At 43.9% G+C, this 109,731-nt stretch overlaps 2 protein-coding genes across 2 annotated transcripts; both read left to right on the forward strand.

The window, feature by feature from the left end:
• Nucleotides 1–42,340: 42,340 nt before the first annotated feature.
• LOC311150768 (RING finger protein 228-like) lies at nucleotides 42,341–43,305 on the forward strand (the record flags this gene model as incomplete). Its single annotated transcript, XM_084188293.1, has 1 exon — nucleotides 42,341–43,305. The coding sequence occupies exon 1, from the start codon at nucleotides 42,520–42,522 to the stop codon at nucleotides 43,303–43,305; it is 786 nt and encodes a 261-aa protein (XP_084044419.1). The 5' UTR covers nucleotides 42,341–42,519.
• Nucleotides 43,306–53,881: 10,576 nt separating this feature from the next.
• On the forward strand, nucleotides 53,882–84,707 carry LOC311098809 (paired box protein Pax-3-like; the record flags this gene model as incomplete). The annotated part of the gene is made up of 9 exons (XM_084139381.1): nucleotides 53,882–53,966; nucleotides 54,596–54,831; nucleotides 55,281–55,410; nucleotides 55,848–55,994; nucleotides 72,125–72,324; nucleotides 75,142–75,307; nucleotides 75,604–75,827; nucleotides 83,026–83,298; nucleotides 84,600–84,707. 9 exons carry the CDS (start codon nucleotides 53,882–53,884, stop codon nucleotides 84,705–84,707), a joined length of 1,569 nt encoding a protein of 522 aa, XP_083995507.1.
• Between the last annotated feature and the right edge of the window lie 25,024 nt (nucleotides 84,708–109,731).

Consider the following 109,731-nt stretch of genomic DNA (forward strand, 5'->3'; position numbering starts at 1 on the left):
AGATGTTCGATCGATTTCAAGTCCGGGATCTGGCTGGCCCACTCAAGGACATTCAGAGACTTGTCCCAAAGCCACTTCTGCGTTGTCTTGGCTGTGTGCTTAGGGTCGTTGTCCTGTTGGAAGGTGAACCTTCGCTCCAGTCTGAAGTCCTGAGCGCTCTGGAGCAGGTTTTCATCAAGGATCTCTCTGTACTTTGCGCCGTTCATCTTTGCCTCGATCCTGGCTAGTCTCCCAGTCCCTGCCGCTGAAAAACATCCCCACAGCATGATGCTGCCACCACCATGCTTCACTGTAGGGATGGTGACAGGTTTCCTCCAGACGTGACGCTTGGCATTCAGGCTAAAGTGTTCATTCCTGGTTTCATTAGACCAGAGAATCTTGTTTCTCATGGTCTGGGAGTCTCCAAGCGGAATGTCATGAGCTTTTACTGAGGAATGGCTTCCGTCTGACCACTCTATCATAAAGGCCTGATTGGTGGAGTGCTACAGAGATGGTTGTCCTTCTGCAAGGTTCTCCCAACTCCACAGAGGAACTCTAGAGCTCTGTCATAGTGACCATCGGGTTCTTGGTCACCTCCCTGACCAAGGCCCTGTTCCCCCGATTGCTCAGTTTGGCTGGGCGGCCAGCTCTAGGAAGAATCTTGGTGGTACCAAACTTCTTCAATTTAAGAATGATGGAGGTGTCTGCTGGTCCGAGTCTGCTGGGTCAGTCATGGCCAGTTCGTACTATCACGTTTCAGGAGAAGACCCAGATGCAGACAATGTCGAAGTAAGAAATGTTTATGACAAAAACAGGGGGCAGGCAAACGACAGGTCAAGGGCAGGCAGAGGTCAATAATCCAGATCAGAGTCCAAAAGGTACAGAACGGCAGTCAGTCTCTGGGTCAGGGCAGCAGAGGTCAATAATCCAGGGTGGTGTGACAAGGTACAGAACGGCAGGCAGGCTCAGGGTCAGGGCAGGTAGAATGGTCAAAACTGGGAAAACTAGAACACAGGAACTTGAGAAAGACAGGAGCAAGGGGAAAAATGCTGGTAGGCTAGATTAAACAAAACAAACTGGCAACAGACAAACAGAGAACACGGGTATAAATACACTGGAGATAATGGGAAGATGGGTGACACCTGGAGGGGGGTGGAGACAATCACAAAGAAAGGTGAAACAGATCAGGGTGTGACACCTAGTGGTTGGTGTTCTGGGGAAGACTGTGATGTACAGTACCAGTCAAAAGTTTGGACACATCTAGTCATTCAAGGGTTTTTCTTTATTTTTACTATTTTCTACATTGTAGAATAATAGTGAAGACATCAAAACTATGAAATAACACATATGGAATCATGTAGTAACCAAAAAAGTGTTAAACAAATCAAAACATATTTTATATTTGAGATTCTTCAAAGTAACCACCCTTTGCCTTGATGACATCTTTGCACACTCTTGGCTTTCTCTCAACCAGCTTCATGTGGTAGTCACCTGGAATGCATTTCAATTAACATGTGTGTCTTGTTAAAAGTTAATTTGTGGAATTTCTTAATGTGTTTGAGCCAATCAGTTGAGTTGTGACAAGGTAGGGGTGGTATACAGAAGATAGCCCTATTTGGTAAAATACCAAGTCCATATTATGGCAAGAATAGCTCAAATAAGCAAATACAATTTCAAGAACTTTTAAAGTTTTTTCAAGTGCAGTAGCAAAAACCATCAAGCGCTATGATGAAACTGGCTCTCATGAGGACCGCCACAGGAAAGGAAGACCCAGAGTTACCTCTGCTGCAGAGGATAAGTTCATTAGAGTTAACTGCACCTCAGATTGCAGCCCAAATAAATGCTTCACAGAGTTCAAGTAACAGACACATCTCAACATCAACTGTTCAGAGGAGACTGCATGAATCAGGCCTTCATGGTCGAATTGCTGCAAAGCAACTACGACTAAAGGACACCAAAAAGATGAAGAGACTTGCTTGGGCCAACAAACACGAGCAATGGACATTAGGCCGGTGGAAATCTGTTATTTGGTCTGATGAGTTCAAATGTGAGACTTTTGTTTCCAACTGCTGTGTCTTTGTGAGACGCAGAATAGGTGAATGGATGATCTCTGCATGTGTGGTTCCCACCATGAAGCATGGAGGAGTCTGTGATTTATTTAGAATTCAAGGCACTCTGAACCAGCATGGCTACCACAGCATTCTGCAGCGATACGCCATCCCATATGGTTTGTGCTTAGTGGGACTATCATTTGTTTTTCAACAGGACAATGACCCAAAACACACCTCCAGGCTGTGTAAGGGCTATTTGACCAAGAAGGAGAGTGATGGAGTGCTGCATCAGATGACCTGGCCTCCACAATCACCCAACCTCAACCCAATTGAGATGGTTTCGGATGAGATGGACCGCAGAGTGAAGGAATATCAGCCAGCAAGTGCTCAGCATATGTGGGAACTTCTTCAAGACTGTTGGAAAAGCATTCCTCATGAAGCTGGTTGAGAGAATGCCAAGAGTGTGCAAAGCTGTGATCAAGGCAAAGGGTGGCTACTTTGAAGAATCTCAAATATAAAATATATTTTGATTTGTTTGACACTTTTTTGGTTACTACATGATTCCATATGTGTTATTTCATAGTTTTGATGTCTTCACTATTATTTTACAATGCAGAAAATAGTAAAAGTAAAGAGTAGGTGTGTCCAAAGTTTTGACTGGTACCATAGGGATCACCAGTATTTACGTTGTTTAAAGCTGAAAACACACACAGATACCCCCCCCCCCCCCCCTTCCCAGTGTCCCCAGTCCTTCACCACTCTACTTAACCAGTCAACGTGGGGAGTCCCAGGGGTAGGAAGTTCTGAGCCATCAATGTCATCTCCTCCATGAGAGAAAGGGATCTCTAACCCCCATTATATGTCTCTAACCCTTCTAACAACATTAGCCCGCCTGTACTGCCAAAACCAACTGATATTGCCAACTACTTTAATGATTTTTTCATTGGCAAGATTAGCAAACTCAGGCATGACATGCCAGCAAGAATCTCTGACACTACACATCCAAGTATATCTGACCAAATTATGAAAGACAAACGTAATTTTGAATTCCGTAAAGTGAGTGTGGAAGAGGTGAATTTTTTGTTGTTGTCTATCAACAATGACAAGCCACCGTGGTCTGACAACTTGGATGGAAAATTACTGAGGATAATAGTGGACGATATTGCCATTCCTATTTGCCATATTTTCATTTTAAACCTACTAGAATGTGTGTGCCCCCAGGCTTGGAGGGAAGCAAAAGTCATTCCGCTACCTAAGAACAGTAAATCCCACTGTGATGCGTGATTTGAAGGAGTCAGGCGCAGGAGGGTAAATCACAGTATTCCGTAATCCTGCGTAACCAGTCCAGTGCGCAAAACAGGTGCACTGGAACAAACATGCATACGGGGAAAAATACCTCATTACTCATTCTCCTGCTAGGACTGGTAATATCAATCAATCAATCATTGTCCTGTTAGATCTGGCAATATCAATGAATACATCTCCTATTAGGACTGGTGACATTAGTCAATGAATCAATCAATCTCCCATTTGGACTGGTAATAAAAATCAATTAATCAATCAATCACCTGTTGGGACTGGTAATATCAATCAATCTCTTGTTGTAGTTTTTTTTATAGGTAATATCAATCAATTCATTCGTCAATCTCCTGTAAGGACTGGTAATATCAATCAATAAATATCCTGTTGGGACTGGTAATATCAATGAATCTCCTGTAAGGACTGGCAATATCAATCAATCAATCAATCAATCAATCAATCAATCAATCAATCAATCAATCTCCTGTACGGAGTGGTAATGTCAATCAATTAATGTACTGGTAATGTAAATCAATCAATAACTCTCCTGTAAGGACTTGTAGTATCAATCAATCTCCTGTAAGGACTTGTAATATCAATCAATCAATATCCTGTACGGACAGGTAATATCAATCATTCTATCTCCTTTAAGGACTGGTAATATCAATCAATTCATCAATATGCTGCTGGTCTGGTAATATCAGTATATCAATCAATAAATCAATCTCCAGTTAGGACTGTTAATATCAATCAATCATTCCAACAATCAATCAACCTCCTGTTACGACTGGTAATATATATCAATCAATCTCCTGTTAAGATTGGTAATATCATGCAATCAATAACCTGTAAGGACAAGCAATATAAATCAATAAATAAGTCAATCAGTACAATAAATGACCTGCAAGGACTGCTAATATCAATTAATTTACTGTAAGGACTGGTAATATCAATCTATAAATCAATCTCCTGTTAGGACTGGTAATATCAATAAATCAATCTCCTATTAGGACTGGTAATGTCAATTGGTTAATCAATCAATCAATCTCCTGTAAGGACTTGTCATATCAATCAGTGTCCTTTTAGGACTGGTAATATCAATCAATCTCCTGTTAGGACTGATAACATCAATCTATCAATCTCCGGGTGGCATGTTAGTCTCTCCTGGTTTAGAGTGGAAGAGAGATTGACTTCATCACTGCTTATTTTTTTTAAGAGGTGTTGACAAGCTGAATGTACCGAGCTGTCTGTTTGGAATGCTTGCACACAGCTCGGACACCCATGCATACCCCACGAGACACGCCTCTTCAGACTACGGGAAGCGCACGGTACCACATAGAGCCATGACTACATGGAACTCTATTTCACATCATGTAACTCAGTCAAGCATTAAAATCAGATTTAAAAAACAGATAAAACTCCACTTTATGGAACAGCGCGGACTGTGAAGAGACACACACACACAGGCACACACACAGCATTCGCAAACACATGCTAACACACGCACTCTACACAAACACAATTTTAATATTGTTATTTTGCTGTATTATTGATTTTGTATTGTAAATATGTTATGGTAGAGTAGTGTGTAATAATGTGTTGTGTTATTTATTGTTTTATTGTATGTAAATTGTGATTGGACCCCAGGAAGAGTAGCTGCTGCCTTGACAGCCGCTAATGAGGATCCGTAATAATTACAAAATACGTATATAAAATATCAATCCATCTCCTGTTAGGACTGGTAATATCAATCATTCAACATCCTGTTGTCAATCAATCTATCAATCAAATTTTATTTATAAAGCCTTTTTTACATCAGCAGATGTGCTATACAGAAACCCAGCCTAAAACCCCAAACAGCAAGCAATGCAGATGTAGAAGCATGGTGGCTAGGAAAAACTCCCTATGAAGGAAGAAACCTAGAGAGGAACCAGGCTCTGAAGGGTGGCCAGTCCTTCTGTTAGGACTGGTAATATCAATCAATCAATCAATCAACCTCCTATTAGGACTGGTAATGTAAATCAATCAATCAATCACCTGAAAGGACTGGTAATATCAATCGGTCTCCTGTTAGGATTGGTAATATCAATCAATCAATCAATCAATCAATCAATCAATCTCCTGTCAGGACTGGGAATATCAATCAATCAATATCCTGTAAGGATAGGTAATATCAATCAATCAATTGCCTGTAAGGACTGTTAATATCAATCAATTTATTGTAAGGACTGGTAATATCAATCTTTCAATCAATCTCTCGTTTGGACTGGTAATATCAATCAATCTCCTGTTAGGGCTGGTAATATCAATCAATCAGTCTCCTGTTAGGACTGGTAATATCAATCAATCTATCAAACTTTATTTATATAGCTAATTTCTTACCACAAACTCAGTTCAAGGTGCTTAACAAATTAAAAATATTAAAATAATATTAGAGAGATGAAACACAAATCAAGATGGACATGAATAAAACCCAATACTAACCACTGGCCTCATGGCCTCAGCGAGTTCCTCTCTCCTAATAGCATCGACCTTGTAAGATGTTACACCTATGGCCGGAGGACTTGGAATTCTAGATACGATGTCTGGTGGAACGGCTTGGGGTCGTGATTTAGACAGGGTTCGTATGCACCCCACACACATTTACAACCAGAAATGGTTTTGAATAGAAAAAAAAGCGCACGCAGTCACAAAAGTGGAATTTTCTAATGGTACCCTTGTTGTACAATAATAGTACCGTTAATAATAACATTAATAACCCTTGTTGTGCCATTGTTGTGCAATAATAGTACCGTTAATAATAACATTAATAACCCTTGTTGTACCGTTGTTGTGCAATAATAGTACCGTTAATAATAACATTAATAACCCTTGTTGTACCGTTGTTGTGCAATAATAGTACCGTTAATAATAACATTAATAACCCTTGTTGTACCGTTGTTGTGCAATAATAGTACCGTTAATAATAACATTAATAACCCTTGTTGTGCCGTTGTTTACATTTTTTACATTTTTACATTTTAGTCATTTAGCAGACGCTCTTAACCAGAGCGACTTACAGGAGCAATTAGGGTTAAGTGCCTTGCTCAAGGGCACATTAACGTCATTTAGCAGACGCTCTTAGCCAGAGCGACTCACAAATTGGTGCGTTCACCCTATAGCCAGTGGGATAACCACTTTACAATTTGGGGGGGGGGGGGGGGGGTTAGAAGGAATACTTTATCCTATCCCAGGTATTCCTTAAAGAGGTGGGGTTTCAAATGTCTCCGGAAGGTGGTGAGTGACTCCGCTGTCCTGGCGTCGTGAGGGAGCTTGTTCCACCATTGGGGTGCCAGAGCAGCGAACAGTTTTGACTGGGCTGAGCGGGAGCTATGCTTCCGCAGAGGAAGGGGAGCCAGCAGGCCAGAGGTGGATGAACGCAATGTCCTCGTTTGGGTGTAGGGACTGATCAGAGCCTGAAGGTACAGAGGTGCCGTTCCCCTCACTGCTCCATAGGCAAGCACCATGGTCTTGTAGCGGATGCGAGCTTCAACTGGAAGCCAGTGGAGTGTGCGGAGGAGGGGGGTGACGTGAGAGAACTTGGGAAGGTTGAACACCAGACGGGCTGCGGCATTCTGGATGAGTTGTAGGGGTTTAATGGCACAGGCAGGGAGCCCAGCCAACAGCGAGTTGCAGTAGTCCAGACGGGAGATGACAAGTGCCTGGACCAGGACCTGCGCCGCTTCCTGTGTAAGGCAGGGTCGCACTCTCCGAATGTTGTAGAGCATGAACCTGCAGGAGCGGGTCACCGCCTTGATGTTGGCGGAGAACGACAGGGTGTTGTCCAGGGTCACGCCTAGGCTCTTCGCACTCTGGGAGGAGGACACAGCGGAGTTGTCAACCGTGATGGCGAGATCATGGAACGGGCAGTCCTTCCCCGGGAGGAAGAGCAGCTCCGTCTTGCCAGGGTTCAGCTTGAGGTGGTGATCCGTCATCCATACTGATATGTCTGCCAGACATGCAGAGATGCGATTCGCCACCTGGTTATCAGAAGGGGGAAAGGAGAAGATTAGTTGTGTATCATCAGCGTAGCAATGATAGGAAAGGCCATGTGAGGATATGACAGAGCCAAGTGACTTGGTGTATAGGGAGAAAAGGAGAGGGCCCAGAACCGATCCCTGGGGGACACCAGTGGTGAGAGCACGTGGTGCGGAGACAGCTTCCCGCCACGCCACTTGGTAGGAGCGACCGGTCAGGTAGGACGCAATCCAGGAGTGAGCCGCGCCGGAGATGCCCATCTCGGAGAGGGTGGAGAGGAGGATCTGATGGTTCACAGTATCAAAGGCAGCAGACAGGTCTAGAAGGACAAGAGCAGAGGAGAGAGAGTTAGCTTTAGTAGTGCGGAGAGTCTCCGTGACACAGAGAAGAGCAGTCTCAGTTGAATGACCAGTCCTGAAACCTGATTGGTTTGGATCAAGAAGGTCATTCTGAGAGAGATAGCAGGAGAGTTGGCTAAAGACGGCACGCTCAATAGTTTTGGAAAGAAAAGAAAGAAGGGATACTGGTCTGTAGTTGTTGACATCAGTGGGGTCGAGTGTTGGTTTTTTGAGAAGGGGAGTAACTCTCGCTCTCTTGAAGACGGAAGGGACATGGCCAGCGGTCAAGGATGAGTTGATCAGCGAGGTGAGGTAGGGGAGAAATCAAATCAAATCAAATCAAATCAAATTTTATTGGTCACATGCGCCGAATACAACAGGTGCAGACATTACAGTGAAATGCTTACTTACAGCCCTTAACCAACAGTGCATTTATTTTAAACAAAAAAAGTAAGAATAAAACAACAACAAAAAAGTGTTGAGAAAAAAAAGAGCAGAAGTAAAAAATAAAGTGACAGTAGGGAGGCTATATATACAATAGAATAAAGTGACAGTAGGGAGGCTATATATACAGGGGGGTACCGTTGCATAGTCAATGTGCGGGGGCACCGGCTAGTTGAGGTAATATGTACATGTGGGTAGAGTTAAAGTGACTATGCATAAATACTTAACAGAGTAGCAGCAGCGTAAAAAGGATGGGGTGGGGGGGCAGTGCAAATAGTCCGGGTAGCCATGATTAGCTGTTCAGGAGTCTTATGGCTTGGGGGTAGAAGCTGTTGAGAAGTCTTTTGGACCTAGACTTGGCACTCCGGTACCGCTTGCCGGTCACCGGAGATGGTCTGGAGAAGGGAGGAGGGGATGGGGTCAAGCGGGCAGGTTGTTGGGCGGCCTGCAGTCACAAGTCGCAGGATTTTATCTGGAGAGAGAGGGGAGAAAGAAGTCAAAGCATAGGGTAGGGCAGTGTGAGCAGGACCAGCAGTGTCATTAGACTTAACAAACGAGGATCGGATGTCGTCAACCTTCTTTTCAAAGTGGTTGACGAAGTCATCCACAGAGAGAGAGGAGGGGGGGGGGGGGGGGGGGGGATTCAGGAGGGAGGAAAATGTGGCAAAGAGCTTCCTAGGGTTAGAGGCAGATGCTTGGAATTTAGAGTGGTAGAAGGTGGCCTTAGCAGCAGAAACAGATGAAGAAAATGTAGAGAGGAGGGAGTGAAAAGATGCCAGGTCGGCAGGGAGTTTAGTTTTCTTCCATTTCCGCTCCGCTGCCCGGAGCTCTGTTCTGTGAGCTCGCAATGAGTCATCAAGCCACGGAGCTGGAGGGGAGGACCGAGCCGGCCGGGAGGATAGGGGACACAGAGAGTCAAAGGATGCAGAAAGGGAGGAGAGGAGGGATGAGGAGGCAGAATCAGGAGATTGGAGGGAGAAGGATTGAGCAGAGGGAAGAGATGATAGGATGGAGGAGGAGAGAGTAGTGGGAGAGAGAGAGCGAAGGTTGCGGCGGCGCATTACCATCTGTGTAGGGGCAGAGTGAGTAGTGTGGGAGGAGAGTGAGAGAGAAAAGGAAACAAAGTAGTGGTCGGAGACTTGGAGGGGAGTTGCAGTGAGATTAGTAGAGGAGCAGCATCTAGTGAAGATGAGGTCAAGCGTATTGCCTGCCTTGTGAGTAGGGGGGGACGGTGAGAGGGTGAGGTCAAAAGAGGAGAGGAGTGGAAAGAAGGAGGCAGAGAGAAATGAGTCAAATGTGGACATAGGGAGGTTGAAATCCCCCAAAACTGTGAGGGGTGAGCCATCCTCAGGGAAGGAACTTATCAAGGCGTCAAGCTCATTGATGAACTCTCCAAGGGAACCTGGAGGGCGATAGATGACAAGGATATTAAGCTTAAATGGGCTAGTGACTGTGACAGCATGGAATTCAAATGAGGAGATAGACAGATGGGTTAGGGGAAAAATTGAGAATGTCCACTTGGGAGAGATGAGGATTCCTGTACCACCACCCCTCTGACCAGATGCTCTCGGGGTATGCGAGAACACATGGTCAGACGAGGAGAGAGCAGTAGGAGTAGCGGTGTTTTCAGTGGTGATCCATGTTTCCGTCAGCGCCAGGAAGTCGAGGGACTGGAGGTTGGCATAGGCTGGGATGAAGTCAGCTTTGTTGGCAGCAGAACGGCAGTTCCAGAGGCTGCCTGCGACCTGGAACTCCACGTGGGTGGTGCGTGCAGGGACCACCAGGTTGGAGAGGCAGCAGCCACGCGGTGTGGTGCGTTTGTGTAGCCTGTGCAGAGAGGAGAGAACAGGGATAGGCAGAGGCATAGTTGACAGGCTGTAGCAAATGGCTACAAAAATGCAGAGGAGATCGGAATGAAATGGACTAAGCATCTGGGAGCGGAGAGAGCAGGGCCTCCCTTACCAAAAACTTCTACCTCAGAAACTAAAATTGTTTCACTGAACCACCCGAACAAAAAAAAAAAAAAACTATCCCAACTTCCGCCTTTGGAAATCAGAATTGTTGTGAACCACAGCGGTTCAATGTTTAAAGGAATAGACTCAGCCCACTTTGTTCAGCTAGCCAACTATGACACCATAGCCAGCTAGCAGACTAGCATCCAATAACAATAACACACCGTTTAGCACCAACACTTGGTCACAACAAACCACCAATAATGTGATAACACACTAAACAGATCATTCGTGTCTGTGTCAAGTTCCTTTCATGACGCAGCAATGATTAGACGTTGGCTAGCTAGGACAAGTATATTGTGGTTAGCTACTACAGTACAGCCAGCTGGTCATGTTGGTAGCTAGCAATGGCCACTGTGTTGACTCTGTTTGAAGAACGGCTAGCTAGCTAGCTTCGTGCTACAGCCGGCACGGCCGAGGACACTGCCAAGACACAGTAACTACCCACAACAACCCACGAAGCCTAGCTATGACGCCGTAGCCAACCTGCAAGCTAGCATCCATTAGCACACAACTTAGCATCAACACCTGGCCACAACAAACTGCCAAGAGTTTGTCAGCACACCAAACAGACAATTCAAGTCCGTGTCGAGTTCCCTTCACAACGCAGCAAAATAAAAATAAAAAATTAAACGTTGGAACCAGCTCTCCAGCGTTGCTAATCGTTACCAGTAGCTACCCGCTAGCTAGCTAGCCTCGTGCCTCGATACTAACCTACAACTACCCACGGAAAGCTACAATAACAACAGCACCAACCTACAATAAATACAATACCTAACTACAGCTAACTACCTACCTACGATCTAATACATGGTTAAGCAAAAGTTAAACGTTGGCTAGGACTACATTACCATTGGAACCAGCTCTCCAGCGTTGCTAATCGTTACCTGTAGCTACCCGCTAGCTAGCTAGCCTCGTGCCTCGATACTAACCCACAATTACCCACGGAAACCTATAATAACAACAATACTAACCTACTGCACTAATGCCAGATAGCCTAAAATAATGAAAGAAAAACCTCAATGCAGTCTATATATATATACACTACCATTCAAAAGTTTGGGGTCACTTAGAAATGTCCTTGTTTTCCATGAAAACATACATAAAATGAGTTTGAATAGGAAATATAGCAAAATGTATAGGAAATGTAGTCATTGACAAGGTTAGAAATAATGATTTTTAATTGAAATAATAATTGTGTCCTTCAAATGTTGCTTTCGTCAAAGAATCCTCCATTTGCAGCCATTACAGCCTTGCAGACCTTTGGCATTCTAGTTGTCAATTTGTTGAGGTAATCTGAAGAGATTTCACCCCATGCTTCCTGAAGCACCTCCCACAAGTTGGATTGGCTTAATGGGCACTTCTTACGTACCATACGGTCAAGCTGCTCCCACAACAGCGCAATAGGTTTGAGATCCGATGACTGTGCTGGCCACTCCATTATAGACAGAATACCAGCTGACTGCTTCTTCCCTAAATAGTTATTGCATAGTTTGGAGCTGTGCTTTGGGTCATTGTCCTATTGTAGGAGGAAATTGGCTCCAATCAAGCGCTGTCCACAGGGTATTGCATGGCGTTGCAAACTGGAGTGATAGCCTTCCTTCTTCAAGATCCCTTTTACCCTGTACAAATCTCCCACTTTACCACCACCAAAGCACCCCCAGACCATCACATTGCCTCCACCATGCTTGACAGATGGTATCAAGCACTCCTCCAGTATCTTTTCATTTGGTCTGCGTCTCACAAATGTTCTTCTTTGTGATCCGAACACCTCAAACTTCGATTCGTCTGTCCATAACACTTTTATCCAATCTTCCTCTGTCCAGTGTATGTGTTATTTTGCTCATCTTAATATTTTATTTTTATTGGCCAGTCTGAGATATGGCTTTTTCTTTGCAACTCTGCCTAGAAGGTCAGCATCCCGGAGTCGCCTCTTCACTGTTGACGTTGAGCCTGGTGTTTTGCGGGTACTATTTAATGAAGCTGCTAGTTGAGGACGTGTGAGGCGTCTGTTTCTCAAACTAGACATTCTAATGTATTTGTCCTCTTGCTCAGTTGTGCACCGGGGCCTCCCACTCCTCTTTCTATTCTGGTTAGAGCCAGTTTGCGCTGTTCTGTGAAGGGAGTAGTACACAGCGTTGTACGAGATCTTCAGTTTCTTGGCAATTTCTCGCATGGAATAGCCTTAATTTCTCAGAACAAGAATAGACTGACGAGTTTCAGAAGAAAGTTATTTGTTTCTGGCCATTTTGAGCCTGTAATCGAACCCACAATTGCTGATGCTCCAGATACTCAACTAGCCTCAGGAAGGCCAGTTTTATTGCTTCTTTAATCAGCACAACAGTTTTCAGCTGTGCTAACATAATTGCAAAAGGGTTTTCTAATGATCAATTAGCCTTTTAAAATGATAAACATGAATTAGCAAACACAACGTGCCATTGGAACACAGGACTGATGGTTGCTGATAATGGGCCTCTGTACGCCTATGTAGATATTCCATTAAAAATCAGCCGTTTCCAGCTACAATAGCCATTTACAACATTAACAATGTCTACACTGTATTTCTGATCAATTTGATGTTATTTTAATGGACAAATGTTTTTATTTTCTTTCGAAAACAAGGACATTTCTAAGTGACCCCAAACTTTTGAACGGTACTGTATATATATATATATATATATATATATATATATATATATACAGTGAGGGAAAAAAGTATTTGATCCCCTGCTGATTTTGTACGTTTGCCCACTGACAAAGAAATTATCAGTCTATAATTTTAATGGTAGGTTTATTTGAACAGTGAGAGACAGAATAACAACAACAAAATCCAGAAAAACGCATGTCATAAATGTTATAAATTGATTTGCATTTTAATGAGGGAAATAAGTATTTGACCCCCTCTCAATCAGAAAGATTTCTGGCTCTCAGGTGTCTTTTATACAGGTAACGAGCTGAGATTAGGAACACACTCTTAAAGGGAGTGCTCCTAATCTCAGCTTGTTACCTGTATAAAATACATATATATATATATATATATATATATATATATATATATATATATATATATATATATATATATATATATATATATATATACACACACTACCAGTCAAAGGTTTAGACCCACCTACTCATTCAAGGTTTTTATTTTATTTAAAATCTTTTTTTACATTGTAGAATGGTGAAGACACATATGGAATCAAGTAGAAACCAAAAAAGTGTTAAATAAATCAAAATATATTTTATATTTGAGATTCTTCAAATAGCCACACTTTGCCTTGATGACAGCTTTGCACACTCTTGGCATTCTCTCAACCAGCATCATGAATTCATTTCAATTAACAGGTGTGCCTTCTTAAAAGTTAATTTGTGGAATTTCTTTCTTTCTTAATGTGTTTGTGCCAATCAGTTGTGTTGTGACAAGGTAGAAGATAGGGATGCTGACCTTCTAGGCAGTGTTGCAAAGAAAAAGCCATATCTCAGACTGGCCAATAAAAATAAAAGATTAAGATGGGCAAAATAACACAGACACTGGACTTTTTCTTTGCAACTCTGCCCAGGTCAGCGTCCACTGTTGACGTTGAGACTGGTGTTTTGCGGGTACTATTTAATGAAGCTGCCAGTTGAGGACCTGTGAGGCGTCTGTTTTTCAAACACAGAGGAACTCCAGAGATCAGTGAGAGTGTCCATCGGGTTCTTGTTCACCTCCCTGACCAAAGCCCTTGTTACGAACCCCGTGGCTTTAAAAGTCTAGGGTGGATGGAAAAGAGACCTGTAACATAATTCATGCAAATTAGAATCGTGACACGGAAACTGTGAGAACAAAAAATACACCGACAACCATAAGCTACCGTCAAACACAAAATGTTTATTGTGAACACACGGTAAAGGTTTGGGAAAAAGGGCTGGGCAGGACCCAAGGAATGAAACAATAATGTACAAAAAAAAAACTAAACTGATCTTGCCTGCCTCAAGAACCGCTGAGCTACTGCTAACCATACAAAAATACAGTGGGTGGTCCGCTCAGGTCTAACTAATGTTTTTAGACAATGTTCTTTCTATGGGTAAGGTATGCCCAAGGGCAACTTGCTAAATCCCCCTTTTCCCAGAAACACACAACATAGTTACCATACAGAGTAACCAGCAAATGAGTGAGTACACAAAAAACGTATAATTTTGCACTACAAGTGCCCAACGCATAAGGCGTTGGTTCTGGTTGTACATACGGTGGACAAAAACTAAGGGGTTATGGTCAGTATACACTATCACTGGTAGTGCACTGGAACCAACATACACTTCAAAGTACTGCAGAGCTAACAACAAAGCTAGAGCTTCTTGTTCAATGGTGGAATAGTTTGTCTGACATTTGTTAAATTTCCGCGAAAAATAACAGACAGGATGGTCCACTCCACTCTGGTCCGGCTGCAGTAGAACAGCACCAGCACCTCTGGCACTTGCATCTACCTCCAGTTTAAACGGCCGTTCAAAATCTGGCTCAGCAAGAACAGGGGTACTACATAAGAGTGCTTTAGCAGTGTTGAAAGCAGTGTGACAATCTTCAGACCATACACATTTTCTTGCCAGACTGAGAAGATCTGTTAATGGAGCAACTACCGCAGATACATTTTTACAGAAACTACGGTAGTAGCCAACCATCCCTAAAAAGCGGCGTAGCTCTCTTCTGGTGGTAGGTGCAGGAAATGCATTTATAGCTGAAACCTTGGCATCTACAGGGCGCACCTGACCATGGCCGACCTGTTTACCGAGATAAGTAACAGTGGCCTTCCCAAACTCGCACTTTGCTAAGTTCAGGGTTAGAGAAGCGGCTGCTAGACGTTCACACACTACCCTTAGAGTGTTAATATGATCTGACCACTCAGTTGAATAAATTACCAGATCATCAAGGTAAGCACTACAATCAGGAACTCCAGCCAATGTTGTGTTAACCAGAAGTTGGAAAGTGGCTGGTGCGTTCCGCATCCCAAATGCCATGACAGCATATTGTAGGAAGTGGTCTGGGGTCACAAAGGCAGAGATGTCGGAGGCACATGAGGTTAACGGCACCTGCCAGTAACCTTTTAGAAGATCTAGTTTGGTTGCATACAGTGGGGAGAACAAGTATTTGATACACTGCAGATTTTGCAGGTTTTCCTACACACAAAGCATGTAGAGGTCTGTAATTTTTATCATAGGTACACTTCAACTGTGAGAGACGGAATCTAAAACAAAAATCCAGAAAATCACATTGTATGATTTTTAAGTAATTAATTTGCATTTTATTGCATGACATAAGTATTTGATCACCTACCAACCAGTAAGAATTCCAGCTCTCACAGACCTGTTAGTTTTTCTTTAAGAAGCCCTCCTGTTCTCCACTCATTACCTGTATTAACTGCACCTGTTTGAACTCATTACCTGTATAAAAGACACCTGTCCACACACTCAATCAAACAGACTCCAACCTCTCCACAATGGCCAAGACCAGAGAGCTGTGTAAGGACATCAGGGATAAAATTGTAGACCTGCACAAGGCTGGGATGGGCTACAGGACAATAGGCAAGCAGCTTGGTGAGAAGGCAACAACTGTTGGCGCAATTATTAGAAAATGGAAGAAGTTCAAGATGACGGTCAATCATCCTCGGTCTGGGGCTCCATGCAAGATCTCACCTCGTGGGGCATCAATGATCATGAGGAAGGTGAGGGATCAGCCCAGAACTACACGGCAGGACCTGGTCAATGACCTGAAGAGAGCTGGGACCACAGTTTCAAAGAAAACCATTAGTAACACACTACGCCGTCATGGATTAAAATCCTGCAGCGCACACAAGGTCCCCCTGCTCAAGCCAGCGCATGTCCAGGCCTGTCTGAAGTTTGCCAATGACCATCTGGATGATCCAGAGGAGGAATGGGAGAAGTTCATGTGGTCTGATGAGACAAAAATAGAGCTTTTTGGTCTAAATTCCACTCGCCGTGTTTGGAGGAAGAAGAAGGATGAGTACAACCCCAAGAACACCATCCCAACCGTGAAGCATGGAGGTGGAAACATCATTCTTTGGGGATGCTTTTCTGCAAAGGGGACAGGACGACTGCACCGTATTGAGGGGAGGATGGATGGGGCCATGTATCGCGAGATCTTGGCCAACAACCTCCTTCCCTCAGTAAGAGCATTGAAGATGGGTCATGGCTGGGTCTTCCAGCATGACAACGACCCAAAACACACAGCCAGGGCAACTAAGGAGTGGCTCTGTAAGAAGCATCTCAAGGTCCTGGAGTGGCCTAGCCAGTCTCCAGACCTGAACCCAATAGAAAATCTTTGGAGGGAGCTGAAAGTCCGTATTGCCCAACGACAGCCCCGAAACCTGAAGGATCTGGAGAAGGTCTGTATGGAGGAGTGGGCCAAAATCCCTGCTGCAGTGTGTGCAAACCTGGTCAAGACCTACAGGAAACTTATGATCTCTGTAATTGCAAACAAAGGTTTCTGTACCAAATATTAAGTTCTGCTTTTCTGATGTATCAAATACTTATGTCATGCAATAAAATGCAAATGAATTACTTAAAAATCATGCAATGTGATTTTCTGGATTTTTGTTTTAGATTCCGTCTCTCACAGTTGAAGTGTACCTATGTTAAAAATTACAGACTTCTACATGCTTTGTAAGTAGGAAAACCTGCAAAATCGGCAGTGAATCAAATACTTGTTCTCCCCACTGTAAGTAGCAGCACCAACAGTGTCAATACAGTCATCCAGTCTGGGTAACGGGAACGAGTCGGGCACTGTGACAGCATTGACCTTTCGATAGTCCGTACATAACCTGGATGTCCCATCAGGTTTGGGAACCAGAATGCACGGAGAACTCCAAGGACTTGAACTCGGCATAGCCAGGTTATTCTCCAGCAAATAACCGACCTCATCCCTCATTATCTTTCTTTTAGAGACATTGACACGATAAGCATGTTGCTTGATATGTGCAGCGTTTCCAACATTAATGTCATGTTCTAACACATTTGTGCATGTAGGAACATAATTAAAAAGATATGGAAATCTGTGGAATAGCCTCACAACATCATCTGACTGTCCGTCCGTTAAATGACTCAGGCTTGACGGGAGAGACAGCAGCATCTCTGAATTGGGCAATCTAGCACACTGCTGCTGAGTATTGCGCAACTCCAAAACATCTCCGTCCACATCATTAACATGACCTCCCACTACAGCCGCAGCAGCAATAGAGACAGCTGACTTGGCCAGTTTCTCTGGACTGTCTGTCTGAGTGACAGGTCTGGTGTGGTATGTCTTCAACATGTTAATGTGGCACACACGAGATTGGCATTTTCTTTCAGGAGTCTGTATCACATAGTCAGTTTCACTTAGTTTCTTTTCAATTACATAAGGACCAGAGAAACGTGCTGACAATGACGCTCCTGGCACAGGCAACAATACAAGAACTTGGTCACCTGGCTGCAGTGAACGAGAAACAGCCTGGTTGTCATAGTGCCGTTTGATACGTCTCTGTGAGGAAGACAGCGCTTCCTTTGCTAGAGCACAGGCACCATGTAGGCGCTCACGAAAGCGACTAACGTAGTCCACACATTTTCTTTCGCACACAACTCTTGTGATAAAAACTGATCCTTAAGGACTTTCATAGGTCCTCTCATGGTGTGTCCAAACACCAGTTCAGCTGGGCTGAACCCTAGGGATTCCTGTACTGTCTCACGGACAGCAAACAAAACTAGAGGAACTCCCTCATCCCAATCCTTCTCAGATTCCAAGCAATATTTACGGAGCATAGACTTCAGTGTCTAATGCCAACGTTCAAGCGCACCCTGAGACTCTGGGTGATATGCGCTTGACACACGGTGTGTAACTGACAAGGATTTTAACACTTGTTTGAAAAGCTTAGAAAGGAAATTCGTACCCTGATCAGTTTGTACCACCTTAGGTAACCCAAAAGTTGAGAAGAATTTGATCAAAGCTTTATTCACCACCGGAGCAGTAATTCTTCGCAGAGGAATGGCCTCTGGGTATCTGGTGGCCACACACATAATCGTCACCAGAAACTGGCTACCAGATTTTGTCTTTGGTAATGGTCCAACACAATCAACCATCACATGTTCAAATGGTTCACCTATGGCAGGTATGGGACAAAGAGGCGCAGGAGGAATAACCTGGTTTGGTTTCCCAGTTACTTGACAGGTGTGGCAAGTCCGACAGAACTGAGCCACATCTTGTTTTAAACCAGGCCAAAAGAAATGTTGCAAAACCCGATCATAAGTCTTGGTGACTCCCAGATGTCCGGACCACTGGTGATCATGAGCGAGGGATAAAACATTTTGTCGAAAGGCTGTAGGAATCTCTATTTGGTAAACAGCATTCCAATCTCCGCCAGCGTCAACATGGGATGACCATTTACGCATGAGGAGATTACCATCAATGAAGTATGCCATGTTTTTCTTCTTTAGCTCCTCCTCTGAGACAACACTAGAAAAACATTTAGCCAGGCTAATGTCAACCTTCTGGTTAGCGATCAGCTGCTCACGAGTGACTGGTAACTGTATTGCCTCAGCAACAAGTTCCACATACTTCTTCCTTTCCCTGGGCTGTTGGTCAGACTACACCAGCTTACCAGAGTTAGCACCCGAGCTATCCTCTGGGTCACACGATTCTATTCAGAGAGTGTTCGACAAATCTATCACGTCACCCACTTATCGTGCTTGAGCACGTGTGACAGCACAAGCAGGGAACACATCTGGATAACCCTGTGCCAGTTCCTCGGAGAGAGACTGGTCACTTTTATCCAATACCTCCAATACGGGTATCACCTTTCCTCCGGCAATATCGTTGCCCATTTTAAATGTTACACCTTTTACTGGCAACATAGGACGTACTCCAACTCTGAACAATCCACTGACTAACTCAGAGTGTACGTTCACCAAGTGCAATGGCACTGGGATGAATCCCATTTCAATTCCTTGTACTAACACACTGGAACCACAATATGTATTATCGGACAAGGGCAACACATCAGATAGTATGAATGACTGCGCCACACCAGTATCTCTGAGGATTCTAACCGGACGCTGAGACGCTTCGTCATCTGATATGGAAACAAACCCCTCAAAAATGAACGGTTCATAACTGTGATCTGGGACTGGGACTTTCAAACCACATTCACTATGAGGCATCTGTTTTGATTCCGGCCTTAAAACCGTACGAATCAGCCCAACACCCGTTGGCGGCCTGGCGTACTGAGGCATCCCCTGTTTGCAATCATTAACCATATGTCCCACCTTATGACAATAGAAACAGTGACGCAAATCTTTTGGGCATGCTGGATGTACTGCTGGTCGACTAGGACTAAAAGTTAGCAACTCTGCTGCCCTGCTCTCCGTACGAGCCGAAAACACGCTCTTATTCGTCAACACAAACTCGTCTGCCAATACAGACGCTTCTGACAGTGAGGATACTTTCTGTTCGTTCAGATAAACTACAATGTGTTCGGGTAAGCAATTTTTAAACTCTTCTAACAAGATTAACTCCCGTAGAGAGTTAAAATCAGTTACCTTACTAGCAGTGTGCCATTTGTCAAACAGATTTCCTTTGTCTCTAGCAAACTCCACATAAGTTTGACTAGAATACTTTTTATGAGACCTAAATCTCTGTCGATATGCCTCAGGAACCAGCTCATAGGCACGAAGAACTGTAGCTTTGACCACGTCATAATTCAAGCTGTCTTCAAGAGGTAGCGCTGACAGATCCTCTTGGGCTTTACCTGTTAATTTACACTGAAGTAATAGGCACCATACCTCTTCGGGCCATTTCAATGCTACTGCTATACGCTCAAAAACACTGAAATAGGAATTAACCTCTGACTCCCTAAACACAGGTACCAAGGTGATCTGTCTACTACTATCAAAAGTAGCAGATTACACAACTGGTGAGGACGGCTCACTAGCAGGCATAGTATGAGCAGAGACTAACCTCGCTGTTTCTGCATCCAGTTCCAGTTTACGCATCTCCAGTTCCTGATCAAGTCTACGTGTCATCAGTTCTTGATCAAGCCTACGCGTCTCCAGTTCCATCTTACGCGTCTCCTGTTCTGCCTCTAGCTTACGCGTCTCCAACTTGTCTTGCCTGATTTGTGCCCTCTCTTCCGCCTCCATTTGGAGCCGTGTCGAGTGGACATCCACCCTGGCAGCACTGTCGGACAGTGGGGAGAGTGGGTCAAAACGGGGCAATGTGGCTGGAGCCTTAGCCTCGTACTCAGACACCGACGGGCTTACAGGAGCAGCAGCCACATCCCCTACAGGAGCAGCAGGCTCAGGCGGCGGTAACTCAAGCACTCGCTCGTTCAATAATATCTCTAACACCGCTTTCCTAACTTCTGCTTTCACTAAAACCCTTGGTATGGGTACCGAAAAGTGGTCAGCCAAAGCCTGTAGAGCCACTCTACGGCAATTATCAAAACCCTCCCACGTAGGGTTTTCCAAAAAGGCATCCAACTCAAAAGTAGCCATCTTAAGCTATCAACACGAGCCGACGAATACTGAACACAAAACCAGTTAGTCACAGCTGCAAACCTCAACCAGACACTAAACCAATTTGCATGAGTGGTATGGGTATCATTGAGATATATCCCGGACGAGCCCCCACGTTATGTTATGAACCCTGTGGCTTTAAAAGTCTAGGGTGGATGGAAAAGAGACCCGTAACATAATTCATGCAAATTAGAATCGTGACATGGAAACAGTGAGAACAAAAAATACACCGACAACCATAAGCTACCGTTAAACACAAAATGTTTATTGTGAACACACGGTAAAGGTTTGGGAAAAAGGGCTGGGCAGGACCCAAGGAATGAAACAATATTGTACAAAAATAAAATAAAAAATGATCTTGCCTGCCTCAAGAACCGCTGAGCTACTGCTAACCATACAAAAATACAGTGGGTGGTCCGCTCAGGTCTAACTAAAGTTTTTAGACAATGTTCTTTCTACGGGTAATGTATGCCCAAGGGCAACTTGCTAAATCCCCCTTTTCCCAGAAACACACAACATAGTTACCATACAGAGTAACCAGCAAATGAGTGAGTACACAAAAAACAGGACACCACAGTATCCATACTCACATACAAATATATTCTCTCCCAACAAACACAACTGACTGGCTTTTAAAACAATGGGAGGTGTGAGTGAAAAACCAGAAACAGGTGGTGCAATGCAGAGGAATGTCCACTGATTGGTCCACCTCAGCAATCAGCAGACAAACGGATGTCGGACAGGTGGGACACCCCAACGACCACCAATCAGGAACACAAAGGACACCTGTGATTAGGGCAGAAGGAGAATAAAAACATAAAAACACATACAGGATACCTGTATCTGTAACACCCTTCTCCCCCGATTGCTCAGTTTGGCCAGGCGGCCAGCTCTAGGAAGAGTCTTGGTGGTTCCAAACTTCTTCCATTTAAGAATGATGTCAGCCACTATGTTCTTGGGGACCTTCAATGCTGCAGAAATGTTTTGGTAACCTTCCCCAGATCTGTGCCTCAACACAATCCTGTCTCGGAGCTCTACGGACAATTCCTTCGACCTCATGGCTTGGTTTTTGTTCTGACATGCACTGTCAACTGTGGGACCTTATATAGACAGGTGTGTACCTTTCAAAATCATGTCCAATCAATTGAATTTACCACAGGTGGACTCCAATCAAGTTGTAAATTAGAAACACCTCAAGGATGATCATTGGAAACAGGATGCACCTGAGGTCAATTTTGAGTCTCATAGCAAAGGGTCTGAATACTTACAGTTGAAGTCGGAAGTTTACATACACCTTAGTCAAATACATTTAAACTCAGTTTTTCACAATTCCTGACATTTAATACTAGTAAAGATTCCCTGTCTTAGGTCAGTTAGGATCAACACTTTATTTGAAGAATGTGAAATGTCAGAATAATTGTAGAGAGAATGATTTATTTCAGCTTTTATTTATTTCATCACATTCCCAGTGGGACAGAAGTTTACATACACTCAATTAGTATTTGGTAGCATTACCTTTAAATTGTTTAATTTGGGTCAAACGTTTTGGGTAGCCTTCCACAAGCTTCCCACAATAAATTGGGTGAGTTCTGGCCCATTCCTCCTGACAGAGCTGATGTAACTGAGTCAGGTTTGTAGGCCTCCTTGCTCGCACATGCTTTTTCAGTTTTGCCCACAAATCTTCTATAGGATTGAGGTCAGGGCTTTGTGATGGCCACTCGAATACCTTGACTTTGTTGTCCTTAAGCCATTTTACCACAACTTCGGAAGCATGCTTGGGGTCATTGTCCATTTGGAAGAACCATTTGCAACCAAGCTTTAACTTCCTGACTGATGTCTTGAGATATTGCTTCAATATATCCACATAATTTTCCTTCCTCATGATGCCATCTATTTTGTGAAGTGCACCAGTCCCTCCTGCAGCAAAGCACCCCCACAGCATGATGCTGCCACACCCGTGCTTCACGGTTGGGATGGTGTTTTTCGGCTTGCAAGCATTCCCCTTTTTCCTCCAAACATAATGATGGTCATTATGGCCAAACAGTTATATTTCTGTTTCATCAGACCAGAGGACATTTCTCCAAAAAGTACGATCTTTGTCCCCATGTGCAGTTGCAAACTGTAGTTTGGCTTTTTTATGGCGGTTTTGGAGCAGTGGCTTCTTCCTTGCTGAGCGGCCTTTCAGGTTATGTCGATATAGGACTTGTTTTACAGTGATATAGATACTTTTGTACCTGTTTCCTCCAGCATCTTCACAAGGTCCTTTGCTGTTGTTCTGGGATTGATTTGCACTTTTCGCACCAAAGTACGTTCATCTCTAGGAGACAGAACGTGTCTTCTTCCTGAGCAGTATGACGGCTGCGTGGTCCCATGGTGTTTATACTTGCGTACTATTGTTTGTACAGATGAACGTGGTACCTTCAGGCATTTGGAAATTGCTCCCAAGGATGAACCGGACTTGTGGAGGTCTACAATTATTTTTCTGAGGTCTTTGCTGATTTCTTTTGATTTTCCCATGATGTCAAGCAAAGAGTCACTGAGTTTGAAGGTAGGCCTTGAAATACATCCACAGGTACACCTCCAATTGACTCAAATGATGTCAATTAGCAATCAGAAGCTTCGAAAGCCATGACATCATTTTCTGGAATTTTCCAAGCTGTTTAAAGGCACAGTCAACTTAGTGTATGTAAACTTCTGACCCACTGGAATTGTGATACAGTGAATTATAAGTGAAATAATCTGTCTGTAAACAATTGTTGGAAAAATGACTTGTGTCATGCACAAAGTAGATGTCCTAACCGACTTGCCAAAACTGTAGTTTGTTAACAAGTAATTTGTGGAGTGGTTGAAAAACAAGTTTTAATGACTCCAACCTAAGTGTATGTAAACTTCCGACTTCAACTGTACGTAAATAAGGTATTTTAGTTTTTCATTTTTAATACATTTGCAACATTTCTAAGAACCTGTTTTCGCTTTGTCATTATGGGGTATTGTGTGTAGATTACTGAGGATTTTTATTTATTTAATCCATTTTAGAATAAGGCTGTAACGTAACAAAATGTTGAAAAAGTCAAGGGGTCTGAATACTTTCCGAAGGCACTGTATAAATGATATATATTTGTCACGGATTCTGCCGAGGCTGCTCCTCCTCCTTGCTCGGGCAGGCTTCGGCGTTCGTCGTCCCCGGAGTACTATCTACTGCCGTTCGATGTTATCGGTGTTTGTTTATTTTTGTCTGTATTGTTTACACCTGTTCGTCATTATGTTAATTGTTCCCCTTATAATTACCCCTGTCTCTCATCTGTACTTTGTGTGTGATTGTTTTCCCCTTCACGGTTGTCTATTTTGTGAGCGGGTTATTTCCTCCCTGCGTGGAGTTATTTTCTGTGTCCTTTTGGATCCTTTTCGTATTAAAAGTACGTATCCGAGAGTTCTGTGTCCTGCGCCCGTTTACCGCATCTCACAGACAGTCGTGACAGAATCACACACCTTACCATGGAGTCAGCAGGAGCGACGGCACCGACTGGTCACTTGAGGAGCGCGTCCTACAACAGGCAGCGATGCTCCAAAATCTTGGTGCCGCTATGGATAACGTTATGAACACTTTGGGACGATGGAAGAGAGGAGGTTTGCCCACACCTCCTCCAACGATACCACCACCATCGGCTACTCCTATCGTCTCACATCCGGAGTCCAGTGGGATTCGGCTCTCGCTCCCGAGGGCTTATGATGGCACCGCAGCCTGCTCCAGGTGGAACTTTACCTGGCAACCATTCACCCGGCACCCTCGGGATACGAGAGTGTGTCCGCCCTCATCTCCTGTCTGTCCGGCAAGGCACTGGAGTGGGCCAACGGCGAGTGGAGAGGGATAGACGCCGCTACTGTGAACTATGCGGAGTTCACCCGCCGCTTCAGGGCAGTGTTCGATCATCCCCCGGAGGGGAAGGCGGCGGGTGAGCATCTATTCCACCTCAGACAGGGGAGGAGGAGCGCGCAGAAATTCGCACTGGACTTCCGGACTCTGGCTGCCAATTCGGGATGGAATGAGAGGGCCCTCATCGACCACTACAGATGCAGCCTGAGGGAGGACATTCGTCGAGAGCTGGCCTGCAGGGACACCAACCTAAGCTTCGATCAGCTGGTGGACATGTCGATTCGCTTGGATACCCTGTTGGTTACCCGCGGACGTCCAGCGCTGGGGCCGTCCATTCCATCCCCCAGCACCTCCGAGCCGAGCCCTATGGAGCTTGGGGTTGCTGGTAGTAGGGAGGCCAGGAAGGAGGCTGTCCCCTGCACCAACTGTGGCCGCCGAGGACACACGGCGGTTCGGTGCTGGGGAGGGTCTCCTCGGATTCGAGGCAGCAGGCAGCGCACTGATGAGTCATTCCCGGTGAGTAAGGTCCCAACTCACACAGAGCTCTCTGCTGTTCATATGTGTATCCAAGTGATGTTTCCAGAAGTTTCTTCTTACTCCCAGCATAAGGCGCTAGTCAATTCAGGCGCAGCTGGGAATTTTATCGATCGCCATTTCTCATATAAGTTAGGGATCCCTATATTACCAGTCGATGTGCCCTTCCCTATCCATGCCCTAGATAGCCGGCCTTTGGGGTCGGGATTGATTAGGGAGGTCACAGCGCCACTGAAGATGAAAACGCAGAAGGGTCATGAGGAGACTATACAGTTGTATTTAATTGACTCTCCTGCGTTTCCAGTGGTGTTGGGACTTCCCTGGTTAATATCTCATGACCCCAACATTTCATGGCAACAGAGGGCTCTCAAGGGATGGTCTGATCAGTGTGTGGGGCGGTGTGTAGGTGTTTCCATAGGGGCAACGACGGTGTAGAGTCCGAACCAAATGCCCACAATGCACATTCCTCCTGAGTATGCCGATTTGGCAAGCGCCTTCTGTAAGAAGAAGGCGACTCAATTACCACCTCATCGACAGGGGGATTGTGCGATAGACCTCCAGGTTGGCGCGGCTCTCCCTCGCAGCCATGTGTATCCTCTGTCTCAGGAGGAGACGGCTGCTATGGAGACATATGTCGCCGAATCCTTGAGACAGGGATACATACGCCTTCCACTTCTCCTGCGTCCTCAAGTTTCTTTTTTGTGAAGAAGAAGGATGGGGGTTTACGCCCGTGTATTGATTACCGTGGTCTCAATCAGATCACTATTAAATACAGCTATCCTCTCCCTCTGATTGCTAGTATGACGGAGTCATTACACGGGGCGCGCTTCTTCACAAAATTGGATCTCAGGAGCGCTTACAACCTGGTGCGCATTCGGGAGGGAGATGAGTGGAAAACAGCCTTCAGAACCACCTCGGGTCACTATGAGTACCTCGTCATGCCATACGGTCTAATGAATGCTCCTTCAGTCTTCCAATCATTTGTAGACGAGATTTTCCGGGATTTGCATGGACAGGGGGTGTATATTGATGACATTCTGATATACTCCGCTACACGTACCGAGCATGTGTCCCTGGTACGTCGGGTGCTGGGTAGACTGTTGGAGCATGATCTGTATGTGAAGGCAGAGAAATGTCTGTTTTTCCAGGAGTCCATCTCCTTCCTGGGACACCGGTTGTCTGCGTCAGGGGTGGAGATGGGGATTGACAGCGTTTCAGCCGTGCGTAATTGGCAGACTCCAACTACAGTAAAGGAGGTGCAGCGGTTTTTGGGTTTTGCCAATTACTACCGGAGGTTTATCCGGGGTTTTGGACAGGTAGCGGCTCCCATTACCTCCCTGCTAAAGGGGGGCCCGGTGCGTTTGCAGTGGTCAGCTGAGGCGGACAGGGCGTTTAGTCATTTGAAGGACCTGTTCACCTCAGCTCCGGTGCTGGCACATCCGGATCCCTCTTTGGCGTTCCAAGTCGAGGTGGATGCGTCCGAGGCGGGGATCGGTGCTATACTGTCTCAGCGCTCGGGCACGCCTCCAAAACTCCGCCCCTGTGCTTTCTATTCTAAGAAGCTCAGTCCGGCGGAGCGCAATTATGACGTGGGGGACAGGGAGCTGCTAGCTGTGGTCCAGGCCCTGAAGGTGTGGAGACATTGGCTTGAGGGGGCTAACCACCCTTTTCTCATTCTGACTGACCATCGTAACCTGGAGTACATCCGGGCAGCGAAGAGACTGAACCCTTGTCAGGCTAGGTGGGCCATGTTTCTGGCCCGGTTTGTCTTTAAGATCACGTATATCCCCGGGTCACAGAACGTTAAGGCAGACGCCCTGTCCCGACGATATGACACAGAGGAGAGGTCCATTGAGCCCACTCCCATACTACCGGAGTCTTGTCTCGTGGCACCGGTGGTGTGGGAGGTCGACACGGAAATCGTGCGGGCGTTACGTACAGACCCTTCTCCCCCAGAGTGTCCAGAGGGACGGAGGTACGTGCCGCTTGAGGTCCGTGACCGACTGATTTATTGGGCTCACACGTTACCCTCCTCTGGTCATCCTGGTATTGGTCGGACGGTGCACTGTCTTAGCGGGAAGTACTGGTGGCCCACCTTAGCTAAGGACGTGAGAGTTTACGTTTCTTCCTGCTCGGTGTGCGCCCAGTGTAAGGCGCCTAGACACCTGCCCAGGGGGAAGTTACAACCTCTCCCCGTTCCACAACGGCCGTGGTCTCACCTGTCGGTGGATTTTGTCACGGACCTTCCCCCCTCCCAGGGGAATACCACGATCTTGGTCGTTGTGGATCGGTTTTCTAAGGCCTGCCGTCTCATCCCTATGCCAGTTCTTCCTACAGCCCTACAAACGGCCGAAGCCCTGTTTACTCACGTTTTCCGGCACTACGGGGTGCCTGAGGATATAGTGTCTGATCGGGGTCCCCAGTTCACCTCTAGAGTGTGGAGGGCATTCATGGAACGTTTGGGGGTCTCGATCATCCTTACCTCGGGTTTTCACCCTGAGAGTAATGGGCAGGTGGAGAGAGTAAACAAAGATGTGGGTAGGTTTCTGAGGTCGTACTGCCAGGACCGGCAGGAGGAGTGGTCGGGGTATATTCCCTGGGCAGAGATAGCCCAAAACTCACTCCGCCACTAATCTCACTCCTTTCCAGTGTGTGTTGGGCTATCAGCCGGTTCTGGCACCCTGGCATCAGAGCCAGATCGAGGCTCCTGCGGTGGATGAATGGTTTCGGTGCTCGGAGGAGACATGGAACGCTGCGCACGTCCATCTGCAGCGGGCCATCAGACGGCAAAATACGAGCGCCGATCGCCACCGCAGTGAGGGTCCGGTTTATGCACCGGGAGATCGGGTCTGGCTCTCGACCAGAAATCTGCCCCTTCACCTGCCCTGCCGGAAGCTGGGCCGGCGGTTTGTGGGGCCATTTAAAGTCCTGAGGAGATTGAAGGAGGTATGTTATAGGTTACAGCTGCCTGTTAATTATCGCATTAACCCCTTGTTCCATGTGTCTCTCCTCAGGCCGGTGGTAGCTGGTCCACTCCAGGAGAATGAGGTACGAGAGACCCCTCCGCCCCCACTAGACATCGAAGGGGCTCCGGCGTACTCAGTCCGTTCCATCGTGGATTCGAGGCGTCGGATGGGGGGTCTGCAGTATCTCGTGGAGTGGGAGGGGTACGGTCCGGAGGAACAGTGCTGGGTCCCTAGGAGGGACATCCTAGATCCCTCCCTGTTGACAGAGTTCCACCGGAGTCACCCAACTCACCCTGCTCCGCGTCCTCCTGGCCGTCCCCGAGGCCGGGGTCGGCGCACGGCTGGAGCCGCGCGTCAAGGGGGGGGGTACTGTCACGGATTCTGCCGAGGCTGCTCCTCCTCCTTGCTCGGGCAGGCTTCGGCGTTCGTCGTCCCCGGAGTACTAGCTACTGCCGTTCGATGTTATCGGTGTTTGTTTAGTTTTGTCTGTATTGTTTACACCTGTTCGTCATTATGTTAATTGTTTCCCTTATAATTACCCCTGTCTCTCATCTGTACTTTGTGTGTGATTGTTTTCCCCTTCACGGTTGTCTATTTTGTGAGCGGGTTATTTCCTCCCTGCGTGGAGTTATTTTCTGTGTCCTTTTGGATCCTTTTCGTATTAAAAGTACGTATCCGAGAGTTCTGTGTCCTGCGCCTGACTTCGTTTACCGCATCTCACAGACAGTTGTGACAATATTTCACAAGAATTATACATTTAGGCCTATGGATTTTTATTCAACGCGCCGCCACCCACCCTCCCTTCTTTCATGCACACAATATTTCATTATTGTAAACTCACTGCGGATTATGATTCAAGGCGCGCATCACTAGTGTATGTTATCTGCTCATAGATCTCCGGTTTCTTCACTGGCAGGCCGTTTGCCAGTGCACCAGGGGTCTCAATCTTCAGGAGGGTGTCAGGAGGGAGCTTCTTCCCGTGGAACTTGGAGGCTTCTTCTTCTCCAGGGTGGTCCCCACAAGCCCAAACACCATCTTGTTTATGTTATCAGCAGGGCTTTCTTGGGGCTGGGCAGTCTTCTTATTAATTGCCTTCTCATCAAAGATTGATGCAATCTTCTTATCAGTGGCCATTTTGGCCTTCTGTAGCACTGAGTCAAACCAGTTGATGCAGGTGTCCATGCCCGCGGTTTTAAAGGTTTTGCGTCATAATGGCATGCATTACTTCATACCAATAGGCTATGACTTTTCAAACACGTTATCTTTTGTTGGTGTCTTTAATTTTCTTTCATTTCATTTTTTACAATCTGTTGTGCGGGATGTTTAAGTGCATGGAATATAATTAGTCTATGGGGCTAGGCGGGTAGGGCTATTTACAGGGCTGAAAGAAACGAACAGATAATTAGAATAAATGCTCAAATAAATGTTTCTCTGACTGTAGACTATTAATTGGACTGCGTTCATCATAGAACATTTAGCACACACATTTCTACAACCATCACAACAAGTCAGATGACCATCCTACCCATGCTAGATTACGAAGACATCATTTATAGATTGGCAGGTAAGGGTGCTCTCGAGCGGCTTGATGTTCTTTACCATTTGGCCATCAGATTTGCCACCAATGCTCCTTATAGGACACATCACTGCACTCTATACTCCTCTGTAAACTGGTCATCTCTGTATAGCCGTTGCAAGACCCACTGGTTGATTCTTATTCTTAAAACCCTCTTAGGCCTCACTCCCCCTTATCTGAGATACTTATTGCAGCCCTCATCCTCCACATACAACACCTGTTCTGCCAGTCACATTCTGTTAAAGGTCTCCAAGGCACACACATCCTTGGGTCGCACCTCTTTTCAGTTCGCTGCAGCTAGCGACTGGAATGAGCTGCAAACAACACTCAAACTGGACAGTTTGATCTCCATCTCTTCATTTAAAGACTCAATCATGGACACTCTTACTGACAGTTGTGGCTGCTTCGGGTGATGTATTGTTGTCTTTACCTTCTTGCCTTTGTGCTGTTGTCTGTGCCCAATAATGTTTGTACCAGGTTTTGTGCTGCTACCATGTTGTGCTGCTGCCATGTTGTGCTGCTACCATGCTGTATTGTTATGTGTTGCTGCCATGCTATGTTGTTGTCTTAGGTCTCTCTTTGTGTTGTGGTGGCTCTGTTGTCGTGATGTGTGTTTTAAAAATTAATTGTTTAAATATTTTTTGTCATTTTAGCAGACGCTCTTATCCAGAGTGACTTACAGTTAGTGAGTGCATACATTTTTTCATACTCATTTTGTCCAATATTTAATTTTTTTATCTCAGCCCGTTCCCGGCAGGAGGCCTTTTGCCTTTTGGTAGGCCGTCATTGTAAATAAGAATTTGTTCTTAACTGACTTGCCTAATTAAATAAAGGTTAAATAAAAAATAAATAAATACAAGTCATACACTAGCCCAATTGGCATCATGCCTACAAAACCACAACCACTTGTGTTGCAGACCGATAGCCAAAGCTTTCTGTGTCACTGAATCGATTCAATAAATTTGTTAGACTACTTTGTAACTAGTCTCGTGCTATTAAAGGTACCTCATTTATGATAGAGGATCATATCAGGGTTTGTAGCTTCCTGTGCCCATTAGGAACCAATGACATAGGCCAGTAGGCCCATATTTTTTAAGCAGAGCGCAACCATCCAAAATTAGGCTATCTATAAAAAGAAATGAAACACGCTTATGTAATAATTTATGATTGGTCCACTTGCCACACAAAGTAGGTAGGCACTATACAGTTATAGTCTTGTGATGACTGGGCAGTCCTATTTGTTTCTCAGACTTTCATCAATTGTAAGGTTAATCATGTTTTTTCTTTGTCCGCTAAAATGACAGTAAGGCTAGCCTACACCATACAAAAATTACCCACCTCTGACTCTGAGAGTAAAATCATTACATTTACATTTACGTCATTTAGCAGACGCTCTTATCCAGAGCGATTTACAAATTGGTGCATTCAACTTATGATAGCCAGTGGGACAACCACTTTTTTATGGGGGGGTGGGGGTAGAAGGATTACTTTTATACTATTCCAGATATTCCTTAAAGAGGTAGGGTTTCAAGTGTCTCCGGAAGGTGGTCAGTGACTCCACTGTCCTGGAATCGTGGGGGAGCTTGTTCCACCATTGGGGTGCCAGAGCAGCGAATAGCTTTGACTGGGCTGAGTGGGAACTGTGCTTCCGTAGAGGTAGGGGGGCTAGCAGGCCAGAGGTGGATGAACGTAGTGCCCTCGTTTGGGTGTAGGGTCTGATCAGAGCCTGAAGGTAAGGAGGTGCCGTTCCCCTCACAGCTCCGTAGGTAAGCACCATGGTCTTGTAGTAGATGCGAGCGTCAACTGGAAACCAGTGGAGTGTGCGGAGGAGCGGGGTGACATGAGAGAACTTGGGAAGGTTGAACACCAGACGGGCTGCCGCGTTCTGGATAAGTTGTAGGGGTTTAATGGCACAGGCAGGGAGCCCAGCCAACAGCGAGTTGCAGTAATCCAGACGGGAGATGACAAGTACCTGGTTTAGGACCTGTGCCGCTTTCTGTGTAAGGTAGGGTCATACTCTGCGAATGTTGTAGAGCATGAACCTGCAGGATCGGGTCACCGCTTTGATGTTAGCGGAGAATGACAGGGTGTTGTCCAGGGTCACGCCAAGTTTCTTTGCACTCTGAGAGGAGGACACAATGGAGTTGTCGACCGTGATGGCGAGATCATGGAGCGGGCAGTCCTTCCCCGGGAGGAAGAGCAGCTCCGTCTTGCCGAGGTTCAGCTTGAGGTGGTGATCCGACATCCACACTGATATGTCTGCCAGACATGCAGAGATGCGATTCGCCACCTGGTTATCAGAAGGGGGAAAGGAGAAAATTAATTGTGTGTCGTCTGCGTAGCAATGATAGGAGAGACCATGTGAGGATATGACAGAGCCAAGTGACTTGGTGTATAGAGAGAATAGGAGAGGGCCTAGAACTGAGCCCTGGAGGACACCAGTGGTGAGAGCACGTGGAGCGGAGACAGATTCTCGCCACGCCACCTGGTAGGAGCGACCTGTCAGGTAGGACGCAATCCAAGAGTGAGCAGCGCCGGAGATGCCCAACTCGGAGAGGGTGGAGAGGAGGATCTGATGGTTCACAGTATCAAAGGCAGCAGATAGGTCTAGAAGGATAAGAGCAGAGGAGAGAGAGTTAGCTTTAGCAGTGCGGAGAGCCTCCATGACACAGAGAAGAGCAGTCTCAGTTGAATGACCAGTCTTGAAACCTGACTGGTTTGGATCAAGAAGGTAATTCTGAGAGAGACAGCAGGAGAGTTGGCTAGAGACGGCACGCTCAAGAGTTTTGGAGAGAAAATAAAGAAGGGATACTGGTCTGTAGATGTTGACATCGGGGGGATCGAGTGTAGGTTTTTTGATGAGTCAAGGATGAGTTGATGAGCGAGGTGAGGTAAGGGAGAAGGTCTCCGGAAATGGTTGTTGGGCGGGCAGCCGGCCGTCACAAGTCGCAAGATTTCACCTGGAGAGAGAGGGGAGAAAGAAGTCAAAGCATAGGGTAGGGCAGTGTGAGCAGGACCAGTGGTGTCATTTGACTTAATAAATGAGGATCGGATGTCGTCAACCTTCTTTTCAAAATGGTTGACGAAGTCATCCACAGAGAGGGAGGAGGGAGGGGGAGGAGGAGGAGGATTCAGCAGGAAGGAGAAGGTGGCAAAGAGCTTCCTAGGGTTAGAGGCAGAGGCTTGAAATTTAGAGTGATAGAAAGTGGCTTTAGCAGCAGAAACAGAGGAAGAGAATGTAGAGAGGAGGGAGTGAAAAGATGACAGGTCCGCAGGGAGTCTAGTTTTCCTCCATTTCCGCTCGGCTGCCCGGAGCCCTGTTCTGTGAGCTCGCAATGAGTCGTCAAGCCACGGAGCAGGAGGGGAGGACCGAGCCGGCCGGGAGGATAGGGGACATAGAGAGTCAAAAGATGCAGAAAGAGAGGAGGGTTGAGGAGGCAGAATCAGGAGATCGGAGGGAGAAGGATTTAGCAGAGGGAAGAGATGATAGGATGGAAGAGGAGAGAGTAGCGGGAGAGAGAGAGAGAGCGAAGGATGCGACGGCACATTACCATCTGAGTAGGGGCAGAGTGAGTAGTGTTGGAGGAGAGCGAGAGAGAAAAGGATACAAAGTAGTGGTCGGAGACTTGGAGGGGAGTTGCAGTGAGATTAGTAGAAGAACAGCATCTAGTAAAGATGAGGTCAAGCGTATTGCCTGCCTTGTGAGTAAGGGGGGACGGTGAAAGGGTGAGGTCAAAAGAGGAAAGGAGTGGAAAGAAGGAGGCAGAGAGAAATGAGTCAAATGCAGACGTAGGGATGTTAAAGTCACCCAGAACTGTGAGGGGTGAGCCATCCTCAGGAAAGGAACTTATCAAGGCGTCAAGCTCATTGATTAACTCTCCAAGGGAACCTGGAGGGCGATAAATGATAAGGATGTTAAGCTTGAATGGGCTAGTGACTGTGACAGCATGGAATTCAAATGAGGAGATAGACAGATGGGTCAGGGGGAAAAGAGAGAATGTCCACTTGGGAGAGATGAGGATTCCTGTGCCACCGCCGCGCTGGCCAGATGCTCTCGGGGTATGCGAGAACACATGATCAGACGAGGAAAGAGCAGTAGGAGTAGCAGTGTTTTCAGTGGTAATCCATGTTTCCGTCAGCGCCAAGAAGTCGAGGGACTGGAGGGTAGCATAGGCTGAGATGAACTCTGCCTTGTTGGCCGCAGAACGGCAGTTCCAGAGGCTGCCGGAGACCTGGAACTCCATGTGGGTCATGCGCGCAGGGACCACCAGATTAGAGTGGCAGCAGCCACGTGGTGTGAAGCGTTTGTATGGCCTGTGCAGAGAGGAGAGAACAGGGATAGACAGACACATAGTTGACAGGCTACAGAAAAGGCTACAATAATGCAAAGGAGATCGGAATGAAATTAACTAAACATCTGGGAAAGCGAGAGAGTGGGGCCTCCCTCACTTACGTTTCACTGAAACACTCAAATATAACTCTCCCAACTTCCACTTTAGAAATTATAATTGTTGTAAACTACAGCGGTTCAATGTTTTCTAGGAATAGACTCACTTAGTTTATTCAGCTAGCTAACTTGGTACAGTATTCTTCCGTGAAAACCGCCCAGGGCACCGTATCCTATGATGCCATAGCTAACTAGCATGCTAGCTTCCAATAACACGGTTTAGCACCAATACTCGGTTACAACAAACTACTAATAGTGTGTTAACACGCTAAACAGACCATTTGTGTCCGTGTCTAACGTTGTGTAAAGTTTTGGGGTTAGTTTTGACAGTTTGAGTGAGTAAGTCGTCAACTTATTCAGCCAGTTAGTTAGCTAGCTAGAACAGTTTGCATATTAGCAACCCCTCCTCCTACGGTATGAAACACACAGAGAGAGCCAAGCTAACGTTTACTAGTCACCCATGTCTTGAATTCCTTTTGAACGACTCTGGTTACCAGTATGTAAAAATAAAACAAGTCTTGAGTAGATAAATGATGTTGTGTTACATCACTGTATACTATACGGTGACCTAAATGAATGGACTGTGGGCCTAATGCATTTCTAGGTAAGCTATTGCATTCAGAGCCATTAGAAAAGCACCTACCTGCTTATCACCTGGTGCTGGGAGCGATGAATTAGGTTGTCTACACTAATAGCTTCCTAAAGTTTCACACCTATCATCAAACCAGAATATGAATACTCAAAGACAAGGCATAAAGTAAAAGTTGTATTTAAATGAGCATAAAAAGCACAAAATAACTACACTCCCAAGCCTCGTGCTGTTGTGGTTCCTGTTTCAGTTTTGTGGTCTGAAACGAAAGGCTCTAGTGCCAAAAATGAGAATGCTTAAAGAGAATGCTTTTATCAAACCTTTGGCTGTGTATCCTTATCCAATCCATTAAGAGTAGATAAGAACTTATGAGATGATAGTTGGAAAATTAATTACATTTCCATTTCTATTGCTTAAGTGCTTGAAATGTAGCAATGAAACTCTCATACCTCTAGGTGGCATGCTCTCTCCTTGTTACAGCTGTATAGCTGTATATCTGATGGTCATACAATGGGGAGATGCTGTTGAGTGGCCAACAGAAAGAGAGCGAGGAAGACAGACAGCAGGGGTGTAGGGCAGAGGAGGCTGGTGGGATGAGCTATAGGAGGATGGGCTCATTGTAAAGTCTGGAATGGAATCAATGGAATGGTATCAAACACATCAAACATATGGAAACCACATGTTTGATGTGTTTGACACCATTCAATTTATTCCATTCCAGCCATTACAATGAGCCCGTCATCCTATTGCTCCTCCCACCAGCCTCCTCCGGTGTAGGGGAGTGGGAGAGGCAGAGGAGAGAGAGGAGCTACTGCCGTAACTCACTGGTAGTGGCCAGCACAAGGTCAGAGAGAAGAGATCCAGTTGCCCAACCATCAGCCCATCGATCGATGGCCAGGGGCTCCTCCCCTATTCTCCTCTCCCCTCCATCCTCTCCCCTATTCGCCTCTATTCTCTCCTCCCCTTATTCCCCCTAGGAAAGATGGGCTTTCACTCCTGCAGTGTGGCTCCTGAAAAAAAAGAGGGCTTCATGCTGGGAGAGAGGATGTGGAAAGGGGAAGGAGGGAACAGGAAATGGCAGAAGAGAGATGCGAGAGGAAGGGTGAGACAAAGCAAAATAGGTTTGTAATACAAAAGAGAGGGAGTGAAAGAGGAAGGGTGGGTGAGGGAAGGGGAAGTATTAATGTGTGGAGTATGAAATGTGAAATTAATTAGGATTTAAGCATGTTTTGAAAGAGAGAGTGGGAGCAAGAGCTGGGGGAGAGGGGGGAAGAGAGAGAGAGCGTGTGCTCACCTTAGAAATGACATGAAAGTGAAATGGCCAGGTGAGCCCCTCTTAACCCCACTCAACACAACCAAACATCGCCAGGGTATTGGCATGCTTGTTAAAGTGAAGACGATCATCCTCTCACTTCATCTGTATTGACCATGTGTCCAGTGGTGTTAGGTTCCCCATCATACACATGTAAACAATGGCCACACACACACACACACACACACACACACACACAGAGCATCTGTGTGTAGAAGGAGAGGAAATAATAGCTGTCCCCAGGCTATTCCTTTCTCATCTAGACCTCTGAGGTCATCAAGATGAGACACCAACCATCAGAGGGCAGATGTTATAAACCGAGGAAGCACTTTCATCTCCTCTGTAAATATGTGTGTCCCATCTGATAATGACACCGACACACACTTGCGCTGCTTTCCCTCGTGCCTGGGTTCTCACTTAGTGGTGACCTTAAAGGCAGACAGAGGAAGAGAGGGAAATGCATAGTATCCTGAGATCCAACCCTAGGTGATGACCTCTTCTCCCTGACGGGCTTAGACTAGCTGACAGACTCTCCCTTGGGAGTCACCCTGAGCAACACCAATATTGACCCATGTCATTTGATCGCTTCATGATGATGATGCTGATGGGTAATGTTTTTTGTCATTTCTCTAATTCCCTCCAAAGTATATGATGAATGGTGAAGTGTCAATGTGGAATTGTATGAATGAACAGAATTAGATGACATTACAAGATATTGGGGGATGTTTCTCATAGTGGTTGCTATGGCAGTGTTAAATAGATGATCGTATGGTTTCCATAGCAAGAGTGCAAAGACCAAGCTCCTATTAACTTAAATGCTGGCTAAATTCTAGTCAACTGCCAGCTCCAGTTGAGAGCAGTTCAGAATCATGAAGATAAACAACTGAAGTCCTAAATACAACTTTTGTCTGTTTACTTTTTTTTTTACCTCATAAAAAAAAACCTCTGACTATCCCATTCTTCTGAGTGATGTAGTAAAATGAAGAATGTAACCATTGAGTTCCTGCCTGAGCATGCGGCCCCTTTGACGTCCAGTTGGGCTTAAAATGTGGCAAATGGAGGGGAGGGGTTTAAGGAGGGGGTGAGAGGGGCGAGGAGGCTTAATGGAACAAAAGGATCCTTCTCTGTCATCAAAGAGGATCTTCTCCTGGCTCATCCCCTGCTCTCTGGTGGCAGGTTTTATTTTCAGAGAGAGGGAGTGGTGGCTGGTGGAGAAAGGGATGGAGGGAGTGAAGGAGGGAGGAGGACAGAGAGGAGGGGGAGTACCGATTTCAAAGTAATCTTTGACTTTAAGCCCTGCAGTCTCTCCCAAACGAAGCCCCCTGTCCCAGACACCATGATGTCTATGGCTCCCCAATGGCAGCCCAGTGGCCTGCCAGCCGCCCTCTCTTTCTTCTCACGCTTTTGTCACGGTGACATTTAAGTGGCATTACTCACCGGCTGGATGACCAAATGAAGGAGCTCCTTTGAGGGACCTGAAAGAGACAGGCTTTAACTTTCCAGCCCGGTGTCTCCTCTTAAAACAACACCAAATGGGAAACAAAACCCCACTTTGTTGCCAGAATTATTTTAGGCACGTCCTATATCAGAATCAGTCAGAGAGAAAAGAGGAATAAAAGGAGAGTTTGGGCTTCAGTTATCCCTCGAAGACAATGGAGATCTATGATAAGGGATAGATGGAGATGTATTACTTTATATTTGTTGTGAATCATGATTGTTTGACTTAAAAAAAAAATTCACACAGATTACAAAGATGTGAGGGACAGATATATTTTGACTTCATCAAATGGTGTTTTGAAAATGGCCACCATCTACCTCACAAATATGGACAAGAAACTTTGCTATCAAGTCACAGTCACACCAACAATTTTTATGTGATATTTGTACACACACACACACACACAGAGAGAGAGAGAGAGAGAGAGAGAGAGAGAGAGAGAGAGAGAGAGAGAGAGAGAGAGAGAGAGAGAGAGAGAGAGAGAGATCCCTTTCCACAGTCTCATTAATATTGCACTAGTTGTAACCGCAGCCATGAGGCCACAGGGATATGGGCAGTAGAGTTTGGAAAATGTTGGGGTCTTTTTTCATTCAAACATCTGACTTTCCCCTCACACAAAACATAGTCCAGTAATTTGGGAAGAGAATGGATCCATGCAAATTCATGAGAAAAAAACACACATTACATTGAAACAACATTGTTTCCAGATGATTAAATATCCATCTGAAAAATCCTGTAGATGAGCGTTGTATCTCTGAAGATCTGACACAAATCCATCAGATGAACTCTACTTTTGAGCAGTGAGGAGGTCCTAGCCCACTCCTATAGTGTCTAAGATCTTTAATACACTCTTTGTTCTGACCTCCTACTCCTCAGTTTTAAGATGGACTTTATTTGCTCACATACCCTTAGGGTCATCAGCCTATGTCTCCACTATGGTCTCCACAGGCCCAGGCAACCCAATGGTGAACTGAGGTAGAGTTAATCCCAAATGAGATGGGGTTGGGACTAGGAGGGGCCATATCTCGCTGTTAGTAGCCTGGCTACATTGGAGGTGGTGGTGCTAGTTGAGTTGAAAGATGTTATACATATACTCTTTAATCCCAGCCTCAGGCTATAAACTACACACAGATACATGCAGTATATGAACATGTATACATGCACGCACATCACACACACACGTCAGCTTTATGTACAACATCCCACGGAATATGTCACACATACACACACACACTTCCTTCAGAGGCTGTCAGACACCTAACACTTAACCTGTGCTTTGAGCAAACACTCCAAGCTGACAGGGAGGCTGACTGACATGTCAAAGAGATTGCTATTCAGCACTGTGATATTGGCAAAATACAATAACAAGAACATCAGTGAAAGAATACAATTATGTCTTAAAGTGTTTATTCAAAGTATGATGTTCATTAACTTCCAATTTGTCAGATACAACCTAATATTAGATATCAATATATGAAATTCACCAGATGATCAATCAGTTCTGAGGTTTCATTCCCATTGATAAGAATGGCCGATTGAGTGTGTCCCTTTGTGTGTGTATGTGTGTGTGGTGTGTGTGTGCGTGCACATTTATATGTCTATCTGTGTGTCTGAGTGTAACCTATAGCCTGGGGCTGGGATTATACAGTATAAGTATAATTTAGTAAAAGGCAGGCACCCTCAGGTTATTCACACAGACAGTGAGAAGCCCCCCCCCCCCCCCCCCCCCCACCCCCCACACACACACTGAAATCACATTCTATCTACACACTCCATACTTAGATATGAAAATGGTCGAGACTGTCTGCACTGAATACAATTAAGTTATTTTATCATTTGCTGCCTACTTTGGTCAATAAGCTAAATGCAAAAATTCCATAACACACATTTGGAGTAAGCATTTTATCTGGATAGGATGAGCGGCAGGCAGGAGGTATTTGTATTTATTATGGATCCCCTTTAGTTCCTGCCAAGGCAGCAGCTACTCTTCCTGGGGTCCAGTAAAATTAAGGCAGTTATATACAATAAAAAGAAAACATTACATTACATTTCACAACAGATTTCACAACAAATTAAGTGTGTGTCCTCAGGCCACTACTCTACTATCACATATCTACAACACAAAATCCATGTGTACATGTGTGTATAGTGCGTATGCTATCATGTGTGTGTGTGAGTGTGTCTGTGTGTGTGTCTTCACAGTCCCGCTGTTCCATAAGGTGTATTTGTATCTGTTTTTTAAATCTGATTTTACTGCTTGCATCAGTTACTTAATGTGGAATAGAGTTCCATGTAGTTATGACTCTATGTAGTACTGTGCGCCTCCCATTGTCTGTTCTGGACTTGGGAACTGTGAAGAGACCTCTGGTGGCATGTCTTGTGGGGTATGAATGGGTGTCTGAGCTGTGTGCCAGTAGTTTAAACAGATAGCTTGGTGCATTCAACATGTCAATACTTCTCACAAATACAAGTAGTGTTGAAGTCAATCTCTCCTCTACTTTGAGCCAGGAGAGATTGACATGCATATTATTAATGTTAGCTCTCTGTGTACATTTAAGGGCCAGCCGTGCTGCCCTATTCTGGAACAATTGTAATTTTCCTAAGTCCCTCTTTGTGGCACCTGACCACACGATTGGACAGTAGTCCAGGTGTGACAAAACTAGGGTCTGTAGGACCTGCCTTGTTGATAGCGTTGTTAAGAAGGAAGAGCAGTGCTTTATTATGGACAGACCTCTCCCAATCTTAGCTACTGTTGCATCAATATGTTTTCACCATGACAGTTTACAATCCAGGGTCACTACAAGCAGTTTAGTCTCCTAAACTGGGTCAAATTCCACATTATTCTTAACAAGATTTAGTTTAGGTTTAGGGTTTGGTGAATTATTTGTCCCAAATACAATGCTTTTAGTTTTTGAAATATTTAGCACTAACTTATTTCTTGCCACCCATTCTGAAACTGACTGCAGCTCTTTCTTAAGTGTTGCTTTGATTTCACTTGCTGGTCTAGCTGACGTGTATAGTGTTGAGTCATCCGCATACATAGACACACAGGCTTTACTCAGAGCCAATGGCAGTTCATTAGTCAAGATTGAAAAAAGTAAGGGGCCTAGACAGCTGCCCTGGGGAATGCCTGAGTCTACCTGGATTATGTTGGAGAGGCTTCCATTAAAGAACACCCTCTATATTCTATTAGACAGGTAACTCTCGATCCACAATATAGCAGGGGATGTAAAGCCATAACACATACGTTTTTCCAGCAACAGATTATGACCGATAATGTCAAAAGCTGCACTGAAGTCTAACAAAACAGCTCCCACAATATTTTTTTTATCAATTTCTCTCAGCCAATTATCAGTCATTTGTGTCAGTGCCGTACATGTTGAATGCCCTTCCCTACAAGCGTGCTGAAAATAAATTGTTAATTTGTTTACTGTGAAATAGCATTGTATCTGGTCAAACACCATTTTTTCCAAAAGTTTACTAAGGTTTGGTAACAGGCTGATTGGTAGGCTGTTTGAGCCAGTAAAGGGTGCTTTGCTATTCTTGGGTAGCAGAATGACTTTTGCGTCCCTTCAGGCCTGAGCGCACACACTTTCCCGTAGGCTTAGATTGAACAGATGGCAAATAGGAGTGGATATATCGTCCGCTATCATCCTTAGTAATTTTCCATCCAAGTTGTCAGACTCAGGTGGCTTGTCATTGTTGATAGACAACAATACTTTTTTCACCTCTTCCACACTCACTATACAGAATTCAAAATGACAATGCTTGTCTTTCATAATTTGGTCAGTTATGCAGGGATTTGTAGGTACAGAATTTGTTGTTGGCATGTCATGCCTAAGTTTGCTAATCTTGCCAATGAAAAAATTATTAAAGTAGTTGGCAATATCAGTTGGTTTTGTGATGAATGAGCCATCTGATTAAATGAATGATGGAGCTGAGTTCGCCTTTTTGCCCAAAATGTCATTTAAGGTGCTCCAAAGCTTTTTACTATAATTCTTTATGTTATTTATCTTTGTTCCATAGTACAGTTTCTTCTTATTTTTGTTCAGTTTAGTCACATGATTTCTCAATTTACAGTATGTTTACCAATCGGCTGTGCAGCCAGACTTATTGTCCATTATTTTTGCCGCATCCCTCTCAATCATCACATTTTTCAATTAATCTTAAATCCACATGGATTTAACCGTTTTTACAGTCATTTTCTTAATGGGTGCATTATTAGTAACTGGAATAAGCAATTTCATAAAGGGGTCAAGTGCAGCATCTGGTTGCTCCTCATTACACACCACAGGTGTCATCACATGGTGCTGATTAGAATCACTGGCGCTTTCCACCCAGCATGGTGCTGAAGTATCTAAAACAGTGGTGTGCTGTCTGATCACAATAAAGAAATTGAGACTCTTGATTAGTTCACACAAATGACAAGATGTATCTATAAAACGACGAATATGCCTATTGTTTTGGCTTGTGCAAATAGGCCAGGCTATGCAAATAGTCATTTGGCAGGAGGATAGATTAGGTGTTATACAAGGGTTAATTCGTTTAAGCATGCAACAGATCTAAACCGGTTTATTAAACCTGCATAATCTGATGTAGCCTAATCTGGCACTATTTCCAGGTTGTGCCAGTGCTCCAGTTGAGCCCCAGAATTGTGATCCGAACAGCTCTACCGGGGTAGCGACTGTAATCTAGATTCTGGTTCATGCCGAATTGAAGCAGCGGGAGAACCGTGAATGAATGCTGCTCTGTCCTATCCGCTGTGAGAGAGAGAGCGGGCTCGAGCTGCGGCTTCCTCTTCACCCACTCAGCTAGGAAACCGCACCGGAATTACCTCATCAAATTACCCTCACATCGTAGACCTATTATCGTATTCTAGCACTATTTCGGGATTTGATGCAGACAAAACCACGCAGAATGGAGGGAATGGAGCTCCCTGCGTCTGTGTAAACCCGGTGGAGAGGCGTTGGAAATCCTCTGATCACATCAGAAGTTATTTTGAGCAGCCTAGGCCTTAAAGCATGTAGGCTAAACAAGCGAGGATGACATGGCAGAGCCGCGGAGAGTAGCTGGAACTGAAAGAATCGGCGCGCAGGAATATGAAGCTGTTTCTCTATATGAGGAATACGAGTGTAAAATATGCTACAATTACTTCGACCTGGACCGGCGGACCCCCAAAATCCTGGAATGTTTCCACACTTTCTGCGAGGAGTGTCTGAATACTCTCCACCTCCGTGAGGACCGAGGATGGCGCATCGGCTGCCCTCTCTGTCGCCAACGGACTCCGGTGCCAGAGTACCGGATACACAACCTCCCCAACAACATTACAGTCACCGACGCTTATCCGTTCTACATCCAGGATGACAGTCTGCCGCAGGACAGCCTGCCACCGTATCCTCCTCCTCTGCACCCAGCGCTCACGGCCGCGTACCGCCGCGAGGAGGCGAACGTGGCAGCGGCAGCTGCGCAGGACCAGGCAATCCCGTATGTAGCTGTGGTTAGAGATAATGCCGCTGCCGCGAACTCTTACGACAGGGCGGGATACGAGAGCTGTCAGAACTGCAGGCACATCGCACTGACCACAGGCTGTGTGTGCGCCATTTTCGCCTTCGTTTCCATGCTTGTGCTGCTGTTTCTGGGACTCATATTCGTACATAACTTCAACAACCCTCCGTCTCCAGTCGGCCCTATCTGTCTGTCTGTAGCCAGCACCATGGCCATGTTCTCTGTTGTTATCACGTGGTTGGTGTGCTGGCTGAGATACAGACCTGACCCGGAACCCGGACATTCTGCCTCGTCCAATCCCAGCAGGAGACATTTAAATGTTTTATGAGATTACCTTTCAATGTATTCACTTCAATGTATTATTGGACCAATTAAATAACATGTTGTATGTCTGCCCTATTTAGTGTTGCATCACATTAGCTACGTTTACATAGGCAGCCAATTCTGATCTTTTGCCCAATTATTGGCTTTTTGACCAATCAGACGCAAAAGATCAGAATTGGGCTGCCTGTGTAAATGTAGGCATTGTGTTCCTCCTCTGCCTCTGGTGGGCCTGTCATATCACTCTGAATGTAGGCTATGTCATCATGACTCATATTCAGATTGTGTGTTCTTCTGGTTGCCCAATTCTGATATTTTTTCAGATAATTGGTCTTTTGACCAATCACATCAGATCTTTTTACATCAGATCTTTTTCAGAGCTGATCTGATTGGTCAAAAGACAAAGTAGTGAAAAAAAATATCAGAATTGGGTTGCCTGTCTAAACACAGCGTCTGTGTCAAATGTGTCACCCATATTCACATTAACCAAAGAATAAAGCTAATTAACAAGTGTCCTCTGTCCTGACTGTTAATGTACTACTTGATGACAGAAAGGTTTTAGAGCAGTTTCTCAGTGAGCCGGACCCTTGGATGTAGCCCTTCAATCAATCAATCAATCAATCAATCAATCAATCAATCAATCAATCAATCAATCAATCAATCACATTTATTTTATAATGCCCTTTTTACATCAGCAGTAGTCACAAAGTGCTTTACAGAAACCCAGCCTAAAACCCCAAAGAGCAAGCAATGTAGATGCACAGAGGCTACGAAAAAACTCCCTAGACGGTAAGAACCTAGGAAGTAACCTAGAAAGGAACCAGGCTCTGACGGGTGGTCAGTCCTCTTCTGGCTGTACCGGCTGGAGATTTAAGAGTATATGTAGCCATTCAGATGACATTGATTCAGTCAGTGCTCAAGTGCTATCGTTTTAATAAAAGTGATCCTTGAGTCATGGCTTTCAAGTCCTTTCTTGTAAATGTGTATTTGTACTTCATATTGATTGGTATGACTACATTGCCACCCTCAATCTCAGGCTCAGGCTCACATCAGAATTAGGCTTACCACTGGCACCCTCCGGTGGCTCATACATTTACAACATTCGAAAATGAAACTACTGATTTCTGTCCAGCTCACTGATGCTGCATGAATCCCAATGTGCTTATCACAGTCTTGGGTCATAGGGAACATTCTGTGATAGACTACTACTATAGGCTATCCCCAGAAGCCTTGTTTTAGGTTCTGGTCTTATAAAGAGACCAATGCAGGCAGTGGAGGCTGCTGAGGGGAGGACGGCTCATAATAATGGCTGGATCGGAGCTAATGGAATGGCATCAAACATATGGAAACCATGTGTTTGATGTATTTGATGCCATTCCACCTATACCACTCCAGCTATTACCACAAGCCCGTTCTCCACAATTAAGGTGCCACCAACCTCCTGTGAATGCAGGGTTTTTCACATCATCAAGCACAGATTGTAGGCTACCCACATCCTTTACTTGATATTCAATTTCTCATTCTCATGGTGGGAAATATATTCTCTGTCAAAGTGGATATTGTCCACACTATAACACATTTTCTATGGAGATCCCTGGATGGAGAAATCTAATAATTACATTATTCCCAATCAGATCAGGGAGAGATATGGGGTTCCAGTGTTAATGGGAGAAAATCTACTCCCACATTGGTGAAAGGTATTAGGTTACAGGTCAATGAGAGGCAGAACTGGTTAAATGGTGGGAAATGTCAATTTGCACTACAACACATAAGTATTTTTTGTACACACATGTGCACCAACAAAAGAAGAAAACACAGGCACACTCAGGGCCGGCTCCAGGCATAAGCGAAGTAAGTGGTCACTTGGCGACTGGGGACACCAGACCCAAAGGAACTCAGTCGGGGGCTCAACTTACTGTTGAGAGTTAGAATAGTAGATTTTGGTTGTATTTCAGCAGTTTTTCTCTTGTTTTGTCAGTCACTGACAGTCACTCAGCTGACCATTTTTTGGTTGATAAGTTAGTCTAGCCCATTATCTAAACTTGTAGTAATCATGGCTGAATACTGACCGGGCACGCAGGGCACTTGCTCAGGGGCCCTGACCTCCAGGGGGGCCCCATTGATTTTGTTAGTCATTCTCACTCAGATATCATTAACAGGGCATAAGTCATGGCAAAATGTGTAGAATTTCAGGAAATTAGCTTTAAAACTGCAAAAAAATCTCTCCGCCCCATGGCAAAATGGGTATAATTGCAGGGAATTAGCTATAAAACTACAAACATGTATCTTTGCCCCATGGCAGAATTGCATGAAATTTGTTATAAAATCTTGCTTAGGGCCCCCAAAAGTCTAGAGCCAACCTTGCACACAGACACACACACACACAAACACACACACACACACACTAACCCATTTGCTGAATAAAATTGACATACAGCATGTGCTTAGCCTACAGAATGGGATTCAGTATTACAGTAGTGTCACTAATCCAAAGTTAACCAGTTAACAATTCTTTTTGACATCAAGGTGCCAACATCAGAGAGAGAATGACCCAGGCTCCTGCTGGACTAAAGGTCACCTGAGGGCTTATGGTTTAGTTTAGGATACAGGAGGAGGACCAAGGGGCTCACACAGTAGCCTGGGGGTATGGATGGAGGGCTATGAATGGGGAATGTAGGTAGCCATATGAGTTCACCATAGGGACAATAAACTACAAACTCACCACTGTCCCCAGTCATCATCCATAGTCATTCTGTTGCATGGCCTGAGGGCTCTGGGTTAACAAATGCCCCTCTACTCATCTCCCTCTTCTTCTCTTTCTCCCACTCTCCTAGTCCCACATACAGTGCCTTCAGAAAGTAGTTACTCCACAATACTAACTTAATTGACAGAGTGAAAAGAAGGAAGCCTGAACAGAATAAAACTATTCAAAAACATGCATCTTGTTGCAACAAAAAATGTGGCAAAGCAATTAACTTTTTGTCCTGAATACAAAGTGTTATGTTTGGGTCAAATCCAATACAACACATTACTGACTACCACTATACATATTTTCAAGCATAGTAGTGGCTTCATCATGTTATGGGTATGCTTGTAATCGTTAAGGACGGTGGAGTTTTTTGGGATAAAAAATTAACATAATGGAGCTAAGAACAGGCACAATCCTAGAGGAAAACCTTGTTCAGTCTTCTTTCCACCAGACACTGGGAGATGAATTCCCCTTTCAGCACGACAATAATGTAAAACATAAGGCCAAATATACACTGGAGTTGCTTACCAAGACAACTTTGAATGTTCCTGAGTGGCCTAGTTACAGTTTTGACTTAAATTGGCTTGACAATCTATGGCAAGACATGAAAATGGTTGTTTAGCAATGATCAACAACCAACTTGACAGAGCTTGAAGAATTTAAAAAAGAATATGTGCAAATATTATACATTCCAGGTGTGCAAAGCGCTTAGAGACTTACTCAGAAAGATTCAAAGCTATAATCGCTGCCAAAGGTGATTCTAACATGTATTGACTCAGGGGTGTAAATAGATATTTCTGTATTTTGTTAAATTTGTTAAAATATCTAAAAACATGTTTTCGCTTTGTCATTATGCTATTTTTTATTTTATTTTTATTTAACCTATATTTAACTAGGTAAGTCAGTTAAGAACAAATTCTTATTTACAATGACGGCCTACCCCGGACGACACTGGGCCAATTGTGCGCCGCCCTATGCGACTCCCAATCACCACCGGATTGTGATACAGCCTGGAATCAAACCAGGGTCTGTAGTGACGCCTCTAGCACTGAGATGCAGTGCCTTAGACCGCTGTGCCACTTGGGTATTGTGTGTAGATGGGTGAGAAAAACATATATTTAATCAATTTAAATTCAACACAACAAAATGTGGAATAAGTCAAGGGGTATGAATACTTTCTGAAGGCACTGTAGGCTCACTGATGCAAAATGTCCCAAGTTTGAGCTTTGGTTGTAGGGCCTCAGCTTGCATGTAATTGACATTATCAAACACCAGAGATAAATTAGCCATTGTTGAATACGCTTACAGGACCACATGTCCTACACAACCTGTAGGCTATGTGGGCAACTAATTGACCAATGACCAAATGCTTCAAATACAGTGAATTTTTAGTCCTTAGGAAGCTATTCTTTGTTTGCTATCTTTTTGCAAAGATCATATGGCTGCATATAGAGCTAACGTTCTAAATGGACTATGCTGGTAGGCCTATATGCTATCGTTTTAATATATTCTCATATCTCGAGGACGGTATACACAAAAATAGGCTGCAAGTTGGTGTAAATAAGATCATGTTATTATTTCCCTGTGGGAATTACGTCCCCAGTCACAGTGGCAAACATGTCTATGTGGACTAATAAATCGGTTTTACGCTCAAAGTAAATGGGAAATGGCTTTACAACCATTCCCTGGTTATTTTAATGACCTGAAAACAGTTTGTAAAGCAATCACAGCAACAAGTGCCCACTGTAAATGCAGGGCATTCAGTTGTCATCTGTCATCGTAATGTGGGAATGATAAGGTACTCACATTGTAAATATTAACTTAGAGGGGTCATCAAAAAGAAAAACTCCAAACCTCCAATTGTGACATCATTCTGATTAATTTTAATGTTGCTATAAAAGGGTCAAATTGCACTATACTTTTGAACAATATCATATTTATATTATGCTACAATTGGCCATGATGTCCACAAATGAGTCAGCATTCATAATTGAAGGAACAACTGGTCAAGAAATAAATGAATCAAAATATCATGAGATGTGGACCTATCGAAAATGACTGAATGTTGACATCAGAACCAGACAAAATCCCTTATTCTAATTATCTTGTTTACTCCCGGCCTATACGTGACAGAGTTTAGGCCTGCTCCGCCTTATTTTGCTCTCTGATACATCCTAAGGTTATTTTGGTTCTGAGCCCACTGAACGCGACGCGTTTTCTTTTCTACACAGGCATTTGGTCTTTATTTTTCGATGCATTTTGTTCACTGATCGAGCGATTTTCTGACTTAGATTTTCCCCTTCACTAATTGATTTGATACGGATATCCAGTATCCCTTTCATGATTATCAAAATTCGTATCATAACTTTGTTTTTGCCCCATTCCCTCTTTTATGACGATATAGATAGAGTTTCAGTAAGTAATTTATGTCCCGTGGACGTATTTTTGAAGGAGAAAATGGGAATGTATCCCACCTCAAACCCTGTGAAGAAAAACATTATCAGGCTGCATGCTGGGGTTGTTGCTGTAAAAAGTAGCCACACCATTTCTTAAAACTGCAAAGAGATACAGTTTTTAGTTATCTCGCTGGATGTTTATGATTACAATTCTAGATAGGTTGTTTTTTGCTTTAACATTTGTTTTGATTCACAATGTATTATTATTATTATTATTAGGCCTATTATTATTATTATTAGGCATATTATTATTATTATTAGGCATATTATTAGGTATATTATTATCATTGTATCATCCTAATTTATTAACAGTCCAAATTGTTTTGGTAATGCAATATTAGAAGGTTACTTTTGACAACTTCTACTTGAAGGCCTATACCAAAATATCAATCATCGTATTATCAGATATTGTGACAAATCTATATAACTTTTACCATATTAGTACATTGTAGCCTACCAACAAATGTTTTAACAATCCTCATCATCACAAAGAGCCTAACGTTCTCCATTGACCTATTTGGAATAGGCCCTATGCCTGAGCAGCATATGCCTCTGACCATCAAACATAGCTAATTGTCACAGTTCAACAAGGTTACAAACAGTCAAATAAACTCTCATGTCTCTGTGTCAATAATCGACCATTTGCACGCATGTGTTTCACCAACGTGTGATTGAACCGCGGGTCATGCATGGTCCTAATGTTGAATTAGTCGACCATTAGGATACCATGGAAGAAGTTCCGCATGTAGACTTCTGTGTTGGAACTCTGAGAGAAAGAGAGCAATTCCTCCCTTTGCACGTGAAAGGACTCCCGTGTCCAAACCATATTTCCCTCCTGCGTTCCATTGTCCGTGCGTTCCTGTAGAAAGAAAACATTTGGAAGAGTCTTTTCGGTTTCCAAAAAGCTGAATGTCAATGCAGGCCTTCATTAACTGTGGGAATCCACATTTCCATCTCTAAGATGTCGTTTGGTTTACCATAATTCTACTTCTGTTAGATGTATTAGATTTCAGGTGACAAACACGACAGCCACATGGTTAAAAGATTAGTCAAAAACTAACTTTATTATGGTCCAAGTATTATCTTAATGATTTGAACGTATTAGTAGTAATGGTTATTCAATAAGAAAGTTAACATTGATTATTAAGACTACTAGTTTATCTCCGTTGTTATCATTGTGAGAAAAAAGTTAATAATACAAATGGTTATTATTAAATAATAATAATAATAAGGACTACAATAACAATAATTATTATAATAACAATAATACCCCATTTATTTCTAAAGAAATAGAAATATGAATAAGAAACAATAAATTGCTCTTTTTGAACACCTCAAGGACATTGCTAAAAACGACGTAGGCCTAAATTATTGTCATTAATAAAAAGGTGACACCATTATGCAAATAGGCTATGATTGGCTTTAGGCATAGGGCCTACTCATCAGAAGCATTTATTATTGTTCAGCTATTCCAGCAATGTCAATTAAAATCATAACTAATGACGCTCTCCCTTGTGGAGCTTCCAGCTTGCCCGTGGTGTGGCGGCTCCTAGCGCCACGGTGACGGCCCTAATCCGGTTAGGGAGCACCTGGGACCGCGACGCTCCATAATCACCGGTTATTAAGGGCCGCAGCGCGCCCGGGTGCGCACACAGAGACGTGAAGATGGCAATGATGCCATCCAATATTCCAAAGGAAAACCACTCTCGAACTTTTCTGTTGTTTATTCTGTTGTTTATACATATAAGTATTTTTGCCAACAAAATTAAACTGTGGTGAATGTCAACCAGGGTAACGTTATGTTGTAGGGCTCAATACGTTGGGATTAACCTTATTCCTATAGGCCTATAAAAGCACACAGAATAGCATATTTTAATAGTTGCTATCAACTGATATGCCTTGACATGTTGCCCCCCCCCCCCCCCACGTGATTATGAATTGTTGATCGGTTACTATATTCCAGGCCCCAAAACAGCCACGACCTCTCACAAGTAAGTAGCCTACACCTCTCTAATAAGTATCCTAAAACAAAACTGTATTTTCGTTCAGTTCATTGATTGGAAATGTGACCTAAACAATTGGTGGGTAGGCTAATATTAGGGTAAGTGTCAATGTGGAATTTGGAGGGAAAAAATCGTTGTTTTGTTAGAACTCAAAGGCTTCGCTTGGAATGATCTCCATACCTTTGATTGATTGGAGTGGTGAATGGGAGAAGCTTTTTGACTGACATGACTTGTTCAATGAGCCTCCACAAAGACTTCTGAATGGGGAACAAGTCCCAGCTAGCACACATAACATTCTGAGAACCATATGTTTCTTAGAGCTAGGTGAGATCGTTGTGGTCCTATGGTTATTTTGCGTACAACCTTCCCACAACTTTCTGGGCATGGTGCAGGATAGTTGCTTGGCTTTGGAACATTCTCAGCACATTTAAGGAATTAAGGAACTTGACAAAAAAAATGTTATTTTCTTGGGTATTTCATTACTTTAACCTCTAAAAGTCTAAGCTGGAGGGGGATTTCGTTTTTTTGACACATATTTAACCCCTTTCTATTGTTGCCACAAAACTAGCTCCATACTTCCATTCATTTTTTAAACCGGTACCTGGTTACGTTCAGATGAGTCCTGTGACATTTGTGGGGATCATAGAGCAAAACGGAGTCCCCCCTTTCCATAGTGGGGACATATGTAAGTCGCTCTGGATAAGAGCTTCTGCTAAATGATGTAAATGTAAAAAATATTAGTTTGTAGCCCAAACTGTTCAGATGCTACAAATAGAAGTTGGCACATCAACGGTTCCGACGTCAGACGAGTCCCATGGGGCTTGTGGGGGTCGCTACAGATGTCCGATTTTCGGGATGTCTCCTGTTCTGACAAACAGCGCTGTAGCTCTGCCACTTTCCACCACAGATGCGGAAGGCCGACATAGGCAGATGCGGTGGATTGAGACGCAGCCCATGCAAAAAAACAGATATCTCTAGCTTAAACTGACAGATTTTGAAGGGGATGTTTTTGTTATGTTAATTAGATTGACTCACAGGTGCGTCAATAGACTCCTAAGGATTTTAACATAACCTTTCCTAAACGTTCCATTACATTTCATTTCAATTTTGGTAATGTTCTAGGAATGTTCTCCAACTGGTTTGACATTGGGAATGTTCTCAAAAAGTTCAGAGAACTTTAAGAAACAACGTTCTTCTGTGGGAATATCAATACTTCAGCATACTCTTTCCTACAGGTTTCCTCATGGTTCCATTTAAAGTCATGTTCTCAAATTGTTCCAAGAAAGTTAAGAAACAACATTCTTCTATGGGAATTTCAGTAGGCTACTTCACCATAACGTTTACTACCAGTTTCCTCATGGTTCTATTTAAAGTCATGTTCTCAAATTCTTCAGAGAACGTTAAGCAAACGTCCATAAAAACCACAAGAAAACTATAGTAACGTTCAGAGAACATTCTAAGAATGGTATTTAAAAACCAACATTCCGTTCTCAGAACTTGAAGAAAACGTTCCATAAAAACCACAAGAAAACGTTAGTAATGTTTCCGAGAACGTTCAACGAATGTTATTTAAAAACATATACATTCAGTCCTCAGCATCACCAAAACTCTCTCTATCCTCTATCTTGTTAAGTGTGTTCAGGTGTGTTTGTCACGCCCACTAATTGGCCACACCTGATGTTAATAATGAGTGCTTGTTTCCTTTGAAATGGGTTCTGTTTGAATAGACAAAAATTAACAGCTTTGTATGCTTAAAAAACATAGCATGCTAGCTTCATCCTCATAGCGCAGTGGAGTAATTCCATGGATAGAGAACATAAGATTATAGGTTTGAATCGCACTGATTCCGTGTCACAATAAAAAGAAATGTGCATGCATGATTAATGCCAATCAAAATTAATTTCCATGTGTCCTATCTGTGCTTGGAGTTAAAACAAGTTAACCCAAAATAAGCTAGCAGTGTTATTAAAAGTCTTATTGAAACATTCAGTGAAAGTTTTAAGGAAGTTATTCAAAAACCGTTCTCAGAGCATTAATAAAACCTCCCAGGAAAACGTTAAAGTAACCAGAGTAAAACATTCTCAGAACCTCCCTGCAACCTAAAAATAAACATTCCCAGAACAGGCAAAATGTTCACTTCTGTTCTCAGAATGTTAAAAAAACGTTCCGTTTTAACAGTCAGGAAACATATCAATTCGTTCCCACAACCAATGTGAAATCCAAAACATACGTTCCCACAACTTTCAAGAAACCATATGTGTTAGCTGGGTGGATGTCTGTGTGCGTGTGCATGTGTGCACGCATGCGTGTGAGTGCGTGTGCAAGTGCGAATGCGCGCGCGTGTGCGAGAGAGAGTGAGAGAGAGATAGAGAGAGAGAGAGAAAGAGAGAGAAAGAGAAGAAGGGGGGAGGGGGGGGGGCATTTGACACTCATGAAGTTATAAATAATGTCTCACACAATTGTACTTTCTTTCGCTACAGACAACTTTACTGCACTCCCGGCGTCATACCCTGCTGGGTCGAACGTGCAGTGCTCCTTCTATTCTAATTAGTGCACTACTGTCTAAATACTACAATCAATTCCTGTTTGTAGAATCACTGTGCATAGCAAACAGTGTGAGTGTGTGTGTGTTTGTGTTTGTGTGTGTGTGTGTTCTTTTACAGGCAGAAAATGGTGCATGTGCAATGCTGTTATGAAATAGTCCCAACATAATAAAGTAATACATTGGTGACTGGTGACTTACAGGGGGTAGCGTAGCCTTCACTAAAAGGCGCATCTTCATCCATCAACATGGTTGGACCATATAGCCTATACCGTTTATGACTGGAGGGCTGATCGTGGATCAGATTCTGTGAAAGCAAAAGCTCGGGGGCACCACAAGACTCAAGACACAACGCCTTGAACCCGTGAGGTCACTACAGAAGACAGTCGGCCAATCAAAACGCACCCTCAGCCCCCCGGTATATTCGCCTTTCTAAGCCAATCAGAGGCCTAGAAGGACTGAGGAGAAAGGAGAGCAACAACTTATAAAATGTTTCGCTTCCACCCATCTTCTCAATTCACATACAGTGTCAACAACAACTCCAACTAAGCGGCCTTCAATTTCAACAGAGGCAAACATTGCTTTGTCAATATTTTCACACTCCACGTTGGATATCGACGAATGCACCATTCTCCAAGGATTTAACTTGTGTTTTTTGTTGCATGCTGTTATTTTGACGAAGCAACCCGTGGAGGCTGTCCTGCTGCTCCATCGAAGCCAAAGTGTAGGCCTATAGGCTATACGTTTTTGTGGATCCCAGAATATTTCAGAAGTTCACGAGTTGGTGTTGATTTGGTCCAGAGCAAAGCTTCGTTGGCGGAAGTTTAGGAGACATGACAGCACTAGCGGGGGGCATACCGAGGATGATGCGCCCGAACCCACACCAAAACTACCCGCGGGGAGGCTACTCACTGGAAGGTAAGCTATGTTTCTTGCGTATTGGAAGATTTTGTTTGTTTGTCATTGATTTAATCAGAAATCAAGTGTTGATATTGTGTCAACTTTGAACAGCTGCAAAATTGTTGTTCGTATATAAATAATTGTCTTAGTGTTGCCTTTTAACAGACAATTAGGCCTACACATGACCTAGCATTTTGACAGTGAATCAAAGTTGCTATATTCCCTAAAATTGTAGGCAGCTTATTGGAAACTAAGTAGCCTACACTAGCCTACTAGGCTATAAACAGTTTGTAGCAATCCCTGGTTCAGTTGAATTGACGTAGTAGCAGCTGATATCAAAACAACAACAATGCTCGTGTTATACATTTGAAATTGATTTACATTGTGCACCATCAATTAGGTCTAACCCATGTAATAACAATAACAATTAAACATTTTGCTATAGACCGAGTTCAAATGGTATGTTATCAATATATTTTCTTGCAACAGGTCTCTCTTGAAAAATATAGCCCCTCTCACTGAGATAGGATAAATAAAGGTTAAATAAATAAATATAGGCCTGATTGTTTGGGCTTTTTTTTGCTGCTGTGGTTTACTTTTTTTGTTGAAGTTATTGTTATTGAATGAAATGCGTTCCCTCTGTCCAGTCTCTACCCCGTTAGGCCAGGGCCGGGTGAACCAGCTCGGTGGGATGTTTATCAACGGCAGACCCCTGCCCAACCACATCCGCCACAAGATCGTGGAGATGGCACACCACGGCATCCGACCCTGTGTCATCTCCCGCCAGCTCCGAGTCTCCCATGGCTGCGTGTCGAAAATCTTGTGCCGGTACCAGGAGACAGGCTCCATCAGGCCTGGGGCCATCGGAGGCAGCAAACCCAAGGTGAGGACCCTAGAACCGGACTATATAGCAGCAATGTCTCGGTCAAGCCCAACTTTATGGCCTGCACCTCAACATGCCACTAACAAGATACATGTAATTGGGGATGACAGGCCGTTAAACTAAAAGGATATATCATAATTTACAGTTTGGTAGGCTATAATTTATTGTCATATGCTATTCATTATTCCGAATACATATTTCATTTATAAGGCCTTATTTTATGCGCACTTTTAGCACCATATTAACTCACACAATTTGAGTTAATACAGACAGTCAAAACATGGATTTTGAAAACGATCAAGTAAACGATAAAACTCAACAAACCGTATAGGCTATTAGGCCTACATAGCCCTTGTAGCCTAATTTAGTTTGAAAAAAAGTAAATACATTTTGCAGTAGCAATCATAGGCCTACTGATTTTTTTGTTGTTACATCCTTCCCACTTGAAGCAGACAACAACCCCAGATGTGGATAAGAAGATCGAGGAATACAAGAGAGACAACCCGGGCATGTTCAGCTGGGAAATTAGGGATAAATTACTCAAAGACGGGATCTGTGACAGAAACAACATCCCCTCAGGTATTTAAAAATGTTCGAATAATTTATAAATAATGTATAACTTAAAGTTCTCCAACCAAAAAATATATTGTAAGGATCTTATCCAGAGCGTCTGCATAATGACCAAAATGTAAATGTAGGCTACCTGAAATCGTATAAGCCTACAATAATATTATACGTTTGCATAAGCCTAGTAAAACGTGCAGGAGAGGAGGATAGCCTATAAGTCTACAAAAGTCATAAATGCATGAAAGAATGACACCCCTATTCCAACAGCCGTAAACATTCTGAAAGTTTGAAAAAGTTTGCCAGATATAAACAGAATATTGTGAAACATTATTGCAAGATGAAAACCAATCAACAGGTGCTATGGCAATATGCATTGGATGTTGGCACTTTCATCAATTCAAGCATGATTTTTTACCAACAATTTATCATTTATATATTTACTTTCAAAGTGAGTTCAATCAGCCGTATCATGCGTTGTAAATTCGGGGGAGTTGGAGGAGAAGACGAGGAGGACGATGATGAAATAGAGAAGAGGGAATTGGAAGAGAACGAAAGACGAGCGAAACACAGCATCGATGGCATCCTCGGGGATAGATGTGAGTAACGGTTTTAATCAAAAGCAGTGCAAAGCGTTGCCGATGTTGAGTAGGCACAGGCCTGTAGGCCACGGGTTCCCTGTTGGACAAGGGGGCAATTTTGGTTTAGAAAATTCATTTTATTTCAGAAGTATGGAATGCTTATTTTCCTCTCAATTTTCTATATTTGGTTGTGATAAAATATATGTTGAGATGTTGTTTAGAAGTTGTTAAAAGTTGGTTTATTCGTTGGCCTCTTGAGACAGTTTAAAATTGGGAGAAATTGAGAATATGAAAAATGAGTCGTTCTCTCTTGAAGATGTTGAATTAGCAGATAACCTGCATATTACACTAAATTCAGATGGGGCCGGCGTACATAATGTACAGAGAAACAATGCAGAATTGAATTAGAATACCCATATAATTTGATAAATGGAAATATGATCATGGACCATTACTATTTAATTAAATACTTCAATTGTTTAACATTTACATTTACATTTTAGTCATTTAGCAGAATACATTATTTTTCTGGACGCGTGACTCTGCATTTAACTTTTTTATTGTGGTTGGTTTGTCAAGCAGAATGATTGCTGTGCAGATATGAGATAGATATTGACAAAAAAAACACGAATATTTAAGCATTTGAAAATAATAACTATTTTGGTGGAGTTTTCTGCAATATAGGCCAAACTTTATGAATATGGAATTTTGAGTTGCATGCCTGAGTTTAAACTAAACGAAACTTTTACAAAAGCCAAACGTTTCCATATGAAGTTGATCAAACATTTGCCCAACTGTTCCGTCCCCCATAAAATAAGACGGTTCCTCCGCACACAATCGGACACTTGAGGATGAACTTGGGGGACAAAGGCTCGAGAGTCTATTGAGACTCACACTTCGGTTTTACGCTCACAAAGGCCTGCTATAGCAAGCGGCTCAGTGGTGTACAAAAAGACGCCAAAGCTTTTCAAAATGTGGAGAGAAAGGGAGAAAAAAATGCGCTGACAAAAGGCTGGGAGAAGACATTATGGACCCGCAATGAGCGATGAATAATTCAGATAACACCAATAGGCAACTCCGGCCCGTTTTATAGACTGCGCGCCGAGAGAAAATGGCCGTTTTCACCTACAAAATGTTCATTTGGAGTCTTTTTTAGCATCAAGAGATGGCGTTTGCTATTCAGACTCACAGAGAAAGAGACAGCATCCTATCTCTCCCTATGACCTGGATTTTCCCCAAACACCTGTTGCTTGGTGACCTGTTGGGTTTTCAGGAATGTAGGCTATACTTTCATAAACGGACTTTTTTAAACATACCATTTTAGAAATGTGAGCATAGCCTATTCTAAATTCATAACAAGGTTTCGGAAGGGACACATTGCCTGCTTTAACATTTTTGGAGGGATTAATTTCGTTTCACTTATAGCAAATACATATCTAAAGAACTAGACTAAGCAAACATATATATATATTTTTTTTAAACAATTTTTTCAAGCATCATCAAATGATTACGCCTTTCTTATCGCTATTTTACGCATGTGTTTACAATCGTTGCGCAGGAGGCATGGTCTGCTTACTACTCCTTACTACTCCTTACATCAGTAATCGCAGTGCAAACCTTTTCTAGTAGATTAAACTCAAACCTTTTATTTCTTCCCACTTTCATCTAGGGACAAAGCCCGCCCAGTCCTCTTCGCCCGGGGCGCGCGCATTCATGCAACATCTATAGCCGCTTTCCTGCCTCTTTCCAGGCGAGGCATCGCGAATACAGATCAGGATAGGCAGTTTACTTTATTCACCTTTTTAAATGTACTCTCCCAGTTTGGTTAATATTTTTCCTGCGGTGTTGGAAATAATTTACAGGCTTGTATCTTTGTCCACCACAATCAATAGCCCATTTATGGAGATGTGATAGTGCTCTTTCGATGATGATTGTGTTTCGATATCTGATATTATCCCCCTCAATTTTCTCTGTTATCTATTCGTGCTGATGATGCCTTGTTTAGATTGATTATACAGGCTTGCATATATTGTGAGTTAGGCATATGATTCGGATATAGATATTGTAAGTTAGGAACAGCCAGACATGATAAAACGTTGCAACAAGTGTGCACAACAAGTGATGTTAAATTGTTATTACGGCCTATAGATGTATCACAATATGATTTACAGCCTATTTATTTAAAAATATGCCAAACGCCTGAATGGACTAAACGTTGTTGTTTTTATGTGTTATCTAGATCAATGAAACATAGTTAAGTGTTTTGGGAATAATTATTGTAGGTATTTTTCTTTCAGTCATTACCTGGACCTCTTGTTACATTGCCAGAATAATCATCTTCATCTTGTCCATAATGACTACATTAACTCATTAACTCAGAGCAAACTCAAGTGTTGATAATGGCATATCTGAAATGTTGTTTACTGAATTATATTCCAATTCAAACACAGTCCAATGATTACTTTCCTTTTTCCCTCAGTCTGCAATGGCCATATTTAATTATCTTATCCTCTTGTGTGTGTCTGTGGAAGTAGTTGATCTTGTTGTTTTCTTTTTCCTTTAAAGCTCTTCATTAGAATGTGAAAAGGCTGTCTTGGGTATGGAGAGGGTGTCTTCTGGCCAAATATTGATTAAGTAGGTGTTTGTAGAGGCTATTGTTGCAGGGGAGAGAGGACTGTTGCACTCTGCCTCTTTCTCCTCTGCCTCCATTGTTGGCTACCCTTAAGTGCAGAGATCAAAGCTTCTCTATTTAGATTTATTTGTCTGGGAAAAGGCCACTTTAGAGTTCAGTGGGATAAAGTAGCTATACTGGGACCAGGTAGCTACTACTAGATCTGCATGACATTACAGGGCACCTAGAGTATTCTGGGAGAAGGATGCCCCCAAGCAAATTGTAAATGTTGCGCTTTTAATCAGGAAATGAATCTGATGTTAAACGATTGCACTTCCTGTTTAAGAGGAATAGTTGAGTTCAGGGGAAATAAAATGTTAAATGTATAAATTCTATTATTTATATATAATTAAGAATATTATGGTTATTGACCAATTATTTAACAGTAGTTCGAAAATAAATAACAGAAATTGGGGACATAGTAAATACTTTCCATTAGTATGAACACATTCATTTAGTGCAAAAATTGTCTGCAGAGAGTGCTCAACCTTGTCAGTCTTGCATGAGCAAATTCCATAAAGGATACTGGCATGGATGTGGCCTCCTAAACTGAATGAATGGTTTAATGTTAATTAATCAATAAATACTGGCACATTAACTGCCTCCTAATGAATGACACCCCCTTCCTCTGTATATGACTATAACACCAACGGACACCCCTTTAGCCTCATTTAGCTAATTAAAATAACCAAAGTCATGAAAGAGGAGTAGCCTACTCTTGCGGATTCCATTTATGACAATGGGGGGGGGGGGGGGGGGGGGAGAGAGAGAGAGAGAGAGAGAGAGAGAGAGAGAGAGAGAGAGAGAGAGAGAAGGAGAAGGGAGGGAGGGAGGGAGGGGGAGAAAAAAGAAAAGCTCAGAAATACAAACAGTCAAAGGGATAACTTATCTTGAAAGGGAATCCCGTGGTGCCAAATTGAATAAGCCCAGTTCTTTCAAATCTGCCATGGTGAACGCAGTCAACATGTAATAATTGGTTTCATTGAGGCGCATTCACAAAATCTGCTCCCATTCTCCTGGCTCCATTGTCCTGGGGCAGGCAAATAGCCAGGGGGACAGGAGGAATCAAGTGCTGACAAAACATGAAAGATTTAGCTGCTTTTGTCAAAGAAACTGAGTAGGACTTTGTTTGTGTAAATAAAGTGGGGAAACTGGCTCCCCACTACTTTGGCATGGACTGAGAGAGTTTGGAGAGAGAGTAGAGAGAGAGTAGAGAAAGAGTAGAGGGGGGGGGGGGGGGGGAAGAGTAGCGGGAAAGAGAGACAGCAGAGAAACAAAAAATAAGTGAGAGCCATTTTTAAACGTTGCATGCATAGACCGTAATATGCAAACTCTGCAATCATTCGGTTGAAGCTAAATCTATGGGGAATCATATCAATGACCGATATGATTTGTCTAAGTGTATATACACAAACCCTATAAACCAATTAGAATGTTTCATAATGCCTATTCTCCCAGGGCATTTAAAAATTTCAATAAACCTATGTCTCTCACACAGTCAGTAATAGCCAACCATGTCAGGAACACACCAATACCCCCACAGACAGAACAGGGGAAACCTTCAGAGAAGATAGACATTGATTTTCTATAATGTTGTATATTTGTCAGCGGTCCGGGCATTTTTACGCTGTCTTAGTGAAGCAGGGGGATTGAGAGAGATGGAGGGAGAAAGGAGAGACTGTCTCCAGTCATAACAAACAACAGAGCCTCATTGCGACCAGTGGAATGTTTTCTACAGACTACTTTCCATCGCTACCTCCAGGCAGAGCAGTAGAGAAATCCAGGCAGTGGGATAGAGAAGAGAAATAGCTGGGTCTTGACTCTGTGTATGATCACTGGCGGTCTCCCTGCCTGGGTTATTACTACTTATTTAAACCCAACTTAACTTGGCCAGTGGAACTGTACTGTATCAGTATGCCACACCACAAATCCAAATCCACAATACCTGGAATATAGCAACTGTTTCTAGGAAATTGATGTTGGATGGAGTGATCAGAATTCATTCAGGGCTGAGAGTTTTTAATTCACACTAATAGATTAATAAGTGATGTATCCTAGATCATTTGGTGTTAGGTGTCACCACAAGTAGTCAAACATAGAAGCAGTTTAGTGTGATACACATTTATGATGAACTTATGTGTTTGGTCTTAACTTTTTCCACTTGGATGTTTCCTGGTGTTTTTTGGATCAAGTTAAAGTGATAGTTCCCTTTTTAGAAGTTGTAGCTTATTTTTAACTTCCGTAGTGTGTCGTTTCCTGCGAACCATTTTATAAAATCGTAAGCGACATCCAGATTCTCCTGGCTACCATATTTAGAGAATGTACTGTATATATAGAAAAGTATGTGGACAGCCCTTCAAATTAGTGGATTGAGCTATTTCAGCCACTCCCGTTGCTGCCAGGTGTATAAAATCGAGCACACAGCCATGCAATCACCATTGGCACTAGAATGGCCTTACTGAAGAAATCAGCGACTTTCAATGTGGCACTGTCATAGGATGTCACCTTTCCAACAAGTCAGTTCGTCAAATTTCTGCCCTGCTAGTGCTGCCCCGGTCAACTGTAAGTGCTGTTAAGTGGAAACATCTAGGAGCAACAACGGCTCAGCCGCGAAGTGGTAGGCCACAAAAGCTCGCAGAACGGGACCGCCGAGTGCTGAAGCACATAGCGCGTAAAAATCTTCTGTTCTCAGTTGCAACACTCACTACAAAGTTCCAAACTGCCTCTGGAAGCAACGTTAGTACAAGAACTGTTCGTAGGGAGCTTCATGAAATGGGTTTCCATGGCAGAGCAGCCACACACAAGCCTAAGATCACCATGCGCAATGCCAAGCGTCGGCTGGAGTGCTGTAAAGCTCGCCGCCATTCGATTCTGGAGTGATGAATCACGCTTCACCATCTGGCAGTCCGACGGACGAATCTGGGTTTGGCGGATGCTAGGAGAAACGTACCTGCCCCAATGCATAGTGCCAACTGTAAAGTTTGGTGGAGGAGGAATAATAGTCTGAGGCTGTTGTTCATGGTTCGGGCTAGGCCACTTACTTCCAGGGAAGGGAAATCTTAATGCTACAGCATACAATTACATTCTATGCAATTCTGTGCTTCCAACTTTGTGGCAACAGTTTGGGGAAGGCCCTTTCCTGTTTCAGCATGACAATGCCCCTGTGCACAAAGCAAGGTCCATACAGAAATGGTTTGTCGAGATCGGTGTGGAAGAACTTCACCGGCCTGCACAGAATCATGACTTCAACCCCATCTAACATCTTTGGGATGAATTGGAACGCCGACTGCGAGTCAGGCCTAATCGCCCAACATCAGTGCCTGACCTCACTAATGCTCTGGTGGCTGAATGGAAGCAAGTCCCCACAGCAATGTTCCAACATCTAGTGGAAAGCCTTCCCAGAAGAGTGGAGGCTGTTATAGCAGCAAAGTGGGGACAAACTCCATATTAATGCCCATAATTTTGGAATGAGATGTTCGACGAGCAGGTGTCCACATACCTTTGGTCATGTAGTGTATGTTAGCGGTGCATTCAAAAGCATCTCCCTCCCTATTCACTCCCTTATTTATCTCCTCTCACCCTGGCTATACACACCACATTTACTTTAGCCTACGTCACAGCATCACTCTCAAGAAAATCCACACTGGTTTATCTGCAAGTGAATACAGGCTCTATGCTTCATTAAATCCTCTTTCTGTGCTGGCACAGCATTGTGAGCACCGTGATATTAATTCAAAGGACAATTAATGAATGCAGGCCAACTTTGAAGTGAGGGAGCGGGGTCCTGCCCTGGGCCTGCCTCTCGTCGCTGATGGACTCCGTCACATTCTCCCCACTGCCCAGAGAGACAGTTTGAAGTGGCTGAAAGAGAAAGAGAGAAGAAGAGAGAAGAGAAGACTGACCAATAGAAGGTCAAGGAGAGCTCTCTATTTCCTTGGAAGTATTAGCTAAGCAAAACTCTGTGATGGTTGAGGATAAAGGAGTTAGGAGAGAATGAGGTCGGGGGTGAAGGGCGATGGGAGTTCTGGTAAAAAAGGTTTCGATACAATGAGATAGTTAATTGAGTAAAGCCAGACAGCGTTGTCAATCACTTAACTTTGTTTAGCCTCGCTTTTTTATTATTTTTTAAGAGCAGTTTAGTTCAGCGTAGAATGGAATGGACACGGTAGAGTAATTTCCTTGCTCTTTTTAGTTGTGTTTTCTCACGGAAAGAGCAAAATAAAAATATCTGCTTTTTTTTCCGCATCAGTATTTGTGCATCTCAATTAGACCTGAACATTCTCTCAGCACTATGAGATAAGCTTAATAAAATACAAAAAATATCAGAATGTTAAAATAAAGAAACCAGGACAGACAGACTAACCAGTAAAGGGAGAAACAGAAAGAAAGATACATCACAGCCTAGAGAATTTGTTATGGAAAAGAAAAGAAACTGAGGAATGCGACGGTGGTTGAACTCTCTGGCCGTTCACTGCCTATGAAGTTTTGTGGAGGGGTGATGTTGGCCTGTAAAGGGGTCAGTAGCCCACCTCCACTCCCCTCCTGCCCCCCCCCACCCCCTTTACGGCAGTACATGGGGCTGTAGTTTGGCAGGGTCAGAGGGCGACTTAGGGTCACTGCCTGTTAAAACAATCTCCACGTCAGGAAGAGAGGGTTAGAATAATATTTAGTTCACCATGACAGCTAATGGACTCCCGTTCCATTCCTCTGGGCTATAGAACATATTACATAGACATCCAATATTATAGGAACCTTGTATGTTTTTTTTAATATTATTGCATGGATGTGTAAAGCTAAAGTTATTTGGAATGATGCTGGTGGTTGCTTGGTGTGAGACTGTGAGAGTAGGCCCACTAGGCAGATTATGCACCTGGGGAGTGGGTGACTTGGGCGGCTGGGCTGGTTTGGGTCAGTGCTGGAGGGGAGCGTGTGGCAGACTGGCCTGTTCATGTGGCCCTGCATGGGTGCTGTGCCGCTGCTTTGTCCCTTCTCTGGGGGTGGCAATGCCACCGTGAAACTGTCACCTCATTCCACCCCACTGGAACTAAATAATAAGATGCCCCACACTGGGTCCACATAATGCCCTGTTTGGGGCTTTTTGTCACTTCAGCTATATTAGAGAGTGATACATCTGTTTAACGTCATATCGCTGACTCTCTTTCTGTTTAACGTCATATCGCTGACTCTCTTTGTGTGTGATCTCTGCAGCCCGCTCTCTCTCTCTCTCTCTCTCTCTCTCTCTCTCTCTCTCTCTCTCTCTCTCTCTCTCTCTTCTCTCTCTCGCCCTCCATCCCTGCTCAATCCCTCCTCCTTCCTCCCTCCCTCCCTCATTCCCAGGCAGCTGCAACAGACTCCTGGGGGCTCCTTAGCAAGTCAAGTGAGAGCCAGGCCCCACTCCCCTCTTCCTCCCCATCCTCCCCTCTTCCTCCTCCTTTTCTCCCCACACTGTTAACTCCAGCTGGGGCCATAAGCTGTCAGTTAACCATTATACCCTGTGTGCATCTGCTGGGTCCAGCCCTAGCTTTTCCCTGTCACGCCTCCATGGCGTTGATGTACTGTTTTATTCAGTGAGTCGGCCAGCCAGTCCTGCTCTCTGAAAGGGCCAGATCTACTTCCCTGGGCAAATAACTAGTTAATTTGTCTCTTCTGCCTTTTGTTTTGGGTGCAGGGGAACACATGTCAGCAGCTCAATTACCCTCTCTATTAAGAGCCCCTAGAGGAAGGGCCGCCCGGCCCTACGACCAGCCCCGTCATAAACAGCCCCATATGGCCCTCTCTCTAAACCCTTTCTCTCTGTTTAGTCTTCTCTCTCTTTTTCTGTAGCTTTCTGTCTCTTTCTGGATTATCTCTCTCTCTTCTCTCTGGCTCAGTCCTTCTGTCTCTTTCTGGATTATCTCTCCCTCTTCTCTCTGGCTCAGTCCTTCTGTCTCTTTCTGGTTATCTCTCTCTCTTCTCTCTGGCTCAGTCCTTCTGTCTCTTTCTGGATTATCTCTCTCTCTTCTCTCTGGCTCAGTCCTTCTGTCTCTTTCTGGATTATCTCTCTCTCTTCTCTCTGGCTCAGTCCTTCTGTCTCTTTCTGGATTATCTCTCTCTCTTCTCTCTTGCTCAGTCCTTCTGTCTCTTTCTGGATTATCTCTCTCTCTTCTCTCTGGCTCAGTCCTCTGTCTCTTTCTCCATCTCTTTTCTCTTTCTCCATCAGTCTCCCTCATTCTGCCTCTTTTTCTCCCTCTCTTTCTCTCATTCTACGTCTTTATGCTGAGATTGCAAAATCAGAGCGTGTGTGTGTGTGTGTGTGTGTGTGTGTATATTGGCGACAGTGTGTTTGTGTGTGTGTATATTGGCGACTCTGTGTGCGTGTGTGTTTGTGTGTGTGTTTGTTTGTTTGTGTGTGTGTGCATGTGTATTGGAGAGTCGTGACTCTCTCTGTGTGTGTGTGTGTGTGTGTGTCAGCCACTATGTGTGTGTATGATGTGTCTCCTCGTGTTAACATCTCAGAGTAGGGTGGAGAGGGAATGCTTGCCAGGGTGTGTCTTGGCCACTGGACTCTACACAGTCAACAAGCCCAGTCAGTCCCTATTTGAGGTCTGGTCTGTGTGGAGCTTTTCCTCTACTGTTAAATACAGTTCTGCTAGAGGTGATCGTAATGGACAGCGACAGTCTGTGTGTGTGTGCCATGCCTGTCTGCTCCCTGGATCCATAAACCATTTAGTTTAGTTAAGGTTTGTGTGTGTGCTTTTGGCAATGTCTGTCCTCTGTGAATCGTTGTGGTTGTGTGTGTGTGTGTGTGTGTGCGCACGTGTGTTAGCGCGGGTTTCTGTGTGAACAGCATATACATTTTTGTATTTTTTTTTAACCTTTATTTAAGAAGAGAGTCATGCTGAGACCACGGTCTCTTCCGCAGATGAGCCCTGTATACACATCAATACACAACAATTACACTATACATATCTACATACACATGAATTACACAATACATGAAAAGCAAACACAAAACTCGAAAAGCAAAACACAATGATATGAAACAAACACATTCTTCAGTTAAAAAGGCCCTCTGACATCCGTCTGAATTGCCCACCTAAAGGCACCAACTCCACAAACTTTAAGGACTTTTGGAGATGATTCTACATGAGCGGAGCAAAAAAAAATACAAGCAGACTCAGTGGAGATTGAAGGGATCTCCAGGGTTAGCCATCCCTGAGTCCAGGTCTGGTAACTTATATGTCTGAAGGTTAACAAAGAAGTAAGGTATGGCGGAAGTTTATGCAAGAGGGCTTTATAGACAATGCATCGATCTACGAGACTAATTATTTAAAAGCTCAGACACACCGGTAGGATTGTCAAACGTTTGCCTGCCGACAGTACTTAGCACCTCTGAACAGTGTCGGCAGTCAATCTCTTTTGTGTTCACACAGCAAAGACCTTGAAGTCGTAAGCCACACAGCCTTGTTAAAATACTCCAAACCAGAAGGTGGCATTAGCGTTGTTTGGCAATGCATGTCCGAATGTGTTGCTTAGTGTATGGTCTAGATTCCAACGTTAACTAGCTAGCTAGCTTCGCTAATGTTACTATTTTGTAGAAAGCACTTGATGGCCACAGCTAGATAACTACCTAGCAAGATGACGAATAAACAATTTAATTCACTCACCATAATCCCATACTGCCAGTGCCAGCCCATAGCCAAATGTTTAAATATCTAGCTAATGTTAGCATATTCGCTAGCTGGCACAACATAGCTAGTTAGCTAAGGACACTGCACTAACTCGGCAGCCAACATAGGCAGCTGTTTCATGGAAACTAATCCATTGTGATTTAATAATTATGTCAATACTAGCTACAGTGGTTAGCTAGCTTGGAGGAAGTATTTAATGTTGTGTGCATTGCGTATGTTCACTTAGCTAGTGCCCATCCCATAGCCTAAATTACATAATAATTGTGACTGGCTCATGCCCTCTTTTTTCCTTTTTTGTTGTCGCTCCTGTTGACTCCCTCACGTGGGGGTTCATGCTCTCTGATTGGCTCAAAGTCAAGTTGTTGGCCACTGACAAGCATTGCGATTCTACAAGTAGAAATGTCAGGTTCGTCGCTACCAGTTCGGGACGCAGCAGGTACTGCTTTTGTTCTAGCAAAAGAAGGAATAGCCTCCCACTGTGATAAGTACCTATTGGCAGTCTATCGGCAGTGAGATTCTCTGTGTATTTCATGCTTAAGAGGGAAGCATTGTCCAACACAAACTACCTGTTGAAATCTATATATCTATCTATCCTTACTGTGTCACTCTGTCAACCTTATTCAATGTATCCTTTATCTACTGGCCTTACACGTCCTGGTCCTGTTTTGTTAATGTCTATTTTAGTGGGTAATTCTGCAGCAAAACCAATTCCCCCCTCAGGGATAATAATCCATTTTCCCATTTAGATTATTGTCAGAGTCACAGCCAAACTATGGAGTATTTTGTATTTTCAGCACCCTGGCGCTTTAGCTTCAGCGTAACATTTGATTTGGGTGTTTAAGTGAGGAGGTCGAGGCCTCCCTTTGTGTGTTCAGTATCCTCTTCTCCCGTTTGTTGATGGGAATGTGTGGGAACCCTGGTGCTCTGGGTTCCTGCGCCTGCGTCGGCGTTCCCCTCTCGTTTTGATCCGCCACGGCATCGGAACGTGGTTGGCATTCTCAAATTCAAATGCGGGCGGTTGTGGCGATGGGGGGATGTTGGTGTAGAGAGAGAGAGAGTAAGTAAGGAGAAAGAGGGAAGTGAAGTGATGGAAATGGACGTGATGGAAGGGACAGTTTTAAGAATGAGTGGAGCAGAGTAGAGAGCAACCATACATTTACTTCCTCTCTCGCTCTCGCTCTCGCTCTCGCTCTCTCTCTCTCTCTCTCTCTCTCTCTCTCTCTCTCTCTCTCTCTCTCTCTCTCTCTCTCTCTCTCTCTCTCTCTCTCTCTCTCTCTCTCGTTCCCTCCGTAGCACCCCTTCACCTCTGTCTATCTTCTCCAGGTGCATTCAGCTCCCCTCTCAGTTACCACCACCCCCCTCATCCTCTCAACTCCACAACCCCTATGCCCCCACCAACCCCCATGCCCCTCTGGCTATAGATGGAAGGTGGGAGGGATTGGGGGGGGGGCGCTCCCCTGCTGTGCCCCTCCACAGCCCCCAGTGGCCCCTCTCTGGCCCTCTTTGTGCCCCCACCACCCCCCTCGCCTCCCTCACCCATCCAGCCCCCCATTCCCCCACTCCCCTGCTGGGCAGGTGACAGGGCCCTGAATGCAGGCTGGGGCAGCCCTGATGGATCCTACAGATGGAGCGTGGAAATCGGCCCAATAGAGCCCTGCCACAGGCCTTTCCCCTCCGCCATACAAAGGAACCCGGGCCACATCACACCCAAAGAGAGAGATGGAGAGAAAGAGAGAGAAAGAGAGAGAAAGAGAGAGAAAGAAGGCCAAAAGGATGACAAAAGTAACACTGTCATTTTTCATTAACAGAGAGGCCGTGATGGAGCGTTTTCGCGGCAGTTACTAATAATAAAAACAGGGAGAGAGAAAAAGAGAGGTGGAGAGAGAGAGAGAAAGAAAGGGAGTAAAAGAGGAGTGCTCCGCCCCCACCCTGCAGTTAACATGATACAGTGCGGCTGGGGAGCTTTTTTCTCAGCTTTTCTCAGTTTTCAGCTCTCTGTCTGTCTCCTCTCTCTCGCTCTCCTTCTTCTCTCTGTCTGTCTCTTCCTCTCTCCTCCTTCTATCTCTCTCTCCTCTCTCTCCTCCTCTCTCTCATCATTCTCTCTCTCTCCTCCTTCTCTCTCTCTCTCCCCCACTCTCTCTCTCTTCTCCTCTCTGTCTCTCTCTCCTCTCTCTCTCTCTCTCTCTCTCTCTCTCTCTCTCTCTCTCTCTCTCTCTCTCTCTCTCTCTCTCTCTCTCTCTCTCTCTCTCTCTCTCTCTCTCTCTCTCTCTCTCTCTCTCTCCTCCTTCCTTCTCTCTCTCTCCTCCTCTCTCTCTCCCTCTCTCTCTCCTCCTCTCTCTCCTTCTCTTTCTCTCTCCTCTCTCTCTCCTCCTTCTCTATCTATCCTTCTCTATCTCTCTCCTCTCTCTCCTCCTTCTCTCTTCTCCTTCTCTCTCTCCTCCTCTCTCTCCCCTCTCTCTCCCTCTCCTCCTCTCTCTCCTCTCTCTCTCTCCTCCTTTTCTCTCTCTCCTTCTTCTCTCTCTCTCCTCCTTCTCTCTTCTCTCTCTCTCTCTCTCTCTCTCTCTCTCTCCTCCTTCCTTCTCTCTCTCTCCCCCTCCTCTCTGTCTTTCTCCTTCTTTTCTCTCTTTCTGCTTTCCTTTAAATGGTGATGACCATGATATGTGTTTGTTGGTTTGTTAAGTCTTTATCTTGTTTATCGCTTAATTAATCAGGTTCTTGTTTTGTGAATGTTTTGAGTAACAAGACCAGTTGCTTTTGGGGCGGAATAATTTGGGGGCAGAATTTGAGACTAAGTGGTAGTTTAGGACATAATACCATCCCAATAGTTTATAAATGTTCATGTAAAATTCATGGCAGAAAAAATTATTTACTATACTTTATCCGTTTTTCAGTTAGGATTGATGCTGTGTCCATACCTCTCCTCACCATTGCTGTCAAAGTAACACAAACGTCCCAGCCAGACCAGTATTCCAAATCACGGCTCAAAACGTTCTGCCCTGATGGATATTTACTCTTCACGTCCAACAAATCTCCCATGAACCTCTCTGCTCTCAGTGCTCTGTCCGGTGCCCCTGGTCTGAATCTAATAAAGAGCTCTTCCCTGCGTTGAAATCTTGTTGGAGCCGTAGCAGAATTCCCAGAGCTCAAATCCCTGTGTAATGCCTGGACGGGCTCTCACTGGCAACCAGCACAAGCATTTCCTGCTGGGCTCTAGGGGCTGGCACTGAGATGGAAGAGACGGGAGCCCCGCTCCCCTGCCTGCCTGGCTCTCTACTTTTAATTAAACCTAAATCTGGAGAGGAGAGAGGAAGGAGAGAGGGAGGAGAGAGAGAGCAGAAGAGAAGGAGTAGCATAGCATAGAGGAGAGGTTACCTCCATTAACCATCCAACCACACCATATCAAATCAAATCAAATTTTATTTGTCACATACACGTGTTTAGCAGATGTTATTGCAGGTGTAGCGAAATGCTTGTGCTTCTAGTTCCGACAATGCAGTAATATCAAACAAGTAATATCTAACAATTTCACAACATATACCCAATACACACAAATCTAGAAAGGAATGGAATTTAAATATATATACATATATGGACAAGCAATGACAGAGCGGCATGGACTAAGATACAGTATAATATTATAGAATATAATACAGTATATACATATGAGATGAGTAGTGCAAGATATGTAAACATTAATAAAGTGACTAGTGTTCAATTTCTTAAAGTGGCCAGTGATTTCAATAGGCAGCAGCAGCCTCTAATGTGCTAGTGATGGCTATTTAACAGTCTGATGGCCTTGAGATAGAAGCTGTTTTTCATTCACTCGGTCCCAGCTTTGATGCCCCTGTACTGACCTTGCCTTCTGGATGATAGCAGGGTGAACAGGCACTGTCTCGGGTGGTTGATGTCCTTGATGATCTTTTTGGCCTTCCTGTGACATCGGGTGCTGTAGGTGTCTTGGAGGGCGGGTAGTTTACCCCCGGTAATGCGTTCGGCAGACCGCACCACCCTCTGGAGAGCCCTGCGGTTGCAGGCGGTGCAGTTGCCGTACCAGGCGGTGATACAGCCCGACAGGATGCTCTCAATTGTGCATCTGTAAAAGCTTGTGAGGGTTTTAGGTGCCAAGTCAAATTTCTTCAGCCTCCTGAGGTTGAAGAGGCTCTGTTGCGCCTTCTTCTCTCTCTGTCTCTCTCCCTCTTTCCTCCTTTCCTCTTGCCTCACTGAGAGACATGCAGTGGACTTGGTATGGGTAATACTATCACTAGAATATAACTTTATTTGCCTCAGTTTTTAGGTGAGCATTTGGGTCTATGAGACACGAGCACAGACTCAGACAGACCCCTATTTAAAGCTCTGTCCCACCTTCTGTCTGACTTCATGAGTAGAAGTCCCTTAGGCAAAGAGCTCAAGGGAGTGGAGTTTAACCCTTTCTGTCTGTAGCCATCTGCGTTGGAAACATTGTTATAGAGAAAAAGCAACGCGTGAAATCAGAGGTCCTAGACACAGCAGACAGATGCATGTGTGTGTGTGTATATGTTTGTGTGTGTGTGTGTGTGTGTGTGACGAGTGCATTGCAGGCACGTAATGGCGGACAATGGGTGGCTGTCACGCTAGTTTGAGGACCCTAATCATTATTTAATAGACAGCTAGCCTCCCCCATACACTGCTTTAGTCCTTCAGTCTCTCAGCTTCAAGCCTTCATTCACCACTCTTCTGCCGAATTAGGCCTTAAAAGCCCTCTCTGTCTCTCTGTCTGTCTGTCTCTATATCCCTCTGTCCCTCCGTCCCTCTGTCTGTCTGTCTCTATATCCCTCTGTCCCTCCGTCCTTCTGTCTGTGTCTCTATATCCCTCTGTCCCTCCGTCTCTCTGTCTGTCTCTATGTCCCTCTGTCCCTCTGTCTGTCTGTCTCTATTTCCCTCTGTCCCTCCGTCCCTCTGTCTGTCTGTCTCTATGTCCCTCTGTCTGTCTGTCTGTCTGTCTGTCTGTCTGTCTCTATGTCCCTCTGTCTGTCTGTCTCTATGTCCCTCTGTCCCTCTGTCTGTCTGTCTCTAGATTATTCTGTCCCTCTGTCTGTCTGTCTATATGTCTGTCTGTCTGTCTGTCTGTCTGTCTGTCTGTCTGTCTCTATGTCCTTATGTCTGTCTGTCCCTCTGTCTGTCTGTCTCTATATCCCTCTGTCTGTCTGTCTGTCTTTCTCAATATTCTTCTGTCCCTCTGTCTCTCTCTCTATATATCCCTCTGTCCCTCTGTCCTTCTGTCCCTTCTGTCCCTCTATCCCGCTGTCCAGCAGCCCTCAACTGAGCAAACAGATAAAAGACACAATCTGGGATTCATTTTTCATCCAAAATGCCGATATCCTACTATGCCCTACAGGGATACGACTCCTTTAATCCATGTTTAAACAGACTACTGGTCTCTCTGGGCTCTCTTTTGATCACCTTAGAATCCACTGGGGCCTGTGGGGAGTTAAGAAGGAGGTGTTGATGATCTATTTAAAGTGATCCCACCCTGTGAAAGCCCTAAGGTCCCATCATAGTGGGGGAGAACTAGATATATTATTCCCTGACCGCAGGAGCTGTTCAAGTCAAACTCTGGGCCCTAGTCATTACATTACATTGCAGGATTTATCCCAAATCTTTGACACCTGTTGCTTCTGTGTGTCTCTCTAATAAAGGTCCAAGCCTTTACTTTAGCTTCCAAGTCTTAGAAATACATTTTGTTGCTCCCTTCTTCAAAATAACAGCTTTCCTGTTTTGTTTTTCCAACCGGCCAATCAGAATAACCATTATCTGTTATGTGTTTGCAGCTAGCCACTCAGACGAGGGTTCGGATGTGGACTCCGAGCCGGGCCTGCCACTAAAGAGGAAACAGCGTCGCAGTAGGACCACCTTCTCAGCCGAGCAGCTGGAGGAGCTGGAGAGAGCCTTTGAACGAACACACTACCCTGATATATACACCAGAGAAGAGCTTGCTCAGAGGGCCAAACTCACAGAAGCCAGAGTTCAGGTTAGTGAAGACCAATACACACACACAGGCAAGAACGCAGACATACACACACAAGTACACAAACATGGGCAAGCACATACACACACATGGACAGGCAGGCATGCATACATGCTCAGACACACACACACACACACACAAACACACACCAGTTGTACTGCGATGTCTTTAACCCCTGCTGCCCCATACACACACACACACACATTCTGGAGGTCTTTGTCCACAGTCCCAGGGGCCCAATCTGGTCTGTGACTGCTCTGTGATCTGCTGGGCTAGAGATTCCTGGGGATATGTGCGATATGGGTGTTAAACTGGCCTGGCATGGTGCCATTCACTCCCTCCAGACATCAGTCACATGAGTCAGCTGTACACACACACACAGGCCCCACTGTGTTCTCAGTTATGAAAGTTTCCTGTTTTGACATCTTCTCTAAAAAGATATCTATAAAAAGCAACTCAAAAATAATCCAGAATTAGAGAGTCTTTATTAAGCCATTAAAGTGATTTAATTGGTTTATGGGTTTGATTCCGAGCCTTTGTCAGGGTTCCTCAATAGGAGGCCCGCAGGCTGGTGATTTTTATCTGGGCCTCCAAGTGTTCGGAGCAAAAACATTAATATAAAGAATATATACAGTGCATTCGGAAAGTATTTAGACCCCTTGACTTTTCCCACATTTTGTTATGTTACAGCCTTATTCTAAAATTGATTAAATAAATGTTTTACCTCATCAATCTACACACAATACCCCATAATGGCAAAGCAAAAATAGTTTTTTTGATTTGTTTGCAAATGTATTAAAAATTAAACATATTGCGAAGAGACAGAATCATTAGATCATTTGTTTTGGTACTGTCCATTTGTAGCTTGTTTTTGGACACAGGTCCAGGAATAGCTAAAGGATTGCAATATTTACCTGGAGCTAACCCTGCAGATAGCACTACTGGGTGATCTGAAAAGTCATAGTCAATCGATCAATAACATAATAATACTATTAGCAAAAATGTTTATTTTCAATTCACAATCTGTAGAAACAATGAGAATAGAAAGGTTCAGAACTTTTGTAAGACATCACAGTACAGTTGAAATATATATGGCAAATAGAAATCCTATATGGATGGTGTTAAAAGATAGATGGGAGGTGTTGAATGGAATTGAAGTGCATATCAGAGCAAAAACCAAGCCATAAGGTCGAAGGAATTGTCCGTAGAGCTCCGAGACAGGATTGTGTTGAGGCACAGATCTGTTGAAGGGTACCAAAACATTTCTGCAGCATTAAAGGTCCCCAAGAACACAGTGGCCTGCATCATTCTTAAATATAAGAAGTTTGGAAGCACCAAGATTCTGCAAAACTGAGCAATTGGTGGAGAAGGGCCTTGGTCAGGGAGGTGACCAAGGACCCAATGGTCACTCTGAAAGAGCTCCAGAGTTCCTCTGTGGAGATGGGAGAACCTCCCAGAAGGACAACCATCTCTGCAGCACTCCACCAATCAGGCCTTTATGGTAGAGTGACCAGACGGAAGCCACTCCTCAGTAAAAGGCACATGACAGCCCGCTTGGAGTTTGCCAAAAGGCACCTAAATGACTCAGACCATGAGAAACAAGAGTCTCTAGTCTGATAAAACCAACATTGAACTCCTTAGCCTGAATGCCAAGCGTCTGGAGGAAACCTGACACAATCCCTACAGTGAAGCATGGTGGTGGCAGCATCATGTTGTGGGGATGTTTTTCAGCGGCAGGGACTGGGAGACTAGTCAGGATTGATGGAAAGATGAACGGAGCAAAGTACAGAGAGGTCCTTGAGGAAAACCTGCTCCAGAGCGCTCAGGACCTCAGACTGGGGCAAAGGTTCAACTTCCAACAGGACAACGACCCTAAGCACACAGCCAAGACAATGCAGGAATGGCTTCGGGACAAGTCTCTGAATGTCCTTGAGTGGCCCAGCCAGAGCCTGGACTTGAACCCGAGACCTGAAAATAGCTGTGCAGCGACACTCCCCATCCAAGATGTCTGCCAAGCTTGTAGCGTCATACCCAAGAAGACTCTAGGCTGTAATCGCTGCCAAAGGTGCTTCAACACATTACTGAGTAAAGGGTCTGAATACTTATGTAAATTTTAATAAGTAACAAAATGTGGAAAAAGTCAAGGGGTCTGAATACTTTCCGAAAGCACTGTATATATATATATATATATATATATATATTTTTTTTTTATTCGATGTTGGACATAAAAGACTGTAAAATCCCCAGGAAATCAGCTCAAAGTGATTTTAATTTAGGAAATCTGTTCCCAAATATTCCCACGCATAAATAGAGAGTCATACTGTATGTCATCGTACCCAAGTGTGATCAAGATTTTAAATAATTATGTTTTTGTCAAATACTGTTTGGTATTCTTGAGGTCAATTTGACGTGTACAAATTATTTATAACTATGTTCCAGCCCCCCGACCATCCACTCAAGGACAAATCGGCCCATGGCTGAATGTAATTGGGGACCCCTGTCTATGTAAACCCTGTGACTGACTTAGACGAAGACGTAACGTCACTGTGGTTTCAAAGTGCTCCAGATGTTCAGATCTCTATCTGTCTGTTCTGCTTGAGGCTACAGCGCAGATACACACATACTGTTAGCGCTCACACACAAACAATGAATACTCTCACACACTTTAAGCATGCCTATTTACACATGCACGCACACACACCCACAAACACACAGGCTTGCACGCACACACACAGACACAGACACAGACACACACACACACAGTATGTACTATTTTTCAAAAGAATAGATTCTCACATGTCATCTATTTTATTTTATCAGGTGTGGTTCAGCAACAGGAGAGCCAGGTGGAGGAAACAGGCAGGAGCCAATCAGCTAATGGCATTTAATCACCTGATCCCTGGCGGTTTCCCGCCTTCGGCCATGTCGAGCTTGCAGCCCTATCAGCTGTCAGACACCCCCTACCCTCCGACCTCCATCTCACAAAGTGAGCACACATTCACCTTCTTCTTCTCTCTATGATCTTGTTCTATATCAACAAAGCTCATCTACAAACGTGATGTATTTGACTGAAGATCAATAGCCTAGCCCTAATCCATTCTCTCTCTCTCTCTCTCTCTCTCTCTCTCTCTCTCTCTCTCTCTCTCTCTCTCTCTCTCTCTCTCTCTCTCTCTCTCTCTCTCTCTCTCTCTCTCTCTCTCTCTCTCTCTCTCTCTCTCTCTCTCTCTCTCTCTCTCTCTCTCTCTCTCTCTCTCTCTCTCTCTCTCAATCACTCTCTCCCAGCAGTGTCAGAGCAGCACAGTACGGTCCACAGGCCTCAGCCTCTCCCTCCTACCTCAGTGCACCAGGGTGGGCTTGGCTCCTCAGCGGGGGCCCAGGAAGGGAGTTCGGCCTACTGCCTGTCCTCCGGACGCCACGGCTTCTCAGGCTACTCAGACAGCTTTGTGCCCCCGCCTGGCCACTCCAACCCAGTCAACCCCAGCATCAGCAACGGCCTCTCACCACAGGTCAGTCATTCACTGTCATGACTGTAGCTGGCAACACAAACAGAAGTGCTTGCCTGTGTTCCGCTCTGCAACATGTAGATTCCGTGGTTTCAATTAGACATTTAGTATAGGTTTTATACCATCGGAATGGAAAAACCTTGTTTCGGGGGTTCGTTCTAGATAACTTTCAGTAGGTGTATTAGCTCAGTGACTGAGTGGATTTGATATCCATTTGTCAGATGCATTCAATGGGGATGACTTGTGTTATGGAAATGTTTAATGAAGAGAGAGAAGGAGACAGTAGAAGATGGAGGGAGTGTGAGAGAGGACGATAGTGAGAGGAAGAGTGGCAGATGGAAGATGACACAAATGAAAACGGAAAATACAATTATGGCCGATTACACAGTCATCAGAGTCCATAGCGGGTTCCGTACGCGGTGAGGGGGCCGTCGTAATAGGCGGAAAACTAGCTTTTAACCGCCACAAAGGGTGGCCCGGCCCCACGCAATGCATGCTGGGTCCTCGCCCCATGAGAGAGAGAGATTCTCAGGCCTCCGTCAGTGTCCTGCTTAGTGGAGATTAAAAAAAAACGCTTCATGCACATCTTCCTCTATTTTTGTGACAAGGGGAACCATGAGGGTGTGTGTGTGTCTGCTTGTCATTTTCATCAGCAATGACAGTAGGACAACACAACCTGGTGATCCGTGAAACCATTTGGGAAATGGACGATAATTGACTACTTAAACTGAGAACAGCAGTAAAACAAACATTGGTTCCTCCACAATATGGTGCTAACTAGCCACAAGCCACCACTTGAGTAGAGTAGACTTCATGCACACAAAGGGTCAGTAGATGCCTTCTTCTCTCCTAGGAGGACAAATCCATTAGATGACTTTTACTCTGCTTGGAGGCCAAAGGTGCTTCTCTCTCGTAGCTGTTTTCACCGTTAGCCTCCCTGAGAGGGTCTTTCCTTTAGAGAGTGGCTATCTTAGCTTGCATAGGGAGGCACACACGCACACGTGCACATGCACGATCAAACGCACACGTCTGGAATGTATGTGTCTGTCTGGAATAGCAATTATGAAACGTTCCAGTGTGCTAATTGATTGGAATGAAGGAATCTATCCCTTAGTAATGCGGTGTGTAATTTATGCAAATGACTCACTTTGTTGACTAATTTGTTTTAATTCATGTATTCATCTGCACTTTAAAAAAAATACATATTGGAATATGCTCATTTGCATTTCAGACTGGATGGTATTAATGTGAGTACTTTGAAATAATAAAAGAGATGGAATACGAATGAATTAATCTGATGACATTTGTAGTGAATTGGATGAAAACCTCTAAAACTTTACAATTAGACATACCAAATAAACGCACACACAAAGCTATATAAACTCTGCAATCTCTACACAGCAAAGCCTCGATACTGTGGATTCCCACTGGGCACAGACGTCAGTTCAACGTCTAGTTTTGATTTACATTTGGTTGGGTTGTCAACTAACATGAATTCAATGGGAAATCAACCCAAAATTGGTTGGGTAAAAAATAAAACATTCCCTTACATTGATGACTTTAAAAAAATCCAATCAGTTTTCCATGTTGATTCAACATAATCACATTGAATTTTGGGGTTGATATGATGTGAAAACAATGTTGATTCAACCAGTTTTTAGCCCAGTGGGTTGTTACAGTATATTGTTATTTTGGTCTGTCTGATCGTTAAACAGTGCTGAATGGTACTTCTTGGTGGTTTTGGAAGTTATTTGAGGTTTTAGTCCGTGAAAAAACAGTTCCTGTGGTGTTTTTTTCTAGCTCTGTGAATGGTCATGCTTTGGTTGTATGGTGTAGAATACATCGCCCTATGCTATGAGTAGTTCGGCCTATGCTCAGAGTGGTAGTGCTTCGTTTGGTAGTAAAACGTAAAACATGAAGGTTTAGGGGACCAGTCTAGCCTGCCCCAGTGTACTGTGGGATAGCTCCCTGTGGTGTGGGGTCTCAGACGTCTGGCTAGCTGATCCGGTGCATACCAGAGGAATCCGTTCTCACCAGTGCAGCAAGCGGCCAGGCTTTGCACCCCGATGAGGCTTAATCCCCGGAACCACCGAGAAACAGAGACACCCCCGGGAACTGCCGGGGCTTCAATCACAGAGCAGAGGGGCTGGAGGAATACACACACTGGCTTAGACACACATACAGTGAGCTCCAAAAGTGTTGGGACAGTGACACATTTGTTGTTGTTTTGCCTCTGTACTCCAGTACTTTCTATTTGAAACGATACAATGACTATGAGGTTAAAGTGCAGACTGTCAGCTTTAATTTGAAGGTATTTTCATCAATATCGGGTGAACACTTCTACAAACGTGAATAATTGATTAGTGAGAAAGTTACAGACGCACAATGATCATTATTCACAATTGATTCAGGATTATCCATAATCATGGTAGCATCCTCATTCATGTAGAGGTGTTTAGAAACATATTATATTATACTTATTTACAATAAAAGTGACTCCAAAATGACACAATACATTATTTACCATTCATTTATATTGAGCACAAAATAATCTGAAATACAACCAAAACAAACAGCAAATGCATCCAACAAATGTGTAGAGTCACAGGCTTGATGTAGTCATTGTGGCTATGAATATGGGACCAAATACTTAACTTTTTACTACTTTAATACACATATAAGCAAATTTATCCCAACGCTTTTGATCCCCTAAAATGGGGGGGGCTATGTACAAAAAGTGTTGCTATTTCTAAATGGTTCACCCGATATGGATGAAAATACCCTCAAATTAAAGCTGACAGTCTGTACTTTAACCTCATAGTCATTGTATTATTTTTAAAGTGCTGGAGTACAGAGCCAAAACAGCAAAAAATGTGTCACTTTCCCAATACCTTTGGAGCTCACAGTATATGCACATATGTGAACGCACAGGCAAACACAGGCTGAGACACATATATGTATGCGCATTAGGGCTGTCCCGAAATAAAAAAATATTGGTAGATGAGAGTCGTCTAATCGATTTGTCACATTTTAATGTGTATTTTTCCATATATGAATAAAATAAACTATATGTAGGCTACTGAGCTTGTCTGATGCTTTAAGCACTGCGATTAAAAATTAAGACAAATTACTAAAGAGGGAGCCAGAGATCAATATAGCTTAACCAGAAGAAAATAAACCTGCTCCCGACCCTCATCCTCCTGCTGCCCGCTGCTGAAGTTGCCCATAACAGGTACACCAGCAGTCGGAAACCTTTTCCATTTGGAGTGCCAAGTTATCGTACCATTTCTACTGATCTGCGTGCCAGTTATGATTTTCAAATGCACATTTTCATGGAACAGTTTCATTTAATTTATAATAAAGTCTTCATATCTCAAAATCAATAAAAATTATATCTAAATGAAAATGATGCAAATCTAAAAGTAACTTCTATTGCCATTGCCAATATGTAAAAAGAACCTACATAAAGCTAACAAATAAAAACATTGATAAAAATAAATATCCTATGAATCACATTGGCTATGCATGGCCTGTCTGCAAGGAACTTGAAACATTGTATCAACTATTAACGAAGATCGTGCTAGCAAATTTGCAACATTGTATAAAATATTCTGGGCCCTCAGAGTTTCCCCATGCCAGTGAGCTCCAGACAGACAGACACAGATGTAGGCTATTTGCGCAAGGGATAATAAGTAATCAGGTAGGCCAATTTTATTAAGTTTTCACTGGATCAGAGCATGACATTTCTTTCCCCTTTCATGTTGAGTGGTTATCGAAAGGTTTTTCAAATAGGCTACGTTGAGGAACTATTGTCATTCTCAATGGATGTATAAACATACTTTGTTTACTTGCTGTTTAAGGCGAAGAAAACAGTACTTTGAGAAGCTACACAGTGATGGTGAGTTAAGCCAATCAGAAATAGTATCAGATCCCCAAATGGGCACATTTATAGGCCTACATTTGCACGCAGGCCAGGTAGCCTAGGCCTACTTATATGCGTAATCAGCTGTGTGTCCTTACTCAACATTGACAGGAGCGCTCTAAACAAAAGACAATGAATAAATTGACAACTCGTAAGTGGAATGAAATAAACCAAAACTTGTAGCCTAGGTTGTGCGCTCTGCAAACAACGTGTCCACTCCTACAATGACAACAGTAAGACTGTAATAATAATATATTGAATGCATTAACAGAAATTACCGTAACCAAACAAACATTGTAGATTAGAAATGATGGTAGTTATCAGTAAATGTACTAGTGGTGATACTGGTGTGCCTCCATAATGGATTAGTCCACTCAGACAGGCGTGAATCAGGTGTCTCGTGTGCCATCATTTTTGTATATATATATTTGCCACTGCTCGACTAAAAATATCTCTGTCGAAAAACAGTCTATCGACCAAACAATCGACCAGTCGACTAAATGGGGTCAGCCCTAGTTCGCATACACAAACAGTCTCAGACACACACATGCACGCACGCACACAACATCCACACAGGTTTTATTTTTGATCAGATAACCTTATCAATGGGATTGTACACAGTTATCTTTCCTCTAATCCTTCATCTGATCTCAACTCTGAGGAAATATGGGTTAAATCTTATTATCTTTCCTCTAATCCTTCATCTGATCTCAACTCTGAAGGAAATATGGGTTAAATGCTCTCGCCATGACAGTAGTACAATATCCACATGTAATAATGATCTGTACGTATTGTTACCTATGCTTTTCCCTGTGAACATGCTAACATTTTGCTTTTCCCTTCCCAAAAAAATCATTTAAATACATTTCTCCACCCTCAACCCACACATGTATACTCAAACATACACACATGCATGGGCATGCACAGGCACACACACATACACAAACAAACACACACACACACACACACGCTGTAAGATGAATGGGGTGTGTTGACCTCCATGTGTTTCCCATTTGTAGTCAGTCACACATCAGCATGTTCCTAAGACGTGTTAGGTTAGATTCCTCTGAGAGCGCTCCTGTAAATTACATACTCTCAGACAGAAAGTGTGTGTGTTTGGCTGTCTGAGCGTGTGTGTGTGTGTGCGTGTGTGTGTGTCTGTGTGTCTGTGTGTGTGTGGCTGCCAGGTGGGGAAGCAACACCATTATCCTTCAATTATTCACCATTAGTTCAGCATTCTGACATTTTCTCTGCTTCTTTTTAAAGTGTCTCTTTCGGTTTATTTCTCACAGTATTGTCTCTCTTTCGCTCTCTCTCTCTCTCTCTGTCTATATGTCACTCTTCCATTCTCTTCTGTCTCCCTTTGTCACTCTCATGCCTGTCTATCTCTACTCTTTTCTCTCTCTCTCTCTCTCTCTCTGTCTCTCTCTCTTTCTCTCCTTTCTCCCTCCCCCTCTTTTTCTTGCTGTACGTTTCTAACGGTCATTAACTCCACCTATTTCCTCCTCGTTTTGACGATATCTCTTCTCACGCAAATTCTCATGCAGCTGTTCATGATGTATCACCAAGGAGACCTCTTAACCCCTAACATCAGGAACAGAAAGTGCTTAACACACACACACACACACACACACAGAGACACACACACTTATTGGAAATGTGTTAAAGAATTATACTCCTTGTTCCCACGTACCCTGTGGCCTCTCCATGTTGGCCCCATAAGGATACAGTGAATTTGGGCATCAAATGAGAAATCTGGAGAGAGGAAGGGAAGGAGGGAGAAGACAGAGCGGGGTGGGGGTGGGGTGGAAGGGAGAGAGGGAGAGAGAGAGAGAGAGAAAAAGAGGGATAGGTTATTCACGTCTGTTTTTCTCCTTTACTATACTGTCCAAACACATAAACGGTCATTCATAAACTTTATCATACTGTTAAACACACCACCTGCTTTATCTAGTAGACACTGATGACAAAATGAATCAAAAAGTCATTTACCATAGGTTTTGTATTGTCAATGTCTTTTTAATATGTTTATGTCATTTAACGTGTCATGAACAATTAAACAAGTGGTACTGTAAATGTATCATAGTAATTAACCTCCACCAACAACCTTTTCGATTCCATTCCATAGGATACAGTAAAAATTAAACAGAGTAATTCTGAAAATGCTAGCTAGCAGTGTAGAGGACCAGAATTGTGCGGTCCCTAACCGACGAGGGCTCCCCTGTCCGTCCGTCACTTAGGAAATGATGTAACAGGAACCATGTGTCTGGGTGAACACAGTATAATGTGTCTCATATGGTCACAACCAGGAGAGGAGAGGAGAGGAGAGGAGAGGAGAGGAGAGGAGAGGAGAGGAGAGGAGAGGAGAGGAGAGGAGAGGAGAGGAGAGGAGAGGAGAGGAGAGGAGAGGAGAGGAGAGGAGAGGAGAGGAGAGGAGAGGAGAGGAGAAATTATTCTAAAAACGATATATAATATAACAGAACCAAGTTACATAGTCATGATAAGTAAGAATCAATAGGGTTAAAGTACAGTTTTGTCTGTCAACGAAGTGTAGGTAACTTAAAGGCTCATAAAGGCATTGCGGGATTTTTGTATAGTTTCAGTTTTTTTTATGGATAGTCGGATGTACTGTATGTTTCCTTGTGTTACATACAGGACTGAAGGTATTTTCTAACAGCCTTCAAAGAATGTCAGAAATGTAATATGTCCTCACAAATATATTCCTGGAAAATCCTCGAGACTGAGTTGGAAGACATTTTCTCTGATGCGAACTGACAGAATCCTTTTAGGCCCGGTGGGGGTTAGTAACACAACTTTACTGCTGTAGTAAATTCACCAGTCAATCCCTGTTCTTCTTCCTCCACCGTCCTCTTTGACACAGTCAGCATCCCTAATCTGTACTGTGTGACTCTGTACATACCCCAACTCGTGATATGAGCGCTCAAATTTAACTTTCATGCATATGTCGTATTGACATCAATGCATGAGCTATACAAAAGTATGTGTTATGTGTGTAAAATAATGTTGCGTGAGCAAAAGTATGTGTTACGTGTGCAAAATATACAGTACATGTTATGTGTACCTTTGTCTTCATGGATTAAGCCATGTAAGGGCTGTACTTATCTATTCATTTGTTTGTGAACAAATGAGACTTGCGTAACCTGTAAGAGAAGAAGTATTCTATTCTGTTCTATTTTATTATTCAAGCCTACCACATTCTACTCTATCCCACCACAATCCATTCCATTCTAACCTCTCTCCTTGCCTCTGTCTCTCCAGGTGATGGGGCTGTTGAACCCAGGAGGAGTGCCCCACCAGCCCAGCCACCAAAGTGACTTTGCCCTCTCTCCCCTGACCGGTGGGATGGAGCCCGGGGGTGGCATGGCAGCCAGCTGCCACGGCTCCCAGCGGGGCCTGGAGGGTCTGCCAGGCCTGACCAGCATGCCCACCCTGCCCAACTCCCAGTCCTACTGCCCGCCCACCTACAGCTCGCCAGCCTACGCTATGGACCACCACCCCTCCTACCAGTACGGACAGTATGGACAGAGCAAGGTGGGTCATGAGAGTTTTATGTGCAATGATATTGTAGCCATGTGATTGTTGGTAACGTTTAATTTTTTAAAAAGTATTTGTGTATAGTTATTTTGGCCACTTTTGTGTTTGAATGTATTGATTTTCAGCCATAAAAAAAAAAGTTTAAATACCTGTATAAAAGACACATTAGATTAGCGTTAGAGGTATACTAACTCCATTCATTTCTATATACCGGTATATAGTCTACTATGATTAAAGACCATACTCAAGGTTTAGATTGTCAGAATCATAACCCACGTTAATTGCTAAGGCCAGCATGGTGAGCCTCTTGAATCACGCTCTTAAATCAGGCGGTGACATTACACGTATGTCAGAGGCACGGCTAGTAGTCCAGAGGGCACTTCGGTTTACATTACTATTACCTTCAAGCATTTACACACGCCATATATCCACATGGCCCGATACAGAGGTATGTCAGTGGGGCCTCCCCCATAACCATCAGCCTGTGACCTTTCACCACCCGTGTGATGAGCTGGACCACCAAACCCTCCGCTCACTCACCTAGCCATGTAATGACCCCTGGGTAACGAAGATACCTCCCCAAATCAAATGAGCGGCTTCCCCAAAACATGTTTGACAGGCGGGGGGAGGAGGGGGTAGAGTTAGTGGGGTGGGGGTGAGGTACACTACCACATGTTGAGGAGCCTATACTGGCCCATCAGTGGCGGCATATTGATGTCATTAATTTGGCGAGGTCCGGCCTCGGGACCCATGTGCAGGCAGCTCGCAGGGGTAGGGGGTTGTTGGTAAGAGAGGGGAGGGTAGAAGGTGGGTTTGAGAGGGGGTCTTTTTAACGGGGAGCGAAATGGCCTCTGGCAGACGGGGATTAGAACCATGTGTCTCTGTGGAGGTCAGATGCAGTCTGAGTTGTTATTGATCACTGGAGCAGAGCCACAGCCAGGACCAACGCAGCCAGGGCAGGCTGACTCTAACTCTCCCCCAGTACAGTACAGCCCAGCCACAGGGGAAAGCCCCAGATCTGCCTCACACTCCTTGCCTCTCTTTAACTCCCTCAAACCCCTCTCAACCTCTTCCTTACACCCCCCCTTCTCTCCACCTCTCACTGCTCTCATCCCTTTCACCCATCACCCTCACCCATCTCTCTTCAACCCCCTTACCCACTATTTACCTCCTTACTCATCAGGCATGATGTTACCCTGGCACTGGAGGTATATACTGACATGAGACCCAATGGAGAAAATGTCTAACCCTTCCCATCTCGCTCTCCTTTTCTCTAAGGTGCCTTTCATTATCTGAAGCCCCAACATGGCCAGGAGTGGATGAGATCTCTGGTCAACCCGACAGTCAACTCTGGAGCACTCCCCCTTCCTCTCTTCCTCCCCCCACCGCCTCCTCCCCACCCCTGAAGAGAAGGGACAACGTAGAGAGATGGAGGGAGGGGGGTTGTTTTGGGGATTCGGGGATGTGAAGGGGGGGTTCACTCAATGGGATAATCAGGACCAAAGGGGAAGCCCTCTCCAGTTACCTGGCACTCGCCCCGCTCACGCTCCACATCATGCTCCAGAAACCAAGCACGCCTCGCTTGAGGAGAGAACGAAATGGAGAAGAGGAGGAGAGGCACAGGATAAACAAAAAAAGGAGTGAATAAAACCCCAACAAAAAACTAAATTCACTCATTCAACACTCTGCGTTTGATTTGTAATAAGTAGCAGAGAGTGGGAGAGGACTTGGTAAACAGTTTTCCTTCCATGGATGTGCTTTCAGGGCCATTGTGATGATGGGAGGAAAATAAGGTTTTAGGGCACAATCCTAAGGCATAATGGTGATCTATCTATGGACGTGAAATAGGCACACCGCTCACTCAGCCACAATGCTCTATGTATGGCACTCACAATGTCTTAGGGAAACGTCTCATACTGCACGCTGATACTTTGTATTATTTTATATGGTTTGGGGAAATGAAATGTGTTCTATCAGGAGAAGAAAAACTGCCATCAATTTGATTTGTAAAAATGACTCTAAGCATATGTAGGTCTGGACAGTGAAGGTCGGGACAGTGAAGGTCTGGACAGTGAAGATCTGGACAGTGAAGGTCTGGACAGTGAAAGTCTGGGCAGTGAAGTTCTAGACAGTTGACTCAGTCTTTCACCCAACTAGGATGATAGAGCGAGATATACAGTAGTAGATGGAAGCTGCTGCAACCCAAAGAAGTGCAATACATTCATACCTCAGATGAAATGAATTGACACATCCCTGTATAACAATCTCCTCAATTAACTGACTACATCCTTTTTGTAATCCTTATTGTTTTGAGCAAAAACAATGGTAGCTGGGTTGCACTTTGAAGCAAAAATAATCCTAACACTAGATCTGTGCACCTACAGGTAACTTGGACTTTTGCATAAATCCTGCATTGATTTCAATAGGAGATTTGAGTATAAATCTGAGTTACATACACTCAAGTTACAGATCTGGGACCAGGGCCTGTATTCACAAAGTATCTCAGAGGAGGAGTGCTGATCTAGGATCAGGTCCCTCCTGTCCATATGATCATATTAGTTATGATCAAAATGGCAAAACTGATCCTAGATCAACATTCCTATTCTGAGACACTTTGTGAATACGGGCCCAGGCTACCAGTCACAGTCCAATCAAGTGTAAATTGGACCTGATAAAACATACCACTCTCGTTCATTTAGTATTTATTCAGTCCACCTCTTCTCTGTTATATCCCTGATCATAGCACTCCTTTGTGCGGAAATCACACATTTATTTTTCTGCCTTGTTTCTTTTGTATACATATATCATTTTCATTTATGACTGCATAAAATGATTTGTGTTGTAATATGTCTTGTGTCAAATGCAGCACTATTTACTATTTATAATAAAATATATAAAAATGTGTACAGGCTGAAGTGTTTTCATTTATTTCAAACCAATGTGTGTCTGTCTTTACCATACCGTCTATGGGCTTTACAATTTTGATTATGTACAGAAGCATTTTAGTAAAATATTAGCTATGATTTAATTATGAGTTGCGATAAGATATGAACCAATTGTGAATTTGGGTAAATATCCTTGATGAGATTACTGAGAACAGATTACTTGCCCATTAAGGACATCTGCATTAGATACATCTAATTTAGATACTCCGCAGTGTTCTTGAATCCTGGTCCTGGGGACCCAAAGGGTCCCTAGCACTACACACCTGATTCAAATCATCAAAGTTTGATGATGAGTTGATCATTTCAATCACCCATTTAGGTCCCTAGGACCAGGATTAAGAAACACTGAGATACTATAATTGTGTTAAACAAAAGGAACTCAAGCCAACAGAGCAATGACTCAGACAAGACAAGATGGCAATGTCCCAAGTGACCATCCACTGCCCTTCTTTACCGAAATTCATTCAGGACTTCCACTCTTTCATTAATATTTCAAATATCCATATTTAAGATTACAGTTCTTCCTGCAATAAGATATGTTTTGTTTTCCAAGAAAAATAAGTGGAACAATCTGCCATCCACCCACCCCATTCCTGTACACACACACACACACACACACACACACACACACACACACACACACACACACACACACACACACACACACACACACACACACACACACACAGCCACACAGTCTTGCGCAGCTAATCTTGTGGGGACATACAATTCAGTTCCTTTCAAAATCCTATTTTTCCTAACCCCTAACCCCTAACCCTGAACCTAACCCTAACCCTATCCCGTACCCTTACCCTTACCCTAACCCTTACCTTAACCCAAAACCCTAACCCTAAATCTAACCCTAGCTCCTAACCCTAAAACTAACCCTAGCTCCTAACCCTAACCCTTAAGGTAATTCCAACCCTAACACTAATTCTAACCTTAACCCTAAATCCCCTAGAAATAGCATTTAACCTCGTGGGGACTAACAAAATGTCCCCAGTTGGACTTCTGGTCCCCACAAGAATAGTTAAACACGTCTACCACACACACACACACACACACACACACACACACACACACACACACACACACACACACACACACACACACACACACACACACACACACACACACACACACACACACACACACACACACAGACAGACACAAAACAAATTGAGCATAGAACATGTTTTTATTGTGGTCATTCTCCATGACTGATGGCGGACAGTCGGTCAGTGTCTCTCATCCACTCATGTTCTCTCTCCTGCAGCACAGCGGCTCCCCAACACTTTAAAGGCACATTGACTCATTCATAAATATATCCCCTTTCATAAACACTGCTTTCGGACAAATTCCTCCTCCCTGGGGGACCCTTCACACCCGTAATGAGTAAAACAGAGCGCCCTGTAAACGATCTAAACACAACACCACAGACACACTGGGACATTAGTCACTGCCACTGTCTCTCTAGGATTCAGACTGGGGTTCAGACTGCGGACGCGGCCCAAATGGCACCCTATTCCCTAGATTGTGCACTACAAAGGGCTCTGGTCAAAAGTAGTGCACTATGTAGGGTATAGGGCACCATTTGGGGCACACATGGGGTTCAGAGGGCAAAATGTTCCGATCCCAGTGCCCTGGCAGAAAGAAAAACACTCAGCCAGTTGTCTGACACATCACCTGCCACTTCACAAGTTATGGATATCGGTGTTTTTATCACTCTCTCATTCTTCTCTTCTTCTTTCGTTCTTTCTTTCTTTCTCTGAAGGGGGGATCCAGGGATCAGGTGTATGCAGCTGGCAGTGTCACTCATTTTATATGATGTGTGTGTGTCCACGTTTTCCTACATTGTGTGTTTATTTTCAATGGTGTGTGTGATTGTGTGTTAATGTTTGCTTGTGTGTCCGAGCTCTGAGGTTAACGTTGAGAGATCAAGAAGAGATAGCATTTCGCTGTTTTCTTAGTCCTTCGGCAAACTCTTTTTACAAGTGCTTAACTTGTTGAACACAATGGAAGTAGGAGGCAAAGGCCTCCTCTGAAGCAGAGTGTCACTCATGCAGCCACACACTGGAGACAACTTAACCCCTGACCCCAACACTCTTTGAAATGAGTAGACTACTTGACCGGAGCTGACAACAACCCCAGAGTCTCTTGCAGCCTCCCGGCCCTCCAATAGAAAGTAAAGGAAGGAAAGGAGGTGTTTCAGAAGAGAGGGAGGGAGATAGAAAGGGAGGGAGGAGTGAAAAATAGTTGATTTTAGAGAAAGATAGAGAGGGAAGAGGGAGAAAGAGAAGAATATGCTTTGATCAGTGTTTTGGGTAAAGCAAAGCTATGATTAAAGGCAAAACGTTGAAAAGGATACATTGATCTGGCATGATTTGTCTGCATAGACAATGGTGTGTGTACGCTATTTTAGCCTAGAGACATTTATCATTATGACATTTCAACCATGTTTATAACATCATTGATAGACTGAACTCTCTCTGATATTTTGCCCAGAGGAACTTTACCCTGTAGCTGCCATGGCCTTTTACTGGAAAGGATGGTAAGTGGGCTTTATCTCAGCAATGCCTCTTTATCCAGAGTGTCAGAGAGCTGCTAGGTTAGGAACAACATCCCTTTCCCAATGCAGCTCAGTGTCGTCACTTCTTTCTCTATCTCTCCATTTACCCCTTCTCTTAGTTTCCCTCTGCACATCTTTCTCCAAAGTCTTCCTCTCTCTAGGACTCTTTCATCGTCTCTCGTTCCATCATTGGATACTTTTGGATACCAATTTTATTTCACCATCTCCTCTCCCTATATCTCTATTTCTCTCATCTCTTTCGCCATGAACCAAACCCTGCTTCTTGCACTACTCTCCCGATGCAGGAAGATCATCCTAGAAGAACTGCAATCCAACAGTGGTAATGGTGTCCACCACCATCTCAACACCACACATCATCATCCCTCCCCATGCCCATCCCGATGGCTGAGGACCTCAGTATGTGCTACGACAACTCTTACTTCTATATCCTCTTCGTCATTGGTTTCTACTCCTTCCTGGCTATGGCCCTGTTCAATAACTTTGTCAACAGTGCACAGAAGGAGGACCCTTACAAGGAGTTCATGGGCGAATGAGGAGGAGGGAAGGAGAAATTGAATGCAGATGATTTTGACTTGAATATGAACGACAAAAGGGAGGTTTAACTTTGAAGAGTAGAGTAGAGGAGAGGAAACTCTGAGCCCTGGGGTTGGATTGTCTGGCTGCGAGGCAATGCTGCAGGGAGATGTTTTGACAGTCGGAAAAGCCAGGAAAACGTCAATACGGACATTTCGCGGACCTGCTAGTGATTTTGTGAAACCTTCAGCTACAAAGTTTTTTTTCTTCTCCTTCCCTCTTCACCATTTAAAAATGAGAAACTGGAAGCAGGAGGGGATCAGGGGTATGGGTCACCGGAAGGCCGGAATGTCCTCCTGTGAGGTCCAATCAGGATCAATTCCAGAGGGGCCTTTTACATGGCACATGCCACATGCCACAGAACATAAGAGACTCTTAAAAGGCCCGGTGGAATGGATAGTGTGTGTGCTTGTGTGTGTGTGTGTGTGTGTGTGTGTGTGTGTGTGTATGTGTGTGTGTGTGTGTGTGTGTGTGTGTGTGTGTGTGTGTGTGTGTGTGTGTGTGTGTGTGTGTGTGTGTGTGTGTGTGTGTGTGTGTCTTTAATAACATGTGTGTACAGTCGTGGTCAAAAGTTTTGAGAATGACACAAGTATTGGTCTTCACAAAGTTTGCTGCTTCAGTGTTTTTGGATATTTTTGTCAGATGTTACTATGGTATACTGAAGTATAATTACAACCATTCCATAAGTGTCAAAGGCTTTTATTGACAATTACATTAAGTTTATGCAAAGAGTCAATATTTGCAGTGTTGACCCTTCTTTTTCAATCCGCCCTGGCATGCTGTCAATTAACTTCTGGGCCACATCCTGACTGATGGCAGCCCATTCTTGCATAATCAATGCTTGGAGTTTGTCAGAATTTGTGGGTTTTTGTTTGTCCACCCGCCTCTTGAGGATTGACCACAAGTTCTCAATGGGATTAAGGTCTGGGGAGTTTCCTGGCCATGGACCCAAAATGTGGATGTTTTGTCACCCGAGCCACTTAGTTATCACTTTTGCCTTATGGCAAGGTGCTCCATCATGCTGGAAAAGGCATTGTTCGTCCCCAAACGGTTCTTGGATGGTTGGGAGTATTGCTCTCGGAGGATGTGTTGGTACCATTCTTTATTCATGGCTGTGTTCTTAGGCAAAATTGTGAGTGAGCCCACTCCCTTGGCTGAGAAGCAACCCCACACATGAATGGTCTCAGGATGCTTTACTGTTGGCATGACACAGGACTGATGGTAGCGCTCACCTTGTCTTCTCCGGACAAGCTTTTTTCCGGATGCCCCAAACAATCGGAAAGGGGATTCATCAGAGAAAATGACTTTACCCCAGTCCTCAGCAGTCCAATCCCTGTACCTTTTGCAGAATATCAGTCTGCCCCTGATGTTTTTCCTGGAGAGAAGTTGCTTCCTCGCTGCCCTTCTTGACACCAGGCCATCCTCCAAAAGTATTTGCCTCACTGTGCGTGCAGATGCACTCACACCTGCCTGCTGCCATTCCTGAGCAAGCTCTGCACTGGTGGTGCCCCGATCCCGCAGCTGAATCAACTTTAGGAGACGGTCCTGGCGCTTGCTGGACTTTCTTAGCCCCCCTGAACCTTCTTCACAACAATTGAACCTCTCTCCTTGAAGTTCTTGATGATGCGATAAATGGTTGATTTAGGTGCAATCTTACTAGCAGCAATATCCTTGCCTGTGAAGCCCTTTTTGTGCAAAGCAATGATGATGGCACGTGTTTCCTTGCAGGTAACCATGGTTAACAGAGGAAGAACAATGATTTCAAGCACCACCCTCCTTTTAAAGCTTCCAGTCTGTTATTCTAGCTCAATCAGCATGACAGAGTGATCTCCAGCCTTGTCCTCGTCAACACTCTCACCTGTGTTAACGAGAGAATCACTGATATGATGTCAGCTGCTCCTTTTGTGGCAGGGCTGAAATGCAGTGAAATGTTTTTTGGGGATTAAGTTCATTTTCATGGCAAAGAGGGACTTTGCAATTAATTGCAATTCATCTCATCACTCTTCATAACATTCTGGAGTATATGCAAATTGCCATCATAAAAACTGAGGCAGCAAAACTTTTGACCAGGACTGTATGTAGAAAAACCCCAAATAATTCAATAATTTTATGTATAAACGTAATAAATATAAAAACATGTATTGGCAAATAACCTGTTCTGAGTGGGGTGTATGCTAAGAGGTTTGTTTGTGTTATTACACATTAATGACACAGCTGTAATTCTTAAGTCCACTTATATGGTTATATGGAATTTAATATGTACATATGAAATAAAGAACAAACATTTTACATAGAGAGTGATTGCATTTGAATAGGTGCCAAAGGTCCAGCAAGACAGCTATGCAGAAGTGGCACAAAGAATAGAGCACCCTGCTGCAGCCGAGCTAAACCATACAAGGCATCTGCTGAATATAATCTGGTCAAAAATCCATTAATTCCTTCTTTGTTATTATCAGAAAAATTATTATTAGAAATACAACCTATTATCATTATGAATTCAGTTTTATATAAGCTACCCAGGAAATGGTTAGCTCATAAATATATGTAGCCTCAGAAACAAAGTTAATGATATCAGTAATTTGCTAATCTTAGATAATATGAATATATTAGCCATTTCTGAGACTCAGACAGCACCTTTGATGATACAGAAGTAGGAACAGGGCCGGCTCCAGGCCAATATTTTTTGGGGGAACTTAGTCACAGTCTCAACTTACTGTTGAGAGTTAGAATAATAGAATACACAAGGTGCAAGTTCAAAATTTGGTTGTGCATCAGCAGTTTTTCTGTTGTTTTGTTAGTCACTCAATTAGCCATGTCAGCTAACACTTTTTAGATTGGTAAATTAGTCTAGCCAGTTATTAAACTTGTAGTAATCATGTCCGAATGCCGACCGGGCACACAGGGCACGTGCCCAGGGGCCCTGACCTCCAGGGGGCCCCCATTGATTTTGTCACTCTCACTCAGATCATTAACATGGTATAAGTCATGGCAAAATGTGTAGAATTTCAGGAAATTTGCTTTAAAACTGCAACCAAATCTCGCTAAGGGCCCCCAAAAGGCTAGAGCCAGCCCTGAGTATGAATAGAAGGATATAACATCTATAGAAAATACAGGAATGTCTATGGGGGAGGTGTTGCTGTATATATTCAGAGCCATATTCCTGTAAAGCTCAGTGAGGATCTCATGACAGAGGTGCCTCATCTGAAGCCTCTTCTTTTAGGGTGCTGCTATAGGCACAAAGTGCAAACTGTCTGTATCTGGAGAATATGTGTGTGATGTTAGATAAAGTCTCTGATGTGAACAGAGAAATTGATTTTCTTGGTGACCTGGACATTGACTGCTTATCATCTAGTTACATTTACATTTTACATTTTAGTCATTTAGCAGACGCTCTTATCCAGAGCGACTTACAGTTAGTGAATATTTTATTTTATTTTATTATTTTATTTTTTATTTTTTTATACTGGCCCCCCGTGGGAATCAAACCCACAACCCTGGCGTTGCAAACACCATGCTCTATCAACTGAGCTACATCCCTGCCGGCCATTCCCTCCCCTACCCTGGACGACGCTGGGCCAATTGTGCGCCGCCCATGAGTCTCCCGGTCGCGGCCGGCTGCGACAGTCCACTCAAGAGGGAGCTTCTTACTGTGACTAATGCATGTAACATGAGGTTATCACTCAACCAACTAGAGTGTATACCAATAGTGTTGGATCTGTGACATGCACTACCGTTCAAAAGTTTGGGGTCACTTAGAAATGTCCTTGTTTCTGAAGAGAAAAGCAATTTATTTGTCCATTAAAATAACACCAAATTGATCAGAAATACAGTGTAGACATTGTTAATGTTGTAAATGGCTATTGTAGCTGGAAACGGCTGATTTTTAATGGAATATCTACATAGGCGTACAGAGGCCCATTATCAGCAACCATCAGTCCTGTGTTCCAATGGCACATTGTGTTTGCTAATTCAAGGCTAATTGATCATTAGAAAACCCTTTTGCAATTATGTTAGCACAGCTGAAAACTGTTGTGCTGATTAAATAAATGATTAAAGAAGCAATAAAACTGGCCTTCTTGAGACTAGTTGAGTATCTGAAGCATCAGCAATTGTGGGTTCGATTACAGGCTCAAAATGTCCAGAAACAAATAACTTTCTTCTGAAACTCGTCAGTCTATTCTTGTTCTGAGAAATGAAGGCTATTCCATGCGAGAAATTGCCAAGAAACTGAAGATCTCGTATAACGCTGTGTACTACTCCCTACACAGAACAGCGCAAACTGGCTCTAACCAGAATAGAAAGAGGAGTGGGAGGCCCCAGTGCACAACTGAGCAAGAGGACAAATACATTAGAATGTCTAGTTTGAGAAACAGGCGCCTCACAGGTCCTCAACTGGCAGCTTCATTAAATAGTACCCGTAAAACACCAGTCTCAACGTCAACAGTGAAGAGGCGACTCCGGGATACTGACCTTCTAGGCAGAGTTGCAAAGAAAAATCCATATCTCAGACTGCCGATCTTAATCTTTTCTTTTTATTGGCCAGTCTGAGGTATGGCTTTTTTTTTGCAAATTTCTAAGTGACCCCAAACTTTTGAACGGTAGTGTACACTTGTATTGATCCTGTCTTCACCAATGTTGCAGAGCTGGGCTCCAAATCAATATCAGTTTCTATTTGCTGTAGTGACCGTAACATTGTTTGCTGGCCTAATCAGTTTGCTGCCTGTTCTTAGTAAACTGATGGAGATAATTGTGTTTGAACAAATACAATGCTATTTTTTAAAGAACAAGTTAACTACTGACTTATAGGATGCATATAGGGAAGGGTACTCAACTTGTACTGCACCTACTCAGATGACGGATGATTGGCTAAAATAAATGGATAATAAGATGATAGTTGGAGCTGTATTGTTGATTTCAGTGCAGCCTTATTGATCATAAATCGTTATTGAAAAAATTAACTTGTTATGGCTTTATATCACCTGCCATCACATGGTTGGAGAGTTACTTTTCCAATAGAACTCAGAGTATTCTTCAATGGAAGCTTCTCTAACATCCGATATGTACAGTGCGGTATCCCTCAGGGCAGTTGCCTTGGGCCATTACTCTTCGCTATTTTTACAAATGATTTGCCACTTGTCTTACAAGAAACTAAAATGACTATGTATGCTGATGACCGCACACTCTAAACATCAGCACCTGCAGCCAGTGAGCTCACTGAGACTCTTAGCAAAGAGTTACAGTCAGTGTCAGAATGGGTAATTAACAATTAACTGGTCTTAAATACATCTAAAACCAAAAGCATTGTATTTGGTTCAATAAAATTATCTTAGACCTAAACCGCAACTGGAGATGTGCATAAAGGGTGTGACCATTGAACAAGTTGAAGAAGCTGAACTCCTAGGAGTAACATTGGTTGGTCAGTTATCATGGTCAAGTTATATTGACAAAGTTGATGTGAAGATGGGGAGAAGTAGGTCTGTTATAAAAACAGTTTTTGACACAAAGATCAACTGTACTAGTTGTTCAGGCTCTGATCTTGTCCCATCTTGATTACTGTCCGGTAATATGGTCAGGTGCAGCAAAGAAAGACCTAGCAAAGTTGCAGCTGGCTCAAAACAAAGCAGCATGCCTTGCCCTTAACTGCACACACGGAACTAACATCAACAACATGCATGATAGTCTTTCATGGTTGAGGGTTATGGAGAAATTGACTACTTCTCTTCTAGTCTTTTTAAGAAACGTGTGTGTTGAAAATGCCTAATCACTTGTATAATCTGTTTACATACACTTCAAACTGACATACATACCCCACCAGACACGCCACCACTGGTTTCTTCACGGTACCCAAACCAAAAACAGATTTAATGCATTGCTCAGTTATGTATAGAGCCATGTAATCGTGGAATGCTCTGCCCCTAAGGGCTCTATTTTCAGCTGGCGTTAAGGCAGCTCTAGTGTCAAACACACGTTAGTTTACAATTTAGTCATGTAAAAACTGGCACACTGGCATTTTCCAGCCCTAACACCAGGTTCGGCAATTTACCTGACTTATATCATCTCGCTTGCGCTCCTTAAAAACATGATCCAAAGTGCTAATTTCAGGCAGCGCTGATAGGGATATTTAAGACCAACTAAAAGCTAGTTTTAGCAGTAACGCAGTTGGTTACGGCATGAATTTTGACAGCGGAAACGCAGCCTATCCAGCCACGACTCACACTGCCCATATGCACATGGAACAAGAGTAGCCTAATGTGCCTGTAAATTTCGTATTTAGAAACATAAAAAACCAACATTTTTTCCCATTTCGTTTTATTTGATTAAAAACCAAGCATAGCGTCCCCTCCTCTCAATGAAGGCTTTTTTTGTCTGCCCAATGCAATCGTGAAGTAGTCAAGACAGTCGATAAAGGGTTTGGCTCCTGAGACCGCTTGGAAATAAATCTTAATCACCAAAGCTTTATTAAAATATTACGTTTGAGAGGAGTAAAATAGTGAGCTGACATTCCCTTTTAATCTATGCATTGTAGGCAGGCCCACATTATTTTAGCCATGCAAGTTCCGTTTTGGACGTGCGTAAAACCCCCTCCATGATGTAGGCTACGCGTCCATGCCCATCATGAAATGAGAGATGAGAACCTCAGTGAATATCAGTGAACCTCGTATTTAGAAGTTATCTGTAACCTGTAAAAATAGCTTGTTTTCCGTTTAATTTGATTACAACCAAACTTCTTAGAATTATTCATTCTCTTTTTAGGCCTTATCAACAATGAATTTAATCTTGCTTATTGACAATGTTTGGCATGTCCATGCTCAGCCGTAATGCAACTTACAGTAGGTTTAGCCCCTATATCAGTGTGAATGCCATTGAAGCCATGCAATCACTTAGAACAATGTGGACTGCAAATGGGTTCAAGTTAACGTATTTAGCAAAGATAGGTCTACATTTTGTTATTTCATTTCTGTAAGACATTTAACAAACTATAACGGACTAATATTGGAATTGGAGTTGATTCCAAGGCTATACATAAAATACCGTAATACACAAATTGAAGCAAACACATATTTCGCCATGGCCAAGCCTCGACACACCCACAACTTGTTTATTCATCAAAACCTAGCCCTTTCGTGCCAACGCCAGCGAGTGCGCCAATAATTGTGATAGTGAAAATAGCAAACATATTTCTGACACAGCGCTGAACCTATAGGGCTACAGGCTGCGCAGAGATGTATCATTGTGTTAGATTTGTTAAAATAAAGCCCTAGAGGTTACTCAGGCAAAAAGCAAGTTTAGCTTTAAAAAACAGATACAAAAATATATTGTATCACAGCGCCTTTCCTCTTTCTAAAGATCTAATTCAACTGTACTGTATATACAAATATGAATATGTATATATGAATAGCATGTAAACAGTATTTTTGTTGTCTCTTGGAATTCTGTCCTATATATAACTTATTCTATTTTGAATTGAATGTAATATCTTATGTTGTTCTGTGGGACAACCACTTTTCTTTTAGGGGAGGGGGGGTAGGGGTAGAAGGATTACTTTTATACTATTCCAGGTATTCCTTAAAGAGGTAGGGTTTCAAGTGTCTCCAGAAGGTGGTCAGTGACTCCGCTGTCCTGGCGTCGTGGGGGAGCTTGTTCCACCATTGGGGTGCCAGAGCAGCGAATAGCTTTGACTGGGCTGAGCGGGAACTGTGCTTCCGTAGAGGTAGGGGGGCTAGCAGGCCAGAGGTGGATGAACGTAGTGCCCTCGTTTTGGTGTAGGGTCTGATCAGAGCCTGAAGGTAAGGAGGTGCCGTTCCCCTCACAGCTCTGTAGGCAAGCACCATGGTCTTGTAGTAGATGTAAGCCTCAACTGGAAGCCAGTGGAGTGTGCGGAGGAGCGGGGTGACATGAGAGAACTTGGGAAGGTTGAACACCAGACGGGCTGCAGCGTTCTGGATAAGTTGTAGGGGTTTAATAACACAGGCAGGGAGCCCAGCCAACAGCGAGTTGCAGTAATCCAGACGGGAGATGACAAGTGCCTGGATTAGGACCTGTGCCGCTTTCTGTGTAAGGTAGGGTCGTACTCTGCGAATGTTGTAGAGCATGAACCTGCAGGATCGGGTCAACGCTTTGATGTTAGCGGAGAACGACAGGGTGTTGTCCAGGGTCACACCAAGGTTATTTGCACTCTGGGAGGATGACTCAATGGAGTTGTCAATCGTGATGGTGAGATCATGGAGCGGGCAGTCCTTCCCCGGGAGGAAGAGCAGCTCCGTCTTGCCAAGTTTCAGCTTGAGGTGGTGATCCGACATCCACACTGATATGTCTGCCAGACAAGCAGAGATGCGATTCGCCACCTGGTTATCAGAAGGGGGAAAGGAGAATATTAATTGTGTGTCGTCTGCATAGCAATGATAGGAGAGACCATGTGAGGATATGACAGAGCCAAGTGACTTGGTGTATAGAGAGAATAGGAGAGGGCCGAGAACTGAGCCCTGGGGGACACCAGTGGTGAGAGCACGTGGTGCGGAGACAGATTCTCGCCACGCCACCTGGTAGGAGTGACCTGTCAGGTAGGACGCAATCCAAGAGTGAGCAGTGCCGGAGATGCCCAACTTGGAGAGGGTAGAGAGGAGGATCTGATGGTTCACAGTATCAAAGGCAGCAGATAGGTCTAGAAGGATAAGAGCAGAGGAGAGAGAGTTAGCTTTAGCAGTGCGGAGAGCCTGTGTGACACAGAGAAGAGCAGTCTCAGTTGAATGACCAGTCTTGAAACCTGACTGGTTTGGATCAAGAAGGTCATTTTGAGAGAGATAGCAGGAGAGTTGGCTAGAGACGGCACGCTCAAGAGTTTTGGAGAGAAAATAAAGAAGGGATAGTGGTCTGTAGTTGTTGACATCGGAGGGATCGAGTGTAGGTTTTTTGAGGAAGGGTGCAACTCTCGCTCTCTTGAAGATGGAAGGGACATGGCCAGCGGTCAAGGATGAGTTGATGAGCGAAGTGAGGTAAGGGAGAAGGTCTCCGGAAATGGTCTGGAGAAGAGAGGAGTGGATAGGGTCAAGCGGGCAGGTTGTTGGGCGGCCGGCCGTCACAAGTCACAAGATTTCATCTGTAGAGAGAGGGGAGAAAGAAGTCAAAGCATAGGGTAGGGCAGTGTGAGCAGGACCATCGGTGTCATTTGACTTAATAAATGAGGATCGGATGTCGTCAACCTTCTTTTCAAAATGGTTGACGAAGTCATCCACAGAGAGGGAGGAGGGAGGGGGAGGAGGAGGAGGATTCAGCAGGGAGGAGAAGGTGGCAAAGAGCTTCCTAGGGTTAGAGGCAGAGGTTTGAAATTTAGAGTGATAGAAAGTGGCTTTAGCAGCAGAAACAGAGGAAGAGAAGGTAGAGAGGAGGGAGTGAAAAGATGACAGGTCCGCAGGGAGTCTAGTTTTCCTCCATTTCCGCTTGGCTGCCTGGAGCCCTGTTCTGTGAGTTCGCAATGAGTCGTCAAGCCACGGAGCAGGAGGGGAGGACCGAGCCAGAGAGTCAAAAGATGCAGAAAGGGAGGAGAGGAGGGTTGAGGAGGCAGAATCAGGAGATCGGAGGGAGAAGGATTTAGCAGAGGGAAGAGATGATAGGATGGAAGAGGAGAGAGTAGCAGGAGAGAGAGAGCGAAGGTTGCGACGGCACATTACCATCTGAGTAGGGGCAGAGTGAATAGTGTTGGAGGAGAGCAAGAGAGAAAAGGAAACAAAGTAGTGGTCGGAGACTTGGAGGGGAGTTGCAGTGAGATTAGTAGAAGAACAGCATCTAGTAAAGATGAGGTCAAGCGTATTGCCTGCCTTGTGAGTAGGGGGGAACGGTGAGAGGGTGAGGTCAATAATAATAATAATAATAATATGCCATTTAGCAGACGCTTTTATCCAAAGCGACTTACAGTCATGCGTGCATACATTTTTGTGTATGGGTGGTCCCGGGGATCGAACCCACTACCTTGGCGTTACAAGCGCCGTGCTCTACCAGCTGAGCTACAGAGGACCACGGAAAGGAGTGGAAAGAAGGAGGCAGAGAGAAATGAGTCAAAGGCAGACGTAGGGAGGTTAAAGTGACCCAGAACTGTGAGGGGTGAGCCATCCTCAGGAAAGGAACTTATAAAGGCGTCATGCTCATTGATGAACTCTCCAAGGGAACCTGGAGGGCGATAAATGATAAGGATGTTAAGCTTGAATGGGCTAGTGACTGTGACAGCATGGAATTCAAATGAGGAGATAGACAGATGGGTCAGGGGGAAAAGAGAGAATGTCCACTTGGGAGAGATGAGGATTCCTGTGCCACCGCCGCGCTGACCAGATGCTCTCAGGGTATGTGATCAGACGAGGAAAGAGCAGTAGGAGTAGCAGTGTTTTCTGTGGTAATCCATGTTTCCGTCAGCGCCAAGAAGTCGAGGGACTGGAGGGTAGCATAGGCTGAGATGAACTCTGCCTTGTTGGCCGCAGAACGGCAGTTCCAGAGGCTGCTGGAGACCTGGAACTCCACGTGGGTCGTGCGCGCCGGGACCACCAGATTAGAGTGGCAGCAGCAACGCGGTGTGAAGCGTTTGTATGGCCTGTGCAGAGAGGAGAGAACAGGGATAGACAGACACATAGTTGACAGGCTACAGAAAAGGCTACAATAATGCAAAGGAGATCGGAATGAAATTAACTAAACATTTTAGTCATTTAGCAGACGCAGAGCGACTTACAGTTAGTGAGTGCATACATTTTATTTTTTTTCATACTGGCCCCCCGTGGGAAACGAACCCACAATGCTGGCGTTGCAAGCGCCATGCTCTACCAACTGAGCTACACAGGGCCCATCTGGGAAAGCGAGAGAGCGGGGCCTCCCTCACTTACGTTTCACTGAAACACTCAAATATAACTCTCCCAACTTCCACTTTAGAAATTATAATTGTTGTAAACTACAGTGGTTCAATGTTTTCTAGGAATAGACTCTAACTTAGTTTATTCAGCTAGCTAACTTGGTACAGTATTCTTCCGTGAAAACCGCCCAGGGCACCGTATCCTATGACGCCATAGCTAACTAGCATGCTAGCTTCCAATAACACGGTTTAGCACCAATACTCGGTTACAACAAACGACCAATAGTGTGTTAACACGCTAAACAGATCATTCGTGTCCGTGTCTAACGTTGTGCAAAGTTTTGGGGTTAGTTTTGACAGTTTGAGTGAGTACGTCGTCAACTTATTCAGCCAGTTAGTTAGCTAGCTAAAATAGTTAGCATATTAGCTAGCCATTGCTCTCTGTAAATGAACCAACCCCTCTTCCCACGGTATGAAACACACAGAGAGAGCCAAGCTAACGTTAACTAGTCACCCATGTCTTGAATTCATTTTGAACGACTCTGGTTACCAGTATGTAAAAATAAAATTAAAATAAATGTAGTTTATAACTTACCCTTAGTAGCTACTGTTAGTAGTTAAGTGTAAAGCTAGCTACTGAATCGATTTAGCCAGTTCGCGTCTGTCCCAACGGAGAGAAAGCGTCTCCAAACATTACAGCTAGGTAATTCCAGCTATTGTTTAGTTAGCTATCCAGGTAGCAACAAGCTAGCTACATTTCGAGTACAGTAGCTACTAACTACCTAACGTTAACGGTTCAGATAATGAGGTTAGATAAACAGCTGAATGGTAGGTAGCTAGCTGGCATAATTACAGGTACTCTTAAGCGTGAAATAACATTGGAAACAACTATCCACAGTTGCAAATAGTTACCAGTAGCTACCTGCTAGCTAGCTAGCTTTATTGGTCCAGGTAGTGGGTTAGCTAGCCTCGTGCTTCACCGGGCTCAGCCGAATACAATACTTATCTACAACAATTACCTACAATAACTACCTAGATAAACTACCTACAATACTTAACTACAATACCTACCTACAATCAAAATACATGGTTTAAGCTTTACTCGACACCATATAAAGAAGAAGCCAAGCTTACCTCCCGCTTAGAGAAACACAACCTCACCCCATCGCCACCTGTTGAATCTAACACAGATTGTTATCTTCTCTTCAACCCCTAAAATGTTTAGGAATATATCATCAATTATAACCATACATTTATTTGTTACAGTTGTGTTACAGTTGCTAAGCAGACTGCACTCAAGAATGGTTAAATGGTGGATAATTTAAACAGTGGATAATTTGCCTCACGAGCATGTGTCACGAACCAGCTCGTAACAAATAGAGAGACAACATGAAGATAAGGAATAACAAAATATATTTATTAACTAAAGCAAACTATATACAATTAACAATGGTGTGTGTAGTCAGTAATCAGTAGTGTAAGTGAGTGGATTTATAGATGTGATAATGAGGAGGGTTGAAAGGTGCCAAAGCAAACAAACAACAATACAGCCACAAACATGCCACAACCAAACTCCAACAGTGTGTCTGCATGGAGACACCACCTCATCACAGAATCACCCAGCCGAAAATGGAGTCAGCAAGAGAAGAGCACATGCCTGGAGTCGTGGCACGGGTCCAGGAGCATTCCACGATGCTGGCCAGCTTGGGGGAAGCGATGGATCGGGTTCTTTAGGTCGTCCAATGCCTGGAGAGGAGAGGACCCGATCTGTCGAGACCAGCTGGCCAACCGGATCTAGCCACCTACACCCCAGCACCTGGAGGGATCCAGATATCCTGATCATGGGCGTTTGATGGGACTGCGGCGCTGTGCCAGGGATTCCTCCTCCAAATGGAGCTGTACTTCTCCAGCATCAGGCCGGTGCCATCGGAGCGGGATAAGGTGTCCGTCCTCGTTTCCTGCCTCTGTGGGAAAGCCCTGGAGTGGGCCAACGCGGTGTGGAACGAAGGAGGAGCCGCATTGGAGAACTACTGGGAGTTCGCTCGCCTCTTTCGGGCGATCTTCGATCACCCGCCCGAGGGTCGAGAGGCGGGCGAGCGGCTGGTCCACCTGAGGCAGGGGACGAGGACCGCGCAGGACTTCGCGTTGGAGTTTCGGATGCTGGCAGCGGGGTCTGGGTGGAACGAGCGGGCCCTGATCAACCATTTCCGGTGCCATCTGCGGGAGGACGTCCGACGGGGGCTAGCCTGCCAGGACACCATGTTGTCCTTCAACAAACTGGTGGACATGGCCATTCGTTTGGACAACCTGCTGGCAACCAGAGGACGTCCTGGTAGGGGTCTGCCCGTTTCCTCCCCGGACGACTCGGATCCCGAGCCGATGAAGTCGATTCAGGCGCAGCTGGGAACTTTATGGACAGGGCATTCGTCACCCCGTCAAGGCATTTCATTGGTTCGCCTATCCATGCCACTCCCCATCAGAGCACTCGATAGTCAACCAATAGGGTCCGGGTTTGTTTTTTATTTATTCTTTTTATTTTTTTCCATTTTTCACTTGTATTATTTTATTTTTTTACATATTTTTGTATTTATATTTTTTATTTTTATTTTTTTATTTTTGGGGGGGAATGGATCAGCTTAATATTGCAGATAGATTGTATCTTCTATCAATGTAATTGTCTGCATCACTTCCAATCCCCCATGTTTTTATTTTATTTTTATTTTTATTTATTTTTATATATATACTCCCCTTTATTACTTTTCAACCCCACCATCCTTTCCCTACTTGGAGTAAATTAGTGAACAACAATGCCCAGGCCTCTACTTCCGGACTATACTTACTATCTACACCTTATGGACAGAGTTAATTTTACAATAATTCTATTATATATATATATATATATATATATATATATATATATATTTTTTTTTTTTTGCTCCTGAACTTCTTCTACTCTCAACCTCTCCGATCATTTTCATGATGTCCATCCGGTTTGCTTCTATATGCCATATCTTTCTAACTGTGCTCTTTCCCAAAAGCTCCCAACATACAACCTATATACTTATTATGGACACAGTATGCTTACATTATTAGCTATCTTTGTTATTATTTGTTGTTATTTGTTATTAGTCCCATCCTTCAACTCTATTCAATACCTCCCATCTATCTCTTAACACCATCCATATAGGATTTCTATTTGCCATATATATTTCAACCGTACTGTGATGTTTTACAAAAGTTCTGAACCTTTCTATTCTCATTGCTTCTACAGATTGTGAATTAAAAATAAACATTTTTGCTAAAAGTATTATTATATTATTGATTGATTGACTATGACTTTTCAGATCACCCAGTAATGCTATCTGCAAGGTTAGTTCCAGGTAAATATTGCAATCCTTTAGCCATTCCTGGACCTGTGTCCAAAAACAAGCTACAAATGGACAGAACCAAAACAAATGATCTAATGATTCTGTCTCTTCACAGCAAAATCTGCAGAGCTGGGAAGATTGTATCCCCCATATAAATAACATTCTATTGGTAGCAAGAATTTTATATAATAATTTAAATTGAAAGATTCTAATTTTTGAATCCGGTGTCGTTTTGCGTGTCAGTTCATAAACACTATGCCATGGGATCGGTACGTCAAAGATCACTTCCCAACTATTTTGCAATCTATATGGGACGGCTGTCAATCCTTTGGTCCTTAAGTGAAACTGATATACTTTTTTATTTATCACAGTTTTCCTTAACCAATTATGTTCTTTAATGCAAGGCCGACAGACAAGTTCCTTACTTTCTCCCCCTTCCACTTTCCTCTTCCACTTTTGCGGTAAGGCTGCAATTATTTGGTTGTAATTTTGGGTAGAGCAGACATTTCCATATGTTTTTGTTAGCTGCATGTGCGTCATAACTCCACCAGTCCTACCGATGATATCATTTACGAAGATTATACCTTTTTTAAACATTCTGTCAAAAAATAAAGGTTTTTTGTCAATTAGTATATTTGAATTTAACCACAATATTTGTTGCATTATTTGTTCTGTCGTTTCTGGAGGATTAAATTGAAATTGCAACCAACTTTCTATAGCTTGTTTTAGAAATAGTGACATTTGGGAGATTATTTCCTTTTCAAATAACTGAAAGTGAGAGGTTGTAATCTGAATAAAGGGAAAAAGGCCTTTCTTGAACATTGGGTGAGACAATCTTACTAATTTGCTTGAGAACCAGTTCGGATTTAAGTATAACTTTTGTATGACTGAAGATTTTAGTGATAGGTCTAATGCTTTAATATTTAATAATTTCTGTCCTCCGAATTCATATTCATTATATAAATATGCTCTTTTAATTTTGTCTGGCTTGCCGTTCCAAATAAAATTGAATATTTTTTTCTCATATAATTTAAAAAACTGTTCGCTAGGCGTAGGCAAGACCATAAGCAAATAGGTAAACTGGGATAATACTAAAGAGTTAATCAGTGTGATTTTTCCACAAATTGACAGGTATTTTCCTTTCCATGGTAGTAAGATCTTATCTATTTTTGCTAACTTTCTATTAAAATTTATTGAAGTGAGATCATTTATTTCCTTTGGGATATGTATTCCGAGTATATCCACATCACCATCAGACCATTTAATTGGTAAACTACATGGTAATGTAAAATTTTTATTTTTTAGTGATCCAATACGTAATATAGTACATTTGTCATAATTTGGTCCGGGTTTGTTACTGAAGTCACGATACCAGTCACCATGATCACCCAGGAGACTCATTGTGAGCAGGTTATTTTTTCGATTATTGAATTTCCTGCTTTCCCTGTGGTATTAGGTATTCCTTGGCTAGCACTCCACAACCCCACCTTCTCATGGTCGCAGAGGGTTCTCACGGGATGGTCGGGAGAGTGTCAGGGTAGGTGTCTAGGTGTTTCCGTTGGTGCAACCACGGTGGAAAGTCCAGACAGTACCTCCACCGTGCGCATTCCCCCAGAATACCTCGATCTGGCGCAAGCGTTCTCTAAAACGCAGGTGACTAAGTTACCAGCTCATTGGGCGGGGGATTCTCTAAAACGCAGGTGACTAAGTTACCAGCTCATTGGGCGGGGGATTGCGTGATAAACCTCCGGGTAGATGCTGTACCTCCCAGGAGTCATATATACCCCCTGTCACAGGCTGAAACGGTGGCTATGGAGACATATGTCACCGAGTCCCTGCGCCAGGGGTATATACGTCCCACAACTTCACCCGCCTCCTCGAGTTTCTTCTTTGTGAAGAAGAAGGACGGAGGTCTGCGCCCGTGCATTGATTATCGACCACTGAACAGGGAGACAATGAGATTTAGTTATCCTCTCCCCCTCATTCCTTCAGTGATTGAATCATTGCATGGGGCGCGCTTCTTCACCAAATTAGTGTGTACAACCTGGTGCGTATCCGAGAGGGAGATGAGTGGAAGACAGCATTCAGCACAACCACGGGGCATTATGAATACCTGGTGATGCCCTATGGTTTGATGAATGCTCCCTCAGTTTTCCAGTCCTTTGTGAACGAGGTGTTTCGGGACATGCTTGGTCGCGGTGTAGTGGTCTACATTGATGACATCCTGGTGTATTCCGCTACGCGCGCCGAGCATTTGTCCCTGGTTCGCAAGGTGCTGGCCCGACTGTTGGAAAATGACCTTTATGCTAAGGCAGAGAAGTGTATGTTTTTCCAGCAGTCCGTCTCCTTCCTCGGATACCGCATTACCACCTCAGGTGTGGAGATGGAGGGAGATCGCATTTCAGCCATGCGTAATTGGCCGACTCCAACCACGGTTAAGGAGGTGCAGCGCTTCCTTGGCTTTGCCAACCACTATCGGAGGTTTATCCGGGGCTTTGGCAAGGTGGCAGCTCCCATTACATCCCTGTTGAAGGGTGGGCCGTCCAATGTGTTTTAGGTTACTAACCCGTTCTGGCATCGTGGCACCAGAGCCAGACTGAGGCTCCTGCGGTGGATGACTGGTTTCGGCGCGCGGAGGAGACGTGGGAAGTCCAACGCTGACCGTTACCGCAGGGAGGCCCCGGTCTTCGTACTGGGGAGTCGGGTCTGGGTCTCGACCCGAAATCTGCCCCTCCGCCTGCCCTGCCGAAAGCTGAGCCCGCGGTTTGTGGGGCCGTTCAAAGTCCTGAGGAGAATCAACGAGGTTACGTATAGGTTGTTACTCCCCCCTGACTACCGTATTAACCCCTCATTTCATGTGTCTCTCCTTAGGCCGGTGGTGGTTGGTCCGCTCCAGGAGTCTGAGGTGTGGGTGGTTCCTCCACCTCCTCTGGACATCGAGGGGGCAGAGGCTGCTTCCCCTCCTTGTTCGGGCAGGCTTCGGCGTTCGTCATCAATTGTCTCGTCTTGTCAATCACACACACCTGGTTCCTATCCCCTAATTAGTCTGTGTATAAGTGTTCCCTCTGCCCCCTTGTCCTTGTGGGTGATTGTTTATTTGTGGAGGTTATTGAAGCTCGGTGGAGCTTGTGTATTTTGTATCGACGGGAGAATGTTCCTGTGTGCCTTGTATTTTCCAGTGCGCCTGTTTTGTGCCCTGGAGTGTGTTTGACGCATTTCTGCATAAACCTGTATTTTGCAGATTAAAGCCTGTTATTCTGTGATTTACCCTCCTGCGCCTGACTCCTTCAACACCACCTCACCACAGTTCTGTACTTTGTGATGTATTTGTACGTTTTCTGTAGAGCCCAGGAAAATTAGCTGCTGCATGTGCAGTAGCTAATGGGGATCCTAATAAACTAAACTAAACTAAACAAATCATATAGGTAACTTATACTATACATACAAAAGTATGTGGACACCCCTTTAAATTAGTGGATTCTGCTATTTCAGCCACACCCGTTGCTGACCGGTGTATAAAATTGAGCGCACGGCCATGCAATCTCCATAGACAAACATTGCCAGTAGAAGGGCCTTCCTGAAGAGCTCAATGACTTTCAACGTGGCACCGTCATAGGATGCCACCTTTCCAACAAGTCAGTTAGTCATATTTCTGCCCTGCTAGAGCTGCCCCGATCAACTGTAAGTGATGTTATTGTGAAGTGGAAACGTCTAGGAGCAACAACGGCTCAGCCGCGAAGTGGTAGGCCTTACAAGCTCACAGAACGGGACCGCCGAGTGCTGAAGCGCGTAGTGTGTAAAAATTGTCTGTCCTCGGTTGCAACACTCACTACTGAGTTCCAAACTGCCTCTGGAAGCAATGTCAGCACAATAACTGTTTGTCGGGGGCTTCATGAAATGGGTTTCCATGGCCGAGCAGCCGCACACAAGCCTAAGATCACCATGCGCAATGCCAAGCATCGGCTGGAGTGGTGTAAAGCTTGCCGTCATTGGACTCTGGAGCAGTGGAAACGTGTTCTCTGGAGTGATGAATCACGCTTCACACCATACAGTCCGACGGATGAATCTGGGTTTGGCGGTTGCCAGGAGAACGCTACTTGCCCGAATGCATAGTGCCAACTGTAAAGTTTGGTGGAGGAATAATAATGGTCTGGGGCTGTTTTTCATGGTTCGGGCTAGGCCCCTTAGTTCCAGTGAAGGGAAATCTTAATGCTACAGCATACAATGATATTCTATACAATTCTGTGCTTCCATATTTGTGGCAACAGTTTGGGGAAGGCCCTTTCCTGTTTCAGCATGACAATGCCCCCATGCACAAAGCAAGGTCCATACAGAAATGGTTTGTCGAGATCGGTGTGGAAGAACCTGACTGGCCTGCACAGAGCCCTGACCTCAACCCCATCAAATACCTTTTGGATTCATTGGAATGCCAACTGCGAGCCAGGCCTAATCGCCCAACATCAATGCCCGACCTCACTAATGCTCTTGTTGCTGAATGGAAGCAAGTCCCCGCAGTAATGTTCCAACATCTAGTGGAAAGCCTTCCCAGAAGAGTGGAGGCTGTTGTAGCAGCAAAGGAGGTACTAACTCCATATTAATGCACATGATTTTGGAATGAGATGTTCGACAAGAAGGTGTCTACAGTACATACATTTGGTAATGTAGTGTATGTCATAGGCTTGTCATTGCATTGACTCAAAAACAGCCCAACCCCTGCTCAGGTAACTTTTCCCATTCCCACTATTTCACAGCGTTATCATCATACTGCTACAGATAACCATATTCCCAGGGGTATTTTCACTAATAATCTTGTGACCATAAAGTTGAATTCCACTGTTAGCTCTGTTACTGTTAGCCCAATTGAGGAGGCCACTGTGGTAAGCTCGTCCAGTGCTTTTACATCAAATACCATAAATATGGATACCCCTTCTGTTTATGAATCACGTAGAGGGCTTGGGTTATTACATATCAACATACGAAGTTTGATGTCAAATATGGAACTTGCATGACACCATCCCGGATATTTTGGTTCTCACAGAGACTTGGCTAAATGGCTGGATCCCGGATAATGACATTGACATTGCTGATTACAACATCTTCAAGTGTGACAGACTGGAAAAAGGGGGAGGGGTGGCTATATACAGTATGTGAAATAAACTCTTGTGGGATCATGTTCTCTAAATATCACTATCCCCCCCCAAATTTTGCTTTTGGTTATAGATGTGGCCATAAGCCAAAATACACATTTATCCTTTGTAGGGATTTCTTATAAAAATAAAAAATAAATGGTGGTTTAACTGACCCTGGTCTGCCAGTCAACTGCCTACCACTCTCCCAGCCCCTATATGGAAGTTCCGTCAACTTTAGTGATTTTTATTTTTATAACTTTCTTCTTGTCATGTGCTAGATGCCTTGTCCAAAATCCACTTGGGCTGATTTGCTTGATCCTTTCTTGCTGCAGCTTTCTGCTCCTCTGATTGCAGAATCTTTAACACAAATGTTTACCTTGCAATTATTTCTGGTACCATCCCCAGGGTCTGGAAGGTGGCCCATATACTCCCCCTTTACAAAGGTGGTGACCCATGTGACCCAAATAATTATCACCCCATTTCCAAACTCTCTTGCCAACAAAAATTATAGAATCCTTGGTAAATACTCAACTTAGATTATCTTTAACTACTAAATGTATTCTAAATATACACCAGTCAGGTTTCAGACCAGGTCATAGCACCATATCTGCTACTTCTTTGGTTTTAAATTATGTTCTTAATTGTTTGGATAAAAATATACATTGTGCGGCCCTTTTTATTGACCTGTCTAAAGCCTTCGACACTGTGGATCACTCATTACTTATTCAGAGGCTTTCATCAATTAGCCTGGACCAGGCTGCATGTAGCTGGTTTCAAAATCATTTAAAGGACAGAACACTGTGTGTATTTACTGATGGTGTTAAATCAGGGATTGATTCTTGGTCCGGTTCTTTTTACATTAACAATATTGGTTTATCTGAAAAAATAAATAATAAAAAACACCTGTATGCAGATGACACTGTGGCGTATGCTATTGCCCCCACAGCTGACCAGGCTCTGTCAGAACTTCAATCTGCCAAGCATTTGTTGAACT

Source organism: Coregonus lavaretus, assembly GCF_964263955.1.
Source record: "Coregonus lavaretus genome assembly, chromosome: 23".
In the NCBI taxonomy this organism is placed as follows: Eukaryota; Metazoa; Chordata; class Actinopteri; order Salmoniformes; family Salmonidae; genus Coregonus; species Coregonus lavaretus.